Here is a 116,582-nt window from a genome sequence, read left to right on the forward strand (position 1 = left end):
TATTAGGTGCATACACATTAAGGATTGTTATGTTCCTTAGAGAATTGACTCCTTTATTATTATGTAATGATTCCTTTCTTAATCCTTGAAAAATTTCCTTTCTTTGAAGTCTGTTTCTGTCTGAAATTAGTATAACTACCTCTGCTTTCTTTTGATTAGTGTTAGCATGGTATATTTTTCTTCATCCATTTATTTTTCATCTATATGTAAAGTTAAACTTGTAACTTTTTATAAGAACACAAAAGTTACATGAGTTTTAAGAACAAGAACCATTAGAAGCTATGAGAAGTGCAATATAATTTTAATAATATATTTTTTAATACCACAGTGTAGAACTCCAATGTTTCATTAGCATAATTTGCTGCAATGCCAATTAAATACCATAGGCTTGAACTTTATAAACATGTGCAGACTCTTAAAATAAACTATTAAATTAAATTAGGTACTTAATAAATTTGTACATGCCTTCATTATTTATACAAAGTGTTGTGACTCCCCAAAATATCAGGCATATTCATATTCAAATATATAAGATACAAAATGCATTCTAAACTCAAACAAGTAATACTTTTTAGCTTATCTGAGTACTGTTCACTCTTTAAGTTCCAATATAAAGACAAATATAAATGTATGTAAAGTATTTTCATATTTATAAATATTACAAATCAATTACTTGGTTATAGGTTATTAATAAAGATTATCATGGTGTGCTTTGAAAAAATTATTTATAATTTTTTGAGAATTATAAATATTTTAAGTTTCTGTTGAAATGACAGAGGAAGATAAAGACATGTTGTTAAATACGATATTCTTGGGCCTTTCTTTAAGGAATTTAAAGATGAATGGGGAACTCAGAAAAGTAAACACATAATGAAAGTCTTAAAAAAGTGCTATAGTTAAGGCTCTATGAGAACTCATGGGAGGGCCACTCCAGTGTCTGATGATTGAATACTTAGATCAGCTTTAATCCATATATTCAGTAGATGGCTCACTTCTGAACATAACACTACTTGATGGAAAATTATATATGAGGTAACCTTAAGATTTTATATATTACTTTTCACAACTGCAAGGTTTAAACTGTTATTCCCAGAGTGTCAGCAGGGACACAGAAAAGAATAAAACAGGAAAATTAAAATACTGCATTTAGCTACCTGTTTCTCTGTAGGGATTTGGTACAATTAAAATACTTAGCACTTATCAGGTTATTATAGTTTGTCAGACAATGTAATGAGAACATTCCCTAGCTCATTTACTCCTCTTACCCCTATGAAAGTACCATGTAACTCTATGAAAGTACTATTAAGATGCTCATATTTTAGATGTGGAAACTAGGGCTTACAGTAGTCAAAGAATTTACCCCAAATCATAAAGCTAGAAGTTAAGCTATTAACAACTGGGAATAGACCTTCTTTTGTGGTGTGAGGAGAAACCATAAAGCATATGAGGGGAGTGAGACTGGGGGACTTGGTGGAGAACAGGGGTGGCAGGCAAGTCCAGTTATCCATCCTGTTTGTTACCACAGATCACTGAAAAGACTGGCTACATAAAACATTCCCCTGCATGCACAAGCCTCTTTCTAGCATCTGAAAATTTACATAAAAGGAAGAGCCCTCACTATGAATACCTGAGAATGTCCTAACATAGTGAAAACAAATTACATAATTCTGGGTCCAATTATTTAACATCAGGATAACCACTGTATAGTATCACATAAGACACTAATGCATTGGCTGCTAGATCAGTAAGTTGATCTTCTAAGTTTAAACAGGATTTGCTCCTGATTATTTTCATGATGGTATAATATTCCACAACTAAAATATTCTTTTACTGTGAAATCTCCCTCTTCAAATTAGGGCTTCCTATGATAAAATGTGTCTAGAGTTTACAGGGTGTACCTTGACTTCATGATATGAAATTGAGCCAAACTGTCTGTTAAACTAAATTGCTTTCTATGCTGAAATCAATTGATTACATAAAAGCCACTTGCCACAGTGGAATAAAGAGCATAATTCCATATTTGAAGGAGGCCCTAAAACTACAATTCAAATTTTTAAAAGTAGAATCTAAAAATTATTCAATAATTACAAGTATGCTTCTTAAAAATTAATTTTAACTAATTAATTCTTATAATGCTCTTTATATAAATGATAAAAACAATCTCATTCTTGGACTAACTTAGTGGGAAAACATGTTCTTATTTTTTAGAAGGCTCAATTGAAGAGCGTTTTTAGAAAAAGTGCAGAATACATACCTAAAATTAACTACTAACATTTTCTAGAGATCGAGGAAAGCTAACTTATAAAACTGTAACTTTGCCTAAAGTTAGCACCATGTATATACATTTTAAAAATTGACTGGCTACAGTTTTTAAAAAACAGTTCTTTCTCCACTATCTATTCATTTCTTTGTATAGTGACAAAAACTTATGCCTGCCCCCAAAAGAGATTACACATGTGCATATGTGCAACACAAAGAGGTTTGACTACATTACATTTTCTTTTTAAAAAGATGTTTCAAAGGATGAGAAAATCCTGAATTTGGTTAAGTAATTGAAGTAAACATAAGAGAGAGTCACGAGTACATTTTTACAAAGGCCCCATACAGGTGTGATAGTTCCCAGGGCAATGATTAAACAAAGTCTAACAAAGATAAAGGGCAGATCCTGGAGCAGGATGCCCAGGGAATTCAGAAGTGGGTTCTGAGGAGTGAATATCATTCTAAGAAGAGAAATGAAACTGAACAGGTAGACTGGGTAGACCCAGCCTGACTTGTACACATTGGGGTGCCCGGCCACCCGGACCATTTCTACAGTGTCAGACCACAGCAGAAAGGTCCACAGGAAGACTTGTGCGCGGATGTCCTGCTGGGACATGGCTCTCAGGATTCCTGAGTCAAAGGTGGGCTCCTGGGGTCCCTCCAGATCAGGAGCAGGGCGCCATGTCGTGGCTCCTGGTGGTCGTGACAACTGGGTCCTTTTGGCTGGCTGCGGGGGTGTCGGGTTTTCTTCATTTTGCCTCACTTGGTCCGTCACAGTTTTTATTTGTTGCAGACTGGTCATATACACGTGCTTGTCTTCATTACCTGCAATAAGTTGGTTTATTTAAAATTAAATTTTTTTATTTTTAAATTTCTTAAAATTTAAAAGTCATGCATATACATACATATATTCATTTTCATATTCTTTTTCATTAAAGGTTATTACAAGATATTGAACATAGTTCCCTGTGCTCTATAGAAGAAACTTTTTTAAAATCTATTTTTATATATAGTGGCTAATATTTGTAAATCTCAAACTCCCAAATTTGTCCCTTCCCACCCCCTTTCCTTGGTAACCATAAAATTGTTTGCTATGTCTGCAAGTCTATTTCTGTTTTGTAGATGAGTTCAGTGTGGGTTTTGTTTTTCCTTTAGATTCCACATATAAATAATATCATATGGTATTTTTCTTTCTCTTTCTGACTTACTTCACTTAGTATGATGATCTCTAGGTCCATCCATGTTGCTGCAAATGGCATTACTTTATTCTTTTTTATGGCTGAGTAGTATTCCATTGTATAAATATACCACAACTTCTTTATCCAACCATCTGTTGATGGACATTTAGGTTGCTTCCATGTCTTGGCTATTGTAAATAGTGCTGCTATGAACATTGGGGTGGATGTATCTTTTCACATTAGAGTTCCCTCTGGATATATACCCAGGAGTGGGATTGCTGGTCATATGGTAAATCTATTTTTAGTTTTTCCAGACTGTTTTCCATAATGGCTGCACCAAACTACATTCCCAACAGCAGTGTAGGAAGGTTCCCTTTTCTCCACACCCTCTCCAGCATTTATCATTCATGGACTTTTGAATGATGGCCATTCTGACTGGTGTGAGGTGATACCTCACCACAGTTTTGATTTGGATTTCTCTGATAATTAGTGATATTGAGCATTTTTTCATATGTTTGTTGGCCATTTGTATGTCTTCATTGGAGAATTGCTTGTTTAGATCCTCTGCCCATTTTTGTATTGAGTTGTTTGTTTGTTTGTTTTTGTTATTAAGTTGTATGAGCTATTTAAAATTAAATTTTTAAAATTTATTTAAAATTTAACTTTTCTGTTAATTTTATCTCTATTTAAATGTTTAAATTTTTATTTAAATTAAAAATTACATTTACTTTTATCTTTTTAATGTTTATTAAATTTAAATTTTTATTTAAATTTAAAATCTTTGAAATTTTATTTAAAATTAAAATGTTCTCTTATTGGAGGTCTATTTCACCCATGGAACTTCAAGATAGCAAAAGGTAGCAGGGTGCACAAAATACAGAGGCAGAGAAGGCTCTGTGTCTTTGTTATTTTCCTGGATATGAATCCTAAGTCATTTTTACCATTTCAGAATAATAGCCATTACTCATCACAGGGACTAAGTAAGCACTTTCACACATTATCTCATTTAATCCTCAGCAGGGGGAGTTGAGAGATAGGGATTATAATCCCATTTTATAAACATGGAAACTGAACCCTAAGGGGTGAAATGACGCCCAAATTTAACTACATTGTTTGTAATGGGCAGAGCAGGAATTCATACCAATTTCTTAACTTTATGGCTGCTGTCACTTTCTAGAGGCCACACACAATATGCTAATTATAAAACATACACATATCATAAAATCGAATGGATCTAAAAGTACAATGGTCCAATCCTGTTATTTTATAAGAGGCCAACAAGTCACTGCAACCCAGATCGCCAGGCTTAGAGTTTGGTGCTAAGAGGGTCTCATTTGACCATGAGGGGGGTCTGAATCCAAGATTTTTAAGCTGTTCTTTCCCCCAACGTTATTGAACTGATCAATGTGATTGGTTAGACTAAAGTATCTCACCTGTGGCCATGAGGTGTGGTGGGTGAACATGTCAGTCATCTGAATGAGGAGGATGTTTCCTCATTAAAATCACATAGTGTGTGTGTGTGTGTGTGTGTGTGTGTGTGTGTGTGTGTGTATCTGTATGTGTGTCTGTGAGAGAGAGAGGGAGAAAGAGACAGGGAAGAGAGAGAGGGACCGTGTGTCTCCCCATGTACACATGGGCATTGAGGTTGGGGGTATGAAGGGACCCTCAAGTCTCACTCAGGACTTACTAACGGTGCTAATGCTATGATTTTTTGACATGAAAGGAACAGCACATTCTTTTCCAAACATTCATCCACTTAAGCACTATTTTTGTTACTAAGGATTTCTCAGGCCTTGACAAATTTACTCAGTGAACAAGCTGAGCCACCACATTACTTGATAAGACATAATTTAAAGGGAGTCATTAGAAGCAATAGCTCTAAAGGTTAAAGATACAAAGTCAATAAAAATTTGTTGAACTGTATTGAGCAGGAGTAAAAACATTTCAAAACAAGTAAGTTATTATGATTAGTTACTAATAAAACACTTGATGACTGTAAGTGGGAGCTTAAAAGGGCAAACAAACCTCAGTTTCATTTTTATACAATTAGTTATTTTAAAACTTTAAGTGTGAAATGAGTACATTTATAAACTTAAAAAATAAATTATTGATAAAATATTTACTTCTGGTAAGAATCATGCGTAAATCAGTTTTAGGGCCCGTGACCCTTAGAACCATCTTCACCAAAGAAGAGGCATGAGTAGGTATCATTTTGATTAATTACAGTCAAGGGAGAAAAATAAATGCTAATTACTATTATTTTAATAATCATAAATCATCTCTTTTTAAACTCAGATGCTCACTTGCATCAATTGTATCTCTGATTTTCCCTCCAAAAAATCAATATTGAAAATATGTTTCTTAGAATACGTCATGTCTTAGAGCTTTCTTCTTCACCTCTCTCAGTAGTTAAAAGTGTTCCAAGGAAAATTCAAATTCCTCTGTCAACATACACAACACAGCATATAACTTCGGCTACTGAAGATGACTGCAAATTCAGCACTGTTTCAACAGGAAGTGGCAATCTAAGAAGTGACACTTTAACATTTTTTAAACAGTCAGTGGCAACCATAACATCTGAGGGTAACAGCGGTCAGTGTGAAAAATGAATTCTTAGCTAGAGTTCATTTTTAATGAAATGCAAAGCCCCTAGTCCATGTATATTTGGTGAAATCAGGGCGGGGAACTTCATAGTTCTCCATAGTGCATTAGAGACTAGTTTAGACTTGGGGACAAGTTTACAGACTCTGCTATCCTCTGTCCAAGAGAGAAGCATTGTCACTCTTAGCTGGGAAGCTCTGCTGGCCTCCCAGAAGGCAGAGTAGAGTTGAGGATGTCAAGACATCGTTTGGTCATTGGAACAGACCAGCACATTTATCCTTGAACCATGTAAACCTTCATGGATCCAATACTGTTCCCTTCGGCTCCATGATTATTTTCCCTCCAAGTTATTCTTTTTAAAATCTCCCCTTGTAGCTGGAATTCTTTTTATTGTTGCTGTTAGTTGTTAGTGTTCCATTTGGAGAAAACTATATTTATTTGCATAAAATACATGCTAATTACTGTTTACTATTACTAATTGTGCAATTACTGATTACTGTTTGAGCAATTTGTGCAAATCGTAAAAGATACAAGCACCATGAGAGCCATCTACTCACCTCCTTAGAGGTCACACTGCCCCGTACAAAGTAAAAACAGCCTTTCTGTGTCATGGCCACCACATCTGATGTCAGTTGCCAAAACAACTTTTTATCCTTACTGCGAAAGCTAAGTAATTGAGGAAATGCAATTTTGATAACAGACACATGGTTAAGCAAGGGACTCACACCTTTTTTACTTTATTATTTCTTACTAGTAATGGATTTCTATCTCTAACTTGTTCCCTTAAAGTTTTATTTCACTTACAGGGGAAAACATAAGCACAACTTAACAAATCAGTAATGAAGAATTTTCGAGAGTGAGCGTGTGTTCCTCTTGCAGAGAAAAAAAGAAAGCAATCAAAGTTATTTAAATAAAAAGAGAGAGAAAAGAGGGCAAGGAATCACAAAAAAGGTACCTAAAGACAAGGCAGGATGGAAGCTGATACTAAAAAATGCCCTTTTTAATGAAATCGACATTGTAATTTTATTCGTTCAAAAATGGCACTATTTAAAGGCAACCTGGCAAAGGCAAAACTCAGCTTAGGGGCAAAGGCAGGCTCTTTTGAGGAATGAGTGGGGCTGGAGTCACGTGCCCACAGCAGGGACATGCTGGACAGTCCAGCTATGGGGCGAGAGACTTCCAAACCACCTCTCCAAACAGCAGCTTCCAACTGCTCATGATGGTGAAGGGCTAGGCCACTTGGAAACCCAGGCTGCCTGCTGTGAGCAGACAAACTGTGGAGTGCTGCTCCAAGCTCAGGCTGGCCATCGAGAACAGAGCAGCAGGTAATGCCCCCGCCTTCCCCACTTTGTTTCCCAGGATCGCCTCGTGAAATACAGAAGAATAAACTGTGGCAGGACTTTAAGAGGAAGGTAAGTTCTGTGCCAAGAGAGCATCACGGGGGGTCTGCATGAGACTGGGAGTCAAGGATGGATCATCTGAGAAGTGACTTTTAAGCAGAGACCTAAAGAATAAACAGGAATGAATTAGGTGAAGAATGGAGAAAGGAACTTTCCAGGTGGCGGGAAGAGCATGTGTAAAGACCCTGTGAACTGAAGGAAAGAGAGTGCGGTGAGGCGCTGGGGAGGCAGAGAGGGAAGGAGAGGAGAGCCAGTATTTATTAAAGGCTTCCTGTATACCAGGTATTGACCTAAGCCCTATCTATCCATCAAATCTCTTAATCCTTAGAAAAACTCTGTGATGTGCTTACCAAAGGGGAAAGAGGGGTGGGGAGGACAAATTCAGAGTATGAGATTAATAGATGCCAACTACTATGCATAAAATAGACTAGCAAGAAGGATCTACTGCATAACAACAGGGAATTATATTCAATATCCTGGAATAATCTATAACGGAAAATAATCTAAAAATATATATATATATATTTTTATATATTTATATTTATATATATAAAGCTGAATCATTACTGTACACCTGAAACTAGCACAATATTATAAATCACTATACTTCAATAAAAAAAGTGAATCTCAATGATGGAGATACTATTATTTTCCCATTTTAAAGGTGAATAAACTGAGGCAGAGGGAGATTAAGAATTGTTTCCAAGGTCACACAGCTAGCAAGTAGAGGGACCAGAACATGAACCTCAAACCCTTAATCACTAGATCACATGGTCTATGGCACAGCCAGGCGATGCAGAGTCTTATGGGCCTTAATAAGGGTTTGGGGCTTTATTCTAAGTTCAAGGAAAGACACTGAAGATGAGGACAGTGGAAGGCAGGGGAGCCAGAGAGGACATGGAGATTCAGCAAAGAGGCTCTTGAGGCTGTCGAGGCAGCTGATGTGAAATGAGATTGTAACTCAGTTCACAGCAACCCAAAGATCAAATTGAAGACTCATTCAGAGGGGAGGGTATAGCTCAGTGGTAGAGCGTATGCTTAGTATGCATCAAGGTCCTGGGTTCAATCCCCAGCACTTCCACTGAAAAAAAAGACTCCTCTAGAAAAAGTATGACTAGTCTTAGTTAACAATCCCCAAGATCAAAATTTTTCCCTGAGAGAAAAATGGTCTTGAGAAAGCAAAACGCTAATGATTTAAACATAATGTTCTGAGAAAAGAAAAAAAAATTCGGAAAAGAAGAAGTCAGTGCCTTTTGAAAACTTTTTGAAAAACATATTAAGTACACAAAGCACTTTTAGTCATAACACTTTTAGAGAATAAAAACATAATAAAATATACACCTATTTTATATGTGTATTTTAAATCTAAAATAAACATTTTAATATTTTTAAATGTTTAAAACACAAATTACAAACACTGTTGTCTTGACCCTCTCCACTGACTAGCATGTCTTCCTTTGAGGAGCAAGTCTGAGGCTGGGGAGACAAGTAACATCATTGCCAAATAGTAAATGATGAAATCTAGCACCTCCCTCCCAGCATGGTTACGAAGAAAGAATGAGTCAGTCTTGGTAAAGCATTTAAAATAGTGCCTGACCCAACACAACAGCCATAAGTGTGCTAAGTAAATAAAAAGTAGCGACCTCTAAAGTATCTATTGTTTTAAATGAATTAGAATAGAATAGAAAATAGAACGCAGTAAACAAACAGTTAAGAGTGATTACATTTTGTTAAACTTCGGTGATAGTTACCCAGAATCTCATATATGGAGGGAGGTCAAAAAGTGGGAGAAATAATGTCACACTACAGAACCTAATTCACTAATTCTTAGATTTGTCTGTTCATGTCACAAAGAAAAATGCTGCTGCAGGGGTGGACCCTGTGCCGGCAGAGACAGCTTGCACCAGCCAACGAGAGCCTGTCATGCGTACTTCTTCCCGTGACCTGTGTTCAGCCATACCACCTCGCTATCTTGAAACTGGCCACGGTGAGAGTATTCACACCAGAAAAAATTGGCAAATGCACAAATCAGGGATTTCCCCTCCCCCAGGAGAGACAGTTGTTTAAACACTGCCTAGTATACTTCTCTCTGTGCTCAAAATTCTATGAAAGTTTTCAACAAATAATAATAATTAATAACATTAATGCATTCAAAACAAATAATTCAACACCTCATCAGTTCTGCAAGACCTCAGGGGGCATGCATTCACAGCTGTACACCAGAAACTGATGCGCTGCAACTGACTATATGTCAACAACAACAACAAAAATCTAAAAATAGGCATTGTACTGTTACTCAGTAAATTCAGAAGCCCTCAAATTCAGTTGCAGTTCCTTGCTGGGCATTGCATAAACCTGACCAGAAATAAATGCATCGTTTCTGAATTTTAGGCAATGTGAAATTTTAAGAGAATTCTTTTGTCTGAGGACACAGCTGGATGGCTCCACACTTTAAAGGCCATCTTCTTCTCTACCATTACTTTATAGATTCACCTAACACTGGACAAAAATAGCTAAAAACTGATAATACTGTTGATTTAAAAATATTCCAACTTCCTAAGTTTTCTAATCTTCAGCTTTTCATATGGGAACTTCTGACCATTCTCCCCTTTAATATGTGTTTAGGTCAGAGAGAGTAATTTAATTTATAATATATAAATAGAAAAATTACTTTTCTATTTTTAATATCAATGTATTATATTATGCATATTATATGCACTATAATAATCAATAATTTTATTATGTTAACAATGTAATAAGCATATAATGTTTAATATGCATTCATATATTATAAATAATAAATAATTCTAGATATTAATGTGGTTTGAAATGCCTCTACCAGGAAGTGCTTGGATACAGACCACAGTTAGGAACCCCAGCATGAGCCCAATCTGGGTGACAAAAATGGATGCATTGAGCACCTGATTCATTGCCTTTGGAGGACTTACCTCAGCTTTAAATATACGTATTTGTTGGTATAGTTGAAACACGTACTATTATGCCCGCTAGACTGTGAGCTCCATGCAAAGGGGACTCTGCCTGCTCTCACCCACCATTGCACCCCCAGCACCTAGCAGAGTGCCTGGTATAGAACAGATCCCCCAGAAAGACTGGCTGCATCAAAGATGGGAGGAATTCTTGTTCTGGAGTCTATGACCATGAGGGAGACATGGGTATCATGGAGGAAAAAGCTGCACTAAGGCAAGTCAGCCAAAGCATCCAAACTGAGTGAAAAATAGCCCCCCTTCCCCAGCCCGATCCCCTCAAACCTCCTCCATTCACCCTCCAAGTCAACAGGAAGGACTTGGGAGCCCTGCACAGAATGTACCATGCACACTGCCTTCTGCCCTGGGTCCTGGAGAGAGAGCCCTTTAAGGAAGACCACGGGACCGCTCATGCTAACAAGCCCCAGAGGACAGCTGGAGCTCCTGGCAGCGCAGCCTGGGGACCTGCCTAGCTCCATGGTAAGGGAAGACCCAGTGGCATTCACACAGCCCTCAGAGCTCTGCGGGCACGGAGGCGGAGACGGGAGAGGGCAGACTGTGACTCCAACACCAGCAGTGGTGGCGGTCATGGCAGGAGTCACCAGGCAGGGGACCAAAAGTGCCGATGTGTGATTCCAAGAAGAAAGCACTTGTGAGTTCATAGGAAGCAGCCTTTGGAACACCCATCCTGTCAGAAAGAGGGGGACTTGGGCTCCTAAAATAGCCTGTGAATGCAGAGTCTGAGCACATGGGTGTCCCCATGCATAGGACCCCACTACTAATAAACACACAATTTAAACAAAAAAATGACCCAGGGCGTCTGCCCATCAGCTCAGCAACCTATGTCACTCTTTTCAGTCCTACACATGGAAATCTAGATACAGAGAACCATGACCTACACCTTGAACTTCCACCTGGGGCTTTAAATTCCAACTTTCGTTGGTATTATAGACTAATACATGCCGATTCTTTATGTTCCCTTATCCTTATGTCTCCCTGAAATACTTGTTTTGAAAAACATCTTGCTGTTCTTAAGAATCTCACTTTACATACTAAAACTATACATAAATGTTATTTCCTCCCTCGGAAAACATTGATGAGTAAATGTCCAATTGTTAAAATCCTGTAAAGTTGCTCTAATCAAAGGAGGTCCCAGCTTGAGTTCTGAGAGCACCTGATATCCCTTGTCATTTGGTGCAGGGATGACGGCAGTATCGTTTCTGGCCCCCATCTACACTGACCTAATCCTGACAGCTGGTGCTTCGTTAGAAGGTATAAATCAGAAATTCTACCCTTCTCTCATCCCGAGTCTGGTCAACGGCTACTTATTTCTTGAGAAGGGGAAAAAAAAAACTCCTAGAGCTAACATACTTTCCTGAAACTTCCTTCTTCTAAGCAGCAAAGGGAGGGTTATAAAAGGAAATGCTCCCCCTTCTTGGCATGGCCTGAACAGTGTTCCTCATACGCACTCTCTAAACACATTGCAAAACGCATTATAGAAACCCAGCTCACACGGCTGGGCTCAGATTGTTTAAGCTATTTCTTTTTGTTAAAAAGAAGCAAAGGGGAAGTCAAAATGCCATTCCTTTTACTCAGAGAAAAGCGGTCTTTCTTTCTTTCTTTCTTTCTTTCTTTCTTCTTTCTTTCTTTCTTTCTTTCTTTCTTTTTTCCTTTTACCTTCTGTGACATCTCTTACGTTCTATTGGGTTACGGAGCAACAGATTCCATTTCAAGGAAATCTGGAAAGGAGGTTCCTTTGGGAATTTGGATTTGATCTCTTGGTTTTTAACTTGCTATTTGTCTCAGTTTCTAACACTTCCTATAATCAAAAGCTCTCAACCAGGGTGGCCATCAGAACTGCTCGGAGAACTTCATTAAAAAAATTATAGATGCCAGGCGTTAAAATCTGGCATATCCTTTGAGCCAGAAATTGCACACGGGGGCATTTCACCTAAAGAAATTCGTCATCTGTGCGGCCGAAGTCCCTGCAGCATTTGGCCTAAAGTCTCCGGGTCTTAAAGAGACTACACAGACGGAACAGGACTAGGGCCACTGAGAGATCTATTTGAAAATCCTACGCTGCCAACATCATACCTGGCACCTCGTACTGATGTGACAGTGGAAACCGCCTCCTCCGAAGAGCTGTGACGTTTTCCACGCAAATAGCCTGTTGATCTCATTGCTAGCAAGTCATGTCTGACTACGCAGCGATCCCCAATGTAGCCAAGACCTCCTGTCGCCGGGTTTGTACACCCCCCGATGGCCCCTTCCACGTTTGTCTGCGTGTGCAGCCAGTCCATAATAGTCCGTGTCTGCGGCAAGCCTTGTCGCCCAGGAGTCTGGGCATGCGCAGACGCTCGGGGTCTTCTGAGGACACTGTGCTCATCATCCTGGTATCATTCGGCCGTCGTCCAGCGGCAGTTAACTCTCTGTGTCCCCAGCCTGTGCTCGGCTAGTCGCCTCGCCGAGAGGCTGCGGAATACACGGCACAGGGTCCCCGGAAACAGAGCGCACTCGCACCATCCGCGTACGTGGGCTTAACCATGGCTCCTCTCCCCTGCCCGACTCACCCACGCATCACCTTACTTATTTTAACCACAGCCTTGTCTTTATCTTCTCAACCCTTTTCACTTCTGAACAAGTCATAATAGTAGTGGCTAAAAACTAGGGGGAAAACATCTAGTCACCCAACAACAGGAGGTGAGTTAGTAAGTCACGGCTCATGAATACTATGGAATATTATTCAACCAATAAAAATGATGCAGTAGATGTAATAACAAGAATGATAACCCACCATACATTGCTAAGAAAGAAAAATTAAAAAGTCACAAAACAGGTTTTCTTAAGAATGCCCGTCAAGATGCTATCAGTTATAAACCTCCAGTGTGTAGGATTATGGTTGATTTCCATTTTCTTCTTTTTTGTTTATGTCTATTTGATAACCTTTTGAAATAAATATGGATTATTTTGAAAAAAAATAGAAAATACTAAACATTAAAAAAATTCAAAATGGAATGTTGGAAATGTCTGATTTTGGGATGTGTTGGGCCTGGGATAGTCCTGCTCTGGCGGCTCAGTTGAATTGGATTGGACTGGATTGCATCATGCCCCAGAGCAACGGCTGTCACAAGACCTTGGATGAGGGAACACTTCCTCTAGGTGTTGCAGTGTCGTGACTCTTAGGGAACCAGTGGCTGGAGATGTTGAGAACTGGCCACCTGAGTTATAGCACCACCCTGGATATAGGTAGGTAGAGCCCAGGACTCTAAATGAGGTCCTAGACTGATTTTCAGACATTTAGCAGAAGAACTATTTTTTCAAATGAAATCGTACTCAAAATACCAACCCTTAAGCAAACAAGAATTGTGTTGTTCTGGTTGAAGGAGGAATTGGGGCATCCAGAGACCCCAGTTCACCCTCCCCTTCCTGCCCTCCCTGCAACCAGAAGTTGTTAGAGTAGTTCTTGAAGCAGCTCTGGAGGTTTCCAAATTGACTGTTTGAAAGCCAACAGTTGTTGGTCTTAAGAGGGCAACTTCTATTCCAGCAACAGGTTTGCCCACTCAGTGCGAGAAATCCAACCAAAGTTATTTTTACCTCCCAAACACATACACCTGAGTTTCTTGAGACCCAACCTTCCTTCTGTGGAGCAAGTGTCTTCATCATCTTTGCCTACAAACTCCTACAAATTCCAGATATTTCCTTCAGTCTTTTCTGACCTCCAATGCCTTAGGTAAAATGAAGTTTTCCTTCACCTGTGGTCCCTGAGCACTTTAACCATGACACCCTGCTACACTGCTTTGTAACGTGGTGCCTGAGCTGGGCTCACACTATTCAAATGAATCCTGCAGGTAGGAGTGAAAACTTAACTCCCTAACCATGGATTCCCCCTGTGTGTCTGCAGTCACTGGCTTACATGGGAATTAAGAAATCTCAGTGAGGGAGTCAGGACCATGGTTTGAGGTTCAGACAATATAGGGAAGGCTAATGTAAGGAGACACTACGAGACTCTATGGAAAAAAGCTACTTCCAAAGAAGGAGGAGTCTGGCTCTACCAGAATCAGCCACACAATCTAGTAGTAGGAGAGGAAATGGTGGTTTCCAATGGAGGAGAATGGCCATTAATAAAAGCATTAAAGCCCAGCCAGTCTGTTAGTACATATACATCCTAGAGATAAAAGGCTTGTGCTTCCAAATGAAAATAGCTATTCCATGACTCTGTTTGGAACCTCTTCTAGAACAAGAGAACTCAGTGGAGTGAAGTCAGTATTCCAATGGTAGAGAAAAGGTAATCAGTCAAAATCACCAGCAGAGCATCAGGCAATATCCCAGAGGCAAGAAGCAGTAGTAGCGAAAGGAGAAAGCTAGAAAAGGGTCCCTGATCATAAGAAGCAGTAGTAGCAAGGGTGTGTGGAGCAGAGAGTCTAGTGAAGTGGTGGGAAAAGAGCCACCAAGTTGTCTGTACATGAGAACGATGACTGGGTGGAAAGCAGGGGCAGCAGGATATTCAACAGTCTGGACCAACAAATGAGAGCACAGGAGACCCACAGTTGGGTCTGGTTGCAAAATGTGAGAGGGAACCATATGGGAGAGGGAGAGAGATGGAAGTCCAGGCACTAACAGCTTGGTATTGAGCTAGCAGAACTCATTTGGAAACGTTAAGGTGTGCTCATGTGTACCCACACACTAGTAAGAGCTGGGGACACTCAGGCTATGTTTTGTATTCTTATTATTTGTTCCCATGACTGGGGCTTGACATTATTAGGTACTAGGTACTTCGGTGAGATTGCTATGCCTCAGAGATCTATGTACCAGAAAATATCCCCAAGTGAGCCCCAGTCTACGTGAAATGACATACTTAGATGTTAATGGCATGTTAATTCCCTGATACTGAGGTATTGCAACTGGTAATAGGTTAGCAGAAAGGATTCATTGGACTAGCGAAGACTGCTTTAAGCATGAGCATATGTCAAATGCAGAACTTTTATTTTAAAATTTAGAAAAAGAAAAGCTACTCAAAGATCAAACTTTGGTAGCTTGGAATTAAGGTGATTAAGAAATGTTAGGAGTGTCCACAAATCCAAACATGATAGATGACCTTAGTTTCATCTAGAAAAAGGTCAAAGCTGCTACAAGTTGACAAGTATGTATGCATTTCAAACTATCTGGACAGAGCAAAGAACAGAATATATTTTCTTTCCCAACATTTTCTACAGGGAGTCAAATTATTCTACACTTCGTTTGTCACCCACCCCTATCCTACTGCTTTGATTCTGAGACAGCACATGCACTGGAACCATATTTACAGCATACTTGCTTATGTTCAGATTTATGTATTATAATTTATGTTTTTGAATTTATGTATTAATTTATGTTCCAGAGAATAAATTTACATTCCCTGGATTCACAAGTCACACAATTGATTTTATTAGTATGACTGTTAAAATGAGTATAGGAGACTATTGGAGTTCAAAGTTTGCATAAAAATCAAATAGATGTATAATTAATATTTACAAAGGTATTTTGAATGAATGCTAGCTTTTTGCGGTGTGACTTTTATTAAATGGTGGAATTAGTAAACCAGACATTAACTCTCCTAAGTTTGAGCAGAAAAGAGTTTGAGAAGGAGGCTCTTTAACTAAGAAGAAGCAGTTGTACAAGATGCTCTAGGGTCTTCTCCCCAAGACTGACTTCTTCCTTGGGGTTCTCTTATTTTGATTCTCTCATCATCATGACTTCTGAATACAAGGCAATCTACCTTTTTATAATCCAATTGATCACTTAAAGTATAAAATGCCAATAACTTATTCCCAAAAATATATGTGTGTAATTTTTTCTAGTGGAAGGAGATTTTCACTTAAAACTGAGAAAGTTCACATTAACATGGAAAATACAGGCTAATTAAAAGCAGTCCAATTTCAAAATAGTCTTGTGTTGTTAAGGAGCCTAGAGAAGTAGCGTAGGGTTTGGTAATTCTCAAGCTTCCTCAGTTTAAGATGGATACCCTTGGCTGTGGAGGGCAGGTGTCCCTTGGGAGTAACTTTTCCCTAACGGATTTACTGGCTGCCATCTTATCATGTCAACTGTGTTATGTTCAACATAAGAGCCTATCATCTCCCACCCAAGGACAAAGTACAAAATATAAAGCTCAGAGTCACAGATTTTCTGGTGGCCTCTAACTCAGTTTTGTGTTATAATCTGAGGAGCGAAGAGTGACTGGAGGAGTTGTGATTCACGATAAATGATTCTCTGGCATTTCCCCTCCTGTCTGTAGTAGTCAGCCCTATGACTCGCTCAGTTTACCCCACCCAGCCCATCAGCAAATGATTAGACAAAACCCAGCCATTTCAAGTGCAAAGTCTTAGTCATACAATAACCACATTACACAAATATTGTAAAGTAAACAGAGATACCATCACACAAAATTAAATGCAAGTTGAGGGGATTTATGACTGACCAGACAAAACATTAGTGAGCAAAATACCTTTTTTAAAAGGCCAACCTATATTTAGTTACAACTGTTCCCTTTGGAGGAATGTGGCATATCTTGGTTTTATCAGTGTGATCTTTAGCTTTTTGACAATCCACAATTAAAAACACATAAATCTCTAGTACATATCTTCAGTAGTCATACTAATTCCTGTTAGCTAAGGTATCCAAAAATAAACTATTTATTCATCTAAACTTAAGGTTTTAAGAGAGTTCTAAAAATACAAATTTATAAAAATTTACTTACATAATTTTCTTGTTAAACACAAATAATTTGGTATGAAATTTGGTAACTTTATTCATTTATCAGTACTATCAAAATGTAAAAAGGAAATAAGAATAGCTGTATAGCTACCAAAGTAGGTTTAAAGATAATTATATTTAGATATCTTCATTTGTAATCTTCTATCTGTAATGTTAGCTCTTAAAAAATATCATTAAATGTGTGAACAGAAAATAGAGCAGCAGAAACGTATGTCAAGCTTCTAAAAATATTTATATTTAAAAGAATACTTACTCTTTAGCTGCCCTCTAAGAGGATATGTCCTGAGTTTTTCAATAATATCAACCACGATCAAGCAAGTCAGAACCAGAGAGACTGGCAGGTCAGGTAACATATCAGGTAACACGGCAGAACCATTAACATTCTTCTGAACCTGTTTTCAGAAGACCATTTAGAAGCATTAAATTTTTGTGCTTTCCTTGTTCAAAATTCTTTGAGATGTCTGAAAGTAGTGTTAAATTAATTATAAATACATTTACTATAAGATTAGAGGCCTTGTTTTCAGCCTTTTAGGTGTTCAGCCCCACAAGGTTTTGAATCATTTCTAAAGATGTATTAAGGATTCTTATCAATGGAAGAGCTTTCAGTTAAAGATAGAACTTGGCAAAATGTAAAAATACAACAGTAGGTTCCTGGAATACTGGAACGGCGAACCTTTCCCAACCCTGCTGCTAAACAGAACCTTTGAGAGTCCTAGCTCAAAGAGCCAGGGGGACAAATATTAGAGTGCTGGGTCTTCCAAGGAGAGAGAGCTGGGTAAACCAATCTAGGTTTCGGATCACTTCCTTCATCTGTTTAAGGTATCTACAAAAAAGCCTATGGCAAACATCATGTTAATGGTAATATGTTAAGAGTTTTCCCTCTGAGATCAGGGAGAAGACAAAGGTTACATTATGACCATTTCTGTTTGACATTGTCCTAGAGGTCTTAGCCAGTGTAATAAGGCAAGAGAAAGAAATAAGCAGTATAAGTATTGGAAGGAAATAAAAACAAAATATCATTATGTATAGATTATATGATTGTATATGGAGAAATTCTCCCCAAAATGAATAAGTTATTTCTACATAGCAACAACAAAGAGAAAGTAAGGTTTTAAAAAAATGACGCCATTTGATACATCAATGAAAATTCCAATATTTTTTGTGGAAAATGGCAAGCTGATTCTAAAATTTATATGGAAATACAAAGGGCAAGACATTCTAGAAGAAAAAAAAAAAAGAAGATATAAAGGTTTTCTCTTCTGGATTAAAAAGAGCTATTATAAAGCTACAAGAATTAATACAGTGTGGTGTTGGCATAGGAATAGAAAAGTAGGCAATGGAACACAACAGAAAGCTCAGAATAGACCATGTAACACACACATCTGATTTATAACAAAAGTAGCACTGCAGAGAAATGTCACAAGGACATACTTTTTAATAAATGGTGTTTAGTCCTTTAGATATTATTTGGAAAAAAAAAAACCTTGGTTCCCTACTGAGCAACATACACAAAAATTAGTTCCAAATGGATTATGAATCTAAAAGAGAATGACAAAACGATATAGCCTCCAAAATATAATACAGGAGAGTATCTTCAGGACTTCAAGTTTCAGATTCACAATATGACAAAATCTTCTCAAATAAGTTACCAAAAGCAATATCTATAAAGGAAAGAAATTGATACACTGGACTATTTTAAAATTAAGAACTTCTCTTCATCAGAAAAAGATATCATTAACAGCATGAAGTCACAGAATGAGAAGATATTTGCACTATATATAATCAACAAAGGTCTTGAAATCTGAATATACAAATAATTTTTTCAAATCCATTTTTAAAAGATAAGCAACACATGATGGAAAAAAATGAGCAAGATGAAAAATATGCTAAATCTCATCACTTACTGGGGAAATGCAATTGAAAATGACATTGAAATTCAAGAATATACTCACATGAATGTTTAAAATAAAAAGACTTACAAAGTAAGTGCTGGTGAGGGTGGGGAGCAACGTGATTGCTCATTCTCTGCTAGTGGGAGGCTAAATTAGCATCATCTCTTTGGAAAATCGGCAGTGTCTGCTACAACTGAGCAGTTGGATATGTCTTATGATCCATCAGTTCTGCTCCTGCACATTTAACCTACTCAGATGCTTACACATTGGCACCAAGAGACACATTCAAGTATGTTCATAGCAGCATTATTTATAATAGCCAAAACTGGAAACTAAAATGGCTGTCAAGAATAGAATTAATGAATAAATTGTGATATATTCATATAATGAAATACTCTACAGGGATGAAAAAAATGAACTACAGCTATACACAAAACATGAGTGACCCATACTTCTGAATACAAGGAGAGACACATATTAGATGGATGGATAGATAGATAGACAGACAAACAGACAGATAGGTAGTGGATAATTTGATTTCCCTTTATAAAGCTTTCAAAAACAGATAAACTAATCTGTGATATTAGAAGTTAAGGTAGAAGCTACCTTTGGGGAGGAGGGAGAGTATGGAGTATGGAGGTGGCTTTGAAAGAGCTGGCAAAGTTTCATTTTTTGACCTGAGTGGTATTTCCACAGGGGTTTGCTTTATGGTATCCCATTAACATTGCATATTTATGCTGTGTGAACTTTCTGTTCATGTGCTATGCTTCAATGAAAAATTAAATAAGGAAAAAAGGAAAGAAAAATATGTAGCTGTGGGTGGGACATAACGGGAAAGAACCCCAAAAAAGGGGGTTCAAACGACAGACTATCATCTATGAGAGTGGTGTTCCTTGAAAGTTTGTAAACTGAATTTTTGAAGCTCTTGGGGACCATCCAAGTGCTTTACAAGGTCTTTGGGGAGGAAGGAGGAGAAAATGATAAATCCAAATTAAAATATTCATGTGTTGCAGTTTGATGCAAAGTACATCTGTGTGGCCTTCCAAGATTACTTTATGCTTTCATCGATGGTCCTAATGCTGTATTTAGGACATCTTCTAATGGTCATGTAATTTCTAATGGTAGATCACTCAGTACTCATCGCTCTCCCAGCACTGTTCATACTGATTCTAACTGCCTGTTTATTTTTCTCTCTACTGTCAACAAATAATTACTGTAGGCCAGAGACTCTGTCAAAATTTTTGAGGGCTCTACCCTCTGTACCTAACACTGTGCTTGGCATGTAACATGCACTTAATGACTACCTACTCAACACTGTAAATGAAAATTTAATTAATTAATTAAAATGATATCTTTCACAGCACCTTGCAAATTAATAGGATTAGCGGGGCATTCAGCTTTGAACTTCTCAGGTAATAAAGTTCTCACAGCCTGCAAGTTCTGCCTCCAATATTCCTGAACTGCCGGTGCCTATCCAACTATCCATCAGGGTCCCTTTGAAGCTGCATTTAGTTGAAACGTAAATTTAAACTTATTGTTAAATAAATATCATGTACAAATTATTTGTCAATGGACATATTACCAAAGGTCTTAGCATGAGAGTGGTTGTTCCTTTGGATACTGTTTTATTCCATTTAGAACTGAGGACACTCATGAAAAACATCAGGTCAGGAGAAACAAATGTGGATCTACTCTCAAATTCCTTGCTTTTTTATTATTTGCAAATAACATTCCTTTCTCACTTACCCAAACACAGAAGCAGTTTTTTTTTTTTTAATTGGCTGCTAGACCTTCCTTCACAATCACAGAGGTAACAATGATCTTAGCACTTTAAATATATATATTGCAACATGGAAGAAGACGGGAGAAAATTAACTTAAAGAAACTTGTTGGGCACACCTCTCTAAAAAGTTTTAATAACAAAGGACATTGTAAAATCTCAAAATCTTGCAGAAGAAGAAATTAAAATTCCATACCTCAGTCACTGCTATGGAAAAGCTGAAGCTGGGAAGTGTGGTGAGTACTACACACATCACCATAACAGGTCTCCTAGCAAAGGAGAAAAAATAAGCAAAAGCAATAATGTACAAGATCAACAGTTCCTGTTAACATGTTGCCAATTTTGCAGTTCCTGTTTCATTCATCTATAGTTTTTCTAAGAAGTGACTGCTTCCCCATTTCCATTTCCCAAATGTTTGAGTGTGGCAAAGGGGAACACACACACACAAACCAGGATGCTTTTCTAGAAAAAAGGTGTGAGAGATTTCTAGTCAATGAGCAAACTGCCTACTGCTAAGAGCATCACAGTGCAGGAAAAATGACACTCAATAATTTCATAATTCATTCACCAGAATCCTGCCCAAGAATTCAGGCTCTGGCAACAAACTGCAAAAAACGAACAGCATGACTTTCTCAAGTGACACCAGACCCTATGTTGTAAAATTGATTTCTCAAAAAATACACTCAGAGACGACACAGTATTGGATACTTCAAGTTGACTTAAAGTGAAAACACCTGGATTGTTTTTCACTTGAACCAACGTTTTTAAAAAATCAAATACACAAAAAGATCACATAATTTTTCAAAATGTTTTTTGGACCACTTCTTAAGCCTTGCATGATCAAGGAATCAAATACTTATTGTGATACAATATGCAATGTTCTATGCAATATTCTATTTCATGAGAGAATTAAAATGTATATTTAGCATCACTAATTTATGCGAAGATAAAATGTACTCAGTTTTTCTATAATGAGTTATTTACCTCCTCTTTCCTTAAATACATACTAAACTAATTACATTTATAGGATTGTATGTGTTTAAGTACAAAAAGTGTTGGAGTCTTTCAAATGTGACTTAGAATTTCTCCTTGGTCCAGCCACGTCTCCCTCCATCCCAGCCCCATCTTAGATGTTCTAGCGATAGATACTAGATGGGGGTGGGATAGCCACTCTGTCATAGCCAGACCCAGTACGACCTGCTCAAACCAGAGGTATGATGAAATTTTAAATGGGATCGAGGTTCCCACAGTGCTCAGCTCTCTGAGACTGGCTAGGGTATTCATAGAGTCCTCTTCCCACTTGATCTCTAAAAGATGAGTGCCCCCAGGGGTTATTCCTGAACTTCTTCTTTGTATTATCTCCCTCAATTATCTCAGCCACTCCCATGGCTTTAAATACCAACCACTTGCCCATGACTCCCAAATATATTATAATATATACATACTAGCCTCCATCTTGAGCTCTGGGCATGTACATGCAACTGTCTACATGGCACCTCCACTTGGGTGTCTAATTGGCAACTCAGACTTAACATGCCTGGCAAAGAACCCACGTTCTTCTCCATACCTGTTCCAATCATCCTGAAATCTTGTCTGATTGACTGCCAACATACATTTCAAATCATCCTCTGATAACACCCTGGTTCATTCACAAGCATCTCTCATCTGCAGTATTTCGTAACCGGTTTCCTGTTAGTGCCTCTTCTTGCCTAGCGATATTTTCTCCCTAAAGCGAAATGCTGGGAGGACTGGAGTAGGGGAGTTATTGTTCAATGCGTACAGACTCTCAGGTCTGCACGATGAAGAGGGTTCTGTGGGTGGATGGTGGCGATGGTACCACACCCATGTGAATGTACAAAAGGCCAATGCTCTGTGCACTTAAAAATGGATAAGATGGCAAATTTTATGTATATTTTACCACAAAATACACTCTGTGTATTTTAGAGATTTTAAAAAATCTTCACTGATAGATAAACAAGTTTATACTGTATAGCACAGGAACTGTATTCAATATCTTGTAGTAACTTATGGTGAAAGAGAATATGAAATGAATATATGTATGTTCCTGTATGACAGAAGCATTGTGCTGTACACCAGAAATTGACACAACATTGTAAATCGACTATACTTCAACAAAAATATATATTTAAAAAAATAAAATAAAGCAACTACTTGAACACACACACACACACAAAATCTCCAATGGATGAGTAATGTAATTAGAATAAAATTGAACCCTATGGCCATCGCCTACATGTTCTAAATGATGTGGTTTTTCTTATTTCTCCTACTCTCTTCACTTTCTTCTGCCTCTTCCCTGACACCTACTTAGCCCCAGCCATACGACCCTCTGGTTATTCAGGGATCACACCAAGCTTGCCCCACCTTCAAGTCTTACACTGGCTATTCCTTTTTGCCCCGGAGTCTCTACTCCTAGACTTCCCATGTCTGGCTTCCTTTGTCATATATGTGTATATATACATATGGTTGGTTTTTTGCAGCCTTATGACTACCTGAAACTCTGCCGATTATTTCTTTTCTTATTTATTTGTTTGTCACACTCTTTGCCTATAAGCAAGATAAGTTCCAAGGGAGCAGGTGCCTTATCTGAGTTGTTTACTACTTTATCTCTAGCGTTTAGAACAGTGTTTCCAACCTTTTTTGTACAGTAAACTTCCTGAGAATCTGGTAAATCCTATGAAAGCCTCTCAGAATACAATTTTTTAAATGCATAATAGACACAGACTTACAAAACAAAGCAATTATGTTGAAATACAGTTATCCACGTCCTTGTAACATTTTGATATGGTAATATATACACCTATCTAAGAACACATTGTTTTCTTATTTTCTTTGGGGTGCTCAAGATCGAGTGGAAACTTTAGTCGCTCATAACTTCAAGATAGTGAAGATCACAAACCATATTCTGAAGTATCTGCAACAGTTGTAATGCGATATGAAAAAAATCTACGTAATAAATTTACAGATCCTGCTCTGCAACTGTGGTTTTTAGCAACGTTCATAACAGAAAGAAATGCTACTTTCAATTAGAGGTTAGTGAAAATAGAGATGCAACTTGTTTCTCATCCAAGTTCAAGAACCCCATAATGCTGGAGAATGCCAACACACAGCACACATAGCAAGAATTCAATAAATACTAAATGAATGAGTGGAATAGTTAATAAGTGAATGCCAATCCAAATCTGTGTTTTATTTAGTCAGAAATACTGCTAATCTGTATTTGAAAATCTTGATTTACTGCTAACACATGTTCATAATTTGTTAAGAGTGTTATGGGTTGAACTGTGTCCTCCCAAAAAGATATGGTAAAGTCCCAACCCCCGGACCTCAGAATGTTACCTTTTTTGGAAATGGGGTTTTTACAGAGGTTATAAGTTTACAATGAGGTCATTAGGGCAGGTCCTGCCCCAATAAGACCAGTGTCCTTATAAAAAAGGAAAATTTGGAGACAGGTATGTACAGAAGGAAGATTACATGAAGACACACAGGAAGATGTCATGTGAAGATGAAGGCAGAAATCAGGGTGATGCATTTATAAGCCAAGCATTGCCAAAGATTGCCAGCAAACCATCAGAGGCTAGGAGGGAGGCCTGGAACCCCTCACAGCCTCACAGCCCTCAGAAGAAACCAAACCTGCCAACAACTTAATCTCGAACTTCTAGCTTCCAGAATGGGTAGACAGTACATTTCTGTTGTTTAAACTACCCACTCAGAAGTCCTCTGTTATGTCAGTCTTAGCAAATGAACAGATTTTGCTATAGGGAAGTGAGATACTGCTGTAACAAATACCAAAAAATGTGGAAGTGGTTCTGGAATTGGGTAATGGAAAGAGTCTGGAAGAGTCCAAAGGTACACGATAGAAAAAGGCTGGGTCTCTCAGAAGAGACTATTAGCAGAAACATGGAAGTTAAAGGAGAGTCTGGTGAGAGGTCAGAAGGAAAAGGGGAGAGCTAGGAAAGAGTAAAAAAAATAAACTATTGGGGGGAGGGTATAGCTTAGTGATAGAGCACATGCTTAGCCTGTACAAGGTCCTCGGTTCAATCCCCAGTACCTCCTCCTCCAAAAATAAATAAACCTAATTACCCCCCCACCATCCTGCCAAAATTTTAAAAAATTTAAATAATACAATAATAAATAAATATTTTAATAAAATAAACAATCCTAATTACTTCCCCCCAAAATGAGAACAAAAAAATTAATAAATTGAATTTTTTAAAATCTCTATCATCCTAGAAGATACAAATATTGTTATGAACAGAAAGTTGGTAGAAATATGAATGTTAAAAGTGCTTCTGGTGATGTCTCAGGCAGAAATGAAGACCATGTTATTGGAAACTGGAGGAAAGGTGATCCTTTTTATAAAGTGGAAGCAAACTTGGCTGAAAGGTGTTTTGTTGGGTAGAAAGTAGAACTTGTAAGCAATGAACTTAGATGCTTCGCTGAGGAGATTTCTAAGCAAAATGTCAAAGGCTCTGCCTGGTTTCTCCTTGATGACTACAGTAAAAGGCAAGAGACACACTGAAGAGGGAACTGTTAAGCAAAAAGGGGTCAGAACTTGAAGATTCAGAAAAATTCTCAGCCTATTCTGCAGAAAAAAAAAAAAAAGCAGAAAAAATGAGAGGGCATGTTCTGGAGAGAACTCTAAGGGTGTGGCTTGTGAATCCATTCAACCACCTCAGCAGAAATACTGACAGCTTGCACTGAAGGGGGATGGGGTGAAACGAAGGAAGACTTCCGGGATACAACAGGCAGGAAACAGGCTAATAGAAGCTATCTGGCTGCTAATATGTACTATCCTTCAAGAAAAGGAAGAATGACTTGATGGTGCTTCAGATGCAAGAGAAGCTGCCACGGCCACCAGGGTCTCCCTTCTCAGATCCAGAGGGTGGGGCTGCTTCCCTTGGACCAACTGGGTGGAGCCCCCACCCTGATGACCCCAGAGAACAGAGTGTTCAGGCACAGAGGTTTATTCTCAAGCCTTAACATTTAATGAAATTTGTCCTGCCAGGTCTTGGATTTGCCTGGGACCCATGACTTCTTTCTTCCTTCCAATTTCTCCACTTTGGAATGGGAACTGTCTATCCTATGCCAGTCCCACCATTCTATTCTGGAAGCAAGTAACTTGTTGCCTGGTTTTACAGGTATACAGGTGGGGAGGAATTTTGCCCCAAGATGAACTATATCCCAACCATTACCTATAATTGATGTGGATGGTTTAGACGATGAGTTTGGGGACTCTGAGTTAGTCATGTTAGGAGAGATTTTGGACTTAAGGTTGATGCTGGAATGATCAAAAGTTTTGGAGATGCTGGGATGGAGTGAATCTATCTTGCATATGGGAAGAATATGAATTTGGGTTCAGGGGCAGAAAGCTGACTGTTTTGGGTTCAGTTATGTTCCCTGAAAGAGACATGTTGACGTCCCAACACTCAGTACCTCAGAATGTGCCTATACCTGGAAATTGGATATTTACTGAGGTAATAAGTTAATATGAATTCATCAGGGTGGACTCTAATGTAACATGACTGGTGTCCTTATAAGGAAGGAAATTTTGAAGAACCGTTGCCTACCTTTCAAGGCTCCCCACAATCTGGTCTTAACTCTCCAATAATAACGCTCCCACTTCCTGCACTAGCCCTAGTGAGCGGTATACTCTGTGCCAAGCACTGTGGGAAACCATTTCACAGACATTACACGAACCCCGCAATGGTGCTGGCTGAGTCGGGGATCATCCTATTTTACAGATGGAGAAACTCATGAGGAAGTTTTCATTGATTTGCCCCACAGGTCCTACAGACAGAAGGTGAAAGATGAGTTCTAGCCCAGGTCTTTCTAACTCCAAAACTCACACTCCGACCCGCTCTGCAACACTGCCCAGCTGAGCTCTCTCTACTCCCTCGTTTCTCAGCAAGTTGGTCTTCTCCCGCCCCTTAAAGAATTCATAGTTGTTCTTAACATCAAATCATTACTCATAGTCCTCACCCCCTATGGACCGTCTTCCCACTCCAATCTTTTCAAGCTCAGCTCAAATCCAGCTGTCCTTGTGAGACTTTCTCTGACTACTCCAAAGCACAGTGTTCTCTTAGGAAACCCGAGTCCACACACCCCGTGTATGGAACACCTGCTAAGTATGTGAGCAGATGGGGCGGGATAAGGAAGGAAGGAGGATGAATCCAAAAGGGCACCTTCCCTACTGTCAGTACTGTTTATTTTTGTTTTTGTTTTTTAGCATTTTTAGACTGATTTCTTTCACTGTGTAAGCATTAAATCTTTTTTTTTTTACATTTTTTATTGATTTATAATCATTTTACAATGTTGTGTCAAATTCCAGTGTAGAGCACAATTTTTCAGTTACACATGAACATATATATATTCATTGTCACATTTTTTTGTGTATGAGCTACCATAAGATCCTATTGTCAATACTAAGTTTTAATGACTCTCTTCTCTGGGCTAATGAAGAACTTGTGATGGGTCATATAATATTTACTGATTTAAGGTATATTGTTTTATACTACTTTCTAAGTTTTTTCATGCATAACTGTGCAGTCTCCACAGTAGACCACAAGCTTCCTGAAAAGGGAGAAAAAATAGGCAGGTCTTCCCCCACAGTAGCCTGGGAACAATGCTGGTGGGAATGAAGACTCTGTGTAAGGAGGTAGTTTGGAAAAGTAAATAGAGGTCAGACAGTGGATGGTCGCAATGCCAGGTTAAGTCCTAGGATATGGTGACTGGTATACCTGATGTCTGCATGTGGTACTCAGTAAATGTGTCCTAAAAGAGGAACTGAGTGAATGAGAAGTGGAAACTGAGAGGAAATTCATTGCTGTTGCAAAAAAAACTCTGAGAGTGACCTACTAGATTACTTCAACCTGGAGGATTTCTAGTGAAACTGTGCCATTTAACACATTTAGTAACTCTTGGGAGATGAGGAAGTCAGATGACACAAAATCAAATGGGACATGTAGCATTTTGAATGACACAATTAGGATTTGGAAGACTGAAATTTATTAGAAAGCTTGGCTAAAACCAATATATAGGCAGACCTTGTTTTACTGCACTTTGCAATAAATTGAAGGTTTGTGCTATCAGTGAGACCACACTCAGATATTAATAAGCCAGCCAGCCTCCCAAGGAGCTGTCCAAAAGAGTAAAAGGTCCAGAAATCATAGGACAAGAATAATTGATGGAGGGGGGTTGGTATAGCTCAGTGGTAGAGTTCATGCTTGGCATACACAAGGTCCTGGGTTCAACACCTCCGTTAGAGAAAAAAAAAAAAAGAGTAACTGATGGACACTGGAAAAGAGAAGACTTAACAGACTGGGATGCCGTGTGGCTGAGATGGCAGAGCAGCGCAGCTATCTTCAAATATTCAAAAAGCTTTAATATAGATACAGTGAGTTCAGTGAGGAAGTCATCCCTGGAGACACAACTTTGGGAGTCATCATCATATAAGTGACAGTTTATATTACAAGAGCCAAAGAGAGTGCTTGAAAAGCAATAAAAAGGGGAAATCAAGGAGCGATAGGTAAAGCTTCTGGTCATGGCCAAATTCACTGGCATATAAAGGCGGGCAGATAAGATGAAGTCTACAAAGAAGACAGAAAGGAAGCTACATGGGGGCAGATTTTACTTGAATATAGGAGATAAGGAAGCCTATTCTCATAATTAGAGACACAGGAAGTCATGAATTCCCTTTAAAATCAGAAGCAGACTATCTGTATTGTGAGAAACAGTGTCATAGGTGAACTCTAAGGTGCCTTCCAGCTCGAGGATTCTGTGGTATAATGTCAACACTGAATTCTACAAGCAAGGGGAAGAATAGATTTCTACAGGTGGAACTGGCATGCAGACAACTTCTTTCAAGAACATTATTACTCTGTCAGCAAGGACAGGGAGGGAATGAGGGAGACAGAAGAAGCAAAAGTCAAGGACATAAGCTTGTGAAGGTTGCCTGAGTCCCAGCCTGTTCATCAAATACTCTTCATGCTTCCTTGACCAACAGCTGTCAGAACAAGTGATCTGACATCGGATCTGAACAGGTGAGAAGTTGGGGAACCATGCCAGACACTCAAGCGTATGGTGGCCCTGGAAATGAGTGCCTATCTGGGGCGAGGAAAACAGCCATGGAGTGCAAGGTGCCAATGAAATAGAGATGAAAGAGGAGGAACTAATGGAATCTGGTGACTTACTGCATATGCTGGGAGAAGAAAGCAAAAGTGAGTACACTCATGCTGATTGACTAGAGATGGTGGGACAAGAATAGAAAGCCTGAGGTCAAGTACGAGAAACTGGTATCTTCTGAATGTTTCTGCAGATGACAGACACGCTGAGAGAAATGGCAGTGCTCTGGGAAGAAGTAACTGTTAAGCACCAACGCTGACTCAGCCACGACCTTCTCAGAGGTGCTGGGAAGAGCGAGCTCTGTCTTCTCAGGTTAACCCATCACTTGTGTATGCTGCTGTGGAACAGGAAGGTGCTCAGACCCTGGACACCCTGGCGTTGGTCTTTGCTCCACTACTCACCGGCTGTGTGGTCTTTGAACCTCTGGGCCTCAATTTCCTCATTTGTAAAATGGACACTGTAAGTGTTCGTATTCGTAAAGGTCAGAGAATTAACTAAAATAATACAGGCAGTGTGTTTACAACTATTCTTGGTATATAGTCATCGTTCAATAAATATTTGCTCTTATTTTACTACGATGACAACTATATTACTGCTATTACTGCTACTACTGCTGCTGCCACTGTTACTACTACTACCACCATTACTGCTATTACTATTACTACCACCAGTACTATTACTACTACTAATACTACCACGATTACTGCTACCACTATTACTACCATCACCACCACTACCACTATTACTATTACTACCACTACTACTGCTGCTGATGCAGCTGCTGTCCCTGCTGCTGCTACTACTGCCCCCTAAAACAAGTCAACAGCAAACCTTGAGGAATATGTTAAGCATTTAAACAAGGTAAAAATGTTCCAAAATGTTGGAGTCTTTCTAACTTGGCGCTGCCCACAATTCTGACATGTCATGATCTAAAGTAATTATTCTCTGAAAGATGAGCGAATCCCTGAACAATAACCCTAGCTCCCACAGCAGTCTGGGAATCCCCACAAGTCCTCCAGGATGATTCTTCCCCAAGGTACCCTCCCCGTGGAAATCTGCCCCAGTTTCAGGCTGGATTTGTAGCTCAGTGGTATCCCAGGCAAGGATTCCGCTTATTTACTGGGATATACCATATAATGTGGATATAAATAGCTTTCCTTCATTCCTCAAACCATTTCCCTAGTCTATTATGAATTATGACAGGCATCCCCATAAAGGAACAATCATTCTGAAAGAATGAGGAAGTGTTCAGCAAGAGCACAGGAAAGAGCACTGGATTAAAGTTCAGACTCTAATGTTGATTTAGTGTGTGTGTCTTAAGCTCTCTGACACTGCTTCCTCCCTTATAAAATGGGAATTATGTGCACTCGGTCATCTTCACAACCCTGGTGGGCAGGTCAAGTGAGAAAATGAAACATAAAACCACTATGCATTTTTGCAAAATGCTTTGCAAGATATCCGTGAGATCACTTCACTCACCCTCATTATTCTCAAAGGATAAAAGAGACCTACAGCATTCTCTGGACGCATGGAGTATCACTTATATAATTTTTTCAGTTTTATCATTTTTATCATCATTTCTACTACTTCTCAGAGTCACTCTGGGGATTAAACCAGATCATATTTTCAATGGAAATACTAAATTCAGCCTGGGGTAATAACACTGATACCCACTGAGTCCTCACTCTGCCTGGCACTGTGCTTGAAACTTTATATGCATAATCTTATACAGCTTCTTAAAACAGTCCATGAAGAACCTAGGTTGTCCCTGTTTTGCTCATGAGAAAACTAAACTTCAAAGAATTTAAATAACTCACACATGGTGTCACAGTCAGTGTCGAAGGAGGGATTTGAATTCAGGCCTGCACCTCTCGGCTGTCCTGCCAGGGCACATGCTTCACTGGTTCTCGAATACCAGCCTCCTAGGGCCCATGACGCCAGTGTGGACATACAGAGAGGTTCTCAGATGGGCTTATCAACAGTTCATCTGTGAGTGCTAAGGATCTATGAAATTTACCCAAGTATTCTTCAAAAATAATTCATACTTTCAACCCCTACTTTTTATAGTAGCAATTACTTTCGCATCATCTTCATCTAGCAATCAGGTTATAGGACATACACCACATACATTAAAATATCCTATACACAACTTTGGGGATCATGTATCATATTCAAATAGACATCTTTGGGGAAAATGCATCCTATTGACACGGTAGGAGTTGCATTTTTCTTGAAACACACATAGTATTCAAAATTAGAAAGAATAAAGGAAAAGGTAAACAAAATAGAAGAAACGGCACAGAATCAGACCCCCCTGGGCTCACAAATCCCAGCTCCACTGCTTACTAGCTTTATCACTTGACAAAGTTAACCATTCTTCAAGTTCTATTTCTTTATCTATAAAATGAGAACACTAGCACATACCTCACTGGGTTGGCATAAAGTTTAACAGCACAGAATGCATAAAGCTCCCAGAATAGCACCCAGGAACAATTTCTTCTAGGCCAGTGAGAGATAACAATATGATAGTGTTGATGAATAAGGCCATAAGGGAACAGTTTCACAGTCTCACTGAAATTACAGATAACCTGTTATCTATCTAAAACTATTCAGAGCGCTCATGGCTGGCCACACCCACAAACAGAAACAAAAGATTGATTGGAAGACTATCTCCCAAAAGAAATCACTGAAAGATGCATTTGTTGTGACAGCCCAAGATACCTTAGCAAAAGAAGAGCAGCTGGGCCAGATGAACCAAAACAAAACAAACAAACAGACAAACAACACACACAGTAGGGAGGAGAAGTGAAAAACTACTCTCTTCCATACTTTCAACTGCTCCCATAGAAGCGGTTTAGGGTAGGAGTTACAAGTACCAATTATGGAATCAGATAGGCCTAGGTCCGAAGTACAGCCCTTTCACTCACTGGCCAGCTGACCAGGTAAGTTTCTTAACCTCTCTAATCATCAGTTTCCTCTTGGGAATAATAATGATAAACTCATAAAAAATACATACTTCACCAGGTGGTATGGAGTTAAATGAAACTCATATATAAATTTTATAGCACGTAATCAGGGATCAGTAAAGGGACAATTGTAGCTTAATAATAATACATGGTTAACAATGAGTGATATGGGAAGGTTTACTGCCTGAATGATATTCAGACCTATGGTCCTAGGGATTCGAGCCAATATAAAAAATGATGAAAAAGCACCTTCCTGGGCTGGTATAGCCAGCCTCCCCTTGGTTTACTCCTGTAGTCATGTGGACCTTTCCCCCAGTTTCTCAAAACTCTTCAGCCTGGCCAGGAGTCTTGGACAGTCCAAGCAACTCCTAGTAGGTGTGAGGGATGAAGGGCTCACTCAGCTCCAGTCCCAACCCTGAGCTGATCCTGAGGCTTTGGGTCAAGAATTGGAAAACCCATAAACCCCAGTAATGAAAGCAATGCCAACCACATGGTCATTTCCAGAAACCCCACAGGAGCTGGGCCCTCAGGGAACTGAAAGTCCCCAGGCCAGGCTGGGGAGCCACATCCGGTAGCAGGACCTAAGAGCACTTCCTGAGTGCCACACTTCAGCCTTCCCCGGCTGCACCCTCCAACAGTATTTCTCGCTATATTGCTGTATCTATCATTTTTACATTTCTGCCCTGACTTGGGTTAAAATTCCCGGCTCCTCATTTTTCACAGGTGCTCTATGCTATTCAACTTTAAAGATCAGTATGAAAGAAAAATTTAACTCATCAAAGAAAACCAAAGAAATCCCAGACAATAAGAACCAGATCTGAAGATTTAAAAGGAAAAATATATAAGGATAAGAGTCATTTATTCTCAACACCTTTACATGGATCAATACAGTCATTAGCTAAACTGTTAGTTCAATCCATATTAAATCTTGATTTATGTAAAATATTTCTGTATTATTATTGAAGTACTTACCCTCCCCCCAACCAGGTTAACAGAATTTACCAACATAGCAAAGCGTTATTTTTTTAAATCTAAGAAAGGAACCAGTTTTCTTAAAAATCTCAATTGGTGAATGGTCACAGGACACAGAGCTACAAAATAATGCAATGTAAACATTTTAACATAGACATTGCTTTCAGTTTTACATAAAAGAAAAATTCTGTATTATAATCTTGCAATTGTGATTTCTGCAGATAAACTGTGATAACTTTGTGCAATTTAGTATACAGAGGAATTATTACAGCAGTTACTACTCAGGGCATCATTGATTCATGCTACCTCTTATGAACACAGGTAATTTGTGATTATCAGTCAGTAAAAGTGACCCTATTAAAAATATGGAAGATACCATAATATGAATGCATTTATAGAAATAGTGTATTACTCCGAATTCACCTCACATTATGTACAGTTGTGCTGTGCTCACATCCTTACAGAGAGTACATGAGAAAATCTCTTTGAAAGCATCCATGGAGTTCTGTAAGAAATCTACTTACCATCCTATGATTTTTTGGTAAAGATGACGTTTCTTGAACAAGAGAACTTTCACGGGAATCCATATCAAGACAGTCATTAAGGCTACATAAGCAATCGAACAGGAAACAATCAGCCAATAATGTGTTCTGTCCCGTGTATCCCTTGTGTTTTGATCAGCAGAGGCAAACTGTTCCATCATCACGAGCATGGGGATGGAAAAGGCAGCAAACTCAAGCAGCTCAAAAACCAGGAACTTGACTAGTTTTCCAGAAGCCATCCTGGGGAAGGGCATGCACCTGGGGATCAAATGGTTCCCCTCTGACAGTGAGCAGCATATGGACACACAGATACGGAGCTGGGATCAAGTTCCTTGTACTCGAATCACTAACCAGTGACTTTTTATTCTTTTATTGACCCTCATATGGTTCAATGATCTTCCAGCTTAACAACCAAGGTCTCTTAAAGAAACAGAGCCACAGTGGAAGTACCACTTAATGTGTTTGCACATCCATTATTAGAAGTCAACTGAACTTCACAACACGCTTGGGAGCATTGGTAAAAGTGAGTCTTTTAATGTAGTTTTTATTGCTAATCCAAAAAAAAATGTAATAGAACCATTGGAATAATATAATTTTACAGTTAAAGGAGAGGAAGAGACATGATCCAATCCCCTATTTTTATATCTAAGCTAATTCAGACAAAGAGAAGTACCTAAAACCGGAGTCTTTTATCTTGGAGAAGGACCCCTCAGTTTTCTTCAAAGTGCTTGAAAAGGGAGTTTGGATTCATTTTGCCAACTTCCTAACCAGGCTTCTTCCTGGTGCTTGAAATATTTATTTGTTCTTGCACATTAATTGCTGTGCAACACAGATTAACGTTATTTTTATTTTGCTGGTCAGTAAACTAACATGGCGATGTGCAGCCTGTTATCAGGATCAGCACATTAAGAGTCATCTATACCCAGTCCAAAAGGGTATCTAATATTTAAAAGACAGCAATATCCCATGAATATCCTTCCTTTGAAAACCACTTTGGAGCACCTGCGATGAGCATTCTGCTGGGTGTTGGGGTGCAACAATGAAGGGGCGACAGAAGGTTCCTGCCCTGAAAATGCTCACTGTCCGTGGAGGAAACAAACCTGTGAACAGAAAATAACTGAGGTCAGAACCATAGCCTAAATGAGATGGTAACACTCAGAACTTCCTCTTTGGGCTGTGGGAAGGATAGGGGTAATGAGGAGAGATGCTGGGGCATCAGTGACATTTCAGGCGGAAAAAAAGAAGCAAGGAGGGTGGAGTAGTGGTGAGAGTCTGGTGTGGCAGCACATAGAGGAAAGTGATGCTGGAAAAATTGGCTAGGTCAGAACGACCACATCCCATGAAGGATTTGGCGGGTGTGTGTGTGTATTTAAAAAGGTGTTTTCTTTTTTTCTTTTTTTTAATTGAAGTATAGTTGATGTACAGTGTTGTGTTAGTTTCCGGTTTACAGCATGGTGATTCAGTTTTATACATATATATATATATATGTATATACATAGATATTCCTTTTCATAATCTTTTTCATGATAGATTATTACAAGATATTGAATACAGTTCCCTGTGCTATACAGTATAAACCTACTGTTTATCTATTCTATATATAGTAGTTTGTATCTGCAAATCCCGAACTCCCAATTTATCCCTGCCATCACCACCATTCGCCCCTGGTAACCATATTTTGTTTTCTATGTCTGTGAGTCTGTTCCTATTTTGTAAATAAGTTCACTTGTGTCATTTTTTTAGACTTCACATATGAGTGATATCTTATGATATCTGTCTTTCTCTTTCTGGCTTACTTCACTTAGAATGACAACCTTAGGTCCATCCATGTGGCTACAAATGGCATTATTTCATTCTTTTTTTATGGCTGAGTCGTATTTTGTTTTATGCATATACATACCACAACTTCCATCCAGTCATCTGTCAATGGACATAGAGGTTGCTTCCACACCTTGGCTATTGTAAATAGTGCTGCTATGAACATTGGGATACAGTATCTTTTTGAATTAGAGTTTCCTCCAGATATATGCCCAGGAGTGGGATTGCTGGATCATATGATAACTCTATTTTCAGTTTTTTAAGGAATCTACATATTGTTTTCCACAGTGGCTGCAGCCAAATTACATTCCCACCAACAGTGTAGGAGGTTCCTGAAAACATGTTTTCTGAACAGAGGAGTCACTTGACCATTTGCAAAAAGACAAAGTGCTGGTGTGAAGGCCAGGCAGTGGTGTTAACTGAGAGGCAGGGAAGCCACCTGGGAGCCACAGAGGAGGCTGAACTGGAGGTGAGAGCCTCACTGGATCAGATGGTGCAGGAGTGATGGGAGACCCCTGCATCCACCCTGACTCCTCCCCTTCCTACCTACCTGCCTTTTCAGATGGCTCTCCTGTGCCGGGTGTCTGACTGATGCAAGCCAGTATTTCTCTCAGCTCCTCTCTCCCAAGGCCCTTTGCAGAAAGAAGGGGCCCCGTGGCCGTCTGGCTCTCCAGATGCACCTAGAATCCTAGGGATGGCTCTGAGGATTATCACCTCCCACCCTCCCGTGGCAGGATAATTAGCCATTTCCTTGAGCTGTCTAGTTACTCTATCTGAACTTGAATTTCAAATCCACTGCGGTGGAGCAGAAGTCCTCTCAAATGAAAGAAGAGACTTGGAAGAAGGGTGGCAAGAATATGAAAGGCTTGGCAGAAAACCATCTGAGCAGTGGTTCTGTTGCCAACTATTTGTAGTATCATCTAATTGACATCAATTCTCCTTATCATCCCTGAGCAAAATTTCTATTTAAATGATATTAGAGACGTATCAGATTTCAGCCTCCAACGCTCAGACCTGAGTCATCTGGCACTACAGTGCATTATAATTTCTTTCACAAATTTTGTGTATTAATAGGGATTGTGACCTGAGCATTTGAAGACAGTGGTTGAATAAAAACAGCCTGGCTCTCAGGGAAAGGGACTCTTGCTGAGTCTATAATTCCATTTTAAATGCTCAACTTTTATTTCCATGTATGGAAATTTAAAACTGACACTCACTTTATATTTCTCACCTATAATCTTCCTCTGGTTCCCAATCTCTTTTCACTTTTACCTTCAAAGATAACACGAAGCGTGTAAGCATTCATGTGATGTTCCCTGCTGTTCTCCACCACCTGGAACGCTGGGGTAACTGGCTGTGCTTTCTTTGAGCAGGAGGGAGGTGATGCCTGTCATCCTCTGCCCATAATGAGCGCAACTCCATGTAAAGGAAAGAGTCACCGTGTTAACCTTGTTCATTGAATGCTTACTGTGCAGATCACGGTAGAGACATGGTCCTATTGGCTGCCTTCTAGGGACACAACACAGACATACAGGTCAGACCTGAGAACGTGTCCAGAATGAGCAGGACAGGTCAGGGCTGGGAAGGGCTACCGTGTCCACAGTCCTCCATCCCCCTCCTCCAGCCACATCTGGACAAACAGGCACTGGGCCACAGGACGTCCAGCCATCTAGTATGGTCTGGCATAACCTGGGCCAACCACTTCTTCACCCTCAGGAATTTGAAGTAAGAAATACGGGGGAGACTTTGATAAGTGGAATTCAAAGAGGCCATGATTTTGAGTCAGGATCAGAGTGACTCAAACTGTGCTAGAACTACCCCTGGCATGTTGTTGAACTCCGTAATGATTGAGTGAACACCCGAATGAGGGAAGAATGAATGAATGAACGAACAAATGGAAGCCAAATAGTGAGGGGACAGAAGAATGAGCAGACCAAGGGGGCCAATCCAGAGAGTGAGGCAATGGAACAGATCAACAGATGGACGCCCACCAAGAAAGACCAGTCCCCAGCTCACCTGTATTCTTACAAAACGAGGTCTTTGTCCCTGGAGACCAAAAGGGCTTGGGGATAAGACAAAGGAATACGTTTTAGAGCAGAGGCCAAATATCATACAAAAACATTTATGTACTGGATGATTCGGAGAAGAGGATTAAAAAAAAATCAAAGTACAGTTGATCAGAGAGATGATCTTCTCAGAAAAGGTGAATTTGGGCCTGTGCTTTTTATTGACTCAAAACAGTATCTATATATTGTTACAGCAGTCTTCTCTGTGTAATTACATTTGAAAAATAGTTCTAAGAATTTTCATGATGCAGTGAGTTGGGGAGAGTGGTGGGAGAGAGAAGCACTGGATTTTTGTTGTAAAATATCGTAGTTGTAGATTTAAATTTAAGTTAAAAATTCAGAAAGGTACTCATCAAACTGTTAACAGCGTTATCCCCGGGGAATGGGTGCGGTGAGGTGCAGGAGTTTTCATGGGTTTTAAAAAATTAATATTGGCATAGTTGGAATATTTCACAAGCATAAAAATTAGAAGATAATTTTAGACTAATAAAAGTCAATGAAACAAAGAGGTTCCAGCTTAATAAAAACTTTGTTGCTCTGTTTAAAAAAAAAAAAATCTTTCCTCCATGAATTTCTGTTCCCTCACTTCCAAACAGAAACCAAAGCCACCTAGCGCCTCAGTGGCTGTACTGAAGAGCAGGGAGATGGCCAGAGGCAAGCAGGAGACGGGGATGCCCTGAGGGACCGTCTTCTGGCTGGGCAGTTGGGGTTGAGGGTGAATGTCTTCTCCTGATCTCACAGGAGAGTGCGAAGAAGAAGGCCTTCCCCCTTCAGCCCCAGATTAAGGGTTTTCTCCCCTGAAGCCTTTCCTTGGCTCCTTCTCCGAGGGAGGAGCAAGAATCTCCTCCTTCATGTGAAACACCTTTTGAATCCTCCCTGTGGTGCCTGCAGACTGGGGTCTCCTGTAAAACCACAAGCTCCTTGAAAGCAGAGACCATCTTTGTACCATCACTTCTCAGCACAGTGCTGGGCACATAATAGGCCCTTAATATACACGCGGGGCAGGAATGAATAAACAGGTGAAGGGTAAGAGAAGTGGCCGGTGGCAGGAGGAATGCGCCAGGCTGTGGTTAACTTGTCTTTCATTCCACGGGAATGCGGTCTCTTACACTGACCTCTCAGAAGGAGAAATCGTGTACCACCTGTCCCAGTACAATCTGTGCACTCGGCCCATGGGTTTCAATTTCCTTGCACGGTCCCAATTGCAGCCACAATGTCTCCTTCCTCCAGAGCCATGGTTCCAAGGACAAAGCGCCTTGGCTATTGCAGAGTTTCTTAATCTCACAATGCATTTTATGCCTCCTGCAAGCATTTACAATGACTTTACAGATTTCAGTGCTACAGTATCTTCCCCGAACTTTTCCGACCCATGTGCCCTCAAGAATGCGTATTCCATAATGGATTTGAACCACTAATGAAGGAGGCTGGAGAGGACGGTCTGGTATTTGTCTAGCCCAAGGCATAGCCTTCAATTATTTCAGGGTCCTCAGCCCTTCCAAAATATCATTTGTCTAAACTTTCCATAACAGATTGGGACACAGGGAAGGTTCCTTCATGAGAGACAGAGCAACTAGTTAGCTTGCCAAAGATGAAGAATGACATTATGCCCACATTCATCTCCTGGGAGGAAATAATGCCAGATCTCTGACTCAAAGATGAAGACAAAGGGATTGAGAGATGGTTTAGAATCACCTACCCTTCAGCTGGGAGCAATTTATGCCAATCCTGAGTCTTTCCCATCTAAGTCCCCTGACGAGTCTGCCATGCAACTGCACTGCCAGTAATTAGAAGGACAGGGAGGGAGACATTTTCAAACCATCCACATTCTTTACTTGGATCTGTCCAAGACTGATTCGAAGAACTCTGCCCCTGAGTCTGCTTTTTAATGCTGGGTTTAACAACTTCCTGGTAGGAAACAGATTTGGTTTTCTGAAGCTGGGTCTGTGGTGGAAAGACTGAGTCTTGTGGTTAGAATTCACTTCCATGTAGGAGTGCTGATGCAGTGTTTTTTATTTTAGTAAGCAGAAGATATCACACTGTCCAGGGTAACACCTGTTCTCCACACTTCCAACTGTCATTTCCTTCCTGCAGGCAGGAAGTCAAAAATTGAAAGTCTCTTAAATTGTTAGTAAGATCATTTGGTATCTCAAGGTTTGTTCATTGTTTTCAGTGTTTTATTCTGTGAAACAAAATGTACAAACTTCCAGGAATGTTCTGGCATATCCGCGGTTTGTTTCCTGTGATCGTGTGCTGTTGATGTGCAAAAAGGCAGGAGCTGGTGGCAATGAAACTGCTCTCGGGATCAAGCTGGATCTAAGGAGAGCACACGGAAGAGGCAAAAGCGTGTCCCTGCATCTAATTTGCTAATTATTTATAATTTCCAAAGAGTATTTCCAAAATACATTCCTGATGCTCATGAGAAGATGTCATCAAATAAACCACCTGAAGTGAACTCAGATTATGTCACCATCTGATATATGTCCCTTCTTACCACTGTTATCCTGTCAGAGTCCAAACTGCACGAAATTTATATTATAGGAAAAGGATTAGTTTCATCTCTCTGGCTATTTATAAATAAGCAACTTTGTAAGAGCAAAGATGATAGCATATCCACTGTTGTACCCTTTTATTATCCAGTATTTATCTAGTGACTCTATTCTTGAAATTAACAAAATGTATGGAATGTCCTCACTGTTTAAAAATAATGGTGCTCACAAGGGGAAATATATACAAGATCATGGTGGAAAAGAATATGAAAATGAATATATGTATATTCATGTATGACTGAAAAATTGTGCTGTACACCAGAAATTGATGCAACATTGTAAACTGAATATAACTTAGTTTAAAAAATGGTGCTCTCTTGTAATATGTTTTTCTATTATATTTGTCCAGATCTCAGACAGGAATGAAGGAAGGAAGGAAGGAAGCAAGGAAGGAAGAAAGGAAGAAAGAGAGGGAAAATTAAAACTTCCCACTCCACTATATAATCATCACACAAATTGTGTAGTGGTATACAAATGGGAGCTAAGAATCAGAAATTTAAAGAAAACAGGAAATTACTTCATTCTTTACAATTGCTCAGGTTTTATTTTTTAAGGGATTACAATAATCTAGTTGGTCTTTCAGTATTCCAAAGTGACAAATTTAAGCAAAGAAATAAAATCCATCTAAGTGTAGATATAGCCCTAATTAATAAGTGTATTTTCAACCCAAAGTTCACCAGAATGATTTAACCCGAATTTCCCAACTCTTCACAGTTAAGTACATGATGATAACTTGGCAGCTGTCCAACTGTTCCTTACTTAAGATAAAATAACTTGAAAACAATGCTAGTGGACATACCCATATCCTCACAAAGTATACAGAAATGATAATTATCCAATTATTTTGGTTAACGTAGCTTGACCAAATCTCCAAGCGATTTGCCTAAATGTAGTGTTCCCTAAGTACACTGCACGATGTAGATTTGTTTGGGTTTGTTTTGATCACAGTTTTTAAGTGGACATTTTTAAAGATATAGTGGGTTTGGGAATCTTCTGATCTAAATTACCACTTAGACTTTAAGGTACATGATTAATACATCATCTTGTGCTATGTACATTTGGCCCATTTAGTCTGATAAAACAGTTAATGAAATAAATCAGCTTATCTCATCTCTATCAAAAGACCCCCACTGGCTTCCCATCTCATTTAGGGTAAAAGCCCAAGGCTTTATCAGAATTTTCAAGGCCTTATCACCCACCACATTTCTCTCTCAAAATTTTAACCAATTTTGATCTCTGTTATATACGCATGCTTGGTACATAGTAAGAACTCAATCATTATTCAGTGAATGAGTAAGTGATGGAATGAATTCACAAGTGAACTGAGTGGACTCTCTAGGCTACTATGCTAATGAAGGGATACAAAGATGACCAAGACATGCTCTCTGCCCTTACAAGCTTGCTACCTGGTTGAAGAGACAGACATAGCTGTAAATAATTTCAATACAAGTGCAATGAGAGATGTATGTTCAAGTCATCATGGGTGCAAAGAGGAGAGGTACATGGTCAACCTAGAGGTTCAGGTTAAGTTTCCTGAATAAAAGCAGGAACATTCTCTAGCTCAATAAACTGGTTTAGCTAGAGAAATGCAATACTCTTCCAAGGTCTTAATAGAATATACTTTTAAATTTCCCCCAAGGTGGGACATCAGCAAGATGGTGGAATGAGAAGTCCCCAGCCCTAGTCTCCCAACGGAAACACCAATTTAGCAACTCTCCATGGACAAGAACGCCTTTGTGAGAATTCCAGAACCCAGTGAAGAGGTTCAGTACCCTGGCAGAGCGTGAAAACTGAGAAAAATCACATGAGAAAGGATAAGAAGAAGAGTTTCATTTTGCATTGCCCGTCCCCCCGGCCAGCACAGCACAGCACAGCAACAAGAAGGATCCCTCTTGGTCCATGATGTCTCTAGTGGAGAAAAGAGAGACGAAGGTGTGTATCTTTCCCGGCATCCAGGGCACTGCCTAGGAGGCCCACTTCTGGGTGTATATATCCAAAAAAAAAAAAAAAAAGAAATCACTATCTCAAAGAAATACTTGCCCTTCTGCTTTCCCTGCAGCATTACTCACAATAGCCAAGACATGGAAGCAAACTAAGTGTCTCCAACAACAGGTGAATGAATAAAGAATATGTGATACAGATATACAATGGAATATTATTCAACCATGAAAAAAGAAAAGTCTGACTTTTACAACAACGTGGATGGACCTTGAAAGCATTATGCCAAGTGAAATAAGGCAGACAGAGAAAGAGAAATAATATATGTCCTCATTTGTATTATAGAACCTAAAAAAGCCTAATTCATAGAATACAGTCTAGAATGGTAGTTTCCACAGGCTGAGGGTTAGGGAAAATGAGGAGATGCTGATCAAAGGGTACAAATTTCCAGTCAGATGATGAATAAGTTCTGGGGATCTAATGCACCACATGGTGACTATAGTTAACAATACTGTGGTACATACTTGAAGGTTGCTAAGAAAGTGCATCTTAGGTGTTACCACAACAACAACAAAAAATGGTAATTATGTGAGGTGATGAAGGTGCTAATCAAATTCATTGTGGCAATCATTCATTTTACAATATGCATACATGTATCAAATCATCATATTATATACCTTAAACTTACAATGTTGTATTATTTCCCAATGAAACTAGGAAAAACTGTATCCCAACTATACCTCAATAAAGGTGAGAAAATGAGTTCAACTAAGAAACACAGAAAACATAACCTCCCCCTCAAATCCTAGAACTGAGTAACACAATGACTGCACTGAAAAATTCAAGAAAGAGCTTCAACAGCAGACTCTATCAAGCAGAGAAAGAAAGAATGAGTAAGAATGAGTCAACAGAAAGACATCATTTGAAATTATCTGGTCAGAAAAAACAAAATTTTTTCAAGAGTGAAGAAAAGCCACGAGCTCTGTAGGACATATAAAGTGAAACAATGTGGAAGCTCCAGAGGAGAAGAGAGGAAAAAAGGATGGAAAGTTTATATAAAGAAATAATGGCTGAAAAATTTTCCAGATCTGGGGCAGGAAACAGACATTGTGACAGTCTATAGGCAGGCACGTTGAATCCTAAAGAGGTCTGCTCTAAGACACGTCGTAATTACAACACATCATAATTAAACTATCAAAAGTCAAAGACAAAACAATTTTGTAAGTAGCAAGAGTACAAGACTCAACACATAGAAGAGAATCCCCATAAGTTTAACAGTAGATTTTGCATCAGAAACCTTGTGGGCCAGAAGAAAGTGTAATGATGTATCTGAAGTACTGAAAGAAAACAAAAATAAGAACAAACAAACAAACAAAAAAAACTGCTAACCAAGAATACTAGACCTGGCAAAACTGTCCATCAAAAATTAAGGAGATACTTTCCCAGACAAACAAAACAAAAGGAGTTTGTCCCCACAAGATCTGTCATAACAAGAAGTGCTAAAGGGAATTCTTCAAGTTGAAATGAGTAGATGTTAAACTGCAACACAAAATCATATAAAAGTACAAATCTCACCAGTAGAGATATATAGGCAAATATATACAGAATATTGTACTATTTCAAATAGTCAAATGGTTAGATTTTCTGGTCAAGAAGGTGGAGCAGCAGGACCACGAGCTCACCTCTCCTTGAGACTACAGCAAAACCACAACTGACTGCAAAACCACCATTGAAAATAAAAGACTAGAACCTAGCAAAAAAGATCTTCTTCAACTGGAAACATAAAGAAGCAACCACAGCGGGATGGTAGGAGGGGTGCACTCACAATAAAATCAGGCCCCATACCCCCAAGGTGGGCTCCCCAGCCCAGGGCTCCGGCATTTGGAAGAGGAGACCCCAGGACATCTGATTTTGAAGGCCAGTGGGGCTTAAATCCAAGATCCCCACAGGGCTGGGGGAAACAGAGATTTCACTCTCTTGGGAAGCATACACAGAATCTCACCTACGCCAGGTCCAGGGGCAGAGGGAGTGATTTCATAGGAACCTGGGACTTACCTACCTGCTGGTTTTTGGAGGGTCTTCTCAGGAGGTAGGGGATAGCAGTGGCTCACTGAGGGGACATAAAATCTGGTGGCAGGCATTCCAGGAGTGTTCATCTACATAAGCTTTCCTGGAAGCTGACATCTTGATTGGATCATTGGCACAAACACCTAGCCCCACCCAACAGGCTGTAGGTTTAAGGGCTGGGAAGCCTCAGGCCGAGCAACATACTGGGTGTGAACACAGTCCCACCCATCAGCAGACTTCCTGAGTCACAAACATCTCTAGACGTGGCCCTACCCACCAGAGGTCCAGGACCAGGCTTCACCCAGCAGTGGGCAGGCACCGACTCCTCCTGCCAGGAAAACTGCACAAGCATCTTGCCCAGCCTCATCCACCAGGGGGCAGATACCAGAAATAAGAAAACAACAATCTCAAAGCCTTTGGAAGGAATCCACAAACACAGGCCAGACTCTACCCTGGGACCGGCTGGACCCCAGCCCTTGGGTGACAAGAGAGTGTACTGCTGGGACACATAGGACGTCTCCCACAGAGGGCCACCTCTCCAAGGTCGAGAAATGTAACTAACCTACCTTAAAATACAAATGGAAAGACAGACAATATGAGGCAGGGGAGGAATATCTCCCAGGCCCAGGCACAAGATAAAATCCCAGAAAAAGAAAGTGATAAGGAGATAGGCAATTTATTTTGGCAATTTATTTGAGAAAAGAGTTTAAAGTAATGATGGTGAAGATGTTTAGAGAACTCAAGAGAAGTACAAATGCACTGAGTGAAGTTTTTAGCAGAATTGGAAAATATAAAGAATACTTAAACATTATTGAAGAATAAAATTACTGAAATGAATAACACACTAGAAGGAACCAAGAATAGACTAAATGATGTAGAAGATCAGTTACCTAGAAGACAGATTATTAGAAATCACTACTGCAGAACAGAAAAAAGAATCAAAAGAAATGAGGATGGTTTAAGAGAACTCTGGGACAACATGAAGATCACTAATGTTTACATTATAGGGGTCCCAGAAAGAGAAGAAAAGGCCTGAGAAAAATTTTGAAGAGATAAATAACCAAAAACTTCCCCAACTTGGGAAAGAAAATAGTCACCCAAGTCCAGGAAGTACAGAGAGTTCCACAAAGGATCAGTCCAAAGAGGAACACACCAAGGCACATAGTCATCAACTTGACCAAAATTAAAGATAAGCAGAAAGTATTAAAATCAGAAAGAGAAAAGCAACAAATAACATACAAGGGAACTCCCATAAGGTTATCAGTTGGTTTTTCAGTAGAAACTCTGCAGGCCAGAAAGGAATGGCATGATACATTAAATGTGATGAAAAGGAAAAACTTACAACCAAGAATACTCTGCCCAGCAAGGATCTAGTTCAGATTTGCTGGAGAAATCAAAAGCTTCACAGATAAACAAAAGCCCAAAGAATTCAGCACCACCAAACCAGCTTTACAACAAATGTTAAAGGAACCTCTCTAGTCAAAGCACAAGAACAAAGAGGGGAAAAAAAGACCTACAATAAATTGCTTTGGCAATTCAGGGTCTTTTGTCGTTCCATGTAAATTTTGGAATTGTTCTAGTTCTGTGAAAAATGTCATGAGTATTTTGACACGGTTGCGTTGGATCTGTAGATTGCTTAGAGTAGTACGGCCATTTTGATAATGTGGATTCTTCCAATCCAAGAGCACAAGATATCTTTCCATTTCTTTGTATCATCTTCAGAGGTCCTTCATCAATGTTTTATAATTTTCAGAGTATAAGTAACATCCTCCATTAAGTTTATTTATAAAGTTGTTTTTGATGCAAAGGAAATGTTTATAACAGTTATAAAATTCTGGTTTTTGAAGTTAAAAAGTGAATGAAGGGCTGCAAATGGCATAATATCCTTTTTTATGGATGAGTTGTATTCCATTATATATATATGCTGCATCTTCTTTATCCATTCATCTATTGATGTGCACTTAGGATGCTTCCATATCTTGGCAATTATAAATAATATTGCTGTTAATAGTAAGGTGTATGTACCTTTTTGAATTAATGTTTTTGTTTTTCTCAGATATATGCCCAATAGTGGAATTGCTGGGCCATATGGTGGTTCTATTTTTAGGTTTTTGAGAAACCTCCATATTGCTTTCCATAGTGGCTGCACCCATTTACATTCCCACCAACAGTGTACAAGGGTTCCGTTTCCTCTACATCCTTGCCAACATCTGTTACTTGTGTTCTTATTGATGATGGCTCTTCTGACAGATGTGAGATGATAATCTCATTGTGATTCTGATTTGCATTTCCCTGATACTTGTGATGTTGAGCAACTTTTCCTATTCCTGTTGGCCATCTGCGTTTCCTTTTAGAAAAATGTCTGTTCAATTCTTCTGCCCACATTTTAAATAGGTTGTTTGTTTGCTTTTTAATTGAAGTACAGTTGATTTAAAATGCTGTATTAACTTCTGGTGACAGCATGGATGAACTAGGAGGGCCTTATGCTAAGTGAAATAAGTCAGACAGAGAAAGACAAATATTTAATATATCATTTACATGTGGAAACTAAAAAAATACAACAAACTAGTGACTACAACAAAAAAGAAACCTTCTCACAGATGTAAAGAAGGATCCAGTGGTTATCAGTGGGGAGAAAGGAAGGGGGAGGGGCAAGATGGAGGTGAAGGATTAAGAGATATAAACTATCAGGTATAAAATAAGCTACAAGGATGTATTGTACAACATGGGGAATATAACCAATATTTTGTAATAACTATAAATGGAGTATAACCTTAAAAAATTGTGAATCGCTACATTATATACCTGTAACATATAATATACATCAACTGTAGTTCAATTTAAAAATGATATTTTAAATACATAAAGAAATATTGTACTATTTCAGTGTAAGTCACTTTTAATGCAAATATATAGGTTGCAAGACAAAAATATTAAGAATAATGATAACCACAGAAATATGGTAATGTATGCACAATATGAAAAGAAACTCTCATAAAGTGCCAGAGGGTAAAGGTGTAGAGCTTTTGTTTGTGACTGAAGTTAAGTCGTTAACAGCTTAAAAAAAAAAACAAAACTGTTCTAACTATAAGAGTTCCAATGCAAGCCTTGTGGTAACCACAAAGATAAACTTATAGTAGATACACAATAAAGAGAAAAGACAAAACATACCACCACAAAAAATCATAAAACCACAAAGAAAAACATCAAGAGAAGAAGGAATAAGAGAACTACAAAACAGACAGAGTTCATAAATAGGCAACAGTATGTCTGTACCTATCAATAATCACTTTAAATATAAATAAATCAAAATTATCAGTCAAAAAAGATATAGAGTGGCTAAATGAATCTATAAAAGCCTCACTTTAGATTTAAGGACAGAGGGTGAAAATTAAGGGATGGGAAAAGGTATTTCATGCAAATGATAATCAAAAGAGCAGAGGAACTATACTTACATCCAACAGAACAGACTTTAAGTCAAAAACTCACTAGATAGATAAACAAGTTTATACTATATAGCACAGGGAACTGTATTCGGTATCTTTTCAGCTTATGGAGAAAAAAGAATGAAAATGAATATACATATATTCATGTATAACTGAAGCATTGTGCTGTACACCAGAAATTGACACAACATTGTAAACTGACTCTATTTCAATTTTTTAAAAAGTTAAAAAAAATTCACTAGAGGCAAAGTTTATTATATAATGATAAAGGAGTAAATTCAAAAGGAAGATATAACAATTATAAAGATATATGCACCCATCAATGAGGCACTTAAATATATAAAGCAAAGTATACATAGACCTGAAGAGAGAAACTGACAGCACCTTTGTCCAAAAATATTTCATGACACTTTCAGGAAAAAAAAAAGTATAGAATGTACTTATCTCAACACAATAAAGGCCATATGTGCAAAACCCACAGCTAACATCATACTCATTGGTGAAAAAAATTTTTTTCCTCTATAATCTATAACAACACCTGTTGAGATGGCTTTTATATATATATATATATATATATAAAAGATAAGAGTTGGTGAGGATGGATATGGAGAAACTGGAATCTTTGTTGTATACTTTAGGTGGGAATGTAAAATGGTATAGCCGATATGGAAAATAGTGAAGCTTTCTCAAAATATTAGAAATAGAAATACCATAAGATCCAGCAATCTCACTTCTGGGTATATACCCAAAGGAAATAAAATCATCTTAGAGAGCTATCTGTATGTCCACATTCACTGCAACCTTATTCACAGCAGCCAAGAAACGAAAATAATTCAAATGTCCAGCAAATAAATGGACATGGAAATTGTGGTATATACATACAATGGAATTATTATTCTGCTTTAAAAAAGGAAATCCTACTCTTTGCAACAACCTAGAAGACATGGTAAGTGAAATAAGTCAGTCACAGAAGGACAAATACTGTGTGATTTCTCTTATATGAGAAATTGAAAATAGTCAAACGTAGAGTAGACAATATAATGGTGGTTACCAAGAGATGGAGGGAGACATGGGGAGTTGTTGTTTAATGGGTATCAAGTCAGTTATACAAGATGTGTAAGTTCCAGAGATTCACTGTAAAACATTGTGCTGATAGTTAATAATAAAGTAGTGTGCATTTAAAAATTTGTTAAGAGGGTGAATCTCATGTTAAGCATCCTTACCACAAAAACAAAAGGGACACATGGAAACTTTTGGAGGTGACGGATATGTTTATTATCTTGATTGTGGTGATGGTATATACACGCATCCAAACTCACAAAATGGTATACTTTAATTATGTGTACCAATTCTTACTTCAATAGCTGAGGAAAAAATTTTGCTCCATAACACGGAAATGACTCAAGCCTATATCTAATTCTCCAGTTGCAGTATTAGCCCTTATCTCTTCTTACAGTACTTAATGCCTTATGAAATTCTACCTCATGTGGTTTTAAATGCACGTTTTATTTCCTTACACATTTGTGACCTCCTTAAAGGCAGTGACAGTATCCTGCTGTGTTGGAGGGACCCCAATTCCACCCACAGGTTTGATGATTCACTAGGAAGACTCACAGGGCTCAGCATACTGTACTCATGGCTATAATTTACTACACCAAAAGGACCTGAAGCAAAACCAGCAAAGGGGAAAAGCAGGTGGGGGAAGTCCTGGGGAAACCTGGTACACGCTTCTAAGAGTCCTCTGTCCAGAGTCACACAGGACCTGTTTAATTCCCCCAGCAACAAGTTGTGACAATGCGTGTGAAATGTTGCACCAAGAAAGCTCATTAGACTTAGTGCCTGGGGCTTTTATTGGGAGCTAATCATGTAGGAACTCTTTACCTGTATGCCCCCGAATTCCACACTCTCAGAAAGCAAGCAGGTGTTCAGTATTAAACCACATCATTTGTGCAAATAGTTTAGGCCTAGTGAGTCACTCTTACCAGTTCTGGAAATACTGGGAAGCCTCCCCAAATCCAAATTCCCAAATGCCAGCCAAGGGCCAACATTGTAAACAGGACTTCCAAAAGATGTAGTCAGGCCTGCTATGCCAACATTTTTCTGTCCACTTAGTCATTGTTAGAACCCACTGGTGCTCAAGTATCTGCTGAATTCCATTTTCAACTTTAGGCTATTGCTAAAATGAGACAATGGGAATCAAAGAAATAAAATTTCATACATACAAAGAACTATGTTTACATCTTTTTTTAACTTTTTTTATTGAGTTATAGTCATTTTACAATGTGTCAAATTCCAGTGTAGAGCACAATTTTTCAGTTATACATGAACATACATATATTCATTGTCATATTTTTTTTTGCTGTGAGCTACTGTAAGATCTTGTAAATATTTCCCTGTGCTATACAGTATAATCTTGTTTATCAATTCTACATTTTTAAATTCCAGTCTGTCCCTTCCCACTCCCCACTCCCTTGGCAACCACAAGTTTGTACTCTGTGTCTATGAGTCTGTTTCTGTTTTGTATTTATGGTTTTTTTTTTTTTTTTTTTTTTAGATTCCACATATGAGCGGTATCATATGGTATTTTTCTTTCTCTTTTTGGCTTACTTCACTTAGAATGACATTCTCCAGGAAAATCCATGTTGCTGCAAATGGCATTATGTTGTTGGTTTTTATGGCTGAATAGTATTCCATTGTATAAATATACCACATCTTCTTCTTCCTGTTTGTTTACATCTTAAAATTGTCTGCATGTGTTTTTAAAAACTGTCTTGACACTTAATGTGACTGATGTTTTTTTCCCCCCTATATTACTTAAGCTTGGACAAACCAATTTCACAATAACAGCTAGTTAACCACTGTAAGAAATACAGAAGTAAACAAAATATAGTTGGGTTAAATCACCACCACAGAGGTAATGGCCCAGGTATGACTTCTATTTTTAACATCTCTTTGGGATCTGACTTAAGGTATTTAAATTAGCCTATATCACATTCCTCTGTAGTGATAAAAATACTCTAAACATATCACATGTTATAGTCAGTATCAGACTGCTAAGTTCATTCAGACTAGTGACAAATCTATTATGTCAATAATAAAAACTTTGACTTGACAACTCTGCTGGTAGAATCCAGGCCTGGTGATGCTAACGGATGTTTTGGTAAAAGCCTGGAGTGGGCTGATGTCAGCCCCCATGCTTCATCACAGAGATGCCAGAATAACTTTCATTGTGGTACCCCATGGCCCTAAAATGATGCTCAAGATAAGAGGCCTGTCTTGAGAACAGAAGAAAGTGGCTTGACAGCCAACACAATCCCCTTTACCATTTTTTTGTTGTTGTTGTTCTGGAAGCTGCAAACTATGAAATCCTACCTAGGTTACTTCTTCAATAGACTCTATCCTGTACTTTGAAGAACTCACATAGGCTGTAAGGAAACCATTCATGCTCTTTGATGTTAATTCTTCCATGTGTTCAGGAACATAATCTATGAAATCTATTTACCTTCACAGCTCCTGACTATGATGGGAATGATGGGGTGAGCCAGTCACTGGAGGGGGGCCAAGATGAGGGGGAGCCTTAGTATCTGGGCTGAGGTTTAAACTGGTTCTACAGGGCAGAGGTCCATAAGATAGGCTGTGCAGATGGACTCTAAGTCTCTCAGAAGCACCTGAAATTATGAGTACTACTCTAGGTGGGAGCATTTTCCTGGGGAGACAATCCATAGCTTTCTTCACCTTTTTAAAGGTGACTGTGACCCAGATTGTTTGTAAAAACTCAGGCCAAGTGTATAAGGAAACTTAAGCCAAAAGAAGGCTGCATATTGTCAGTGTTGTCCAAACCAGTGTGACCACAAGGATCGCCTGAGGTACTTGTTAAATTGCTTGTAATTCTCTCCTCCAGGAAATTAACATTGAATCCTTTAAAAAATCTTAATACACATTATGATTCATTGCTTGTATTTCAAAAAGTAAATTAGAACAAGGTAACAGTTACCCACCAGCATAGCATGTCAGAAATTATGAACATGTTCTGTAACATGCCCATCCTTCAGATTCTGGGGAGATACACCCATTGCTGCTCCTTTGTTGGGCAAATCCAGAATATATTCCACATATTAAGTAAATCAAAATTCTAAAAAATCAGTGTTTTTCAGATGTCATGAAAAACAGTAAATCAGAAGTTGACGGCTCTGTAACATTGCTGCCCAAATAATCTTGTCTGAATCCTAATCCTCAGTTAAACGTCTCGTATAGATTTTTCTGAATTCAATCTCAGCAGCACCACCTACTGATAATTTAAATTCAATACTTTATGTAAATTCTTAGCAATGGTGAATATCAAACAAATAACTGGAAAACACCTAGAATAGGTTTGGCTTTTCACAAGATACGTACTGAGGAAAAAATATGATAGAGGGAAAATTTAGTATTTTTCCAAGTGGTGAATCAAATTGCATTAAATGGTAATGCATGCTTTAATCATGCTATAGATGGAATGCTTATCTCCCAGCAAGACCCACATTGAAATTCTAACCCCCAGTGTGATGGTGTCTGGAGGTGGAGTCTTTGGGAGGTGTTTAGGTCATGAGGGCAGAGCTCTCATGAATGGGATTAGCACCCTTATAAGAGACCCCAAGGAGCAGCCTACCTCCTTCCTTCTGCCATTTGAGGTTACAGTGAGAAGACAGCTATGACCCAGGAAGCAGGCCCTCACAAACTGAATCTGCCAGCAAGTTGACCTTGGACTTCCCAGCTTCTAGAACTGTGAGAAATAAACTTGTTATTTATAAGTCACCCAGAATGTGGTATTCTGTTATAGCACCTTAATGGACTAAGACAAATCCAGATATGTTTCTAGCAGGATGGCCATCCTGCATTTGTCCCCCTACTGCAAGATATAATTGCCATCATTCTGTATTCCAGTTGGGTTCAGCCAACGAGAGGACTGGCAGGAGATCAGAGGGCAGCAGGAGACACCAGGGTACTCACTGTCCTTGTCCATCTGTCCCGCCCACTGTGCCAGTCTAGCTCTCACTGGGGTCCATGCGTTGCTGTGGACACTCGTCCCTTTTGAGTTAGGGGTCGTGACAGTAGAGGATGCCTCAGCATCCTTTGTCCCCTTCGTCTTCAGTAAGTAGTTCTTTACAAAAGCCTGTTCAGTTGACCTCCGGAGTGTAACTCGACTTTCTGGCAGGCCGCTGACAGACACACAGAGCTCTCTGCAAAATTATCTTGCAGGCTGTGAAACTGAATTTCTCATTCACTCAACACTTAAGTAAATACAACGGAAAAAATATTCTTCTAGGTGCAATACAATACAAAGATGAAAGATTCCATTAGTATCCTCAAGATGCTCATAGTAACATACATACAGGGGATTTGGGTTGACTAAAAACTTTTTAGGTAATTGATTCAATATAACTACTTCAATTTCTATATGTAATTTTATTAATCTTAGGTATCAAATAAGTAGGCCATTTGGCCATCATGTCTCCATAGTTCCCTGAAAGAGTCTCACCCGGTTTACCACCAGATTAGAACGGGGCAGTTTAAGCCTAAGTCTTAAATAAGACGCTAGAAACCTGGCACCAATTACTTGAAAATGTGTTTTTACATTCTAATGAGGTATTCTTACAAATGTTTATCTTGGAGTCCTTCCGTGGGATACACACACATACACACAGAGTACAAAATTCTCCCTTAGTGTGAAGAATTTGGAGAGCAGAGACCTGCCTCATTCTCCGAGGTTCCAGAGTTCCCACACGGTACACAGTGAACCAGTGTGTCAATGACAAGCTGATGGGTAAGAGGACAAACTTTACCTAGGTTTGAGCCTGAGCTATGTCACCATCTAACTGGATGACCTTGAGCAAATCACCGAACTCTCAAGGTTCCTCACCTCCAACATCGCCCTAGTTTAAATGAGTTATGTGAAAAGCACTTAAGAGTTCTCATGGAAGAACACCAGTGCTTATTCAAAAAGTAAGATTAAATTGATTGTTTTTAACATTACCTGGAGATACGATAGCTAGAACAGAATTTAAGAGATATAATTCTCTCATTTTACTGATGATCAAACTGAGGACCAGGAAAAGTTAATGCAATAAACCATTATAGAAGACGTGCCTGATCCAGATAACCTCACTCCTAGGAAGATTCACTCACTGGCACACCATGCTTTAGAAACAGAGTAATTCTGTCCGGGAAAAAAAAAAAAAAAAAAAAAACAGATAAATCTGTTGATATAAAATGAACTTGTAAATAACCTATATTTATATTTTGATTTGTAAAGGTATTTAAAATATTTAAATAAATACCTGCTATACTTAGTGCTTCGAAATGTTAATAAACTTTGAAAACTTGGCATACACTCAAGAATCAACCAACTGCAGGACAAATCAAGTTAAAAAAAATCAGTGAAAATAATGGCATGATGACTGTGCCCACTTAACTCAGAAAACAATGTTTTCCTTAATTTCCCTCTTTTCTTTCTCTTTGGAGGGAGAAGGCAGGATCATAGGGTATATAATTTCACAGACTGCATGTAAGCAAAACACGTAATTCTTTGAATCTGAATGTGCTCACAAGCTCCACTGGGACACTTTCTGATCTGGTAAGGGGGGAGAGAGTTTTCTATCCTGGATATCCATAATTCTTATCAATCACTTAAAACCGTATATAAAAGGATTTTTTTAAGTTAGAAATAAATGGTGACTAGTCACTTATTCTCCATCTCTAAATGACTCTGAGAGTCAGTTTTGATATGACTGTTTGGAAAACAAAAACTTGTTGCAGGAGATGATACACTAGGGAACAACGTGAGCAAAATGCAAATTTTGGGTAGCTTATGTGTGACTGTCCAGGAGAAACAGGGAGAAATGCAGAAAACTGCACCCAGCGAAACTGAGCTGCATGGGAACACACATGCGTGCACACGAGCGCCCTCAGTTCGCCGAGGCTGAGTCACACTCACCCAGGTCTGGTGTCACAACCTACCCTCGGACTCCAGCAGCTCCTCCGCCCAACTTTCACCTTCACTCATAAATACAACTCTTCCCACACCTACTTCCACAGGCTCGCTTCAGGTCTTGTTCGAGGTAAAGTGCCATATTTATTATAATGTTCATGTATTTGTAAACCATTTAACATGTAAACCAGTGCTGTTTTTATTAGGTTCCTATCTTTATTCTTAATTATGTCACCGCTGAAGATTTGGAATGCTGTACCTCTAACTGGTTTTCCCCATAAACCCTAAGACCTTTTTATTGTGCAGTTATGCAAAGCACAGTGATTTTTAGAACACATATGTGCATGACAGCAGAATTCACTGTTCTGTTACAAGCTCCAGGTAATCAAAATTATAACAACTCAAGTCTAACATACAGGAGTTATCTGCTAGAAACCACCAACATTCAGGTTTCTCTTAAGTTGATTTCAAACATTCCCTATAGAACTTCACATTTCTCAAACAATAGCCCTTGGAATAGATATCTAGAAAAAAAATAAGTTATACACAGCATCTGTTTAATAAGCTATGAATTACTAGATAAAAAGAATATTTAAAAATATGACTTTCAAAAGATATTACACATAGTAATTCAGATCATGCTATTCAGTTTAATGATGCTGACCTCTTGGTCAAAAAGTGGAAAATACCACTTCAGGGGTCTTAATCTCAAATGTTTTTGACAAAACTGTCAGAACATATTACATAAACTCAGTTCTTTTAGCTATTAATCTTCCTTCTTTGCTTAATTTTTAAGAATAATTTCCCTCACCATTGCAAATTCAACATACATAAAACATTTGGTATAAACTGGACACTTACTCAGTTTTAATTCTCCAATGAAAGCATAAACAGATCATGTTCCAGTAAGTATTCTTTAGCAAATGGAAACCGGGCTTTTTTTTTTTTTTTTTTTTTTTTTGGTCTTTCAAATAGAAAAATCAGCATAGTTAACTACATAGAAACGCTGGGTGAGAATTAAAATAAAAACAGAATTTTGCTCCTATCAGGCTAAAAACCTTAAGGAAATTACTCATTTTCAAATTCATGAAAGGCATGTAGAGAAGAAATACTCCTTAGTTTAAAGGGCCTAAACAAAAGCACAATAATTTAACTTGCAGCCTAATAAAATTCCATTCCAGATACTAGAAATCTTCTTATTTCAAATACATATTTAACTTAACCTGAAGGGAATCCATTGGCCTGCCTGCTCCCCCTTCAAGTAAATTAATATTTGGCAATCATATGAATGAAATAAAATTATACTGATATTAAATATTGGTATCAAAACATTTCACTAACACCAATTATAATCTAAGTAATCTTTTAAAAAGAAAAAAAACTGTATAAACACAAAATTGACTTTTACTATGACATTAAGATAAAGAACTTTAGCTGTTTGGTTTGCTTGTTTGTTTGCTTTGGTAAAACCCAAGCAGTATTCATTCCTGGAATTATTCTTGAAAAAATTAACATGAGACAGCAAAAACGATTCTAAAAAGGCAGTGACTGTTCCTGCTTACAAAGGGAGACTATAACACAACTAGTGATAACTGGAAATTTTGTTTCCCCCCCATAAAAAGGCTTATCTATTTTATTTAATACTTGATATAAGCCTTTTTATCAGATTCCATGAAACAGCATAGATTTAGAAAAGAATTTTTTAAATGCTAGCAGGATATCTAATTGCCTAAAGTGCAAACAAGAAAACTAAAAAAAAAATTTATTTTATTCTTAGAATCATTTTATACAACTATATAAAAGAATGGACATATGCAACTGACCGACAGACAAGAAGAAAAGTTGATTAGAAAAAAACCAACCTTTCTTAAATGGCTAATGTTGATGTACATTAATAACTTGCATTCATAGAGTATATTAAGACATTTTTCTAGGCCAAATAGTTGTGATGTAAAAAAAAATGTCACTAACTTTGTACCTTATTTAGAATATTAGAAGACGACTCAGATAGCATCAAAGATGGAAACCACCAGCTTACACAGTTCTCTAAACTCAGGCAGTCTGCCTACTTAGTAAATGAAAAAGCTAAAGGATGGCAAGCATAGAACGTTGCTCCATCACCACATTCACATCAGTAAGACCAAGGGGAACCATGCTATTCTGCCTACGAGAATGTCAAGAATGGTTAAATTCCATACCGTCCGATGCTACCTCTTTCCTTCAGTTGGAGGCAATATACAAAAACAGTATATGCTTCAAAGCCATAATTATTTAAATTTTTCCCCCAAATCAGCACCACTGAAAGTGGAAGTACTATCAAGTGAAAAGTGTTTCTACTTAGAGGGAAGATGTTCCTGGTGGGGTCACTCAAATAGAAACCAAAGGCTGAGGAGTTTGCTAATGGAAATAAGGGATCCTCAGATTGCTCTGCAGGAAGTATATTGTTAAGACCATGTGCTAGGAATCATGCTTCCAACTGTCAGTACCTCCTCCTTCTCTAAGCTATGAAGTAACTTCAGTGGCACACATGGTTATTCAGGCTGAATGGCAGGGAGGCTGAGGATCTGAAGCACAGAATTTCTGCTGGTTTCAAAGGGTCATGTAGTTACACTAACACTACAATCTGGAAATAAGTAGAAGGCCCAGAGAGATGCATAGAACTGCCCAAGATCATATATTGAGCAAGATATTCTTTTGACAAAAGATACATCTGGGTTAAAATCTGAATTCCTAGGGCAATGAACTGAAATTTCCACTTCACAGCAGAATAGAAGGCCGATAAACTCCTATAATATAATTTAGTTCTTATTCTTCTCTTCAACCAAAAGTATAACATCAATTATTAAAAAAAAAAAAGCCCATAAGGTCAAAAACTGACACACTATACGATGCAAAGACTAAAACCGTTTGTTTCATCCTGTGCCATCGACCATTTATAGAAATGGACTTGTTATAATAAAGCCTCTTTGGTAAATATTAAGTGAATTTACCTCTATTCTTCATTACAACTTCTTTAGTCATGTTTCACAACTCCTTGAGTGTTATCACTATATTTTCACATTATGGAATATCAAAGATACATACTGAAACTTTTTTTTTCCTTTGAAGAAAAAAACAAATTCCAAAACCAGCATATAGGTGTTTTTTTCTGTATTTTTAACTCTGAGGAAAATAATTACACCATATGGATGTTTCATATTTGATATCCTAAATGCCTAACAGATAATATTACATATAATTAACCAAAAACATTCTCAATTGTTTATATATTTTCTCTCTTTTTAAAGTAACAAGATATGTAATTATCCTCCACTTAAGAAACTTCATATCTCTTGCCACAGAAACAATAGATTACAAGCATTTACTCTGTTTTTTAAAAAGCCACCAACCAACTGAAATATTGTAAGGGATTAAGCCAGCTACTTAACAACCTGATGGTGTACATTACTGTAATTTGCATGTGTTTCTAACTTGACTGATTATTAATTTTTAATCAGCCCGATTCCAATTTGATAACCAATTTCAGGAAAGTAAGTAAAAACTAGTACTTTTAAAAAGAAAGGACTTCCCTTCCTCATGAGTGATTTCAATATCTTAAAAGATATGACTATAAGAGAAGTCTTTTATGAGTTTATAATGAGAAGTCTTTTAAAACAAACATGCCAAGATGTACACCTCCCAAAACAAAGTCCTATGATTCTTTGCTACGTTTCTATAATACCTAAAAGCCATCCAGAATGAATCAGGTAGATGAACAAGCTTGAGAGAAGTTGATTTTGGTTTGAATGAGGGAAAGGGGGAGCTAATTATTTTTATCAAGGGCACAAACTTTCCTCAGTGACTGTAAATGCAATTTGAAATGAAGAACACAAAGCTGTACTGAGCTATGGTAGCATCAATGGCCTGAGCATACAGTCTCTTATACAGAATAACCGCAGTTTAAGGCTAACAATGTTCATTTATACATAGTTTTCTGATATGAGCTTGAAAAATTTAGATTCATTACTTTTAACCATAAGTCATATAGTTCTGACTGAATGTGGGAAATGCTATGAGACAACTGGTGTTGATCTGTAAAAAGGCAGTATCATGGAGGAAAAAAGAAGAGATTAATCTGGATTAATAGAGAATAAAGGGACATAAAAACTGTGGTGTATGTTCCTGGATTTTTAAAAAACTATGCCTTCAAATGACAGTCTGGGGGTGTTTGGTAACAATAATAATACAGAATTATGTGACAAAGCTTTAGGTTGTGCAGGAGAATGTACTTATCCTTACAAAATACATGACAAAATGACTAGGTGTATAGTTTAGTTAAAAGTCTATAACTTTGTCTATTCATACAAAAAGTCTATGTGTATATACCCATAAAAACACAACTATACACAAACATGTATAAACAGACACATGTATAAACATACATAAAGAGATAAAGCAAATGCAACAAAATGTTAATGATTAGTGAATCTATATGAAGAATACTCAGGTGTTCAATATATTATTTCAGTCTTTCCTGTAAGTCTGAAAATTCAACATAGAAAGTTGCTAGGAAAAGCACCACTTGTAGTATCAGACACTGACCACAAAGGGCCAACTTAGCAACATCCTGCTCTCTCTGTTTAATCTTAACCTCTAGGGCAGTGGTCTCCAAATTGGGTATACACATTCTAGGGCATTGACTGAAAGACCTAGAGATCTGAGAAGAAAATATTAGAATTTCTATTAATAATTTTTTCTCTTACCCTTTTAATAAAGATTTCTACTTTTGGTGTGTTTCACAAGGTACTATATTACTAAAGTAATATAGTATATAATATACTATAATAATATAGTGTATTATTACAGAACTTATACAATTTGTAGATACATAGACATACATATTTTTGAGGCTATAAACTCAAAAATATTTGCTACTGATGAGGGTACCTGATCAAAAAATCTGAATATATTCTTTTCTAAAATAGACATAACTTTTTTTTTTAAGTCTCTGAACACCAAAAGATCTTGAGAACCAGTCTCTCGCTTTTATACAGAGGCCTGCTGACACTCAATAATTTAATATGCAATCCTTGTAAGAAACTGAGTCTAAAAGCAGCAGCAGACAGACAATAACAGTAGTGAGAAGTAAAAACATGAAGCTAGAGTGTGAAACAATCAGCAAAGTACATCATGACCACAAGTTATCTCCAACAAAATGTTAAATTTTGTTCAACAAGAAAATCTAGTATTTTAAATATGGAGATTTAAAATGCTGTAGAATATTATGAGGAAAAAAATATTGAAGGTAGGAAAACTTGAGGGAGAAGAGTCACTAAGCAGTACAATTTCAAAAGAAGACCATACTAAAAAAGAATGCATAAAACTCAAGGTGGCTTTGCTCAAAAACCAGGGGGGCATGTCATTATCAGTAGCTCAGAAAATAATGCGGACATTTGACCAGAACACTTAATTGAACCATGATTCTAAAAGATAACTAAACATAAGGTCTTTGAGAAAACATTTAGGTAAGTTCCTTCTATATATTTATCTAAGCATTTATCAACAATGAAAATAATTTTTAAAAATAGAAAATGACATGAGTGAAATACGTAAACTATAACTGTTATTAAATATTTAAAGAGTGATATAGCAGGAAACCATAATTACTAGTACAGTTGGTAAGATGAGAAAAAGAAAACAGTGATTTTAATGTATTAAAGAAATGAAAATTTGACCAACTATACCAATGGATTTCATTTAGAAAATACTTAGCTTTTGAGGTTGCATAGTTTACCATACAGGACTCTAATTTATCTTTTATAAACTTGAAGCTTGGAACTAGAGATATTTTTATGATGAATTATACATATGTCATATATTAAAACTGTATCAAAGAATGTTAGTGGTCTACTAAGTAAGCATTTTAAATTAAAAATTAAGAGTTATAGAAACAAAAGTTCTAGTAATTTTTAATATAGAGTAGGGAATCTCTTGAGCACATAAAAAGGTTCCTCAGTGAGAAGGAGAGACAGGTAACAGTGAAGGAGGACCCCAGTTAGAAAAGCCTGTACCATTACATAAGGACATACTACATACTACCCCCAGTACGTAAGTTTAGGGAACTGATATATTATCCAACTGACTATGAGGTTTGTTGGCTATTTATGCTAGATAGTAATTGGGCTGAATTATTCCATTTAGATGTCACTGGTTTATGTATATACAAAAATTATAAAGGAAATAAACTGAAAAGCAAAATTTGCTTTAAATCATCTTATACTTAGTTAATTTAATAAATAATTCTGTTCCCTTTAAAGAGGGACAGCTATCTTTTAAAGACAGATTTTATGAAAGCACAACACAGACATTGGTTGCAGAACAAAACCACTGTGCTCTTAACTGGTCCTTTTCCCATTTCTGACCTTCCCATGTCATCTGAAGGACGGAAAACCCACTGGTTCCTTTTCAGTGGAATTTTTCCATCTGGTATTTTTATACCTAATAAATGAAAACTGCATACTAATATAGCATCAGTTTTAGGTATTCATCATTTGAATCTTTATAAAAGCCTAGTAATGTGAATAGATTAAGAAAACTGCATATGCACTGTAATATGGGCAGCCTTTTTTGACTTCATCATTCTTTGACTTCTACAGGGCAGAACACATCCTAGAGAATATGTCATTGATCTTAGAGCATGAAGTGTATCACAATAAAATGGGAAAATGATACATCTGCCATTGGGCAAATTTACAAATTTATCAAAAGATAGAGAAAAACAACATAACTTGAGAAAAAGTGTATCACTCAAACTAGAATATTCAAATTGGAATGGAAAAGACTACAATCATTTGACAATGTTTATCAAAAACAACATATTAAAAAAATTTTAATGTAAGGTTTGAATTCAAATCTTAAAATTACTATTTGAGGGCAACATACCCTAAACTCAGGAAAACACAACACTAGGGTGAGACATATAAGTTGAAGATGGTGCTTTAAATTGAACCTACCTTGCCAAACATGGAATCATTTGCCAAAAAGGAAAGAAACTACCTGATCACAACAGTCTCAGAAAATACAAATTAAACCTTCATTTATGATGTGAAATCTGTTAATAAATCAATCCATCTAATATGATGCTCATCTCAGTTTTTCAGTTGTTTAAATAATGGTGTTAAGTAATAGTATAGCACAACTAGGGAAATTATAAATATTTAAGAAGATTAAAATGTCAGTAGGAAACACATTTCACATGGATTAAAAGAAAAGCATTCATTCAAAAATACTGAATAAGAAGTCAAAATAATTCTATTTAGAACTTTAAAAGAGAAAGACAGCGGCCCAAAAATCCAGTTGGAAAGATAAGAATAAATATACAAACTGTTAAGCAAAGCCAGGAATATAGATTACTTTGAAACATCTACGTACATCCATTTTAATGAAGAATTAAAAGATACAATGTGTTAAAGACATATTTAAAAGACTAAGACAGATAAGTCAAATTTTGTTTATATCCTAAATAATTACAAGACACTGAAAATGTAGTGTAATTCACGTTTTCTTTCCAGTTGAAAAACTTCTATCCATTGCCTCTATCTTTGGTGTCACTGCCACCAATAAACACAGTATACAGCTTAGAAACCCAATTACTACCTTCAACTAGGAAAAAGTAAATCAACATTATTTCTTCAAAAGTAAGATAAAAAGCATGTGGTCCCACTTACTTTTGTCTCATGGTCCCATGATACTCTGAAACATCATGCCTACATGTAGAAGTTTAAAAGGGAATAATATAATCATTTGCTATAATTGCACCAAAAATTTAGCTACTGTACACTGGTGTGATGACAGCTAGTCGTATGCAGAGGCTACAGGACGACATGATACACAGGAAGTGTCAGTTTAATGGGAAACTGAAACAGGAACAATATGACGGCTGCATGTCAATATGCTACAGCTTTGTCCTCTTGCAGTTTAAAAGGATAGTGTAATTACCTCAGATTTACACAAAACATCATGAAACATGGTAGTTGTTCATGATTAAAATAAAATAGCAATGTAAATTAACTTAACAGTTAAATATATTCACATGATCACCACTGTGAGTCAAAATGGCCACTAGTGAAGTTACATAGCAATATATATGTACATAACATTTGCCACAACAGTGTTTGTAGGTTCAACTTTTTGCAGACCAGATAATTTCACGAGACAAATAATCCTGCATCAATTCTTTCATATCATGAAAGGAATTAAACGTTGTAAGTAGTTTCATTCCTCTGGGGGAAGGGTAGGGGGAGGGGGGAGACCCTCTAAAACATCAGTGCACATCGAAGAGAGTTCTACCTTCTTGAATATTGGAACTTGTTGACCAAGATTCGACTCTTATAAGCTGAGGATAAACAAATCTTAGGATATTAAAGGATCTCATAGCATTGTCATCGGCATTTAGCAGGTATTTGCCACAAAGAGGAATCCCAAGTCCTACAGCAGAGCCTTCTGAGAATATGGTTGCTGTGGCGGGGGTGGCTGCTGACTGCCTCCTGGCTGAGACAGCACGGATGTTAAATTATAGTTTGGCACCTGGGATATGTTAGTTCCCGCATTCTGGTACAGAGTGACATCGGTGGCAGCAGCCGCAGCAGCAGGAGGAGGACTATACACTGCAGTCTGGCTGGGATAGGTACCTCCTTGAACAGAACTGACCATGGCACTGTGGAGGGGGAAAAAAAACTCAGTTAGGTAACTGTTGACTCACATAGCCATTTAGAGAGAAACAGGAAAGCCAATCATTAACCATTCACTCATTCATGCAAGCCATGCACTAAATATGTATTAAATACCTGTAATGTGCCAAACACTGTTATTTCAGGCACTGGGATATCATAAAGAGAGAAGGGGAGCAGAGGCCTACCATCAAGGAGCTTACATTCTAATAAGGAGAAAAGATGATAAATATATAATATGTTAAGAGGTAGTAACTGGTATGAAGAAACAACATATGGCAGGAGAACCAAGAGTTGCTGGGACAAGAGCTTCCTGTTTATCCAGGGTAGCAGGGGAAGGCCCCTCAGACACAGGAACGTACAAGCCAGGAGGGAGTGATACTGATTATCTAGGGGAAAAGGCATTTCAGGCAAAGAGAACAGCAAGCCTTTGAGAAGAGAAAATGCCAGGCATGTTCAACAAACAGCAAGGAGGCCTTGATGGCTGAAGCAGAGTGAGCAGAGGTGAGAGTGGCACAGGATGGATGGGGAGGGGAGCCCTAGAATACACGGGCCGGGCAGGCTAGGATAAGGGTTCTGCTTGTGTTGGAGTGAGATGGAAAGACACACAAGAGTGATGTGATCTGGCCTGGCTTTAACAGGCTCACCCTGGACCCAGGGCAGAAGCAAGGAGACCTGACTGGAGGCTGCTGGAATGGTCCAGGTGAGAGCCATGGTAGAGAGCAGGGGAAGCATCAGATTTTGAAGGGAATTTCATCACAAAATGCCTGAGGTAAAGTCTGAGAACTAAGTTACTGGTGGAGCTATTCACTGAAACAGAAGAGACCACAGATGAGGACCACAGCAGATGCGGGGAGGGAGAACCCCAGTACAGTTTTGAACATGTCGTATGAAGTATCTAAGAGATTCCCAAGGAAAAGATAAGGAACAGGTGGTCAGCTATGCAAGTCTGAGTCCAGCAGAGGTGAGGACAAGGAGTGTACCTCTCTAGGAGTCATCAGCGTACACACATCGTTCAGAGTCACGGGCCTCAATGAGATCCCCTAGGGAGTGACTGAACAGAGGAAAAAGCAGTCCATGTTTTGAGCAGGCAGATAAAGAAAGAGTAGGCAAAGAAGACTCAAGAGTGGCAATAAGATAGAAGGAAAACAGCAAGAACGGGCACAGCCAAGTGAAAAAAGAATTTCAAAAAGGAAGTGACCACGGGGTCTGGCCACGTGGAAATCACTGGTCCTTTAAGACCAGCTCTGGTGGACTAGGGAAGAAGAAAACCTGGTAACCTCCTTTCTCTTACTTCCCTGAAAACAGAGAAGCAAATAAAAGAGACCTTCTCTCTACTCCCACCCAAACATCTATCAATCAACTACCTGTATCCACACCCCCTGATGTATCCTGCTCTCCTTCCTGCTGTAATTGACCACCTGCCAGGCACCCTCCACGTGGGCACTGCTCCCACTCCACAGAAAAGAAGTCCTTCAGAGCTGTCTTCACTTATGTCTCTGCTACTTCTCATCCCACTCCCAACCTCATATTCGAGTTTTCACCATGAGGAAGACAGCAAGTTAACTACATAAAGACACTAAGAGCTTTAACAATGAGATTCCCCTCCACGTTTCTATGAAAAACATAAAACAAGCTATACAAAGGGCAACTGCCTACAATTTTCAAAATTCTATTTCTAAACTTTTCTTCAAGTGCTAGATTGTTTATCAATCAGATGTTGGTAAATTCAGTGCTTTTGTACTCTGCACAAATTAAACCAATTCATTATTATAACAGACAGTCATTTACCGCTACATTCCACCAACTAACGTAACCACTTAGGCAATGCTTGAAGGCAGCATCCACTATCAGTCCATAGGTGGTGTGTTGTGAGATATAAAGTATCACAAGAACTCAGATTTCATGCTGTTAGTCACACCATTAAGGGCCACAACAATGCTATTTATAATGTTGAGACTAAGGGCCAAACTCTGGTGCCAAAATGCCTAGTTTTGTATCTTAGCTAAACGGGACCTTAGTCCTCCCTCCCTGGCTCAGTTTCCTCATCTGTAAAAGGGGGAAGACCGTGTACCTGCTTCATGGGTTATTAGAGTAAGTTGAGTTAACACATGTAAAGCACAGAGCATGTGGCCTGGTGCTTACACGACATCCCATAAATGTTAGCTGTTACTCTAATCACTCCCACTCTGTGCTATACTCCTCTCAACTTACAGCTCTACCATTCACCCAACCACGCAGGGGTAAAACCCAGCAATTCACTGAATACCTTTCTCTCATATCTCTGCTCTGCACTGTCTCCCCACCTTGTTACCCACAGTCATTTGCTAATGAAATAACTCTTTTCTCATTCCTATCTTGCAATTAGACACTCTTCATTTCTGACCTAATATACGAGTCTCCCGGCTTCTATTCTAGTCCCTCTGAACATCCACGGCACCACCATCAGAAGGTCTTTATGAGCTTTCCCAGACAAGACCCAAGCTCCTTAACATGTTATCCAGGACCATTCATTCAAGTCCAAGTGTATCTCGCACATCTCCCACCACAGACTTTAATCCTTCTGTAACACTGTACTGTTGGTAATGCCCACCACATACTATGTGTTTTCATTACTCCCCGTGTTACTCATTCCAGGGGCACCATGCCACTCTACAGCATGTCATTTCAACAGAAACATGAGAACCATGTCTTTGTTCATGAAAGAAAACCTTTTACTTTTTTCTTCCAGGCTGAGAATAACTTTGAGCATATTTTATTGGAAATCTTCCCTGAATCCTGAGACTCCTAAAACATATAGCTTCATTTGTAATTTATGTTGTAATTTTGTATTTTGTGTGTATTTGCCTCTACTAGCCAGTAAGCACCTTGAGGCCAAGAAACTCTAAATCAATGGTCAACTAATATTTGACCAGGGAGCCAAGAATATTCAATGGGGAAAGATTAGTCTCCTCAATAAATGGTGTTGGGAGAACTGGGTAACCACATGCAGAAGAATGAAAAAGGACCCCTGTCTTACATACATCACTCACAAAAATGAACCTGAAATGGATTAAAGACTTAAATAGACCTGAAACTGTAAAACTCATAGAAGAAAAAAATAGGGTAAAAAGGTCATTCATGTTGGCCTCATTGTAATTCCCTGGATATGACAGCAAAAGCAAAAACCAGTAAGTGGCACCACATCGAACCAAAATGCTTCTGCACAGCAAAGAAGACCATCAACAAGATGAAAAGGGAGAATCTACAAAATGGGAGAAAATATTTGCCAATCACATAACCTGATAAGGAGTAAACATCCGAAATACACAGAGAACTCATATAACTCAAAAGCAAAAAAAAACCTAACAACTTGATTGAAATAATGGGCAGAGGACTCGAATAAACAGTTTTCCAAAGGAGGAAGGTCAGTCAGGTGGTCAGTAGGCACATGGAAAGGTGCCCAGCATCACTAATCCTCAGGAAAAAGCAAATCAAAACCACGGGATATCACCTCACACCTGCTGGAATGGCTATTATCAGAAGGTCAAGAAATAACAAGTGTCGGCAAGAATGTGGAGAAAAGAGAATCCTTGTGCAGTGATGGCGAGACTGTAAATTAGTGCAGCCACTATGGAAAGCAGTATGGAGGTTCCTCAAAAAATTAAAAATAGAACCATCATGTAATTCAGCAATCCCACTTCTGGGTATATATCCAAAGGAACTGAAATCAGGATCTCAGAGATATCTGCACTCGTATGATCACTGCAGCATTACTCACAATAGCCAAGATACAGAAACACCTAAGTGCCTGTCAAGGGATCAATGGATAAAGAAGGTTAGACACACACACACACACACTCTCTCTCTCTCTGAATATTATTCAGCCTTGAGAATGAAGAAAACTCCGCCCTTGTGACAGAGAAAGACACTGTATGATCTCATTTATATCTAAAGCATCAAACTTGGACAAACAAAAAACATCCCTTTAATAGAAGCGAAATGAAATAACTGACAAGTAAGTATACAGTGTTGGTCACCTAAGCATTATTGTCACCACCACTCAAGATAGGTAAATCAATACCACCTTCCCCAGTTATCAGTAAGATCATCCTAGGGTGACAGAAGTCTGGAAAAGTGATAACCCTAAAATCAAAACTCAATGTAAAAGAGTAAGAAATTGCCTCCTAGGTAATGAACGGAGGAACACTAAAAAACCTGCCTATCAAAAATGGAGGAAAAATTCCTCATTGACCTTGATTTACTATTAGAAAGCTTGAATCAAGTATGTTGTATGCTCTGTTTTGCCATCAATTTTCTCATTCAGACACACACACAAACACACAAACCGTTCTTATGCATTTGTAAATATATATGTTACACATTTATGTATCTTTTAAAAAATTGCCTCAAAGCCTTCATGAAGCCTTTTCAAGGAATTAAAGTATGTATCTCCTTGCCCTAACACAGTCCTTGAAATTCCCATCAACACTTAAACATTTACTTATCAAATATTTACTGAACTCCTACCCAGTGTAAGGCTCTGGGCTACACAGTGCGGCTATAAAGATGGAAGATTCAGCTCCAGCTCTCAAGAGCTCTCATCAGAGCTCAGTGGGGAGAAGATTATGAGACTAAATGGTGTCCCTGGGTCCTGCGACAGCAACTGAGGAGGAGGGAGTGGAAGGCAAGAGAGGTACTGGCGTTTTAGTCCAGACGAAGCTAAGAACTGAAGAATAAGGAGGAAACAGCCAAGCAAAGAGGGTGAAATATCTCAAGGAAATGCTCAATGAAAAGCATCCACTGAAATGTACATGCATTTCTCAAGAGGTGACATTTATAGCCCCAGTATGTCAGCAGAGTCGGGCCCTGGACTACAGCGCAAGTCCTGCACCGGGGATCCACATCCAGCCTGCAGAGGTGGACTGAGCAATGCCCAGCAAACAGCAACAGGGCGCTTGGGCTCTGTAGCACAATGTGGTTTAAGCGCCTACCAACAGATGATCTCACTTGCAAGGACAATGGCTCAAGGCCCTGAACTAAGACAAGTAACCTCCAGTAACAAGACAGCTGGAGCAGCATGTGATTCAGCAACAGAGGATGAGCTGGGGAAGAGGCGGCCTTTCTGGCTGATACTAACATATCTGAGGGGTTCCTAAGTTACTCGTGCACACTGGCTAACTTCTCAACAATACCTCCTTCTACTCACTCTGATCTCATTTCATAGCAGCATGTTACTCTCTTAATAGCTGCTCCCTGCCTATTTCCATCTTTCCACTCATTTTCACCAAACTGCAACTTAAAAAAAAAATTTTTTTTTTAATTCCCAGGACAGACAGAAAGAGCTACACCTAACATTTTCTCCTAAGCTCTGTAACCCAGTAGGGGGTGCTCTTTTGGGTTTTTTTGTTGCTGTTTGATGCCTGTAAGAGGCTTCCCCACTACCCTACATAAGGTCACTTCAGAATACTGGATGTGACCATAAAAACACGTTTGAAAATCCCCAAGCATCCCTAGAGTGTGACTCTTTCGAGGATGAACAAGACAACAGTGTGGGCAGTAGAGGAGGAGCATTCTGGGCAACTCCAACATTGAAAGCTTCCTAGAAACTGTACCTGTGCCACCAAGAAACCTCTGTTGCAAGTCAGAATGTCATGACTTCTGGAATTACACACTGATGAACTCTTAAGCCTATCTTTTATTCGACTCAAAGAAATGACTTCAGCTTAGATGTCCACTGAAGTAGAAAAGGCATTTATATAATTATGAGTAACACAATGTATAAATATAATCATTTACAAGACAGGGGCATCGTAAGTAAATGACCAAAACAACTGGCCTGGCATTTCACATTCAGCGACTCGTCCCATGAACCACGGGGTCAGAGAGCTTCCCATCCTGTCTCTTTGCAAATGGTTTACCTTGCTGTGATATACACTACATTCCCACACACGGTAAAAAGAAGGAAATATTTATCTTTAAGAGGCAGTACAAAACTATAAATTCTAAAATAGTAATTCTAGACATTTAGATTTTACATGAAATCTGTGTAAAAGGATAATAAATTAGTTACCAACATAAGTTTACGTTTTGTTCAAGTCCTTAGCTTATATCATCAGAGACTCAAATAAAAACAAAAGACATTATAATAGGCGTATATAAAAAAACAGAGAAGACAGCAGTCGCAGGAACCAGTCGGACAGAGGGTCCCCAAGCTCACCACCACAATGTCAGCGGTGACATCTACCGTGGATTTTTCCTCATCCACTTTATATGGTTACAGGACGATCACGGCGCGAAGCACAAGCAACAGTCAACAATCAAATTACTTGGGGTAAGAAGCCTGGGTCGGCTGGCTGGGCGGGGCGGGGCTGGCCGGCGCCGGCACGGCTCCTTGGCTGAGGGAGGGCAGCTGCTCCGGGGGGAGGCCGTAGCTCTGCAGGTGGCTCAGCTGCGCGGCCCCCGCGACCAGGTAGGCGGCGCTGTGCGGGGGGGCGCCTGCGTACACCTGGGGAGAGCGGGGTAGGACAGATTTGAACAGGCAGGCTCAACTTCATTTGCAGAGGCATTCGGTTACAGAAAGAACAATCACAGCTCTGAAACGTTTTGTTTGAAGTTACTTCTGCTGACCGACATTTTAAAAAGGACTTTTCAGTGAAGTGGGCTTCCGACAATTTCTGTTCTTAGGTCAACGTTAGCTAAGCTCGTGTTTATCTCTGTGCAGAGGCAGTAGAGGAACTTACCTTGAAACGTTATACTAATACAATTTCTCCTTGCATGTTGGTATTGTAAGTATCTCCCTAAAAGGAAGCCCAACAAATGCTCGAGACGTGTCTTTGAATTCACTGTTTTATAGCAACACTCTGCATTTATTTACAGATCTCTACATACAGATATAGATACAGATGTATTTCCTGCATTACAGCTTGTTAAGCATAGGGCAAGCTAAGCTTCTACAGCGGGGTCAGCAGACTTTTTTGTTAGGGTCCAGTCAATGTGTCAGGCTTCGTGGGCCACATGGTCTCTGTCACAACTACTGAGCTCTGCCCACAGAGAAAACTGCCAGAAACAATGCAAAACCAAACGAGAATACATTTCAGGAAGAGTTTATTTTAAAAAACAGGTGAGAGGCTAGATTTTGCCCCAGGCCATTGTTTGCCTGCCCCTGCATCTAAAAACTCTACTTGGGTTAAGCTAAAGAGATTAAAGTCTTAAATGCCCCTCAAATCTTAAATGCACATAACATTTTAATTTTCTGTGGTATTCATTAGATTCTTCCATTTCACATGCTTGAAAAGAGAACTCCCCTGTACACGTAGTAAGCCTCTTACCAGCTGTTAAGACAGTAACACAGTCATCATCTTAGCACTTCCATTAAGCCACACAAGATTCACTACACACCGAATCCAAAAGATCTCCATTATAATCATAGTCCAGGGCTCATAAATGCAGTATTTTTTGTTGTTGTTGTTTGCCAATCAAACGTGAAGGGTTTATGTTTGCCTGTTGGCTCACACTGGTACGGAGACTCACAGCAGGGTGTCATCTGGCCCTGGTTTCTCAGGCCCAGCTGCTCTCCTCCAGGGCTCTGGCCCCTCACTTTAGGAGAAGTGGACCTTGCCAAAAAAAACTGATCTGCACAAAGTGTATAATCTTCTACGTGGATAAAATGTGGTGTCTGGCTAATTACTCCCTATACCCTGAACTTCTATGTTTCTGGGAGAAGTTTCTGGGGTGACCAGAGGAAATGGTTCTACACCACACTACACATGTTCTCACGTAGCAGAAGGGCAAAAATCCGGATTAAAGCAGCTCACTATAAAATCGAAAACTGTGGATGATCACAAGAATTTAGTAATAATTAGGGGGTTTACTCAGACAGAAAAAATTGTAGTTCTTAAACAGATAATTAGATATGAAGCTTTAAAAATATATAGATGTTTGGCCCTCGTGCCTGGATTCAGTAGGTCTGGGATGGAGCCAGAGCATCTGTTTGGTTTTTTGTTTGTTTGTTTGTTTTAAAGCTTGACAGTGATTGATGTACATCCCTGCAGAAAAATAATTTTTTAGAAAAAGGACTACTGTTTTATTTAGTATACTGTACTATACACTGTATTTGTCAAGTAAAAAAATCTTTTAAACTTTATTTTTACTCTAAACATTACTTTTAGAAAGTTTCACATTTTAGAAAAACACAGCTATTCCAAATAATTGCAAATATGTTTGAGAATTTAAAATGAAATACGTGAGTTTTTAAAAGCTTACCTGAGAACCAGAGACACCAGATGACTGAATATAATACTGCTGATTCTGTAATTTTGCGTACATGGAATACATCGGGTCTTCATTCATTAACTTGGTATACAAGGAAAGTGCCTCCATCACTTTCACATTAAGTTCTGAGAGTTCTGAATGCTTCCTGAAATATTATACAATAATTTAAAACACAACTGCTATTTAAATGATATAATGGTCTAAGTAATAAGATTCATCAAAATAGCAAAAATAGCAAAAAGTGGTGTAAGCAGACATTATTAAAAATCGACCTTCGTGACAAAAAAATATCCTATAGTTTAGCTCCAACGCAACCAAAACTGTTTTAAGATTGAGGTGGTGGGCTAGAACTCTAGTTTATTGCACATGACTTTACTTCAAAATACCTAGATTCTCTAGTTAATAACAGATGGGTCATTTGTGGGCCCTGATGATGTCACTTACAGCAAATACGATTACAACAGTTAACCCTTATTTTTAAAAAAGACTAACATAGTGAAAGTCAAATAAATCGTCACTTAAAAAGGGGGTGGGGAGGACAGGCTGGTCTAATTTCAATTCCCATATCTAGCAGAAAACGAGTGAGTGAGAACTGGCCTATCTTTAAAATAAAAATAAAATGCAATAATAATAAGGCAGCTCTATTCCAACAGCAGTTTAGAGAGGTCTGTAGGGAAAAGGGTAAACAACATAGATTGGTGCATGCTCTTTTACCGATCAATATCCTCCAGCTTCTCATCAATGAGAGGTCCCATCTGGTGACACAGTGCTACGATGACAAGATTTGAAGAAATATAAGAAAATGTAGCAAAAGAAAGCAAATCTCTGAAGGATATTCATATAATTTAAGGCCTAAAAGATCTAATTTGGAATAATACAAATTCTATTCATTAAACTTAGCCCACAGAGCCCAAGGTTGACTTTCCTTGGTATTTATAAAATCAATACTTTAGATTGACTGTATTGATGTCAGAAATTCTTTAATACATATTTCCATTTTATAACACTTAAAAATGTTGAATAAAATATTTAATTTGTGTAGAAAAGTATAAGAATTTGAATTCTACCAAAGATTTAAGCTGCATATAATCATAAGACTGGTCACAGAAGAGTGAGAAATGTGAACAATGTTTATATCATTCTCAATTTTATTTAAATCAAACCATTCTGCAACAGAATACTAGATATAATCTCTAATTATTCCTTATTTCCAAGGTAAATGAAAAACAAGGTTTACCTTCAAGATGAAGTAACTCTGGAAGATCTGGTTGATCATCACTGGGATCTGTACTTTGCAACATCTGTAGCAACTGATCCATTTTATCCTGTAGGAATTAAACAGTTATAAAAAGCAACAATCATACAATGAAACCTTCTCACTGTGGTAATTGGATAACAGAGAACTCTTGGAATTCAGACATGAAGACTTCAATTTTGCTTTTATGGATTCAATATCCGTGTGTTCTCTTCACAACTATGTGAAGTCAGAGCCTTGAAAGCTATTCCTACTTATTTTTGAAACTGCTAACAGAAACTCTCTTAAATGAGAAGAAAGAGAACAACATTTAAACTCACAACATGTGAGCTCTTTAATCTCTTACGTCATGCTAGTGGATTTCTGTGTCACTTTGTTTGGGGCAGCTGTGGCCTTGCCATGCTGACAGGTGTAACCTCTCTTTCAAGATGGCATTACTTATGACTAACAACCCCGTCATTACCTCTCCACCATGGAGGACAGCGCAGCTGTTTTGGTAAGGCATCGCTCCGCTGTATTACAGCTGTACTCCTCCTAAGCAGCACCAGAAGGATTTATTCTACATTCTCTTTCCACCAATGTTTCAGTTTATCATCAAAAATAGAAGGGTTTGTGGTTCCTTTATTCTCCTGTGTAAAAAGGCTTGAAGGCATCTCAAGGCAATGAGTCAGATCTACTTCAGAATCTTCTGCTGTAAGACCCATGGAACTAATGAAGCCATCATTACATAAATACCTCTATAAATTATATTAGTATGTACATATTTATATGTAGGTTTAAAAAAATCAAAATATAGAGCTCACATACCAAAGAATACTACCGTAATAATTCCAAACATTTCTTCATTCAGGTTTTACATGGATATACTACTGAACATTAGGGTAATAGTGACATCAGGTAAATAATTTAAAGACTGTGAATTCTAAGCAAAGCAGTTATTTAAACCAAAACAAAGCGCTATGGTCTGCACACACGGAGAACAGTTTGAGAGATGAATTCATCACTAGATGGTGAAAGAGACTTAAAAAAAAACTCTTCTGAAGTCAAAAGAATTTTGTGTTTTGAAATGGATGTTATATTTCAATGTAAAAGATTCACAATTTTCATTTTAAGTGGTCTTTAAAAAAGGCTGCACAGGTCAGAAAAGTCTGCTTACGGCCAAAAAAAGAGGGGGTGGAGGTAAAATGAGAGTGAGGAGTCAACTGACACGTGGATAATTTGTGTTCTATTTATTTGTTTACAGAATACTATACCCTATTTGAAATTATCTACTATCAGACAAATAAGGTTTCCAGATAGACCACTAGTGTGACCCTACAAATGCTGCCTTATATAACCCCAATTCTCCTGGACCCCTCTGCATTCCCTGGCTCTCAGCAGTCTTCTACAGCCTATTTCTCTAAAAGAGTGCTCTTCAAACTTTCTGCTTCTGGCTCCCCTGAAAGAAGCCTAAAAATCCACAAATCCCTTCACATATTTTAAAGATGACATCTCATTTTTCATCATTAGCTTAAAATGTTAGAGGATATAATTTCCAGAGCATTAAATACTAGGATTTAGAAGTAAAAGTCACACATTCCTTTGAATATGCCCCCAAAAGGCTCATTACAACAGTGTTTGTAATAGCAAAAACAAAACAAAACAAAACAAAAACCCCACAAAGAACTGTAAACAACCTAATCATCCAACAACAGAATAACGAAGTCATGATAAATTCAGTCTATGGAATATTAAGGATTTCAAATAATGAGGGACATCTCTATGTACTGACATGGTAAGAATGGGTGGGACTAGAGAGGAAGTTTCAAGAAGAATCTTTGCTTCATCTATATTGTTTGAATTTTTATAACAACAAAACACATGCAATAATCAAGTACTGAATTTTATTAAAGAAGAGAAGAAAACCATTTCAAGTTCAATACCAAGTATCACGCTCTCACACAGGAAATCACTTACTTCATCAATGTAGGCTTGTTCCGGCTCTGGTTCTATTGTTTCTATCTGAACATCATCACTAAATTGTACCGTCTTCTTCTCTGTTTTAACTGTAAAACATGCAACATTTATCTTTTCCTTATCATAAATTTAAATTTTTATTTTAAAGCACTTTCGGTTCCAGGAGAGAATTTATGTTTTTCTTATATTCCCTTCAATCTGAGAGACACAATTTAATGGATAATTAGGTTGCAGATTTAGGCAATAATGACAAAACACTACTTTAGGATATTCTGTGATGATTTCTTAATTTTCTAAAGATTTTATCTTTTCCAGAACAGAGATTTCTCTAAAAATAAGAGATGTATTTCTGAAACAAAGATTAATCACCTATTTACATATGAGAGTTTGGTAAACTGCTAAACAAAAAGCAAAGTTTTACACTGGCATAAATGAATTCTGCTATTTAAAATAAATCCTCTTTTAAAATTACTAGTCCTTTCAAAGAAAAATTTCCATTTTTCCACAGGCCATGCTATTTCAATGTAATGAATTGAGAAGTTAGCTGCATGTTCCCCACACACCACTCAGACTTCTTTTTTTTTTTTTTACTAAGGGAATGACATCCAGGCCAGTGGAGAACTTTACAAGTGGCCTTGGCAGGGATCTGAATTTTCCACTAAATCATTCTATATTTTTTAGTTACAGTATTCTTTGCAATGAAAAGGTGGTTATTAAGGGATCTGCAAATCAGAAACATATATTTCTATTGCCCAACAAAGCACTTTTTAAAAAATATTCAATGTAAAATTAACTAGCTAATATAAAGTTATGATTAACATGGCAATTAATCTTCTCCAAAATAATACTGAGTGGACATACAGCTTTAAAGGAATGAACTTCCTTTTTGGATTTTTTTCATACTTGTATCAATGTAGTTAATCAGTATTTCCAAAAATATTAAAGAATCAAGACGGAAAGAAGTGGTGGGAAAGGGGCAGAATTAAGAAAGGGAAATAATATATATTAAACTATTAAATGTGCGTCATGGAATATTACATTTTCCTCAAGGAACCTCCAATACAATGCTATGAGATATGCTCATTTTATAAATGAGGTTAACAGTGGCTTAGAAAGAGTAAAAACCCTTGCATAGGAGAGAGCTCATAGATGGCAAAGCCTGGATTTGAATGCCAGCTCTACTAGCCCACGCTACTGGAATCTGGCCTGTGATTTTACTCAAAGAACAAGGAGTCATACCACTTACGTATTCTATGTTGTGTGCTTTCATATAAAATGGAAATAGTTTACTTTACAGTATAAGGAATATATTCACCCACACAAGTCACCAAAAGCAAAATTTTACACATAAAAAAAGGTTTCAACTGATATTGTTTTCCCATGGGAGAAAAAGAGCCATCTGCTACAGACATTTTTGCTTTTTATATCTTGAGCTATTAGCGAGTCGAAAGCTGGGACAGCACTGCACTGGCTGCTACCCATTAAGAGAACACATGGTAGACGGGACATCCTAACAGCTGACCACACCCAAGTCTGCAGGGCTTTTTCTCCTGGGGACTAACACTATTACTATGTATGCGTGTGTATGTTTGTGTGCATATCGTGCGTGTATGTATAAATAAGACCACATATACATATGTACAGAGATATACAGATGTCTATGTATACACATACATGATAAAGAGCTTTAACAAAACCTTACCGCATCTCCAAAACAAAAACAATCTAAGTAGGTCAAGCTTTCTAACTGACACATTAAGTGAGGTGGCTTCTGTTCTCCCATAAAGAACAATACTACAAAGATCTTGCTAACACTTGTTTTCCAAGCCTGAGGACTATAATGTCATTACATACGCTCTGATGCTCTGGTTTCTCTTTTAGGTGCTCCAGAGTGAGACACAGGAGAATAAATAGAATATTCATTTTAAGGCTACAGTGCTATGTGATGGGAAAAAAGATGAGATGACTACCTTATCGACGTGAGATCTTGGATCTCACCTTGAATGGAAATCCAAGACAATTCTATCCCTTCCAAGATCTAATTCAAGATTTAAAAAAAAAAAACAAACCCAAACAACAAACAGAAAAACCAACCACAATCAGCCAGGTTAAAAAGTCGGCACATTATGCGCTGCCATTTAAACAAGGTTGTACAACATGGTTTTGCCTTTTTTTTTTTTTTTTTTTGAGTTTAACAAAGAGAACTCCCTTAAAGGAATGGGTACCAGATCTGTCTCCATGAAAGTAGCACAAGACATCCTGATGATAACTAGGAGAGGGCGTTGTTTTACCAAAGGTCTGTAACGTCTGGTCTATTATTAAAGCCTTTTCTTGTAAGAGGAACATTTTTTGTTTTCAAAGAAAAGTACATCTTTAGTGTTAATACACAGACACTTATGTATCATTTATTCTATAAATATTTATATAGTCTGTATTCTGGATAAGATTCAGCATCAAGTACTGTTGGAAATGAAAAGATGACTGAGAAAAAGATCCTTTCTTAAAATTCCTGCAAACAAAAAAAGACCAAAGCTGATGGTGATTCACAGCTTTCTCTCATCTTTTCTACCTGGCATTACAGAAAGATGAGATGAGGTATTTTGCCAGATATCTGTAGCTTACTGACTTATATACAAAAAACCCTTTTAAAACTCTAAACATTTCAGTGGCTAATAGAACTCTTTCTAGATGAAACATATTTCTGTTTCCTTAAACAGAAGATTATGACTTAATCTTTAGGACTCACACTCATCATTATGAGGACTCCTTAGAGTGATATTTAGAAATACAGTGAACCACCTACCAACATTTTAATAGGCTACTGGCAGTTACATCTCCTGCAACGATTGTGACTGCCAGTAATATCACTTTTCCCCTTTGGCCCCACTTTCTAGTCTATTTCTCCTAGTCAGCAAAGGCTTGGAAATCCAAAAACTATCTACGTGATTAGTTACGGCCCCTTCTGAATATCTGACATGGTGGCTTAGGAAAGCTGTTATGCTGCTTAGAGGCCACTGTTTCCAAGTCTGGGGCTAGACTCTAGACAGATGGTCAAATAGGAAGAATAGAAGAAAAGCTTCCCTGTAAGCTTACACTGAATTTGTCACATTCTTATCAACTGAAAACAAAAATACATAATGCATAAATTCTGTAACACCTCTTAATTTGCATTTTTACAATGACATATAAATACATATATATATATATATATTTTTTTTTTTTAAAGTCCATAGTCTGTCTAAAGATAATTTTGGTAGACAGATGATTTCAATTCTTAGATTAGATGATTCCTCATAAGTAATTTGACTGGGGAGGTGCATTTTTTAAGGGACAACTTGGAGGCACTAACATTTGATAGTCCCTGCTCCAGAAAGTTGAACTTTGGGGAATTATGGATTATCATCCATTGACAGACTGGAAAATACTTACTCATTTCCGGTTCAGCAGTGAGATCTGCAGTCACAAAATTAGAGGGAAATAACCCCATGCCTTGATGGGTTTCACCTTTCCACCAGTTGGGGTCACTAAGAGCAAGAAAAAAGAATGCTTCACTATAACAAAGAATTTTTATTTCTATGTATCTTTACTTTTTATAGTGTTTAACTTATCTTACTAACCAGATTTGAATCTCACAACAACCCAACGAAGGAGGAAATGAATGTATCACTATTACAACTAATTTTCAAGTAAACATAAAGCTGTAGTAAAAATAACTAGATGCCCAGCTTCAACCCTCATAGCCCCCAGTGGTCCACCATGGAGATGGCAGCATTAAATATTTTGCCACAAAAACAAAAACAAAACAGATACACTGTATCACCTCCTCTATGATAATGTAAATGTACATAATTCCACATAAAAGGAATTTGCTCCATACTGAAGTACTATTCTGTGGAAATAAATTAATTCAGTATATTATGTATTTCTTATAAATTCCATAATAAGTGTATTTGGTATATTCTCTGAAGTCTTAACTTTTATACTAATTTAACAATCTATAATACTGGATGGAACCAAGAATGAATAGATTAAACTAGACCCCCAAAACAAAGACCAAAGAGAAAAAATGAAACTACAAAATAAGAATCCAGATGGCGTGACATGAGCAAAGTCATACAGAAAAACTACTTGCTTCAACATTTTATTTTTTTGTTTGAGAAGGCATTCAGCAGGAATAACGTGAAACACAGAATATGTTCAATATTTTCGTATGATAATGTTGAACTTAATATTAACCATCACCTGTCATCAAGAACTGTAATAATTTCTCCAGCTTTAAAAGTAAGTTCATTATCTTCAGCAGCTTCAAAGTCATATATAGCACGAACTTTTCGGCCTTCATGTTGGTGGTTAGTTAAGAGGTTGGATGTGCTTGGATACAAAGTAGAAAGGGTGGTTGACTGCTGCCTTTGTTCTTTCAGGGACAACTCAATGGCTAGAAAATAATGGGTTTAAAAAAACCCAAAATGTTAATATACCCAACAATCATAAGTAGTACAAAAAGATATCTGAAAGTAAAAAGTATTCCTCTTTCAGTAATGTAGTGGGAAACCAGGACATATCCATGATATGATACAACATCCTGAACAAAAAATACCTTCAACAATTTTATTCATTCATTCACAACTGAAAGTTTAAAAAATAAATTAATTTAAAAAACTGTACAGCATGATGACTTTTTACTAAACATACAATTTAAATTATTCTGGGTAACAAAAAGATATAAACTCTCAAATCAATTTTTTTTAATTTAGCTGCAGATATTTTACATTTTCATTCATCTTTTCAATGTATTTCTACAGCTTAAGTTCACTAAATAATAATCACAATTACTTGAGAAGTCAAGAGCCCCAAGCTTGAGTCTTTCACTGAGGACTTACTAAATCAGTCTCAAAGGCAGTATCTGAGAATCCGTATTTTATTGTTCCAAAGGTAATTTTTATGTAATCAGTCTAAACTGGAATTTGGAAATGACTACAGTTAAGTCTCACCTAACAAATCCCCCAAATAGATTTCAAATGTGTCTGCTCTATCTCCTCCCCCAATGCAGGCCATCACCATGTGTCACTCAGTCACTGTAATGTAATTTTAACAAACTGATTACCCTACTTTCAACTCAACCCATAAACTCCTTTTTCCCTTCTACTTCTGTTCCAGATCAATAAAGGCCAAACGGGAAAACAAAACTTTAAAACTATCGTATGAAAACATAAGAAAATATCTTTTGGGATCTTGGGGCACAGAAAAATATCTTAAGACTTAAAAAAAAGCAAAAATCATAAAAGAAAGTCAAGAATTTCAACTCCATCAAAATTTAAAACTTGTTTAATATAACACGACATTATCAAAGTTAAATTGTAAGCCAAAACCCAAGAGTAGATATTACAACAGATGTAACAGGCAAAAAATTAATATCCAAAATAAAGACTTTCTATACATCATTAAAAAATAGAAAAAGAAAGACAATCAGAGCAACTAATAAACATACCAAAAATAAAAGGACTGAACCTCATTAGAAATCAAGAAAATTAAAATTAAAATTAGATATTTCAAACCTATCAGTCACAAAAATTAAACTCTGACAATACCAAATATTGTCAGGAGATTAAAAATAAGAGCTTTCATATATTGCTGATGGAAAAGGAAATAATACAACTACTTAGCAAAGTTGAAGACTCACCTACTTCATAAGCCAAAAATACCACAGAATACACACACACACATACATATACACACACAGGAGAACACAGACAAGGATACTACTCGATGCAGCATACTTGCTATAGTAAAAAAAAATCAGAAAACCCAGATGTCCATCAGCTGGAGGACAGATAAATTACAGGATGTACTATTAGTACACTGGAGTATTACACAGCAATTAAAACAAATGAACTTGATTTATACATCTCATTATGAATAGATCTCAAACTTGTTGTTGCAGGAAAAACACAAGTGGGAGATGGTACCTAGAGTATACTGTTTATCAAAAAAGAACTTGCTGGACATAAAAAAAGTATTTGGCATTATTTATGGCTACAAAGACAGTACAGTAAAAATATTATAGAAACATAAACTGAAAGGACACACAGGACAGCAGCTGCATCGGAAGAGGAGAGGAAAGATGTGTTAGCAAAGAGGGGAAGAAAAGGAGAAAGAACAAAGTAAGCTTCAGCTTCAGCCATAAAGTCCTTTTTTTTTTTTTTTTATTCTTAAATATCTTGTGGAGGGGGCAGGGCAGAAGGAAGTATCAAGTAAGAGACCTCTCTTCCTCCCACAATCAGGAACTTAGAAACGTACCTTTTGCTAAATCTTCTTCTTCTTTTTTGTTAGCCACAGTACCAGGATCCTTGGCCACCAGAGCTGGACTTGCTTTTGCTTGTTCTGCAGCCTACCACAGAAAGAAGGAAAACAATCTCTGAAAGGTGTTCTTAAATTTTCCTACCCCCAACTAATCTGAGAACTTGCAAGACCCTTCTCATCAATCTGCCACAGACTTCTGAGGAAGAAAGAAACCCAAACTGGAGCAGCCTCCACTTTGAAAGGAGGAGATGAGGCAGAACTGGAGAAAACAGACTGAAAGTATTTGGATACTTAGGCCTGACAGCCTGCTCACACCCTCCCAATCTGCATGAAGAGGTTCAACTAAAAGCAGACAGTATGCAAACCAGAGAAGACGGACGAGAGGAGATTCAAATGTTTTTGGAAAATTCTAAAACCAGAAAAGGGGGTGAAAGTGGGAAGGAGATAACTATTTTAAAAACGAGTAGTTCTTCAATATCTATTCAAGAGTTATATTTTATTGTTTATTTCCAGATCAAAAGTCAGGATGTAGGATGTTATCTTTAGGAACCCAGGTTTATATAAATAATATAAATGCTTGTAAAATCATACTATTTTGTAAACCAAAATACTAATAGTTAATTCTGACAAAAATTATTGTCCATCTTAAACACATTCTGTAAATAAAGTAGTGTACAAGTAAATAAATACATAAATTAACACTTACGGAAATTACAAGCTTCTAAGCCTCAAGGGCTACTTAGATTTTGCAAGGCCACCAAGGCAAATCAGACCCCAGCCTCATTTTCAACCATTCTATCAGTTACCAGAAACTGCTAGCACACACATACACACTCACACACTCTTACACCTCTGACACACATTTCCTTCTACTTAAAATGTCCTCCCCTCTAGCTCCTTTTATTCCACCCACATTTCTCCCTACTGAGTTTCAACTCACCACGTCAGTGAACAGCTAAAATAACACTTTCTCAATGAAACATTCCTAAACCCCTTAATTAAGCATTTCCTCTTCTGTGTTGCTCTGATAACAAGGTACTGTGATATGGGTACTTAAGAATGCAAGTTGTGGAGTCAGGCAAGCATGGTTCACATCTCAGATTCATCACTTTCTAAAGCATGAACCTTGGGTACAGGAGTCTCTTTGCGCCTCAAGTTTCTCATCTACAAGGTGAGGATGACAATGGTACCTACACACCAGAGGCTGTAAGGAGGATTAAATTAATACATATAGCTTCCAAATCAGATGCGATGGGGGCCACTCAGGGTTTAAAACAGAATGTATCACCCTGTCTTCTGGGATTTATAACGTATGGAGATGTAACACATGTCATACATATAACTACAGTATAAAGGATGCTCAAACCCTATGCAGTTACAAGGTTTCTATATTTTACATGGAATAAATACATTATTAACTCAAAATAGATGGTGAAGAGTTACAAATATATACCATAATTACCAGAGCAATCAATTAAAAAAATGAAATTCCAAAAAATATTCAAATTACCACACACACGGCACTTACAACAGTGTCTGGTACATAGTAACAGGCAATAAGTCTCAGCTTCTATTGTAATTCTCTGCTTACATATCTGTCTCCATAACCAGGCTGTATTCAACATCATTCTAAAATACAGTTCTATACTCTTTACTTAATATATTTTATAATGTCAAATAAATGCACAAGGCATTTATTTTTAGAAAAGCTGATTGGAAAAAAAGCTCACTGAAAAGAACTTTAAGCACCCTCAATTTGATCCATCTCTAATTGTAACCTTCCTTAGATAATAATGTTTTAATGATCATACACTTCCAAAAATATAAGTATGCTTGGTCAGAGGCAACCTTTTTCATTGTATTTGAAGTATCTTTTTTCACAATTGGGTGCATTTCACAGAATGATCTTTTGTGGTCTGTGAAGGGATCTGTGTTGGTCAAGAAGGAAGTGCAGAAACGAGCTATATTAAGCCCGACATTCCTGAACTGAGCTCCTTTCAAAGTTCCTTTCTATCATCAGGTTCCAAGTATAGCAACGATACTTGTCTTATTAACGAGTCAAATACAGTAGCAGAGCTAACGTTACTTTTACCTCTCTGTCAAAAGCCAGCGTTATGAGAACCACCGCAGCAAGAGTTAGGTGAATAAAATAGACTTTTCTTAATATTTTTATATTATTTTCTTCTGTACTTGGATGAAAAAATGTACTTTAAAAAAATCCTTATGTTTTCAGAGGCTTTTGTTAAATACGCTAACAAAGATCTAGTCTGTTTAAGGCATAGTAACAAATTAAAGAACTAAGTGACTAAAATTTGGAGGGACTTCTGCAGTTGATCCCAGAGGATACATTTTTTCATTAAACACAAAGCTCTTTACAAACATGGTTTTCAATGAAAAGCTTTTCAGAAACTACTATTATAAAAAAAAATCACCATTTTACCTCATCATAGTTCACTTTATATGCATTTTACGTATTTCTTGAAAGATGGCAACTATCCCAAAATGAGCTTTCACACAACTTATAACATCTAGATGGGGAAACACAAAAAGTAACTCCTAACTTTAGTATTGCTGATCTATGTCCTTAATCTCTGGAACAGGAGGGTAATCTAACTCCGATGCCAATCAGTAAGTAAAAGCTCTTGCCAGTGTTCACTCCACTTCTTGTCCTTTGAAGCCTAGTCCGGACAGACACATATCCACTAACCTCTACGTCAAACGGAAGGCAGGATCGTGTAGTGGAAGGAACACTGGACTGAGAGTCAGGACGCCTGTGTTCTACTTCCAGCTCTGTCACCTACTAGCTGTGGCCCTGGGCAAGTCACTTAACCACTCTGGGTCTCAGTATCCTCATCTGTAAAATGAGGGGATTCGATTAGAGGATCCCTGAGTTGTTCCCACAACTATGAGATTTTAGGTTAACCAAACACAGCTACACATCAAACAGATCATTAGTTCTCCGTCCTTTTCTTACAGGAACAAGCCCTGCTGTGGACTGAATATTCAGTTTTCATTTGCACTGAAAGCTGTATTCAAGGATAGCACTGCTCAAACTTTCACGTGCATACAGGATCATCCGGGGATCTTGTTAAAATGGAGATGGTGAATCCACTGGTTGGAGTGGCACATTTCCAAGTGAGTGAGATGGTCCAGTTCTAATAAGCTTCCAGATGAAAATGAGGATGGTAAATGAATGACATTTTAAGTAACAAGCTCTAGAATAAGTTCTCAGGGTACAGAAACTACAATTCCATGAAGCAACTACTCTTTGGTTCTCAGTAGTGAGTCTACTCTTTGATAATTAAACATTGCTTCTATTGTCAAGGATATCTTACCATAAGATATCTTGGATTACTCTGCATAAAACTATTCCTTAATTATACAGATTTTAGAAATTATTCTGGGAGTAGTAAAAGCCAGCTGTCATTTATAGATGAATTCTTCTCAAAGACATGATTTATCATCATAAAACTATTAATAAATCAAATTTTTTCAAGTAAGAGTAAAAATATCTTTTCTCCTTCATCTCCAAAATATATTTCTGGGTCTTCACATCTCAAGAGTACTCAGATAAACTAGAAGTGCCTTGGGAAGAAAGTCTAGAGGAGCCTGGATGAATCATTCTGTAATTCCCTTGAGGTGGTTGAAACCCCAAACGTGTGCCCTCCATAACTAAAGAGTGTTTTCTGCTCGTGTTTTCACATCACTCACTATGCCCTACCCAAGTCCATACAGTGGGGAAAGACAGCTTAGTGAACCAGCAAACATTTTAAGCCTACTCGGTTAGTTGGACATACTAAAGGATGGTTACCCAGAATAGGAAAAGAATAAGAATCTTTCGGTTTTTTTCTGTATGACATAAATTAGAGATTGATCCCATAATATAAATTTTTTTTAAAGGCAAGTTAAGCCTTTCAGTCAACCATACTTATTAGGAGAAAGAAAGAAGACTTAGCCCTTATTAAGGGAAAAGATGTTTCATATGCTTCTCTTCCCAATGACCCCCTTATATCTCCCTCCCATTTTTAATACAAGTACTCATAAATTTCAAAATCAAAAGAACCTCTAAATACATCCTTAAATTTTAAGGAATCCTGGTTTTTGTGCCGTCATTCTTTGCAGATAAAATTACAGCATTAAGAGCATTTAACAAGAATGTCAGTATTAATAAAGCAGTTTTGTCAGTATTACTAAAATTATATAAAATATTAAAAATCACAAAATGTCAAATGAATTCATTTATAAAGGAGGAGAAAGTGAGGAAACGAAAGCTCGAACACATTAATATTTCACTATATTTTTCTGGCACCTTTATATGCAAGATTCTTATTAGCAAAAATACCTCTGGAGTAGTAAAAACTACCCAGGCTTGGAGAAAAAAGAAAAATTCAAATAAACATGGCTACTTTAGAGAAACAAACTGTAGCACACACACAACTTTATCTAAAATACCTGAGAACCAATAGCTGGAAACGTAACTCCTTGTTCCTTAAGGTTTTTAATCATTGCTGATATTAGACTAAGCTGTGGATCATTCTTAAATTCATCGGTCCATTCAACCATGAGAGCCTTTAATTTTTCACATACTTTAGGATGACCCTAAACAACAGAAAAAAATTTAATAAAAAGCACTAATTTCCTGGCTAATGATTTAATATGGATACCTTAAATATAAAAATAATAGTGTTTCAGATCTCTTTTTAAATCATAAATTATCCCTAGCTACAGACAACGCATAAGAAAATACAGTTAATGGAAATAAACTAATTTTATTTTCACACTATTAAAAAAAAAACAGAAGACACCATCACATACCTCACATCAAATTAAAACATTAAATATATAACTTATTTTGGAGGTCAGAAAGACAGGACTTTTCAGAGTATTTTGCAACTAAGCAAGCATTGTATATGAGAAAGACAAAGAAAACTGTTTTGTTTTCTGCAGACCAATACAAATTAAGTTGGAAAGAGAGAATAAATATTACAATTTCTTTATTCTTAATTCCTGACTTTAAACGTGCATGACTGTTTTCTCCAAGTTACTTAATTATCTGAGGCCTGGCTTGAGATCCATTACATGTCAGTATTCCTGGAAACTTCATTTCTTCAAAGTACATTCTCCCTTTAATTATAAAACCAACATGTTCACTGTAAAATATTAGAAAATAAAGAGAAGTTCTTTCTCCTATATGTAACTGCTTGCTTTTCAAAACAGTTGTTCATGTTACTAAATACTGAGTATAGATTTTCAACTAAATTAAATTAAACATTATATTAGAATCTCTTCACAAACAGTTGTACATTTTGATGAACATTCAGGATATCAAAAGAATTGCTTTTAAGTACTAGCAAATACCTAAGTATAACTGAATAAAGCAGAACAGGAAAAAAATTATTATATAACCAAAACGTTTTAAAAGAAGTACAAAATTTTAAATTCTTATTTCATTTCTGTACTGTTTCCTACTAAAATCTGGAGATACTCATTTTTCCCAAAAAACATGAAGCATTTTTCCTTTTAACGTTGTTTTTCTTGACATATAACACCCCACCACAAAAAGAGGCCAGAAATAATTACCTTTAGAATGTATGAATTTTTACTGAGAAAACTCACATATTACTTAGCAAATTAAATTTTTTAAATTCCCTAAATTGCTTGTTTTGAATTGTTTATTTGTTTGTTTGTTTTGGGGGGTAATTAGTTTATTTATTTAAATGGAGGAACTGGGGACTGAACCCAGGACCTCAACCTCGTGCATGCTGGCACGTGCTCTACCACCGAGCTATACCCTCCTCCCTGGATCTGAATTCTTAACATTCAGTTAAGCAGATAGTATAATATTAAAATCCTGTGATGGTTAGGCAGTGGCCTTATTCATGTCAAGATGAAAACTTAACAGTGCCACATTTTGTTCAGTATTTCTGAACAGTCCTAAACCAGGAAAATATCTCTGTGTCTAAAAAAAAATGGTTACAAAAGCTGTGCCTAAAGTAAACTGGCACCTCTTAATCAGATAGGAAATGCACACATTTTTCATCAGGAGAAAGGAATGATGAAGAAAAGAGGTTAAATATATTCTAATCTGGCTTGACAAAAACCAATTCTCTAAGTTAAATAAATTTGTAGTCTCTTCAGCAAAAATATACCATGTACTTCTACACGGGATAAAAATAGCATAGAAAGAGTTTTAAAAAAAAAAAAAGCACGGACTAATCCTTTGTGATTAAAAATGTGAAGAACTGAACAAAAAAATACATGAAGAAAGAAGACAGTCTTAATTCATTTCTGGAAATAGTGTTCCTTACCTTGTTTAAGACGTTGCTTACTTCACTAGCAAAATCTCTTGAACATACTTCTAAGTGAAAAATTTTGCCACAGTTTGATACGCATGCTCCTAGAAGCTAAAAGCATAAAATGAGAAGTTAAAAGGGCTCAATTTCAGCAGACAGTTGTGCGGTAGATCTTAAAATGAAATCACTCACGGTCAGAGCTTGCATAGCGACATGAGGATCTTTATGGTTCACCCTCCTCATAACTGACCGAAGACAATCTTTAGGTCTAAAAAATGAGAAGTGTAAAGATTAGTAGTACACTCTACCTTCTTCTCCCTAACTATAAAAGGCAATAGACTACTATACAAAAGGGACAATATGGTAGAGAAGTTTAATTTTTACTAACGACACAATCAAAAAACTATACATTAAAAAGTTCCATAAAATTTTTCAAACAAAATTAATAGGCTCCCTTCCTTAGCAATCCTTTAGGCATTTTGGGCTAATTCTGGGTGAAAAGTTTTTTAAATAAAGTACGAGACCAAGACTTTCACTTCCAGTCATGATGGACTACCTGCAACGAGACTTATACTCCTGCTGTAAACAATCAGAAAACTGGAAAAATATATTTAAAGTATGTTCGGGACATCAGGCCACAGGTAGTGCTGAACAGCGATCTCTAAGAACGAATACAAACTAGATAAACCAGACATTTGCCTCAACTTTCTACCCAGAGGCACTTTCCAGATACGGAATAAGCTTTCTGCCTAAGGCAGTTTCTGGATCTCAGTGCAGAGGGGATCCCAAGAAGACAGCAGTGATCTCACTAAGTTGAGGAGACAGAACCCGGACTTCCGGCAGGCTATGGGAACTAGACTTTGTAGGACAGGGTACAAGGAGCTATATGAAGAAAGAGTCCTAGATACCTGTATAGGGGTTCCCTTTAGGTCTGTTGTGGAAAAATCCAGAAGGCTGGGCAAAAAGTGACTGAGAGCTTTACACTGAAGGGTTCCCAAAGCTTCCACAGTTGTCAGAGCTCATACCAAAGTGGAGAGTCCTCACAGCAGAGGGCTTAGACCTTGGGAACAGGGCTATACTATCTCAAGATTATTCTAAATCCATCCTATAACAGCTTAAAAACAAGCCACAGAAGGATAAAGTTGACCTAAGTGTCACAACTTCTGACAGAATAAAATCCAATACTTTTTAACAGGAATACAACAAAACCTGGCATTCAACAATATAAAATCCATAATACTAAACACTCAATCAAAAATTACTGGATAGGACATGAAACAGGAAAAAGTGATACATAACTAGGAGAAAATTCAGTCAAATGAAGATGTAGAAACTTTATACGCTATTTTAAGTATGCTCAAGGATGTGTAAGAAATCATCAACATAACAAGTAAACAGGTGGTATATAAAAAAGAACCCAATACAACTTCGGGAAAGAAAAATATATAAAATTAACTAATTAACTAATTGGATGAAATTAATCTGATCAAAATGGAAGGATACATCTAATATGGGATTAATAACCAGAATATACAAAGAAGTCCTACATCTCAAAAACAACAAAAAGTAACAACCCAATTCAAAAACATTCAAACACAGGACTTGAACAGACATTTCTCCAAAGAATATGCATAAATGGCGAAAAAGCACATGAAAAAGCATTCAGCATCATTAGAGAAAGGCAAATGAAATCACAGTGAGATACCACTTCACACCTATCAGGATGGCTAATTTTTTATTTCTAAAGCTATCAGTGATACTGTTGTCACTTTTTTATTTTATTTTATTTTTTATTTTATCTTATCTTATGAACCAACTTGTGCACATTATTATCAACCAAAGTCCAAAGGGTTCACTCTTGCTGTACATTCTGCAGGTTTTGACAAATGCATAATGACATGTAGCCACCACTATAGTACCATACAGAATAATTTCATTGCCCTAAAAATCCCTTGTGTTCCATCTATTCATTCCTCCCTCCGTATCCCCAAATCCCTGGAAAAGAAAGAAAAAAAGGGAAAATACGAAGTGGTGGGGACGCAGGAAAACTGGAACCTTTATGCATTGCTGGTGGTAATACAAAAGGGTGTAGCCACTGTTGAAAAGTTTAATAGTTCCTCAAAAACTTAGATGTAAAATTACCGTATGATCCAGTAATTCCACTTCTGTGGATATACCCAAAAGAATGAAAGCAGGAATTCAAGCAGACATTTGTACATCCATCCTTTGAGCAGCATTATTCACAATAGCCAAATCTCCATCAACAGATGAGTAGACAAACAAAATACAGTGCAATATCACTTAGCCTGAGGGAATGAAATTCCAACACATGCTACAAAATGGCTGGACCTTGAAAACATACTTAGTTATAAGCCAGACACAAAAAGATAAATGTTACATGATTCCACTTATGTGAGGTACTCAAAACAGGCAAATTCGTGGTGATAGAACATAGAACAGAAGTCACCAGTGGCCAAGAGGAGGGGAAAATGGACAGTTATTATTTAATGCATACAGAGCTTCCGTTTGGGATGAGGAAGTTTTGAAAATGGGCAGTTGGACACACATACCAAAAAAACAACAAACAACAAAAAATACATTAACAAGTCATCTGAAATACAAGCGAGCCCTGGAAAAATTGGCCAGTAAGAATTATCCTAAAAAATTTCTTTAAGAATTGAAAATACAATTACTAAGAACTGTGATAAACAGAAAAAAAATTTAATAGGGAAAAATTAGAATAAGAAATAGAGTTTCTGTTTCTAAGGATGTTTCATTGCGTGTTGGGAAGTCTTCCACCTAAAGAGCATGAAGAAAAGAGAAAAAAAAATTTAATTTATTGAATACCTGTTATATGTCACACATTCAACTCATGATTCTGCAGCTCTTATTTTATTGATTTTGTATTAAAAGTATCTAATGGCAGCATCATTAAACTGAAGATATAATATAACATTACTACTTAGATTTTTGCCTTTTTTACAGTTGGATTTATTTTAGGAGCCAGAATCTGTGAACCCATGCTAATTTTTGCAGGTGTGACAACCATGTTGGCAAACACAAAATTATCATTTCAAGGTACTGGCAGAGGCCAAATATAAAAAGGATTATCTGAACACTAAAATTAAAATCATTTAAAAATAATGACCCAAAGATGAGTCAGCTCAGTGAATAAAACACTTCAGAAAATAATCTTCAATATTTGCTTTACCACCAAATTTTAAATGAAATTTCTGACGTACTGTTCATAAACCACCTTTGTTTTAAAAGAAAGAAGTCTAAACTGGGGTGACTTCTGGAAAGGGGTGTGGAGAAAGGAGCTTAGAAATGGAACTTTTACTTTTCATTTCACTCATTTCTACACTGTTTTAATGTTTTTCCCAATTTTAAAAAACAAGACAAAGATATGTCTGGCACCAAAAAGTCAGCTATTTGCAACCATAAAAAGGATAATGCCACAAAAAGCCAACTAGAATGCTTATAAGCGTTGAACACTTTATGTATGTCAATACAGCAGTGATCTTTTTAGATATAATAGGACAAAAAAAAGTCCCTTCAGAGCTGTGTATAAAACTGGCACTATTAAACAGCAGAAGTGACCCACTAAAATCTAGTATTAACTATCTCATTCTGTTCCGTGTTATTTTTTCAATTCAGTTTTTCAGTATTTCCACAAGAAGATAAATAAAATACAGAAGTGAAGTATATTTATAAACATTTTATTATTAAATCTTAAAATTCAACCAAAGATTATGGCTAAAAGACTTTTTTAAAAGGTTTATGAGTTAGAAGTAAATTTAAAGGAGGTGTCCCTATGACTTTTATCCTCTTACTGACAAATGAAAGTTGTCTACAAACACAGTGTCTGTATCATTTATCACCTATACAAGGACCCTTTTGATAGTGGAAGGGGGTGCTAACTGGACACAACACAGGAACAGCAGGCATACAGTGAAATTATTCAAGGCAAACTGGACATAGAGTCACCCCAGCCAAAACCACGTTCATCTAAAAAACTGTCTTTTTTATGCATAGATCATGGAGTGAGAAAATAAAAAAAGCAGTACTTTCATCTAGTTGTGACTTCTAATGTCTTTTTCTCAAATCCTGGACCAGACAAGAAAACAGACATCGTAGGAATGGACACAGCTGCCTTGGCCTGGGTCTGCTCTGATGAACTAAAGCATCAAAGTCAAGGTCATTATTCAGGAGCACAGCACAACAATCAAGCTCAATAAACTGTACTGTGGGCTTCAAAGAAAACAGAGTTCTACGAGGGGGCTCTTCTCCATCAAATCCTCTCTACAATAACCACTCTCAGTCTTTCAGTTTCTATGCCTTCAACATGGTCAATGCTCAGTAAAAAGTCACTGAGCTAAACAGAAAAAACACTGCTTTGCACTGTTGTACAATAATTAGTACTTATAGTAATTGAATAATCTTCATTATAAAACTATTTATTAACAACTTCTGCATCTTCCACTGAATTTGCTTTCTATGTGTATATGCTCTCAAAAAATTCACGTCTGAAAATCACAAGATAAGGGGGAAAATGCACATTAAGTAATGCTGGGAGGAGCACAGGATGTGAGGAGACTGATGGTGTATTTAAAGGAAGCACTTTGTAAAAACACCGGCTACAATAAAACCTGCATGTGCATGAAGAGGAGTTTACCAATGGTTTCCATCACCTACCTTTTGTAAAGGGTAGTCAAATCCTCATCTCTCTCAGAAACCTTCTCAAAACTCCATTTTGGTATTTTAAAACTTTTTCTAAGCCTTATACTCTCTTTTCCTTATCTTGAGATGGGAAATCAAAAAAGATGGGGGTCAAGGGTAGGGACAAGAGCAAGGCAAGGAGAACTCCCTCTCACCTTTCCCAGTTTTCCAACCTAAAATAACTCTTTCTCTTAACTTACCATGTGACAAATGACCATAGCACAAATGACACCACTGTAAAATATAATGGAACAGTACTGTTTCCTAGGGTTTGTTTCCAAAGTCAGGGTATAAAGCAAAAATTACAGTTAATCAATTTTCCTTGATTAGGGAGTTACTGTTGGAGAACATACTCTGCCATCTCTCAAACTGCTCAATACAGGCAACTTTTCCTCAATTATGAAAGCAAAAACTGCTACTTGGAGCACCAGCTGAAGAAGCTGGCTTGTTCAGGGCCATGTTGTTTAAAACATGCATACTCTGAGCAAGAGTCACACTCAGTGCAAAGAAATAGTCACACTCCTTAAGAGAAGTGAAAACTAATTGTGAGAGCACGAAGAGCTCACTAAGTGGACAGAAGGACAAGTTTTTCAGAAAAATAAAATTGAGGAGGCTGCAAAAGAATACAGTTAAACTCAGGAAGTTAAACATGTATATGAGGCAGCTCAGATCAGTAGTAATAGGATCAAAGAAAACGAGAACTAATTTTGTATTTCTGCAATTCTCTTCTCAGAGAATAATGAAATTTCAAATCTCTCTGAATAGTCCTGAGTACATTTCCAAAATTGTCATCACATTATTTATAAACGTCTGTCTACTTATAAGTATGCTGTTGTACAGTTATGATAGATAAATAGCTCAGCATGAAGTCTTTCCATAATATATAAGGAGAAAGCCAAAAATATTAAATGATTTTGTTGGACAAAGGAGTCAAGCTTTGTGAGCTCTCATGCTTTATAAAACTTCTTTAGTCTCTTATTTCAAATATGTCTCACCTCTCCATCTCATTCGAAAAGTACTTTTTGTACTATAAAAATAATAGGTCAAACTATTAACCTATTTTATATGCTTGAGGAAATGATTGCCAGGGAAAAGGCAGTGAATTTAAATTCTAATTATTGCATCTATTACTAAAGCATTGATTTTTAGATCAATCAACTTTTCAAAATGAGGATACTATCTCTTCATTATCCCCCTTCATGGGACCTAACAGAAGAACAATAGAACCTTTTCCTTAAAGTATTACAAACATAAAAGAAAAACAGTAAAAAAAAAAATATATATATATAATAATAACAATAATAATAATACATGGCAGTTAATGAATGAACTTGCATAGTTAACTTCTCATCACCTATGAGGCAGGACTGAAAAGATACAAAGATAATAGCAATACGTCTCTAAATACGAGCACTACTAGGTGTTTAGGGCAGAAAAATTCTTGCAGTGTTAAGACTGTCTGGCATATCACATCTCTGTTCCCTGCCTAATCAATGTCAGTAGTGACTCTGTCGCTGTGACAACCAAAACCATCCCTAATAGAGCAACACCACCAGGCTGAGAACCACTGTGAGACAAAACAGCCCTGTGATTCAGTAGAAAAAGATCTGAGGCTTGACAGACCTCATCTATAAAAAGGGGACTCCAATGCTTCCTGCTCGCTATGTTATTACAATACTCTCAGAATCGTGCCAGGGACTTAGGAACAGTCAACAGTGTTAGTTCTAGAAAGCACAAAACGTGTCCTATTCTACTGAGTCACTTTTACAACTTTAGTTTTCAAAGCTATTTTAGAGTGATTTGACCTTTACATTTTCATCTTACATGCTATGAAAAGTGCTTTACTACAACTTACCACTCAAGGATGTATGTTAACTATACTGTGGAAGGCAGAAGGGACACATGTATGCATAACTTGTATAGCAGGCACACAATAAAAGATAGGGAACTCAAATCTTTGCTGAACAAAGCGAAAAAAATTTTTAATTAACAGGTAATATAAACCTTCCCTGAATATTGAGGGAAGTCTGATTTAGAGGATGGCTTTCAAAAATATAAAGACATTACATTAACTATAAAAGAATTTAATATAAAATACAAAAGAGATCAGAACTGAAGTGAATAATAACTCTATATTCAATGGCATATTCAAAACGCATGGTCACATCCTAGTCCATGCCATTACCAAAAAAAAAAAGAAAACCATTTAGAATCTCAATTTCAAGCATTCCAACTATCACCTTCCGTTTTTCTAACTCACTCACTCTCTTCAGACCCAGCTCTACTTGTTCAGGGAAACTCCCCTCTGCTCTAGCTACTCTGTATCTCTCCCTCTTCTCAGAAAGCACCAACCCTTCTCTACCCGGCCCCATTCACGTAGTGCTATCCTTATGCCTGCGGCCTCTGCTTTCAGCTCCTTGCTTCTTCTCAACTTTAAAATCACAGCATAAATGTTACACCCCGACACCAGTCCTCCCCTGAAAAATCTAAGTAGATCTCCCCTTTTATTGTCCACTAAAATACTCTGTCCACTATCTTCTTAGCCATTATCTGTTTGTTCCTGTCTCCCACTGGTAGACTACCACAGCTGACAGCAAAGGCTGTGCTTGCTTTATTCACCACTGTATACCCAAAGCTTGATACCCAGCCAGTGTTCCTGTTTGTCAAATAAAAGAAAAACTGATATAAAGAGAATGAAACCAACTGAAGTAATTCTGTGGTAAGAAAGTAAAAGGGACCTGGAAATTAAGATCACACTTTACAAAAGCAAGCCTTTAATTTTATCCCTGCTGGAACTCTTCTCCTAGTTTAAATCACATTTAAAAAAAAATCCTAAATATGAATCAGATTTTCATTTGTTAACTAGAAAAGCCTTGAGTACCTAGAGCTGTTATGATGATAAAATAAAATGCGTATATGGTACTTAAACAAGATCCAGCAGATAATAAGCAGTCAATAAATGTTGGCTATTATTCTTACAAGAACACTTAAAAGATTTTAAAAACCTAAAGCCAGTAAGTTGAAGATATGATTATTACAAACTATATACTGGAAGAGATCTGGTTTCTCTACCTGACGCTGCCCTTCTAACTTGAAGACATGTAGGTCAGAGATCACTTTTCCGTTAAAAAAAAAATAAAGAATTAATCAATCAACTTCCGGTCAAAGGTCAGCCAGTATTCTGTACTCACAGCCCAGGTCAAGACCAGACAAAATAAAGCCAGTGAAAATATTTTTAACACACTCTTTCCTAAAGGCTTATATTTTTCACAAAGTATCAGTAATGACTATCATTTTTTCCTTCCAATTCTGTACGAATAAATAAAAGACACGCTATCTAAATAGATCCCTTACCAAGCAAAGAAAAAACTTCATCATGTTTTCCACCTTCAGTCAACTACATTTTTATCTAAAGCTGAGGACAGACAGTTAAGATATAAAATAATAGCACAAATTAACCTGGATGCCAATTACAGAATTTTAATATTTACTTGTTATTGTGGATCTACCCTCATCTATTTTTTACATATGAGATTACAAACAAATCAATCAAAACTAATAGACAAGAGCTATTTATTATGTGAAGACATGTTAAAGAAAACTGCTACTATTATTCTGAAAGTTCTCTTGATTCTGAACAAACAGAGACTTTTCAGTCCATCATATGACCTCACTGGCTAGGCATTCTCAGTACTCAACACTGGAACTGCACACTAAAAATCATGTGAATATCTTAGGAAGTCAGAAAACATTTTCAGAATGTTTTTTACAGTTGTAAGTCCAGCATATTCAAACATTTCAGGCGGACAGGATATGTTAAGAATGGAGTAATTATAAATGTAGAATAGTGTATATAATATGCTAATTGTCAATGAATGTGGAGAAAATATATTCATATTTGAGGTCAGAAACAATGGAAAGAAACAAAAGAAACTAAGTGGTACCTACAGAGGATGGAGGAGGGAAACAGGGATAGGAGTTAGACTTGTCAATGTTCATCTTTTTAAATTGTTTTAATTTTTGAGCCATCTGAGTATGTATCTATTTCTGAAACAAAAAGTATGTATCTCATTTAAGCATAAGTATTTCTTTAAAACAACAAACAAAAATACACACCAATAGGTGGTTCAAAGAACAGCACAGCAAGATTTTTTGAAAAGAGGAAGAATTAAGGAGGGTTTTTCGAAATACCACTGGAACCATGTTTCTGGGTCATAGTTCTCTAACTAAATGAAATTTCACAATAATTGGCTCTTTATTTTCCCTTAAAACTTGAGAATATTTTCCAAACGATCACAATGCTGCGCAACAGATGACTCTTTAAAAAAAAAAAAAAAAGAAAGAAAAATTTTAAAGGGTCAAAAGGATTTTTAAATATTATCTTCTTAGGGAAGAAAAAAGTAAATAATATAAGTTATTTTATTTATGCACAAATAATTCTACAATATATTGCTGGTTATAAATCATTTTGATTAAAAAAAATCTTACTGCAAAAGAAATGCTTTCTTAAAGTTCCCTCCACCACCCCAAAATCCATTATCTTAAATAAATCTGTATATTTTATAAAATTACAAACTAACATCACATGGAAATGCTTTTTTAAAAAATCTAGACTGTTGCCTAGTATATAAATAACCTTAGGAATTGCATTCCCATCCATAACTTCCCTCCACTTCCACTTACCTTATCTACACCCACCTCAGGAAAACTGTTCCCTTTTCCCTCTCACACCAATTACATGTCTCAGTCTTTTCTAAAGCACACCAGGTATCCAGAGCACCTCACTGGCAACCTACAATACTTTCTAATATTCTTATGCTACTATCATCAGCAACCCATATCTAAACCTGTGTATCTAGGTTCCTTGACAACATAAACCAGGTCACTATAAATTTTCCATATAAATAATTATAAAATGATGTAAAAGATTAAAAACAAACTAGAAGCGGTTACCAGGTTCTGGGGAGGGGGAGTGGTAAGTTGTTTAACCGGCAGAGTTAAGCTAGGGGATGATGAAAAGTTCTGGAGATGGGATACGGATGATGATGCCACAACAATGTGAATGCACCGAATGCCACAAACTGTACATTTAAAAATGGTTAATAAGCTAAGTTTTATGCTTTATATATTTTACCATAATAAAAATAAGTAAACAAATAAATGATATATTAGTGTAACAGAAAACAACAAATCTGACTCCACATGGAGCTGTTGCTTTGGCTTTAACCCTGAGCCCTGTTTCCTAGGCTCAGTCTTGCTAGCTCTGCACCTGTTGTAAAAGAATGTTGCCTATAGCCTGAAATATACAGGAGATTCTATTCTCAAGGCTCTGACCTTTAAGAATATTAACACTTTTGTACTTATATAAAGATAATAAGTTGCAGAATAGAAAACAACATTTGTTGTAGTTAGAGGTTTTACAGGGGCACCATGACCTGACCAAAGTGGACAGCTGAAGAAAAAAGGATTCCAAGAACAAGGAATTCCTACATCAAGAAGTTTGCAACAACCTACCACATCCTCCCTCCTCCCCCATCCTCCCTCCTCCCCCAACCATTTGTAGTATAAAAGGAGCCTGAATTCTGACTTGGGGAAGAGGGTTCTCCAGGATATTAGTCTGCCATCTTCTCAGTCTGCCAGCTTTCCGAGTAAAGTCGCTATTCCTTGCCCCAACACCTCATCTCCCGATTTATTGACCTGTCGTGTGGCGAGCAGAACAAGTTTGGACTCGGTAACATTAGGAACTCTACCACAAGTATCCCACAGTTTACTGCTCTCTTGAAAAGAACCTTAATAATTTTCTATTACTAAGCTGACCTGAGAATACAGAACCCAATTCCGTAATAGTTATTCTTAGGCGTGCAGGCACAACACCAAGGGCTCACAAATTTAGGGGCCCACAAAAATGTTTTAATTCCTTTTAAAATAACAAAAAGATGAACTTTTAGATCAAAGAAAATGTTTTAATGACTAATAGTACATTTATTTTTATAACAATGCAGTCATAAAATATTTCATTATTTTTTTAATGGAGAAAAGGACCCAGGAAGAAAAAAGTGCACAGGGCCCATGCAAGTAGGAATGCAGCCCTGATGCTTATCACGTCCTACTATGAAATTACCAAGGTACAGCAAGAACGAGAAAATACTACTGGATATGTACATAAAACATTATTTTTAGAGAAAAATCACAGACATGAGTGAATTTTGTGGGTTTGATTTTTTTTTAAACCCAGGAATATCAGAATGGTATCTCACTTACATACAATACTTTTCAAACAATTCTTTATTAATAAGAACTATAAAGAGATATCGTATTTACATAAACAAACAAATCAATGCCTGGAAATTAACTTAAGAAGAATTTAAGGAACTGAAGAGCAAGAACTTCCAAGGAAGAAAAAATTAGTGGAAGGAAAAAAAGGAAAGAGGAAAGGAAAAAATATTAAAAATAGAACAACCTCTAATTTAAATTAGCAAAGTTGAAAAGATTTATTAAGGAAATTTAGACTTAGCATAATGTCAATTAAAATCTCCAATGGATAATGAAATATTAAGGAAAATATTGAGTATGTTGTCTAAAGTAAATTTGAAAAAGTAAAAAGTGAGCATGTAGCTAAACCTAATGATACTAGATAATGACAAAAAACAAATAGAAAATAATTTTTTAAAGCTACAAATAAGTACATTTTCAATATATAAGGAGAGCATGGATGGAAACTTGAGGTCATTACGCTAAGTGAAATAAGTCAGAACGAGAAAGACAAATGCTATATGATCTCACTGATATGTGGAATCTAATAAAATCTAACTCACAGAAACAGAGAACAGATTGGTGGCTGCCAGAATGGGGAGAGTGGGGGGTGGGCAAAATCAATAAAAGGGGTCAAAAGGTACAAACTCCCAGTTAAAAAATAAGTTCTGAGGACATTATGTACAGCATGGAGATTATAGTTACAATACTTGATTGTATATCTGAAAGTTGCTGAGAGAGTAGACCTTAAGAGTTCTCATCACAAGAAAAAAATAGGGAAAATGTAACAAATTATTGTTTCTAGTATAAGAATGTTAACTGAAGAAAAACAAACTGATCTATTTACCTACATTATATATCATACAGGATTTTTAGGTGGGTTACAAATTTACTTTTCAACCAGAAAAATATGGAATATTTCTAGTAATGAAAAGGAGTTTGTCTCTTCATCTCAAGCAACTAACTTAATTATTTTAAAATATCTACAAAGTGAAGAACAGCAAACTAAAGACAAAAAGAAAACTGACAGTGAAAAAAGAGAAGGAGGGCCCGTACAACTAGAATGCTATATAAAGATTTATCTCCAAATTACACAGGGATGGAGCTAGGTCAGTAAGCTAGTCCTCAACAGACAAACTGTCATAAAATAGCACTCTCCTCAAAAAAAAGGACAGAGGTGCACCCATTTAACAATGTGCCAGACACCACTATAAACACTTAATGTATATATATTGACTAATCTCACACTCAAAACAAGCCCCTATGTAAAAGAGACTATTTTTATTCTTCTGTAGCAAACTAGAAAAGTTAAGTTACTATTTATCCAACATGACACAGCTAAGCAGTCAAGAGCTAGGATCTGAAACCAGGTGGCCTCACTCCAGAGTCCACACTCTGTCAACCACTAAGGTATTTTACTTTCCCCTGTACAACAAAAATTCATAGAACTTTCATCCTACCAATCCAAGTAGACTAGATATACATAAATTGCTATTATACAAGACAAAACACAAATAAGAATGGTTTTGATAGAGTGCTTTGAGGATCCAGATTTTCAGTAATGATTTTTAGTAACGGGGATAAGGAAAGGCTCTGTGGAAGAAATAATACTCATGGTGGGTCTGGAGGGATATGAGACAGAGACAGGGAATGGGAGAAGAGAATATTCCACACTGAAGGTACAAAATGACCAAAAAACATTAAAATTAGGCAGAAAAGCACTGGCAACTCAAATATGAGTTGAAAAGAATGGTACGTACAAAAGAAGTAAATGAAAAACAAGTGATTCAGAGGCCAAAGGAGATTACTAGACTTAGCTCAGCACAGAAGGTACAGGCGTAACACGGTCAGAGTTGTTATTGTGGCAACTGGCTCTAAGAGACGGACAGAAAAAAGGCAGAAACAGAAGGAAATACCAACGGGTTAATGCACTAGTCTAGGTACAGTTAAGGATGTCTCCAGTCAACTGGGGCCAAGAGAAAAGCAAAAAAGGAACAGACACACAGCACACAGTAGCTACTCAAACTTCAATTAAATTAGGGAACTAAGCAGGCAGGAAAGAACAAGACTGCATACACTAAAATGTGTACTCATCAAAGGGGACGGGTGAGCCACATGTGGAAACCACAGTTTCGGGAACCTGCCAGCGGGAGTGCGTTACAAGCTAAACGGGCTCAAGTGAAGGGGCAGAAAGGCTCTGAGGACAAAGGGCCCTGCCTGGTGTGACCGTGTTCAAGAACTTAACTAAAGAGATTGCATAGCATCAACACCATGAGAGACATGATGGTGGTGAGCTGATAGAATTTAGTAAGAAATTAATTGCAGAGATGAGCCTGAGGTTTCAAGTGCAAATGAAAGAATAACCTTGTCAGTAACAGAGACAAGGAAGACGGGAAACAAAGGAGGGAACATGGGTTTAAAGCCAAGAGACATGAGTTCAGGTTTCTGCAAGATGAGACCGAGACTTACACAGCATGATGTTAGAAACGGTACTGCATCCACAGGACCAGTGCTTGGGTAAGAGAATGAGAGCTGAAAATACAGGTGTCACTCACATAAAGACACCCAGAAGCTGTGAGATTTACAGAGAAAAAAAATGTTAGGGAAAAAAAATGGATCAAAGCAACATGAGGAACTATCTGTATTTAGAAGGGAAGGAAGAAGAGCCAGAGAAGGCACTGTCAGAAGGTTCAGATTCCCACCAGAAGAACCAAGTATGCTACAGCAGTGCTTCTGAACATTCCTCATAAGAAAGTACACAAATGAGACAATAATTTGTGTGGCACAAAGGGGTGAATGTGGCTATTAATAACTGGATGCTATTAGCCCAGGAATTAAAGAAACCGTTCATCTTTATATCAGTTAATCCCCTCACTGCACTGTTTGCAAAGCCCTGTATTACCAAAAGTCTGCATCCCAGGAAGTATACAGTTTCCATTTTCCTAAAAATGTCTCTCTTTCAATAGTCACTGATTAGCTGGGTGGAACAGGCAGATGTGACAAAGAAGAAAAGAACTCAGAAATTACCAAAAAAACTGGTAACTGAGAAAGCATTGATGACTTTAAAAATCAGTGGGAAAAGCTAGATTTTGGGAGGCAAACATGGACAAGGGTGAATAATTACAGTATCAACATTGTTCCCAGTCATGCTACTCCTGGTTATAAGGAGTAACCTAAATGGGGTGATTCCTCCAATCTTGCCCGAGAAAACGTTCTCTTTCTAAACCGAATTGTGACTGCAATATGCTTTACCTTCTAATGCTTGATTTATTCATGTTAATAAAAAGGAAGAATAAATAAAAATGCTTTGAAACTTCGAAACACTTACCCAGTGCGAGACTGACCGACTTTATCACAAATATCCAAAATGAGGCCCCAATCCTCAGCAGTATTCATCTCACTGGTTGCTTTCTCTATATATTATAAAAAGAAATCACAGAAATGTTATTTTTTTTGTATTTTAAGAGGTAAATGATCACATTCAAATTATCAAACTGTACTGTAATCAAATATCAACAATCAGAATAACTGTCAGTGTTTGCTTAATGAAATATTTAAATCCATCTTTAAAAGGCAGTAGGGCACCTTTATTACCTATCACAATTATTTTCCCCATTCACACTTCATTTGTTTGTTACTTCGCATAAAAAAATAGGCCATTGATTTTTTCCTTATAAACACGTACACATACACACACACATGCACAAACACACAAACGCACACACACACACAGAGGTCTATCCCTTTCTGCATATACAATGATTAAAATAAGGAATATTTTCCTTATCAAATAATTCTTAGCTTTACTTGCCAACAAAAGAACATGACTAAGTACAGATCTCTATCAAAACGTTTCAGGTAATCAAATTAGTTAATTATCTAGTTTTGTTGATTTTGGTTTCTAAGAAGGGGGATGGGGAAACCAAATCCAGCTTTAATTGAATATTTTTTCTTAAATAAAAACTTGACCAGTTCAAAACAACAGAGGTATGGCAGACTGAACCAAATCATCTAATTTAGCTCCCTTTCTTAATTACAATAAAGGTATTTTTTTTAAGACAAACACACAAGGATAAGGAAAACATACGAAGCAATAACACCAACAATATCTCAAAAGCGACAGGACAATATAGATACATTGCAAACTACTTAGAAAGTAGATCTAAGAAAGGTGAATCACATATTGGCAGTAAGAAAAAAAAAAAAGAAGCTTAAAAAAAAAAGAAGCTTAAGAAAAAAAAAGCTTAAGAACCAGCCTGTTGAATTCTCAGAAAATTCAAGCACTGGTAGCAGAAAAAATGTCTGTGATTGAGAATGAAGTAGAAAAGAGGATTTCAAGGTAGCAAAAGGGGTTAATGCTGTCTGAAAGGTAGGTAGTCCCTACTTTGCTTCCTTACTCAAGGGCTCTAATAACCATCTCTCACCTTCTGAGCAAATGAGTGATGGTTTACTTTCTAGAGGTAAAGCAAATTTTTTCTAGACAAGGAGACACCAGCTACAGTTGAGACTTAGGCACCAAAAACAGGGAATTACTTCCATTTTCTAGTGCAGCATGTAAGGGGCTTGGAAGTTATCACTTCACCCTAATGAGTAAAATGCTAAATAAACAAAGTGAAAAATCAACAACTCTTCTTAGATCCGTCAGAAGTGAGGTCACAGGGCAAACTGCTGCCCTCAAAATTAGATATACAGACAGGTGGATACACAGAATCACAACTTAACAGAGCAGAAACCCAGGAACAAGTACTGGGTACAAAACTCTATACTGAAACTGACAAACTGCTGGAGGATAAGTGTGCACAAGTCTGAGTCACAACTCCAGGGATGCCTGGAGTCCTAACACTTCTGTGAGTTTTACTTCCATGGGCTCTCCCAGTTTCTCAAGAATACCACAGAAAATTTTCCCTATTTTTCCACTGGGAGGGAAACAGTAACTCTTTAAATACGCCAGAGCATTCTCTTCTTAACAAGGTCTACTCTCAAAAGAAATTATTTTACCAGCACTTAACCAACTAGGGTTTCACCAGAGATTAACTCACCTGGGGGAAGGGAAATTCCCAACTCCAGCCTGCTCTAGCCATCCAGGTGGGAGAAGGGGAATATCCAACTCTAGCCCACTCTAGCCATCTTGTCCCACCTAAGAGAGTCTGGGGGATGGACAGTGAGAAGCTCAAGAGAAATTCACACCCCAGGGTCAGAGGCTCACTGAAAGCCTGAGACCCAGTCACGGGGTTATAGATAACTTACCATCACACCACTAAAGGCTGGTGTTCCTTTTATCCAATACATCATATGCATCTCTCAGCAAGCCACACCAAAAGGCAAAGACCACAGTTGGAAGAGACAGAGCTAGCATCGGAACCAGACTCAGACGTGCCAGGGATGTTGAAATTATCAGACCAGGAATTTTAAAAACTATCATTGATATCATTGATATGCTAAGAACGCTAATGGAAAAAGTAGATAACATGCAAGAACCAAAGAACTATGTAAGCAGAGAGATGCAAATTCTAAAAAAGGAATAAAAAAAAATACCAGAGATCAAAAATAGATAACAGAAATGAACGCCTCTGATGGGCTTGTCAGCAGTCTGGACACAGCTGAGGCAAGAATCTCTGAGTATGAGGATATGTTAATAGGAACTTCCAAAACTGAAAAGCAAAGAGAAAAAAATGACTGGGGAAAAAAAAATTGGAACAGATTACCCAAGAAATGTATAAGAGTTGTTACAAAGGCATAATTGGAATAGCTGAAAAGAAAAAGAGAAAAGAAAGAAATATTTGAAGCAAAAATTATTCAGAATTTCCTCAAATTAATGTTAAGACACCAAACCACAGGTCCAGGAAACTCCAAGAACACCAAGTATAATACATGTCAAAAAAAGAACAAAACCAAAAACAAAAAAATCCCAAAGCCCTCCACACCTTGGCATATGTTATTCAAACTGCAGAAGATCAAAGATAAAGGAAAAATTAAAAAGGAGCCAGCAGGAAAAAGCCCCTACCTATTCAGTAGTAAACATAACAATTACATGACATCTCAGAAACCACGAAAGCAAGAAAAGAATGAAATGAAATGGTGTCGAGGAAAAAATATAACCAACAATCTAGGATTATATATTCTGTGAAAGGAGAAATAAAGACTTCTCAAAAAAAAAAATTTGAGGATATTTGCTGCCAGTAGACTGGCCTTGCAAGAAATGTTTTTAAAAGTTCTCTAGGGAGAAGATATAGGAAATATGTATATATGTGTGTGTGGTGTGTGCAGGTGTGTGTATAAGTGAAATGAATCACAGCAAGGACACCAGGAAGAAGAGAGAAGAATTAGGAATAAGAATATTTTATGATTAGAGGTGACTGTACTACCAGGGAAGTGGTAGAATGTTATTTGAAAGTGTACTTGGACTAGTTGTAGGCGGGCAAGGGTATAGTTCAGAGGTAGAACATGTGCTTAGCATGCACAAGGTCTTGGGTTCAATCCCCAGTACCTCTAGTAAAATAAACAAACCAACCAACCTAATTAACCCCTCCCCAAAAATGTATATTATAAACTCTAGGGCAACCACTGGAAGTAGCAATATCTATATAACTGATACACTAAAAAAGAGAGAAAATGGAACCATATAAAATGTTCAATTAAACCACAAAAGGTAGGGGGAAAAGTGTAAGAAAACACAGGAACAAAGAAGGGTACAACTAGAAAACTGTAACATATGGTAGATATTAATCCAACAATATCAATAATCACTTTAAATATAAATGGTCTAAATACAGAGATTGTCAGAGTGATCAAATAATGAGATCCAATTACATGTCAACTATAAGAACTGACTTTAAAGACACATATAGATTAAAAGCAAAGGGATGGAGAAGATATACCATGCTAACAGTAATGAAAAGGAAGTAAGAGTAGCTATACTAATTTCAGACAGAGCCAATCTTGGAGTAAGGAAAATTATCAGGGATAGAGGCATTACATAATAGTAAAGGGGTCAATTCTCCCGGAAGACAACAATTCTTAACATGTGTGCCTAACTACAAGAGTCTCAAAATAACTGACACAAAAAGTACTGGAACTGCAAAGAGAAACAGATGAATACACTGGAGATTTCAACACCTCTCTTTCAGAAATGGACAGTTCCAATAGGCAGAAAATCAGTCAGGACAGAGTTGAACTCAACAACACCATCAATGAACTGGATATAATTGGAATCTGTAGCCCACTTCATCCAAAAATAGCAGAACACATTTTTCTCAAGCTCACATGGAACATTCACCAAAACAGATCATATTCTGGGCTATAATGCACACCATAACAAATTTTAAAAACTAGAAATCAAACATGTCTGTTCACAGGCTACAGTGGAATTAAACTAGAAACTGTTAACAGAGATAGATGGGAAATCCCAAAATATGTGGAGATCAAATAACACACTTCTAAGTAACACACAAATGAAGAAAAAAAAAAGGAGAAATTTTAAAATATTATGAACTGAACAAAAATGAAAGTACAACCTATCAAAATCTGTAGGAGGCATTTGATAGCAGTGCTGAATACATACTTTAGAAAATTATGGGAAATCTGAATACTTACTTTAGAAAAGATCTAAAATCACTAATATAAACTTCCCCCTTAGGAAACTAGAAGAGGAACTTAAATTCAAAAAAAGTAGGATAAAAAAATTAGAATAAAAATCAATGAAATTGAAAACAGAATTAGAGAAAAATCAGTACAACCAAAAAGCTTGTTGTTTGGAAGGACCAATAAAATCGGTAGGCAGGCTAACAAAAAAAAAAGAGACAGAGAGAGAAAACACAAATCATTAATATCAGAAATGAAAGAGGGGAACTCACTACAGATTTCATGGACATAAAAAAGATATTAAATAAATACTACCACGAGTTAATAATACTGAGAGGGTCATTGGAGCCTTTAAATTATAGCCAGTCAGTCAGAAGCCCAGGTAACATCCTGAACTGTCATGTGAAGTGGGGAGTAAGGGCAGTCTTCTGGGACTAAGCCCTTCACCTGTGGAATCTGACACTATCTCTAGGTAGATAGAGAGGGTCAGAACTGGGCTAAATATATACGTGGGACATCGAGGCAGTGTTCACTGAAAATCGGAGAATTGCTTGATGGTGTTGGGAAAAAAACACATAATCATGAACAACTCTATGCCCACAAATTTTGATAACCTAGATAAAATGAACCAAGTCCTCAAAAGACACATCTACCAAAACACAAACAAGAAAAAAATGGACAATCTGAAGAGGCCTGCATCTATTAAAGCAATTGAACGAGTAATTAATAACCTTCCAGAACAGAAAGCACCAGGCACAGACAGGTTAATGGTGAGTTCCACCAAACATTTAAGGATGAAATTATACCAATTCTCTACCAGCTCATCTAGAAAACAGAAGTAGAGGGAATATTCTAAACTCGTTCTATGAGAACCCATTACTAACGCCAAAGTCATTAGTAGAAAAGAAATCTACAAATCAGTATCTCTCATGAAAACAGATGCAAAAATCCTCAACAAAATATTAGCAAGTTAAATGCAACACGGAAGAGAGCAACTAAGAAACAAGAGCCTGTGTAAGAGGAAAATTACTTCAAAAAGAAGTAACTAGGGGGGGAGGCAGGGTGTAGCTCAGTGGCAGAGTGCATGCTTAGCACGCACGAGGTCCTGGGTTCAATCCCCAGTACCTCCACCAAAAAATAAACAACTAAATAAACTTAATTACTACCTCTCCTCCAAAAAGAAGTAACTGTTGTCTTCTGAAACAAAAAGATATCAAAATAGAAGGTAACCTATATTGACAGGAGCACTGTAACTCCAAGAACAGATACGCTGACAGACAGCATAGCATCACCAAGATCCTCACTAACATTTCCATTTTTTAACCTGAGATGGTTTGGGGGTGGGAAGCCTGATCCATATCAAGATTCCTATTTGAAATAATGGGTTTTGGTGATAAGACAACAGAATTCCTGCTCCCCCATTCCCGTCCAAGCCCCAGGCGACTTGTTCAACAGGCAACACTCATTTCCCCATTCTGACTTACTACCAAGAGATGGAGGTCAGTCATAGCCAGTTCAAAAGCAGAAAATAGAAAGCAGTCAACTCTGTCCAAATTCTTTGTAGGTTTACAATACCTGATCCATATCACCCGACCCCGACCCCAGGGATACAGCAACACCTAGTAGGGCAGCAACACTGCCACTGGAGGACTAGAATAAATATCTAAAAAGACAGCAGTGGGTGAAAACCAATGGGTAGTGGTAGGCAGGGTACCTATGCCCAGGCCCCCTACCATTTTCTAAAATGGAAGTTAACAAAGGAGCTATTCATACAAACAAATTCCTTGTCGAATTAACACAAATGTCCAAAACATCTGAGACCTTGGTAAGGTGACTTATTTGCAGGAAATTACAAAATTTGGATAGATATTCAACAAAATGGAGTAAGTTTCTAGTCTATGACAGGCTCTATCTGAAGTACCAGACTCTTAAAAAATAAAATGAAACAGGTACATAGAGATCTGAATACATGACAGAAAAAGTGTCACAGAAAAAAAAAAAAATGCAAAGCCTGAAGCAAGTTGAAAAAAAGATAAAAGACCTGTGAGGAGAAAAAAGGAGTATCAGGAAAGGCTTCTTGATATATTTAGAAACTAAGAAAAGAACAGAATTTAAGTGGATACAGTAAAGTTATGAAAACTGAAGAGAAGTATAAAGAAGAATGTACACTGCCTGAAATAGAGACTACTTTATGAAAGGCAGGAAGTACTCTAAGGCATAAAATACAAAATGAGGTATCTGTATTCATTCAAGAAACATCAGAGAGCCAAGAAAATTCTGAGCAGGGAAATAATCTGATCAGAGCTTGACTTTTAGAAAAAAAAATGAATCTATTGCCAATACGTAAAAATGGTTTCAAAGAGGGAAAAGAAGAAAACATAATGAGAAACTCAACATTAGTCTGGAAACTAAATAGGTTACTTTAAAAAATAATTTTGAAATGCTGTTTAATTTGTTCTCACTGGCCAGGAGGATAACTGAGTCCAGTTTACCTGTTGAAGCTTCCATAATTGTAAATCCCTTGAAAATAACAATTTCTACTTTGGGTAATTCTTTCAGTATTCATGCTCGCAGCCTAAATGTTCAATAAATACTAAGTCTAATTACGTAACTGCACTATGAATCCATAAATGTCATAGAAACACAGACTTTGACTAGCATCTACTTCAGCAGTTTTCAAACTTCACTTTTCAATGCAGAAGCCCCCTACAGTGTAACTCTGATGCTAACTACCCAGAGTCAGCCCAGACTTCGCAAGCCTCACCTCACTTAAGACACAAGAAACAAGCTCTGGGGTTCCCAAGCCACATGCACTTCTCACCAACTGACTACAAATTCAGAGGTTTCCAGTAGCCCTTCAGGCTCAATAATTCACTATAACAACTCACAGAACTCAGGAAATCTCTTATTATTATAATTTTATTATAAAAGATACAAATGTCAACCAGCCAATGAAGAGATATGCACAGGACTAGGGCCTGGGAGGCTCTCAAAGGTGAAGCGTCTGTGCCCTCAGGACTCATCCTCCTGGCACAACAATTGTGTATCACCAACCAGGAAGCTCAACGGAGGTTTGCTATCCGGAGTTTTTACTGGGGTTTCATCAAGAAGGCATGAATGACTGAATGACTGGCCACCTCCTGGAACTCAATTTCCAGGCCTCTTCCCCCTTTCTGGAGGTTTAGTTGACATCACGTGACTCAAAGCCCCAACCATCTACAACCAAGGCTAGTCTTTCTTGAGTGACCAGCCCCTAAGCTGAGTCATCTCACTAGTGTAAACCAAGGTATTGTCCCAGGAGCCCACTATGAATAAGAAAGATACTTCTATCACTCAAGAAATTCCAAGTATTTAGAGGTTCCCTTCCAAAAAACAGAGACAAAGACTTGTAGAATTCTTTACTATTCAATAATCTTTCTTTTTATAAGAAAAACTTTTCTTAAAAGAAATCCAACACACAAAGCAAGTCCTAGTGGAACTGCTCTAATTGAGGAATCCCAGATCCCTGCCTCATACATCCCTCAATCCCTTTGAAGCCCAAGAAGTCCTGCTAAACAATATCCTCCAGTCTAATATTTACAGTCCATGGATTCGGGGTCTACAGGTCAAAAGTAGGAAAAAAAGAATCCAGAAAGTTCCTAACACAAAACTTGAATCTGCTGTGCATGGGCAACCATTCACATAATATTTACATAGCATTTACATTTTATTAGGTTTTACAGGTAATCTAGAGATGATTTAAAGCATATGGGGAGCTATGCATAGGTTATATGAAAACACGATGCCATTTTCTGTCAGGGACTTGAACACCTGCAGTTTTGGTGTCCATGGGGGGCTTGGAACCAATCCCCTGCAGATATTAGGGATGCCTGTACTTCATCTTAGAAAAAGAAAGCAAGTATCACTTTGATCCGGTAGTGGATTTAAATATTTAATTCATCATCCTCACTGACTGGTAGCCAAGCAGACTTTTTTAAAAGCTTAGAGCATTTTTTAAAAAGAACACACTTAAATCTTAAAACCTATCACTTTATTTAAAAATAAATATCTAAGCTTATTAAAACTTAACTTACTAAAAAGTTAATAGTTAACTAGAAATGACAGGCTTATGTCTGATCAAATATAAATTGCCTATTATCATAACTAAAGATGATGTCAATAAAGGCATACCCAGCAGTGTTTGGTTATAGTCATCAGCAGATACTTATGCTAAACACTGTCCTATGCATAAACAGGATCAGTATCTGACACAAACTTACGTACACAGATCAGAAATGCATCCCATTTAAAATTGTTCACGTTATTTACTGATGATATCTCACAATCAAGAATGGTAGCACAGTGCCTCTCAGTTACAACAAATATTTCTAAAATCAGAAAAATATAAACTACCAGGAGCAGTTCAACATGGCTTTGTGAATAGCAAATGAAATCAAAACTATTTATTTTCTAAGACAAAAACATTGTTTGCAGGAAAGGAAAAAGTGACAAGCAAAAATAACACAGACTTGCTTCTAAAGAATTCAAAGCTTCATAATGATCTCATTTTATCCCCAGATTATCTTTACCCTTATACTCAAAAAGAAGAGGCTGAGAAATCTGCCTATAAGTACCCAGAAAAATCCCACACTAAGCCTTACTTGAATTTCAATGGTCTTCTCAATGGATTGAAGAACTTTTTTTCTCATAAATAGCTACTGTTGATTTTCTCAAAATTTATGACTGCCAAAGATTTGGGGAGGTGAGAAATGCTAACAGGATGACTGTCCATCATGTTCAGGCTGCAGGAAAAAGCTTGTCATTCAATCAGCTTGGACATATAACAGTGCATCAAAAGTGGCCATTGGAGAAAGCAAGTCCTAAAGAAATTACCCTTTTTTGGAGATTTCAGAATCAATTTTTCAGAAATGTTTCATCAAATATCCCAGTCTCTCCTGACCATTGGAAATTATATAGAAAGAGCAATCTGAAGCTCTTCTACCCAGAAAAGGACGTCAGCATCAAAGGAACAGCATGAAAGGATCTCAGAAAAGAGCACAAAATAGAAATGAAAACCTAGAACCATTAGAAAGATGAGCTTACGGGAGAAGCAAAATAGGAACAGAAGAAACAATGAGTACAATTTCTTAACCCAGTGGGTATCAGACCTTTAACAGATCTGTATTCTGGATTTTCACATTTTTCTCCTTAGTATGTTTTCACAGTAGCTGATTCCATCCCTTAGAACCTGAGCAGTCTCCAAAGGCTCCACACCTAACCCTAACCGTATCCTAAGAGGAGGTAAGATGTGTCCATCGTATACTATATGACAGGTACTGGGCTAAGTGCTTTACCTGCATCATCTCCTTAAAACAACCTTAATGCAGACCAATGAAGAGAAATGTCAGGTCAGAGGATCCACACCTGAAAAAGCAGTGGTATAAAACCAACAAGGAAATACACCTCAAGGAAAAGAGTGGGAGGTGAGGCAGAGAGGCAAAAAGGAGCCAAATGCTGAAAGGTCTTAGATGCCAGGCTGAAACGTTCCAATTCTGGTGAAAAGCTGTAGAGTCACTGAAACACTTTAATCAGAGGAGTCGTATGATTACATTCACATTGTAGAAATATCACTGCCACCTGGAAAATGAGTGGTGACAGACTGGAGGCAGGGTTAACAGTTTGAGGCTACTGAGAGAAGGGGCAGTGAGAAGAGAAAGGATGGGAGCTGAGTGGAGGGACAGATGACATCTCTAAAGGAGATGATGATGACTGGAGTAAGACAGCAGCACGGAGGTACGGAGAAGTGACGGGATGCTGGATGTGTTTTTAAGTAGAGCCAAAAGATCTTGCTGACAGTATGAATGTGGAGTGCAAAGGAAAAAGAAAACTCAGTGATGACTCTAAACACTAGGGATGAGTGACAGTAACTATCACTGGTGCCATCTATTCAAACAGGCAAGGATGAAGGAATGAATAGGTTTGGGGAAGAAACCAAAAACAATTATTATATCTACATCCCATATTAAAGATAAGGAAACTGAGGCACAGAGTATCTAAGCAACTAACCCAAAGTCACACTGCTGATAAGCAGCAAACCTGGGGACTGAATTCAGGGAATGTAGCTCCAGAGTCTGAATTCTTAACACTAAGCTAAAGTGCCTCCTAAGGCTCCAAGGAGAAGAAAAAGACAAACAAAAAAAAAAAGAAAGAAAAAAAGGTCTAGAACCAAGCCTGGGGCTCAGTTCAACATTCCAAAGTCACAAAAAGAAGAAGCCAGAAAGACTAAAAAAAGAGCTAAGCAGAAAACTAGAAAAAGTTTGGTATCCTGGAAACCAAATGAATAAAGTACATCAAAGAGGAATGTAAGAGATCAACAAAGAAATGGACTAGGAATTGACCAATGGATTTGGCAAGATGGAAGTCACCAGGGACTTTGAAATAAAAACTTGATGGAATGAGTTATCTTTATAATTCAAGAGTTGAACTTAGCAAGACATATAATGTCCAAAATGAGACCCATATATTCAGTAAATGTTTACTGAATGTTTATTAGTGCTGGTCTACACGTTAGGGTTACAGTGGTGAACAAAACAAACAAAAATCCCTGTCCTTCTGGAGCTCACATTCTAATTACACATTTAGGAATTTCTTCACCAGTATTTTACCTCTTTATGTGAAATGTTCTGTTGCATAAATCAGCCAGTGAATTTCTGATTCACCTTTTTGAGTTTTTTTTTTTTTAATTGGGTTATAGTCAGTTAACAATGTTGTGTCAATTTCCGGTGTAGAGAACAATTTTTCAGTCATACATGAATATACATTCATTTTCATATTCTTATTCACTGTGAGCTACCACAAGATCTTGTATATATTTCCCTGTGCTATATAGTATAAACTTGTTTATCTATTCTATATATACATGTCAGTATCTACAAATCTCGAACTCCCAGTCTGTCCCTTCCTACTCCCCTCCCCCATTGGAACCACAAGTTTGTATTCTATGTCTATGAGTCTGTTTCTGTTTTATATTTAAGTTCATTTGTCTCTTTTTTTTTTAAGATTCCACATATGAATGATCTCATATGGTATTTTTCTTCTTTCTGGCTTATTTCACTTAGAATGACATTCTCCAGGGACATCCATGTTGCTACAATTGGCATTGTATTGTGTTTTTTACGGCTGAATAATATTCCATTGTATAAATATATCACAACTTCTTTATCCAGTCATCTGTTGATGGACATTTAGGCTGTTTCCATGTCTTGGCTATTGTAAATAGTGCGGCTATGAACATTGGGGTACTGGTGTCTTTTTGAATTAGGGTTCCTTCTGGATATAGTGGGATTACTGGGTCATTTGGTAAGTCTATTCCTCGTCTTTTGAGGAATCTCCTTACTGTTTTCCACAATAGCTGCACCAAACTGCATTCCCACCAGCAGTGTAGGAGTGTTCCCTTTTCTCCACAGCCTTTTCAGCATTTATCATTTGTGGACTTTTGAATGATGGCCATTCTGACTGGTGTGAGGTGATACCTCATTGTAGTTTTGATCTGCATTTCTTTGATAATTGAGTTAGTAGTTTATTGATGAATAAAGCTAAAGGCAATTAATTTTAAAGAAGTACAAATATATGCTAATGTTAAATGATAAATGTATCAAGTGAATTGGTGGCAGTGCTTTAATATCACTGACATACTGATAGACTGATAGACAAAGTGAGAAGAAATATTGGTAAATGTATTCTACATACTATATTCTATATGCTATACTAGTAGAAAATTTTAAATGAAAGTCTGTTGGACTCTGTCCAAGGATTATTTACTGGGAGTCTCTCTGGCAGATCTTCTTAGATAACCTTTCATGATATTTTGATACATGGATCATGAGGAGAGAATTGATTCAAACACTAAAACCTGACTAATTTTAAAAAGTAAGCTTTTCTGTACCAAAACAATGTTCAAGAAAGCTTACTGTCAAGCAGGCTTAATTGACACATTCTCAGATCAACAAACTTGTATTAAGTACCTACTCTGTAGCAATCAATAAGAAGAATTAAGGAGCATAATACAGGATAGAACTATCTTTAATGCTAAATACTCTGGAAAGGACAAGTGTTACAGGACTTCAGAAAAGGATGGAGATTACAGTGGGCTAGAGCAGTGTTTCTTAATTGGAAGCTGTTTTGTACCCCCAGCGTACACTGGGTTATGTCTGGAAATGTTTAAATCATAACTGGTGTTTGGGTGGGGAGAAGTCAGGGATGAAACACTCTACATTGCAGAGGACAGATCCCACAACAAAGACATTTATCTGGTCCAAACTGTCGTCATGTCGCTAATGGGAACTCCTAGGTTAGGGTAATCAGGAAATGATTCAGGTATGAGTTGGATTCTGAGTTGCCCTTTTAATCATGTGGACATGTAGAAAGGTAGAAGAAATAATACAAGCAAAACTATAAAAAAAAGGAGCCTGCATTTGAACTGGGTGGCGTAGGTACTGGGAAAGGGTTTGACATTAAGAAATTTATCTGAATCCAATGGAAATGTAGGTTCAAAAGGCAGTAGGATATAAAGGTGACTGGGTAGTTGGAAGCTAAATTCTACACGACCATGAAAACTAGATCAAGGTGCTGGAAACAGAAGCAGCAGGTATTAAGAAACTGTTTTATTTTGAGCATTTGCCCCGGAAATTAATGCAGTAAGTTATAAAACTGCTTCAGATCAACCATGTTTTATTCATCACTCTACCTCTTAAGTCGCTGAGCGGTGTCCTGTAAATAGAGCACTAAATGCTTATTAAATAAAATGTAACTTTCCAATTATTTATTTATTATTACTGGTGATCTCTAAAGTTCCATCCATGGCTAAGATTCAGGACGTTCATTTAAACCAGAACAACAACAAAAATCTATCATTTAGTTGGTGCCTACTATATAGAGACACTGTAGGCAGCCCTCTACACATATTATTTCATTGAACAAACAGAATGTGATTTTCCTCTCTTTAAAGATGAGGGACATTGGCACTCAAAGAGCTTAAGAAACTTGTCCACGATTTCACTCTGAGCCAGGCAGTGGCAGATAGGATTGAACACTTTTCTGGTCTTAATTTAACTCAAACCTTCAAGCTTCAGTAGCATGCTGGAAGTTAGAGTTAAAAAGCAAAATTCAACACCCACTTTTCATAATCAAAACATACAAAGACATAAAAAGCAATTCCATAAGGTTGTCAGTATTCTTTACGACAGCAATGGCCCTTGATATTCAACTCGCTTTCATTCCACACTTGGTGTGCCAAGGTAGTCCCTCGGTGCCTTCAAATTACCCCAAAATTCTCTCCCTGAAAACTCAAACTCCTGTAATTACTGCCGCAGACCAGAAAATAAATAAACACAAAGCTAACCTGTTGAATTTGTATGATCAGTACCTAAAACCAATGATTCAGAGAAAAAAAAAACATTTCAAGTTCAGAACAAATCGGCATTTCAGACTCAAGGTCCATTTCACACTTCTTAAAGTACTGAGACCCAGTCCAAGGAAGGCAGCCCCGTGGCTCAGGTCCGCAACTAGGTTTCAGTTGTTGCCAAGTATTCCATTTTTCATCTCTCCCAACATCTGAGAGTCTACCCTTCACCAGAAGCTCTTTCCTCCCTTCAACGGTTATAAACCGGATTTTACAATCCTCTCAGGAGGCTAAACTAAAACATTCTCCTAGTTCCAAACGTTTGACGTCTGTCCTGGGGAAGACTTTATTATAGGGCTTATCAACCTACGCTAGCTGATACCCCCTAGCTCTCAGCTCTTCTCCCAGAAGGAAGCCCTGTCCCGGCACCAGACGCTACACCAGCTGTTCCTCCGCGGCCTGCTCCATCAAGCTTTTGAGCAGTTCTTTCAGAACCCACAGCCCCAGCTCAAGGCCCCTTTCGCAGGCTCTCTCAGTCCCATTTCTTCCCAAGAGGATGCGCCAAGCTCCCAAACCTCCTCCGAACTCTGACAGAAAGAGCCTCAGGAAAAGGGGAAGAACTCGGCCCGGCCCGGGGGTCCAGAACGTACGCGGAGAGCGGGCAGAGGGGGCTCGCAGTCCGGCGAGGGGTGGACAGGGAGCGGCAGAAGCACCTACCAACATCCTGATCGAAGGGATTGGTGGCAAAGAGAGGCATCTCCACTGCGTGCAGAGGTGTCCGCAGGGACTCCCCCTCGACACCACGGGAGTCCGGGTGCGACTCAGGAAGGAAGACTCCTCAGGCCAAAACAGCGACCGACACGGACTCCACAGGGTCTACGACAGCTCCTCCACTAGCCGACCCTCGACAACCAGGGCAGCGGCGGCGGCGGCGGCGGCGGCGGCAACAGCAAAGGAGCCGAGAAGGCCCCCGGCGTGGAGCCTGTCGGGAATCTGGGCGCCCACGGCGCTGCCTGTCCAGAACCTACCCGGAACCTGCCCCGCGAAAACAGGACCAACCCAAGGGCCCCCCCAATCAAGCACATCCTTTTTATTAGCCGCACAGGAGAGTGGCAGTCATGCCTGAGTTTTCTGCTTTGGCCTTCGCCATGAGCCTCCGTAGGACGGGGTCCTCCAGGCGCGCCGAAGCCGACTAGCGAGCCCAGGCGTGAATCAGACTGAGCAAAAAGAAAAGGGTCGCGTCTGGGTGGAGGGAGACCCTCTTTTCCCCTCACGCTGTCGGTTGTCTTAACTTTGTGGTCCCTATGGAGGGGAGATGCAAATTCCTTCACTCGGGGTGGGGGGCGCAGCTAAGTAAAAAGGCTATGAGTTCAATTTGCTGTCTGCGGTGACAAGAAACCTGCTTGGGTGAAGTCAAGTGATCGGGACGGATTGGCCCGAATCCCTAGGAGGGGAGTGTCAGGGCGCGCAGCTCCCTCGGAGAGGCTGGAAGGCTGGCACCTTGCCCAGAGTCCCGATCGCCCGGCTTCAGAAACTGTCGAAAGCACTTCTAGTTGGGTGGTGGCACCT

At 37.7% G+C, this 116,582-nt stretch overlaps 2 protein-coding genes across 4 annotated transcripts; both read right to left on the reverse strand.

The window, feature by feature from the left end:
* Nucleotides 1–294: 294 nt before the first annotated feature.
* Nucleotides 295–52,058, reverse strand: TMEM236 (transmembrane protein 236). 3 transcript variants are annotated; one of them, XM_006192294.2, is made up of 5 exons: nt 36,560–37,513; nt 33,452–34,569; nt 21,041–21,113; nt 17,426–17,564; nt 295–3,084 (listed from the first exon to the last, which is right to left on the reverse strand). In XM_006192294.2, exons 2-5 carry the CDS (start codon nt 33,721–33,723, stop codon nt 2,504–2,506), a joined length of 1,065 nt encoding a protein of 354 aa, XP_006192356.2. In that variant the 5' UTR covers nt 33,724–34,569; nt 36,560–37,513; the 3' UTR covers nt 295–2,503. The 3 variants fall into 3 exon arrangements, 1 of the variants encoding a protein (XP_006192356.2); XR_004317448.1 differs by lacking the exons at nt 17,426–17,564; nt 21,041–21,113; nt 33,452–34,569; nt 36,560–37,513 and adding an exon at nt 12,517–13,112 and having other exon boundaries at nt 2,953–3,084; XR_004317449.1 differs by lacking the exons at nt 295–3,084; nt 17,426–17,564; nt 21,041–21,113; nt 36,560–37,513 and adding an exon at nt 51,999–52,058 and having other exon boundaries at nt 32,819–34,569.
* A 2,889-nt stretch (nt 52,059–54,947) lies between these two features.
* On the reverse strand, nt 54,948–116,106 carry STAM (signal transducing adaptor molecule). The gene is made up of 14 exons (XM_014565675.2): nt 115,731–116,106; nt 101,382–101,466; nt 87,275–87,350; nt 87,098–87,193; nt 85,242–85,388; nt 80,787–80,877; nt 78,732–78,924; nt 77,919–78,013; nt 74,490–74,578; nt 72,516–72,603; nt 71,993–72,047; nt 71,270–71,423; nt 69,334–69,512; nt 54,948–63,012 (listed from the first exon to the last, which is right to left on the reverse strand). The coding sequence occupies exons 1-14, from the start codon at nt 115,768–115,770 to the stop codon at nt 62,784–62,786; spliced, it is 1,617 nt and encodes a 538-aa protein (XP_014421161.1). The 5' UTR covers nt 115,771–116,106; the 3' UTR covers nt 54,948–62,783.
* Between the last annotated feature and the right edge of the window lie 476 nt (nt 116,107–116,582).

The sequence above is a fragment of the Camelus ferus genome, chromosome 35, assembly GCF_009834535.1.
Source record: "Camelus ferus isolate YT-003-E chromosome 35, BCGSAC_Cfer_1.0, whole genome shotgun sequence".
NCBI lineage: Eukaryota > Metazoa > Chordata > Mammalia > Artiodactyla > Camelidae > Camelus > Camelus ferus.

Coding starts and splice junctions, on each gene's coding strand:
- TMEM236 (XM_006192294.2), bottom strand. CDS start 33,723: ATGCCCTTCCCCAGGATGGCTTCTGGAAAACTAGTCAAGTTCCTGGTT. Junction 17,565..21,040: donor TTTCCATAGCAGTGACTGAG/GTATGGAATTTT, acceptor TTCTGAAAACAG/GTTCAGAAGAATGTTAATGG. Junction 3,085..17,425: donor TCTTAGAGGGCAGCTAAAGA/GTAAGTATTCTT, acceptor AACTTATTGCAG/GTAATGAAGACAAGCACGTG.
- STAM (XM_014565675.2), bottom strand. CDS start 115,770: ATGCCTCTCTTTGCCACCAATCCCTTCGATCAGGATGTTG. Junction 78,014..78,731: donor ATTACAGTTCTTGATGACAG/GTGATGGTTAAT, acceptor TCTTGCTCTTAG/TGACCCCAACTGGTGGAAAG. Junction 72,048..72,515: donor AGAGTTACTTCATCTTGAAG/GTAAACCTTGTT, acceptor TTGTCATCGTAG/CACTGTGTCACCAGATGGGA.